Raw genomic sequence first — 144,179 nt, forward strand, 5'->3', positions numbered from 1 at the left:
AATGATTCAGAGGAGAACTGGGTGAAAGTGTTGTGGTCAGATGAGACCAAAATCGAGCTCTTTGGCATCAACTCAACTCGCCGTGTTTGGAGGAGGAGGCCTATGACCCCAAGAACACCATCCCCACCGTCAAACATGGAGGTGGAAACATTATGCTTTGGGGTGTTTTTCTGCTAAGGGGACAGGACAACTTCACAGCATTCAAAGGGACGATGGACGGGGCCATGTACCGTCAAATCTTGGGTGAGAACCTCCTTCCCTCAGCCAGGGCATTGAAAATGGGTCTTGGATGGGTATTCCAGCATGACAATGACCCAAAACACACGCCCAAGGCAACAAAGGAGTGGCTCAAGAAGAAGCACATTAAGGTCCTGAAGTGGCCTAGTCAGTCTCCAGACCTTAATCCCATAGAAAATCTGTGGAGGGAGCTGTAGGTTCGAGTTGCCAAACGTCAGCCTCGAAACCTTAATGACTTGGAGAAGATCTGCAAAGAGGAGTGGGACAAAATCCCTCCTGAGATGTGTGCAAACCTGGTGGCCAACTACAAGAAGCGTCTGACCTCTGTGATTGCCAACAAGGGTTTTGCCACCAAGTACTAAGTCATGTTTTGCAGAGGGGTCAAATATTTATTTCCCTCATTAAAATGCAAATCAATTTGTAACATTTTTGACATGCGTTTTTCTGGATTTTTTTGTTGTTATTCTGTCTCTCACTGTTCAAATAAACTTACCATTAAAATGATAGATTGATCATTTGATTGTCAGTGGGCAAACGTAAAAAATCAGCAGGGGATCAAATACTTTTTTCCCCTCACTGTATTGCTTGAATACAAGGATTCTGAATGATGAAACTAGTAAACAGCAGCTATATGGAGTACAGTCAGAATAGTATAAGAGATAAATAGGCGAAGTAGAGGCTGTATTTGGATAATAATACTTTGATAACAACACAATCAAAGTGGGATATTCAAGAGATAATTGTGACTTGGCATCCTCACGACTGCTCCCATAAAAGATGAATGGGCGTATTTGCAGCGATGTGTTGAAGGACAGTGGAGAGATTACACATCAAGCATCTATCCTAAAATGTCTCTTATCTATAATCCATATTTAAAACTCTCATCCTGCTACACCTGCTTGGTCATACATTATTAACGCAACGTGTCTCGGTCCAATGAGCTGGTTCCTCTCCTCCACTCTCTCTGCTTCGTCTCTCTCCTTCTCTCTCTCCCAGTCTCTCTCTCTCCCTCCATTTAATCCATTGGTAAATTACGTTTCTAAATGGGAAACGTAATTACACCACGTTTTTGAGCATTTTGAATAATAAATTATGATAAAATTAGTGCCATTATATTCCTTATTTTTATGAATTATGAAGGGTTCTGTGATATTTTTAAATGGAAAAAAAATAGTTAATGTCTGAATAGCTCTATGCTTCAGTAGGCCTTTAACAAGGGCACTATGATGGATTTGTGTAATAAAATGCTTTAACCAAAGGAGTCTTCAAACATCCTCAACCTTCTCTCATTTCCCCTTATCCTCTACTACCCCATTCATATTTCACCGAAATTCACACAGAACAATTTGTGATTAGGCATGTAAATAAAAATGAGAATTCTATATTTCTTTCTCCTTTCTTTCTCTCAGTCATTTACATTTATATTGAATTAGCGGCAGTGGAGAGAGAGTGAGGTGCAGAGGGAAGGAAAGCGGAGTGATTATAATGTGAGATTACAGACAGATTGCACAACCATTATGTTGTGTAATTACATAGGGAGAGAAGAGAAGAAAAGGGCCCTGATACCCAGATGGCAGGATCCATTTCATTTAGAAAAGGTCTCTGCTACCTCTCAACGCTCCTGTAAATATTATATAGACCAAGCAGCCATTTTTATAGGTCACAATTTATGAGAGACAAATATTAAACACAGCATTCAGTGGGATGGATTGTTGGCCCCATTGTACAATTTATGGCTGCATCGTTATCTCAGTTTTATGGGTTAATTTGACTGTATCGATCTCTTGTAATGCATGTACTATTACTCATGAAGCACATAGGGGGGTAATAGAATGAATAAAATAAATATCCGACAGCTTTATATAAGATCATGCTGTCCCTTATGTTCTATATAATGACAATATGGCCAATGCATAGGAACTGCAAAGTCAAAACTAATTAAATGAGTTGGTGTTAAATCCTGTAATAAATGACATGTAGAAATGTGTGAAGGTCTATGACATTTATTATAGCCTAGGTAGGCTATAGCCGATGACAGCATACAAAAATAATTTCGCTTTACTTACTATAAATAATTAAAGTCAATACACTTAGAGAGGCTAAACAAACCAAAGGAAATAGTTAAGCTGGAAAGAAACAAATGCTCACACAAACATAACTTATTGTTGTGTTTTCAACATTTTGTGTAAAAACAGTAGTTCTTGTTTTTTTCTACAGAGATATGTGCAAATGTGTTTCTCATCAATCCTAATTATCTTATTATCCTTTACACTTTATCTACAACATACTGATATAGACACATGATAAACCATTTATCTCTGAAAAAGATTTGACAATGGCTCTACCTATTGACCTAGCTCAGTTACTACCATCTTGTGCTTGTGTCTGTCATTGCCATCTATAAACTTTATTTTCTCTTTTTTCTTTTTGGACAGTATTTATGATAGACTATAATTATTATGAACTGATATGCAATCGTTTTGTAGTTGGAGGCTAAATTGTTATGACTTCTGAAAAATAAGCTTTTTAGGAAAATTAGGCTTTTATTTTGAAAAGAGGTGAGGTGTCACGTCACACAGGAAGTAGTCCTCCACTCCAGGTCAATGTTTATTTACATCAGAGAGGTGAAGTTGAAAGCTAATTTATAACTTCAGCGTCTTGGGCTACAGTTTTTATTTTTCACATTGCACAGGCCTTTGAGTTACTAACATAAGCACAGTTTATATACGTACCTGATTGTGTCGCGAGCCATGAGTGCCATACTCCCTCGTATCGAGCTGCTATCGTCCAGAGTTGTACGAATCCTGGGATGCAACCCTGGTCCAATGACACTACAAGGAACCAATACATATTTAGTTGGAACGGGGAAAAGGTATGAACGGGGAAAAGGTATTTTCGTTTTGTGGAAATGTATTCCACACCTGTGCTATTCGCGCATTTCCCGTCTTGGGCAGCATCGGCACATGCGCGCCTATCCAGGTGCAGTTGAAGGTCTAATGTAGTACAATTGTATTGAGAGAGTGTTATGGATATGGAACTACACAAAAGTATCAAACCGCATCAATGAAATACAGACCATTCTTGTTTTAAGGCGAGTGTTGATAGACACAGGAGAGCCTGCCGTCCCTGAGTACATCAACAGTCTCAAACAAGCCTTGAGCCAGTTCAACACTGCCATCCAGGAGATAATTGTCACCCATTGGCATCACGACCATACAGGTGGAGTGACAGACATCTGCAGGGACATCACTGGAGGTGAGTGACACATGGATGAGTCAGCCACAGATTGACAGCTTCAGAGGCCTATTAGGTCTGGTCCAGGGTGTTATGTGCTTTTTGCTGACGCTGACTCCGAAAGCCACACATCCCTTGTCCAGAGCTAGAAGCCTATGTGCTTTTATTTCTCCATGCAGGTTCTGAGTTACAAGTCAGCAAACTCCCTCGCTCTCCCCCAACTGACGAAAGAATAGGACCAAATAAGACGTACACTTACCTGAAACATGGAGACGTCATAGAAACTGAGGGGGCCACACTGAGGTGAGTGTGACGTTACTGTGTAAATAGTGTAGTGCCAGTGTTTTACTTGGGCAGCAGCTCACCGGAGCTGAGTACCGGCACCTCCATTTTTCTACTGCTAGAGCTCCTGCACCTCTTATAGAATGTTAGCTCAAAAGTATTGTGGAGCTCCTGCACCTAAATTTGAACAGTACCGGCACCTATTTCAGTCCAAGTCAAGCACTGTGAAGTGCATAAGCTTTATTATGGCTGTATGTACAGTAAGGGAAAAAAGTATTTGATCCCCTGCTGATTTTGTACGTTTGCCCACTGACAAAGACATGATCAGTCTATAATTTTAATGTTAGGTTTATTTGAACAGTGAGAGACAGAATAACAACAAAAAAATCCAGAAAAACACATGTCAAAAATGTTATAAATTGATTTGCATTTTAATGAGGGAAATAAGTATTTGACCCCTCTGCAAAACATTACTTAGTACTTGGTGGCAAAACCCTTGTTGGCAATCACAGAGGTCAGACGTTTCTTGTAGTTGGCCACCAGGTTTGCACACATCTCAGGAGGGATTTTGTTCCACTCCTCTTTGCAGATGTTCTCCAAGTCATTAAGGTTTTCGAGGCTGACGTTTGGCAACTCGAACCTTCAGCTCCCCTCCACAGATTTTCTATGGGATTAAGGTCTGGAGACTGGCTAGGCCACTCCAGGACCTTAATGTGATTCTTCTTGAGCCACTCCTTTGTTGCCTTGGCCATGTGTTTTGGGTCATTGTCATGCTGGAATACCCATCCACAACCCATTTTCAATGCCCTGGCTGAGGGAAGGAGGTTCTCACCCAAGATTTGACGGTACATGGCCCCGTCCATCGTCCCTTTGATGCGGTGAAGTTGTCCTGTCCCCTTAGCAGAAAAACACCCCCAAAGCATAATGTTTCCACCTCCATGTTTGACGGTGGGGATGGTGTTCTTGGGTTCATAGGCAGCATTCCTCCTCCTCCAAACACGGCGAGTTGAGTTGATGCCAAAGAGCTCGATTTTGGTCTCATCTGACCACAACACTTTCACCCAGTTATCCTCTGAATCATTCAGATGTTCATTGGCAAACTTCAGACGGGCCTGTATATGTGCTTTCTTGAGCAGGGGGACCTTGCGGGCCCTGCAGGATTTCAGTCCTTCACGGCGTAGTGTGTTACCAATTGTTTTCTTGGTGACTATGGTCCCAGCTGCCTTGAGATCATTGACAAGGTCCTACCGTGTAGTTCTGGGCTGATTCCTCACCGTTCTCATGATCATTGCAACTCCACGAGGTGAGATCTTGCATGGAGCCCCAGGCCGAGGGAGATTGACAGTTATTTTGTGTTTCTTCCATTTGCGAATAATCACACCAACTGTTGTCACCTTCTCACCAAGCTGCTTGGCGATGGTCTTGTAGCCCATTCCAGCCTTGTGTAGGTCTACAATCTTGTCCCTGACATCCTTGTAGAGCTCTTTGGTCTTGGCCATGGTGGAGAGTTTGGAATCTGATTGATTGATTGCTTCTGTGGACAGGTGTCTTTTATACAGGTAACAAGCTGAGATTAGGAGCACTCCCTTTAAGAGTGTGCTCCTAATCTCAGCTCATTACCTGTATAAAAGACACCTGGGAGCCAGAAATCTTTCTGATTGAGAGAGGGTCAAATACTTATTTCCATCATTAAAATGCAAATCAATTTATAACATTTTTGACATGCGTTTTTCTGGATTTTGTTATTCTGTCTCTCACTGTTCAAATAAACCTACCATTAAAATTATAGACTGATCATTTCTTTGTCAATGGGCAAACGTACAAAATCAGCAGGGGATCAAATACTTTTTTCCCTCACTGTAAGTATGTGTGTGTGTGTGTGTGTGTGTGCGCGGCTGCAGAGTCCTGTTCACCCCAGGACACACAGATGACCACATGGCCCTTGTTTTGGAAGAAGAGAAGGCCATCTTCTCAGGAGACTGTATTTTGGGGGAGGGAACGGCCTTGTTTGAAGATCTCTATGACTATATGAAATCTCTGCAAATCCTGCTGGACTCACAAGCTGACCTAATATACCCAGGTTTGTTATTGAGCTCTAAAACACATTGCATCCCGAATGGCACCCTATTCCCTATTTAGTGCACTACTTTTGTCCATAGGACCTGGTCAAAAGTAGTGCACTAAATAGTGAATAGGGTGTCATTAAAGCAGACAGTGTGTCATTAAATGCACAGTGGACAAAAATGAATGGATGTCTGAAGAAACATGACATCATGATTTGAGAGGCTCTATTCTTCAGATTACTAGTTCACATTTACTACTGTAGTTCATATTTCAGCTATGCATAGGACTTGATACAAAAACATCTACATTACTTTCTTCCCAAACTCATTTCTTTAGGTCACGGCCCTGTGGTCCAAGACGCTGGTTCTAAGATCCAGCATTACATCAGCCATAGAAACCTCAGAGAGCAACAGATCCTCAGTGTCCTCCAGGCAGCCGGAGGGAACACATTTTCATCTATGGAACTGGTCAAAGTCGTCTACAAGGTATGTACAGTCAGGTCCATAAGTATTTGGACAGTGACACAATATGCATAATTTTGGCTCTGTACGTCATCACAATGGATTTGAAAGGAAACAATCAAGATGTGCTTTAAGTGTAGACTTTCATCTTTAATTTAAGAGTTTTGTCAAAATTATTGTATGAACCGTGTAGGAATTACAACCATTTTTATACATAGCCCACCAATTTTAGGGGCTCAAAAGTAATTGGACAATCTAGCATAATCATAAATTAAATTGTGAGTTTTAATACTTGGTTGCAAATCCTTTGCAGTCAATGACTGCCTGAAGTCTGGAACCCATAGACATCACCAGATGCTGGGTTTCTTCCCTGGTGATGCTCTGCCAGGCCTTTACTGCAGCTGTCTTCAGTTCCTGCTTGTTCTTGGGGTGTTTTGCCTTCAGTTTTGCCTTCAGCAAGTGAAATGCATGCTCAATTGGATTCAGGTCAGGTGATTGACTTGGCCATTGCAGAACATTCCACTTCTTTGCCTTAAAAAAGGATTTGGTTGCTTTCGCAGTATGCTTCGGGTCATTATCCATCTGCTCTGTGAAGTGCCGTCCGATGAGTTTTGAAGCATTTGGCTGAATCTGAGCAGATAATATAGCCCTAAACACTTCAGAATTCATCCTGCTGCTTTTGTCAGCAGTCAAATCATCAATAAATACAAGGGAACCCGTTCCATTGGCAGCCATACATGCCCACGCCATAACACTACCTCCACCATGCTTCACAGACGAGGTGGTATGCTTCGGATCATGAGCAGTTCCTTCCCTTCTCCATACTCTTCTCTTTCCATCATTCTGGTACAAGTTGATCTTTGTCTCATCTGCCCATAGGATGTTGTTCCAGAACTGTACAGGCCTTTTTAGATGTTTTTTTGGCAAACTCTAATCTGGTCTTCCTGTTTTTGAGGCTTACCAATGGTTTACATCTTGTGGTAAACCCTCTGTATTTACTCTGGTGAAGTCTTCTCTTGATTGTTGACTTTGACACAGATACGCCTACCTCCTGGAGGGTGTTCTTGATCTGGCCAACTGTTGTGAAGGGGTTTTTCTTCACCAGGGAAGTAATTATTCTGTCATCCGCCACAGTTGTTTTCTGTGGTCTTCCAGGCCTTTTGGTGTTCCTGAGCTCACCAGTGCGTTCTTTCTTTTTAAGAATGTACCAAATAGTTGATTTGGCCACACCTAATGTTTTTGCTATCTCTCTGATGGGTTTGTTTAGATTTTTCAGCCTAATGATGGCTTGCTTCACTGGCAGTGACAGCTCTTTGGCCTTTATATTGAGGGTTAACAGCAACTGATTCCAAATGCAAATGCCACACTAGAAATCAACTCTAGACCTTTTATCTGCTTACTTGTAGATGAACTAATGAGGGAATAACACACACCTGGCCATGGAACAGCTGAGCAGCCAATTGTCCAATTACTTTTGGTCCCTTAAAAGGGGGACCACATACAGTTGGGGGAAAAAAGTATTTAGTCAGCCACCAATTGTGCATGTTCTCCCACTTAAAAAGATGAGAGGCCTGTAATTTTCATCATAGGTACACGTCAACTATGACAGACAAAATGAGAAAAACAAATCCAGAAAATGACATTGTAGGATTTGTAATGAATTTATTTGCAAATTATGGTGGATAAGTATTTGGTCAATAACAAAAGTTTCTCAATACTTTGTTATATACCCTTTGTTGGCAATGACACAGGTCAAACGTTTTCTGTAAGTCTTCACAAGGTTTTCACACACTGTTGCTGGTATTTTGGCCCATTCCTCCATGCAGATCTCCTCTAGAGCAGTGATGTTTTGGGGCTGTCGCTGGGCAACACGGACTTTCAACTCCCTCCAAAGATTTTCTATGGGGTTGAGATCTGGAGACTGGCTAGGCCACTCCAGGACCTTGAAATGCTTCTTACGAAGCCACTCCTTCGTTGCCCGGGCGGTGTGTTTGGGATCATTGTCATGCTGAAAGACCCAGCCACGTTTCATCTTCAATGCCCTTGCTGATGGAAGGAGGTTTTCACTCAAAAATCTCACGATACATGGCCCCATTCATTCTTTCCTTTACACGGATCAGTCGTCCTGGTCCCTTTGCAGAAAAACAGCCCCAAAGCATGATGTTTCCACCCCCATGCTTCACAGTAGGTATGGTGTTCTTTGGATGCAACTCAGCATTCTTTGTCCTCCAAACACGACGAGTTGAGTTTTTACCAAAAAGTTCTATTTTGGTTTCATCTGACCATATGACATTCTCCCAATCCTCTTCTGGATCATCCAAATGCACTCTAGCAAACTTCAGACGGGCCTGGACATGTACTGGCTTAAGCAGGGGGGACACGTCTGGCACTGCAGGATTTGAGTCCCTGGCGGCGTAGTGTGTTACTGATGGTAGGCTTTGTTACTTTGGTCCCAGCTCTCTGCAGGTCATTCACTAGGTCCCCCCGTGTGATTCTGGGATTTTTGCTCACCGTTCTTGTGATCATTTTGACCCCACGGGGTGAGATCTTGCGTGGAGCCCCAGATCGAGGGAGATTATCAGTGGTCTTGTATGTCTTCCATTTCCTAATAATTGCTCCCACAGTTGATTTCTTCAAACCAAGCTGCTTACCTATTGCAGATTCAGTCTTCCCAGCCTGGTGCAGGTCTACAATGTTGTTTCTGGTGTCCTTTGCCATCTCTTTGGTCTTGGCCATAGTGGAGTTTGGAGTGTGACTGTTTGAGGTTGTGGACAGGTGTCTTTTATACTGATAACAAGTTCAAACAGGTGCCATTAATACAGGTAACGAGTGGAGGACAGAGGAGCCTCTTAAAGAAGAAGTTACAGGTCTGTGAGAGCCAGAAATCTTGCTTGTTTGTAGGTGACCAAATACTTAATTTCCACCATAATTTGCAAATAAATTCATTAAAAATCCTACAATGTGATTTTCTGGAGAACATTTTTTCTCAATTTGTCTGTCATAGTTGACGTGTACCTATGATGAAAATGACAGGCCTCTCTCATCTTTTTAAGTGGGAGAACTTGCACAATTGGTGGCTGACTAAATACTTTTTCCCCCCACTGTATAAAAAGTGCTGTAATTCCTACACCGTTCACCCGATTTAGATGTAAATACCCTCAAATTAAAGCTGAAAGTCTGCACTTTCAGCTCATATTCATTATTTAATTTCAACTCCAATATGCTGTGGTAGACAGCTAAAATAATAATAACCTGGTCAATGTCCAAATATTTATGGGCCTGACTGTACATTATAACTTAAAGTTATGGGCCCGGTTGCATAAAACATCTTAAGTGTTTCCCTTAAGGGTTTACCGTAAGGAATAATTTCCCCTTACCTAAAGGAATTGTTCAAGGGCATTGCATAGAGCGCCTCAAAAATGTCCTTAGGTAAGGGCATACTTAAGGGGTTTTACGGGAGTTTTAAGGCATGTATGGCAGAAAGAGTATCTGGTTACCATGGAGATGGCATGGTTTACTGACTCTTCAAAGAGATCGCTTTCATTTTGTGAGATGGCAAAATAGAACTTCTACAATCAAGACAGGATAACCAAATTGCTTCAGAAGATAATAAACCACTTTTCTTGTAGTTACTTTTTTCTCAACTTGTTTATATTACTTTCTATTATGTCAAGCTAGTGTACAGAGTAGCAATAGCTAACTAGCCAGCTAGCTTTGTAGCCATGGATTTTGCACCTTCCATTGTTTAGCTAAGTAGCTAGCTGGTTGATGTTCAAACTTTTCTAACCAGAGCAGATGAAAGCAACATTCACATCCACAAATGCTGTTTACATTGATATCCATACTGAATGAAGCGGTTAAGGGACCTAGTGGGCACCCTTAACTTTTTCACTTAATTTAAGGGGGAAATTCACCTTAAAATGTTTTGTGCAACTGACTTAAAGTTAAGGAAATGTTAAGGGGAAAGTTAACTTAAGGTGTTTTATGCAACCAGGTCCTGATCCTCCTTTGGTTACATTTGGTAACATCCCTTGGTAACGTAAGGTTGATATATGGTATGTGTCGATGCTGACCAAAGAATGTTACGTCATTCAAAGCCAACTAACACTGCTTTGCCTATAGAATGATATGGGTTGGACGTTGCGTCACAATACTGTTTTGAATGTTTGTTTTAGGACTGATGAAGATTTTATCAAAAGTGCATTACTGTGGCTTCAAAACATGATGACATTTCTAAAGAAGGCAAATAATTAGTAGGAAAACCTAGATGCAGTATAACATTAGCTAGCTAGCTAAGATTGAGGGGAGATCTCCATATTTTATCTAGCTAACATTAGCATTGCTAGCTGTTTTTGAGAGCTATTTTTCTAGCATTTTTTTTTACTTCTGCTGCTACTATGATCTTTATTTTACTCTTATCTATCCGGATATCTAGTCACATTACCCTGCCTTCATGTACATATCTACCTCAAGGACCTCATACCTCTGCACATTGATCTGGTACTGGTACTCCCTGTATATAGTTCCATTGTTTCATGTTTTGTGTGGACCCCATGAAGGGCAGCTGCTGATTTTCGCAACAGCTAATGGGGATCCTAATAAAATACCAAATACCATTCTTGTGTATTTTATTTTATTCCTCGTGTTAGTTACTAGTTTATTTTTTTATATAATTTTTAAATGGGAAAGGTTCGTAAGCAAGCATTTCACTATAAAATCTACACCAGTTGTATTCGGGGGCATGTGATGGAAATAAAATTTGATTTGACGAACTTTGCTAGCTAATGACAACATTGTCATCTGTCAACATAATGATGATGGCAAAAATGTTTACTACTAAATACTCTGTGTACTTTAGCAATGTCATCATATTCCCAAGCCCCCATAGTGTAATTTAGACAACAGTCATTAGCCCCTGTTCTACTTTTGAGCATCAGTATGGGTGTCTGTAGAACGTTGACAACAATGGCAATGACGCGACCGAGTGACGGAGGTGCAACCCATGAATTTAGAGATCTTCATGGTTCCAACAGACCCGAAATTCCGAGATCCGACTCAGGACCCGAGCAGTTCCGTGTCCTAAACTCAGACTTTTGTCTCGGATCTGGGACGGGTCTGATTATAATTGCTACGGGTCTCGTGTATGTGCAATTAAAATTGAGTTACCGACTGGGCCCGATTGGACCCGTCCTCTGTTAATTTAATATGTGTGAGGTGATGAGAACTGCATTAGCTGAATTATCTGTGTCAGCCAAATGCAATAAAACGTGTAGCTTATGTCCGGCTGCTCACCTCACGTGCGCCTGCTTTTAAATATTAATATCATACAGTGGACACCTAGGCTTATGTGCATGCAATGCCCTAATGCATTTAGCGCTCAAATATCTGACAGCTGAACTGTGAGGTGGGCAATTATTGTTTTAGGAAAGTAAAAACCATTAAAACAAAAGGCGATAATGTTTTGAATATGCTACACATCGAAAGACAATTAATAGTTTTTTTGTAATTTGTTATAGGCTGTTTTTAAGGACATTTGGCCAATATCGCTTGTTTATTGATGGCGCTGGCAGCACCCAGTCGGTATCCTTTTCTCTCTTTCTACTCTCGGATCTGCATGGGTATCTCGGATCCGAACCAGCACGGATCTGCTTTGGTGTGTTTTTTCAAGGGCCTTTTCGGAACGGGTCTGACTGTCCTAGGGTCAATTCGGAACGGGTCTCCGTTTAAAAAATATATAATTTATGCATATCGGGTCGGGTGAGAACCTAGGAAGGGGTTCAACTTTTTGCACCCTCGAAGACCTCTGCCATGAATAATCTACTTTGTAACCCACTTTGTAAAATTTACTTTTCTGCAAAAGGAGACACCTGAACATCTGCATAGAGCAGCAGAGGTGAACCTTGTGCATCACCTAAAGAAACTGGAGAAGGAGGAGAAGATAACTGTTGGTATGTCTTAATTTCACTTACATTATGTTACACCATTCAGTTAATGTATTACCATTTTCAAGTAGTAAAACATTTTTAATTTACTATTTTTCTTTCAGCTAGTGATGATTCTTCTCACACCAACAAATGGAAGAGTAATTTGTGATAGATTATTTAATCAGGTTTATCTGTTGGAAAATTACATCCCTAACAAAGACCCATGCGATCTTGGATTCGAATGATTTACATTTACCTGTTGAATACACAACTGAGCTTGATTTGACGTGAAGTAAAGAGTATTTGCATGAATCTTACTTTGTCATTCTTTATAGCACTGAAATTATTTACTGTCTGTACTTTATGTCTGAAGACAGCCAAAGGAGTGATTTTAAAATGTGGCACATCAATGTAGGGAGCTGCAAATGCACTGGTGGGTACCACTCATTTATACCCCTCATTCATTGGCAGGTAGCCTCAAGTTTAGTGGGTTGGGCCAGTGGTTTGAAATCCCGGAGCCAACAAGTTAAAAAATCTTGCTGTGCCCTTGAGCAAGGCACTTAACCCCAATTGCTCCATTGGTGACCCTGGCCGTGACCCCAATTCCTGTGGCAGCTCAGGGGGAGTTGGGATATGCAAGAAACACATTTCCATTACAAACTTATACAAGTGTGTAACAGGACAAATATAAGCAGCCCCGCAATTATTATTATTGCTAATATGCTGACATTTGGTGCATTATGAGTTGAACTGCTTTCAGAATGTTACTGTGGGCAGCTTAACTCTGATAAACTAGGATAAAGCACCAAGATAAAGCACACATTTAAACCCTGTGAAGTGTTCTTATTGTTATTTTCTTATTGAGAAACCAAGATTTAACAGATTTTTATATTGAGAAACCCAGATCAAACTGTATGAATCTATAATGTTAAATGTACAGATGCCTTCTAATAAATACATTGTTTTTCAATATAGAACAAACCGGTACTGAAAGTTATCATTTTATCATTCATATCCATTCACTGCCTTTGCTGATTGTGCAATAATATATACAAACAATTATTTTGGGGCAATGATCAATGCTAATACCCAAAGCCACTGATTATACCAAGAAATCCTCACTAGGTGGCAGTGTTTATCAAGGAGAGGCAATAACTGAACTGTGGACAATGAGGAGGGGAGTAGAATGTCAGCCCATAATAGCATCGATTTTGTATTTAGGCCACAAGCAGAGAACCACTCAACAAAAGATATTGCCAATTGCTATCCACGGGTCTTTGCTCTTCAATATACAATACTGATTTGGGATTTTAAGAATGTAATAGGCAACTAAATACATGTTTTTGTTGCCTGGCCTCCGCCCTATGAACTGTCTGTAACTAGATCCCCTGAAATCCTTCTAAGTAAATATATTTACAGGGTATAAAAAAGGATATGAAATAGAGCTAAAAAGCTTGAAAGACAACGCATAACATTAGGCAGATATGGCTACATTAGTTTATCTTTCCATATGCGCAAAACCTTTCCCTTGCTCAAACAGTGTCAATTTAATGGAGGAACATTAAACATTTATTTTATCAACAGCAGGTGTGGCCAATTACTGAGTGTGGCTATGTGGCCACTATAGGCAGACATGGGTGAAGTAATTAGTGTAATCAGTTCTAGCCCATGGAGGGTTTAACAGAGGATATGATTTGTGAGCAGGTCAAACGTTTGAACATCTGCCTGAGACATTTTGACAGTGCCATAGAGGCAAAATCTTACTGTGTTTGTGTGGCGGCTTGTTAATTGACTTATCAAATACAAACCTGAATAATTTTTACTCAAATTAAAATGAATTTAGGCCTAAGTAAAAGGGTGTTTACTATTTAGTAGACTGGGCTACATTTTAAAGACTTCATACTGTCATGTTTAATTATTTTAGTAAACAAGGAAGAAATATGACAACCTATTGAAGTTAAAAATACAGTGTAAACATCCTCATTAGTTGTGGTTAACAAACTTTAACCGGGCATTCATTGCATTGTGTCTGGCTTTTAGCTACTATGGCTGGCTGCAGTGTCATCATTCTTGCCGTCTGTCCTGTGAGCAGTAAAGTCTATTGTGGTAATGAGTGCTGATGCCCTGCGCGTGTGGGGGAGGACTACTGGTAAGATAAACAAGCACCCAGTCATCGCAGAGGAACATGGCGGCAGAGCTGTTACATTGCCGTTTCCCGATTTCGAAGTTCCTCACATAGCAGTTTGCATTTATGGGATTTCAAGTTACGGTAAGTTGAGAGTAACTTACAATGGATGTGTTTTGTAGTGAAGAAGTATGTTTTTGTGCAGTTAGATAAAAGATATGGTCGGCTATTGAATCCGTAATGTCAGTTTAGTCTTAGCACTGGGAAGCGGCGTTGTCGCTTGTTATCTGAAGCGAGATATTTCTTTAGATGGTTCGGGGATGACTCCTACACTAGACCTAGTTTTGGTGTGAAGCGTTGCTAAGAATTCAATGACGTTGAACTTCAAATGTGTTTACGAAGTAATTTAAATCAAAATTGTTTTGGTTTGTAAGTGCATAGTCTGTGTGAGTTTCAGATAGAAAATTGGATTTCTATTTGGCAGATTCATTTGAAGATATTGAAAGACATGCCGATAGCGAACATGATGGTAAACTGCACATAGCTTGAGGTTTCTGCATCATGCAAAAGAGCTTATTGAAACCAAAAGAACAGCTGTGGTTGAAGAACCGAACGTCACTGTGGTTTACGAGTTCAAGTAGGAAATCCTCAGCAAGTTCGGCACCACATTTTCGATTGTTATTCAGTCTCATCAACTGTGTAACAATTATAAACGCATGGGATCTGAAAGGTGTAACATTGAGGTATGAGATCATTAAAACAAATGCACTTTAACTGTTCATCAACCTTTGACAGTGACGTCATATGGCGAACTTAATATAACAAGTGTTCCCACCATAGTTAGTTGTAAGTGACACAGTTCTTAAACAAAACTCGTTTGGCAATGAGATATTATAACCTAAGTGTTGATGGTTTGAGTGACTATCACCAGTAGTCACTCAACAGTTAAAACAAATATCTCAATCAGTCTTATTTTATTGCTTGCCTTGTGAGAATCTGTGTTACTGTGTATGAGTGAATAATTTTTTGAATTGCTAGTAAAAAGTGTGAGGAGCATGGAATAATGGCTCCAAAATCAAGTACAGTTAACATTGAGCAGGGCCAGTGGGCCACCAATAAATTGGCCTGAAGAAGGTTGACCAAATGGCAGGTGCATGTTATCTAAAGTGAAATCTCACCTAATTAGTCAAAGTGCAATTAGTTTAAATATAAAGATTGGGTGTAAAAAAACAGGATCTAGACTTGTTGGTAGAGAATAGTGAACTAGTGGTCTTTGTTGGCCCTTTAAATACTATTTGTTCTCTGCTGCCATATTACAGAGTAGTGTACTTTGAAAGGTATTGCATTACACAGCAGCATTTCTTGTTCTTTGTCTTTCCCTCTTTTCCTTATTAAATGCATGAATGTTACATGAAAACGGAACTTCGTTGACAACAAGCAACTTAATATAATTTTTAGTTTTAGAAAATATTGTTATTTTGAATATCTTATTTTGCTTATAATTTTAGAGCCTTTTTTAGCCCTATCATTTGCCATATTTAATAGGCTATGCTGAAGGCTTGGCGTGCTTCTAACACACAGTGCATTACAGTACACAGTAAGGGATTTAGAAGGGATGCCATTGCATTGCTGTACACATTAAGAGCCTGGATCTTAACATGAGTTTGGCAGCTTTCCCAAAGAGTGATCCTTCGGTTGCATTTACACAGGAAGCCCAATTCTGATATTTTTTTCACTACTTCGTCTTTTGACCAGTCACATCCGCTCTGAAAAAGCCCTGATGTGAAAAGATCTGAAGTGATTGGTCAAAAGACCAATTAGTGGAAAATATATTAGAATTTGGCTGCCTATGTAAATGCAGACATAGTGGCTTGGAATCAGCATACCATGTGAGCAATATAATAATGCCTGGACCAATGGCAGAGGAGCGGGATGAAGCTTGGGACTTGACAGGGTAGTTTTTCTCTAGCAGGTTTCTACAGGCTTAAAGGCCCAGTGCAGTCAAAATGCAGTTTTTCCTTTCCTAAAAGTATGAAAATGTATGTGTTATTCAATGATAGTTACTGGTTGAAAATACAAGCTACACAGGATCTTCTAATCAGCAGGGTTTGCATTGGTGGAGTTTCTGCTTGCCTGGTGACATCACCAGGCGGTAAGTTAGTTAATAGACCGATAACAAAGATAATTCCAAACCTCTCTGCCAATAGGCCTAACAGCTAGTTTTCTCCTCCCCACTCAGACCACTCCGACAGTCCTAGCAAAATTCGGGGGGACTTTTTAAAAGGATGTTCTACTCCAAAATGAATGCAAATAAAACTATGCTGACACCATTTAAAATATAATTTCTACCTCCCAGAAATGTGCCCAATAACAGGCTAGTGGTAAAATGATTTGTTTAAATTATTTTAATGTATTGGACCATGCATATAGCCTATGCATGGTCCATATTATCAGGTATGCTATTAGCAATAAGCATAATCACCTGTAGCACAACTGATGCAGCATAGTGGCTATAAATAAATAGGCTGAAGAATTGGGTTGCCCATCTGCATTTACCTTATTGGGCTAATCATCTAGATTCAAAATGTGATCTTTTAACTACACTGAACAAAAATATATACCCAACATGCAATCATTTCAAAGATTTTACTGAGTTACAGTTCATATAAGAAAATCAGGCAATTGAAATACATTCATTAGGCCCTAATCTATGGATTTCACATGACTGGGAATGCAGATATGCATCTGTTGGCCAAAGATACCTTAAAAAAAAAAAGTAGGGGTGGGGATCAGAACCAGTCAGTATCTGGTGTGACCACCATTTGCCTCATGCAACGCGACACATCTCCGTCGCCTAAAGTTGATCCGACTTGATTATGGCCTGTGGAATGTTGTCCCACTCCTCTTCAATGGCTGTGCGAAGTTGCTGGATATTAGTGGGAATTGGAACACGCTGTCGTACACGTTGATCCAGAGCATCCCAAACAGGCTCAATGGGTGACATGTCTCGTGAGTATGTAGGCCATAGAAGAACTGGGATATTTTCATCTTCCAGGAATTGTGTACAGATCCTTGCGTCAAGGTGCCGTGCATTATCATGCTGAAACATGAGGTGATGGCGGTGGATGAATGGCACGACAATGGGCCTCAGGATCTCATCACGGTATCTCTGTGCATTCAAGTTGCCATTGATTAAAATGCAATTGTGTTCGTTGTCTGTAGCTTATGCCTGCCCGTACCATAACCCCACCGCCAACACGGGGCACTCTGTTCACAACGTTGAAATCAGCAAACCGCTTGCCCACACAACGCCATATACGTTGTCTGCCATCTGCCCGGTACGGTTGAAACCTTGATTCATCCATGAAGAGCACACTTCTCCAGTGTGCTAGTGGCCATTGAAGGTGAGCATTTGCCCACTGAAGTCAGTTAAGACGCTGAACTGCAGTCAGTTCAAGACCCCGGTGAGGACGACGAGCACGCAAGTAAGCTTCCCTGAGACGGTTTCTGACAGTTTGTGCAGAAATCCTTTGGTTGTGCTAACCCAAAGTTTCATCAGCTGTCTGGGTGGATGGCCTCAGACGATCCTGCAGGTGAAGAAGCAGGATGTGGAAGTCCTGGGCTGGCATGGTTACATGTGGTCTGCGGTTGTGAGGCCGGTTGGACGTACTGCCAAATTCTCTAAAACGACGTTGAAGGCTGCTTATGGTAGAGAAATGAACATTCAATTCTCTGGCTTGTAAGTAAGCATTTCATGGTAAGGTCTACACCTGTTGTATTTGGCGCATGTGACCAATACAATTTGATTTGATATTGACATTCCTGCTGTCAGCATGCCAATTGCATGCTCCCTCAAAACTTGAGACATCTGTGGCATTGTGTTGTGACAACTGCACATTTTAGTGGCCTTTTATTGTCCCCAGCACAAGATGCACCTGTGTAATTATCATGCTGTTTAATCAGCTTCTTGATATGTCACACCTATCAGGTGGATGGATTATCTTGGCAAAGGAGAAATGCTCAATAACAGGGATGTAAACAAATTTGTGCACCAAATTTGAGAGAAATAAGCTTTTTGTGCATATGGAACATTTCTGAGATCTTTTATTTCAGCTCATGAAACACTTTACATGTTGCGTTTTTATATTTTTGTTCAGTGTAGTTGGCATCCTATTGATGAATTGTCCCCAATTATGTGCATAAACACTGACTATAATGTAGGCCTATCTGTTAGGGTAACTTGGGGTAATCCACCACCAGGAGTAAAACACCCCCTGCCTGTACTTCTCACAGAAACCACTTCATGTCACCATCCCCCCCCAACACTTTAAAACTGCTGTTTTAACCACAATTGCAAGAATTGTTGTGCATTGACTGCTTGTCAGAATGCATGTTTCCCTCACTATGGCACTCGTAACTTGAATGCGCCTCGAGAGGAATGTTTCTCTCGCATAGAACACACATCAAGCCGAGTAGGTAGATAAACTATTCTACTATGGGGTTGTCTGATTTTTCTATTCATTACACATTTTGTTTGCAGAGGAAAAGTAAATGTGGACTGTTATAGCATCTTCAAAGTGTGCCTCGGCAGACATTCTTTTTTTTTTTGTTGGGGGGGGGAGTGGCGGCAATAATTTTGCCGTGGGTGCAGCACCACATAAATGGCTGCACCGGAAACACTGGAGAGTGTGTAGTAAGTGTGCCGCCGTCCCCACACTGAATCTGACTGTCACCTGGATGTCACACTGCAGGGACGGGTGTCTCAGTGAGTGTTCTGATCCTGATTTCCCCCCCCCCCGTATTAACTGCTTTGGCCACAGACTGACTAACACTACCAGTGTTAACCCAACCGTCCAGGCAGTCACCACCTCGATGGTTAATGGATGGACTGCCAGTGCCACCTTACAGTATGTTTAAGGGGTCCATTCCTTTCTAGCATTCAGCAATATTGTAAAAGAGCAATTGCTGTCTTGAAATGGTGGTGTAACATACTGCACTGGGGAGGAGACTGAATCTGTGGTGTCTGGACAGTCCCCACACACACAATTTGAATAACTGTACTTTGTGTACTCACAGACAGTCCCAACCCACCGTGGTAAACTGTTTGTAGGCCACACAGCAAACGATAGTGAATCAGAATGAAGCGGAATGAACCAGTGGCCTGGGAGCCAAGTCCAGGGTTGCATAACAAGTGCTAATTTAGTTTGAGCTGTGGCCATAATTCTGCAGCTCTGTGACGGGGTCCTGGTGATAAAGTGGCCACTGTGCTACACCCTGTGTGAAAGCGCTGTAGACTAACAGCCAGGCAGACTTGGAACCAACCTCCTGTTTGTTTAGCTTGTTTGTAGGATTGTTTAGGGTTATTTTCCAGGAATCCCAGATTGCTGTGAAAAGGGTCAACAGTAGGTGCTTTCTAACCTGGTAACTGCAGCACCAGTTGTTAGGATGCAGTGTTCAGTTTGCCTGCTTGTTGACCAACCTGGCAGGGTTTCCATGGTTTAGTCTGGATATATTGTATAATTTACTGTTCTGGATGTGAAAAGCCTCCCAATGAACTCTCAAGTGTGTCATGTTATGGAAATACATAGGTGGCTATGGTGATTTTGAGTAATATCATCTTCATTACAATGTGATCATGATACCATATTGACATCCTAACTGTTATCACTCCTGACATCAGAGTGCAATAAGTATTTGTTGCAATTCTATAACTATAGGCTACTAAGGCTAAATGCTTGCTTTCCGGTATTTTTCTGAAATAAAGATGTTTAGTCTTTTTACTCAAACCAGCTCATATTTCAGCTATCTTATACAGTTCCCAGTACCTCAAGTTCACTCTGTTACCATCTGGTTGCTTAGTAACACAAATTAATCATAGCCTGGAAGTAGGTCTTGCTGCGTGCGCCTGTGTGTGTGTAAAATGATTTTAATGAACAATTCCACTCAAACTATATTTTGTTATTTGTTTCATTAGTCAAGTGTTGATACAGTCCCAAAATGTTTTGCATGTCAGTAATCAAGTTTTCAACATATAGAACTTTCAAAATACAGAATGTGTCACACTTAGCTAGGCGAACATACTCGCTTAAAAGACCTTTGATTGAAAAACAAGAAAGTGTCAATAGTAATGTTTGTACTAGCCAGTATACACTTCCTCAAAATATTCAGAATTAATCTGTTGACTCAAATGTCATTCATTTTGAGGACATCTTAGTTGCCCAATTTTACATCGAACTAAGATGTCTGGTGCAGTATTTCTCAAGTGTGCATGAAAAGGATTAGTCTCTGGTTGAATGACAACAAACACTTAAAGAATCCCTACTGTTGATCAATCACTGACGAAGGGGCATAGACTTCGGCTACCGACTTTGGCTTGCCCCGAGTAAAAATGTTGTGTGCCCGTACAGCCGAAATAAAAATGGCCAAAGACCAAAACTAACCAAATCGTCACACAAATGTTGTCATATATATGCACAAACTGTTCTGAACTTGGATTGATTGAGAACAATCTAATCTGAGCTGATGTTAGATCTGCGCAGGCAGGAGGCAAAGTCTACCATAACCAAGTTGGACAAATGAAAACAAAGGGTAGCATTACCTGTTTATTGAGTCATGACTTGTAAGCACTCGGCCAAAGGTCAGTGTGTGCTGCTCAGGCAACTAGGCCCATATAGCGTCAAGCCTTCAACCAGGAGAGAGATTCCATCTGAGCGAGGTGCCATTTTATCCTGATGTGTGTGTGTATTCAGATCACATGACTGGACCAAATCAATTGAGCTGAGTGAGCCAACATTACTCTTTGAGCTGCCCTCTCATTGGCGCATTCCAGTGGGAAAGAATGGTGAACTCCTGACCTCTGATCAGCTGTGAGGAACTTAAACACAGATCCTGTGATATGGTAATTGACAGACACACTGATTTAGGCCACATTACATTTTATGTCACACTGACGATGGTCTAGCAGCCAAAACGTTTGTTTTTGCTCTTGTTGCCTCTAAATGAATAACATGGCATAACATAACTTTACAAATCTCTCTTTTGAGTGCGGACCCTCTACAAATGTATCAACTTTTATATACCATCCTAAGCATAGCTCACTGGTCTTTTCTGAATTCTTCCTTCAATTGATTTATCGACTATCAACAGAAAGCTGATGTTCTCTGGCCACGCTCCCCCACCCATCCCCTCTCTCCGGTTCCCTGTGGTTGGTGGAGATCATGTTACAAGAGGAGGAAAGCACTGTTACTCGCAACACGCAGCATCACATGATCGTCCTGACTGACTGGGGGATTTGACCTGTCCCTGTTCAGAGCTGAAGTGTGTGTGTGTCACTGCTTTGTGTGCACACCTACAGCACCTGTTCTCATTTGGAAAATATTTGACTTGTTTTTGTCCTGCATAGTTTTGAAATTCACTTAAAATAGAAGCTGTGATGGATGTAGGGCATACTAGATTAATGTGCAATGAAAGAAGCAACCCTGAAACGATCAGCCATGGGTGCGAGTCAGTGAGGTTGTTTTTGATATGTAACCACCCTATGGGACCATGATGTTGCAGATCATATGATTTGGCATGATGAAATGCATGTGGGAAAGGGTTTAGGTTATTTATCTCAACGCACCTTATTGAAGCAAAAGCACCTCATCGATTAACATGTCAAAACCCACCTGCCTCATGGGTTCCAGTCCTTTCTGCCAACACGTTGCATTTTCTATTCATTTTCTATTCATTCCCAAAGTGGAAAAGCAGAAGTTGAAAAGGTCACAGCACCTGCTTGTAATGTCCCTGTATCATCAGAGACCTGAGTCTGTCTTCTGATGAGTGACGGTTGACTGATGATGAGTCAGACTTGGTGCTTTAGTCATAGGGCTGAGTCTTACCGGCACAGACCCAGCCCTATAGCCGCAGCCCCGGCCCTCCAATCTACCATATACCCTTCTGCTGTAAAGTGTGAGTGATGTAGTGTGTGCTAGTCTAGGGGCTAGGCCCTGCTCCTCCCTCTGAATGGTGTGGTGGGGCGGCAGGGAGGGCCTGCTTCCTGAGCTGGGCCTGGTGGAAATCACTTTTAGTCAGCTTTCGTCCCCAAGCCTCCGTTTGGTCTCTCTGGGAGCAGGTGCATCTAAGTGCTCTGTGGTTTCATACAGTACGAATCAGACAAACCTCTCTTCTTCTACTCCACACACACACGGCGAGAAAGTCATTGCAAATGAACAATGTGTCTACAGAGAACTTGGCTGATTGCATTGAAAAACGAACTATAGCTCTCTTGAGCCAATAGGTTTGGATCTAACTGTAGTATTCCTCTTCTTGTTCAGTCTTTCACAGAGCGGAGTGGATGATGCCTGAAGGAAACCTGCAGCAGAAGTTCATTAAGAAGTATGTGTCTCATATAAAGCCAAGGTGAGTCAGCTGAATCAACCGTTGTCATTCCCTCCCTGATATTGTGCCGTTTCTGCTTTGGAACCGAGCTCCAGTGTTTACTATAAGAAAAGTAAGCCTTGTCCGAGCCAGAACGGGCCCATAGTGCAGGAGCCGGACTCTTAATGTACCGTGAAGATGATTGATTGTACAAGTACACCCCCTGGTGAGGACGCTAGTCAACGGTGTGTACTATATTTGTATCTAACAACAATCTACATTTACTAGCAATTACTGGTCTACACAATTACTAAATTACTGGCATGCATACATACACAACTCTATGACAACAAGCCCTTTAGTTTTTTCTATAAAGCCGCTGTTCCCCTAATGTTATTATGTAATGTTCTGCAAAGTGAAAGTAAAGGGGGAGAGACCTCTGCAGGTTGACAGGGCTAGTGAAACGAAAGCCAGCTGCCTGCTGTGTCACACGCATACTGCCTCAACCTCTTTTGCCAGTCCATTATTGCCTCTGCTTTCTGTCATGTGACAAGAGTAGGCCATTATCTTGGTGAAAAAGGAAACCACTTTTCGGGCCGGGCGTCAGAAGCTATTGGAATTTTCGAGCACTCTACTCTGGCTGTGCTGGATTCGGTGGGGGAGGGGGGCGGGGCCAGGGAGGAGTGGGGGGAGGGGATTGGAGCTCATCGGCCGGGTGGTTCGAGGAGGATTTGTGCTGTAGTTTGTCAGCTGTCATTAGGAGCAGATGACACAGGAGGGTAATCTGCTGTTTGCGCACGTCCTTGCTCCAGCATGTGCCTCTGTCTACATCGCTGTGTAGTTTCTACAGTGCCGTGACTGCCTGCCTGCCTGCCTGCCTTGACTCAACGTTACTAGGCTATCTAACAGAGGGCTGCTCCTGTTTTTTGCTATGAAACGGAAACTACAGTAGCCATGGGTCAGACACTGTGGACTTACGGACCCACGTTTGGTCAAAGCGGTAAGTAATGGATAAATAGGCCTAGCTATTGTTTCACAATGGAAGTGGACAATGCATTATTTTGTATAGAATTGTTTGTTTCTTGGTACATTGGTGCTGTTTTTAGGCAAGTGCTTGTGTGGGCTTGTATCTACACAACAAACTTCCAACTGTATTCTGAAAGGTATTTAGATGTCCACAGTACATTCCATTAGCTCTTTGTTGTGTGTTGTCAGCAGTCCTACATGATGTCACCTGAGAGGAACAGGACAAGCCTCTTGTAAACAACCCACAAGTCTGATCAGGGGGCTGGGTTACTGAATTAACTGTTTGTATAGAGCTGGTTCTGGGAATAATGTGTGGCGCATTAAGTGTGTACAGTTTATGGCCGACAGTAGGACATTTTTCTCTCTATAGGGAATGTGGGTTTTTTTATTTCTCAGACTGTCATACAGAAGGCCACTGGTCATGGAGCATCTCTTCAGTAGAGGGCTGAGGAAGGTGAACTTGGCTCTTTAACACCCTGCCTGCTCCCTGCCTGGCCTGGCATAGCATAGGGGATAAAGAGGTGCCACTGACAGTCAACAAAGCTTCCGTGCGACTCTGGTTTAGTTGTTGTTTTCTGAGCCTAGATAGCGTAGCCTGAGTGCCAGTCTGTCTGTGCTATCATGCCAACTCCCTGTCACCCATTTGGCTTGACAAGGACAGCAATTTAGTAGGCCAGAGCACAAACGGATCTCTAACCAGGCTATATAATGTGATGCAGCTTCAGCCATTGATGCTGTTGCTGTGTTTTTTCATATGGATACGATAAAGCCAGTGAGTTCAGTGTTTTGGAATGCAGCTGCAAGGCAGCGCTAATGTTTTGGGACCTTATGTCCACTGTGCCAATACTGCATGATTCCTGTCTGTGTGTTAGGAAATTAGTTAGCCACAGGGTAGGTGTGTTCAATGGAATTGATCCGGTTCCATGATCAATGCATTCTAACATTGGTTGCATCCTAAATGGCACCCTATTCCCTATGTTGTGCAGTACATCAGACCAGAGCCCCATGGACCTATATAGTGAATAGGGTGGCATTTGTGTCAGACATTGTCAAGCCCACATAGGCGGTAATTGTTCAGCCTGTTATTTCCATGTTGCCTTCCATCGGCCCGTTGAGCATAATCTAAAAACTGTTTCTAAACCAATGTTGTGTGCTCAGTCAGTGTACAGAAATCTATCTTGGAGGATAATTTGGAATAACTCTAAGTAAATTACAGTGATTGACTGGTCGCTTTATTCAAATAGTAATTTGGGCTGTATTTGCATTGAGAGAGACAAACGGGACAGAAGTGGAAGTGGGTCATTGACGATGAGCACACTTGGTCTACACTCCACTCCACTTCGCAGCCTGCACACACACAGTGAGGCAGTCGTTTGTGGCACATTCTAGCACACAAGTGTCACAAGCCATCAGAAAATTAGAAAAACAATGAAAGACGGTGTTAGAAATGTCTATCTTGATTTACCATGGTAGCAGCCAGAGCTGAGCAGGTAACATCTGGTTGGTCCAATGCTGTCTGTCAATATGAAGAGTGACCCATTTCTTTGGATACATCCACAGTCTTGTGGATATTCTGTGAAATCACCATTAATTCACAAGAGAAGTGTTCGCAAATTGAGCTATGTGGGCGTGAGTCATCATAGGTTGTCCCAAATGGCACCCTATTTCCTATATAGTTCCCTATACACTGAGTCTACAAAACATTAGGAACAGCTTCCTAATATTGGCACCCTATTACGCTATATTGGCACCCTATTACCCTATACAGTGCATTCGGAAAGTATTCAGACCTTTACTTTTTCCAAATTTTGTTACGTTACAACCTTATTCTAAAATTGATTAAATTGTATTTTCCCCTCATCAATCTACACACAATACCCCATAATGAAAAATAAAAAAATAGATTTTTTGCAAATGTATTAAAAATAAAAACTGATATCACATTTACATAAGTATTCAGACCCTTTACTCAGTACTTTGAAGCACTTTTGGAAGCGATTACAGCCTTGAGTTGTCTTGGGTATGACGCTACAAGCTTGGCACAGCTGTATTTGGGGAGTTTCTCCCATTATTCTCTGCAGATCTTCTCAAGCTCTGTCAGGTTGGATGGGGAGTGTCGCTGCACAGCTATTTTCAGGTCTCTCCAGAGATGTTCGATCTGGTTCAAGTCTGGGCTCTGGCTGGGCCACTCAAGGACATTGAAACTTGTCCTGAAGCCACTCCTGCATTGTCTTGGCTGTGTGCTTAGGGTCATTGTCATGTTGGAAGGTGAACCTTCTCCCCAGTCTGAGGTCCTGAGCACTCTGGAGCAGGTTTTCATCAAGGATCTCTGTACTTTGCTCTGTTCAGCTTTCCCTCGATCCTGACTAGTCTCACAGTCCATGCCGCTGAAAAACATCCCCACAGCATGATGATGCGGCCACCACCATGCTTCACTGTAGGGATGGTGCCAGGTTTCCTCCAGACGTGACGCTTGGCATTCAGGCCAAAGAGTTCAATCTTGGTTTCATCAGACCAGAGAATCTTGTTTCTCATGGTCTGAGAGTCATTAGGTGCCTTTTGGTAAACTCCAAGCGGGCTGTCATGTGCCCTTTACTGAGGAGTGGCTTCCGTCTGGCCACTCTACCATAAAGGCCTGATTTGGTGGAGTGCTGCAGAGATGACCATCAGGTTATTGGTCACCTCCCTGACCAAGGCCCTTCTCCCCCGATTGCTCAGTTTGGCTGGGCGGCCAGCTTTAGGAAGAGTCTTGGTGGTTCAAAACTTCTTCCATTTAAGAATGATGGAGGCCACTGTGTTCTTGGGGACCTTCAATGCTGCAGAAATGTTTTGGTACCTTTCTCCAGATCTGTGCCTCGACACAATCAAGTCTCGGAGCTCTACGGACAATTCCTTCGACCTCATGGCTTGCTTTTTGCTCTGACATGCACTGTCAACTGTGGGACCTTATTACATTAACATTTACATTTTTGTCATTTAGCAGACGCTCTTATCCAGAGCGACTTACAGTTAGTCTTATGTAGACAGGTGTGTGCCTTTCCAAATCATGTCCAATCAATTTAATTTACCACAGGTGGACTCCAAGTTGTAGAAACCTCTCAAGGATGATGAATGGAAACAGGATGCACCTGAGCTCAATTTCGTGTCTCATAGCAAAGAGTCTGAAATAGTTACAGTACCAGTCAAAAGTTTGGACACCTACTCATTCAAGGGTTTTTCTTTTTACTATTTTTTACAGTGAAGAATAATAGTGAAGACATCAAAACTATGAAATAACACATATGGAATCATGTAGTAACCAAAAAAGTGTTAAGCAAATCAAATATATTTGAGATTCTTCAAATAGCCACCCTTTGCCTTGATGAAAGCTTTGCACACTTGCCATTTTCTCAACCAGCTTCACCTGGAATGCTTTTCCAACAGTCTTGAAGGAGTTCCCACATATGCTGAGCACTTGTTGGCTGCTTTTCCTTCACTCTGCCGTCCGACTCATCCCAAACCATCTCTATTGGGTTGAGGTCGGGGGATTGTGGAGGCCAGGTCATCTGATGCAGCACTCCATCACTCTCCTTCTTGGTAAAATAGTCCTTACACAGCCTGGAGGTCTGTTGGGTCATTGTCCTGTTGAAAAACAAATTATTGTCCCACTAAGCCCAAACTAGATGGGATGGCTTATCGCTGCAGAATGCTGTGGTAGCCATGCTGGTTAAGTGTGCCTTGAATTCTAAATAAATCACAGACAGTGTCACCAGCAAATCACACCATGACACCACCACCTCCATGCTTTACGGTGGGTACTACACATGCGGAGATCATCCGTTCACCCACACGCGTCTCACAAAGACATGGTGGTTGGAACCAAAAATCTCCAGTTTGGACTCCAGTCCAAAGGACACGTTTCTACCGGTCTAATGTCCATTTCTCGTGTTTCTTGGCCCAAGCAGGTATTTTCTTATTATTGGTGTCCTTTAGTAGTGGTTTCTTTGCAGCAATTTGACCATGAAGGTCTGATTCACACAGTCCCCTCTGAACAGTTGATGTTGAGATGTGTCTGTTACTTGAACTCAGTGAAGCATTTATTTGGGCTACAATTTCTGAGGCTGGTAACTCTAATGAACCTATCCTCTGCAGCAGAGGTAACTCTGGGTCTTCCATTCCTGTGGCGGTCCTCATGAGAGCCAGTTTCATCATAGCGCTTGATGGTTTTTGCGACTGCACTTTTTTGAAATGATCAAATCAAATCAAATGTTATTGGTCACATGCGCCGAATACAACAGGTGCAGACATTACAGTGAAATGCTTACTTACAGCCCTTAACCAACAGTGCATTTATTTTAAACAAAAAAATTTTAAAAATAAAACAACAAAAAAAAGTGTTGAGAAAAAAAAGAGCAGAAGTAAAATAAAGTGACAGTAGGGAGGCTATATATACAGGGGGGTACCGTTGCAGAGTCAATGTGCGGGGGCACCGGCTAGTTGAGGTAGTTGAGGTAATATGTACATGTGGGTAGAGTTAAAGTGACTATGCATGAATAATTAACAGAGTAGCAGCAGTGTAAAAAGGATGGGGTGGGGGGGCAGTGCAAATAGTCCATGTAGCCATGATGTCCGTGTTGACTGACCTTCATGTCTTAATGTAATGAAGAACTGTCGTTGCTCTTTGCTTATTTGAGCTGTTCTTGCCATAATATGGACTTGGTCTTTTACCAAATAGGGCTATCTTCTGTATACCCCCCTACCTTGTCACAACACAACTGATTGGCTCAAACGCATTCAGGAAAGAAATTCCACAAATTAACTTTTAAGGCACACTCAATCAATCAAATTGTATTTATAAAGCCCTTTTTACATCAGCAGATGTCACAAAGTGCTATACAGAAACCCAGCCTAAAACCCCAAACAGCAAGCAATGCAGAAGTAGAAGCACGGTTAATTGAAATGCGTTCCAGGTGACTACCTCATGAAGCTGGTTGAGAGAATGCCAAGAGTGTGCAAAGCTGTCATCAAGGCGAAGGGTGGCTATTTGAAGAAACTCAAATATAAAATATATTTTGATTTGTTTAACACTTTTTTTGTTTAATACATGATTCGATATGTGTTATTTCACGGTTTTGATGTCTTCACTATCATTCTACAATGTAAAAAAAAAAATTTAAATAAAGAAAAACCCTTGAATGAGTAGGTGTGTCCGAACTTTTGACTGGAAGTGTATATAAATAAGGTATTTCTGTTTTTTTTATTATTATACTTTTGTAAACATTAATAAACCTGTTTTCGCTTTGTCATTATGGGGTATTGTGTGTAGATTGATGAGAAATGTTTTATTTAATCAATTTTAGAATAACGCTGTAACGTACCGATATGTGGAAAAAGTTAAGGGGTCTGAATACTTTCCGAAGGCACTGGACATGTGCACTACTTTGGATCAGGGCCCATAGAGCTCTGGTCAAAAGTAGTGTACCATATAGGGAAGGTACCCAGCAAGTGTGAGTGGGCCAGGGGACGTCGGCAGGACGGAGCCCTGATTCAATTTGACCTGAGGGATCAGCCTGATAATGGCTGACTCCAGCTCTCATTTATCGTCTCGTGGAATTGATTATTCTGCAAACAAAGAGATTGTTCACCAACATGCGTAGCTATAGCGCTGCTTCGGGAAAACTAGGGCTCTTAATCCACACTAAAGAAGATTTAATACCCAGTGTATATGTCTGATGGGAGGGCTTGAGCCCTGTTACCAAGTATTTTCTATAGGCTAAGAACTCTGTCTGTACAGGCTTAGACATCCTCCAAAAGTCTGACTGTCACTGACTGCTACATCTCACTGAGTAGGAGGGTCCACTAAGTCATGGCAGTTTCTGCATTCATGGTATCTCAACATTCTCAATAAGGCTATTCTGAACTCTGTGACATAGGAAAGAAATCAGGCCTATGTAATGAGAAATGTTTCAATTTATATTATTCCTGTATTTGGTTGTGCTGGCCAGCCTTAATAGTCTTGTCAAAGCACTTGACTCTCCAGGGAATAGGATGATGAAGAAGAGGGCTCTCATGTCTGATGATGATTATGACATCATGGTGTTGATCCTATTAAATTAGCATTCTAATACCTAATTCTATGGTTGATCCAATGTGGGTGTATTCTCAGTGCCAGCAGGGTAATGACCTCACAGATCATAGAAAGAGTGCTGGGACAGATTGTTCCATCACCGTCTGCGGCAGGCACTCTCTTGATGAATTAACAGTAATGTAGCATACCACAAAATGCTTACACCCCAGCATCTTCTCCTTCCAATCCAATACTAATGACATTAGAGGAACCAAGTGCCTCACAAAGTAAACCGATTTAAAACAATTTCTGCAGAGAGAAGGAAACAGTTCAGAGGTCAACTGAGCCATTAAAGAATTAACTGTTGGATTGATCACCGCTTCCTAATGGGATTATCTTCCTGATCAAGACCACTGCTCATGTAGTGTGTTATTTTCAACTATAAAACCATGAACATTTGAAGTGTGTTGACCTTTTGCAGGCCAAAAACTAATTTTGAATTCAGAATATTTTTACACTTAGGAGGAGTGAGAGTAATGCCTATTTTCCCTCACGTGTTATGGACCCGTGGAAATTGGAAGACTTATTGTAAAGATCAATTTCCTAGAGTGCATTTCGACGAGTGAAAATGTCACTAAACTGACTAACAAAAATAGGTAATGGTTTTTTTCTCAGCAAGTATAAAGGTGCAAAGGTGAAGGAATCTTCTCTGGCTTGTCGAAAAGGAAAGCTTCTACTATGTGAATCATCAGCTCTCTTTCCTATTACAATGACAACCAGTCCTGGGGATGAGGAACTTCAATACTGAATGGAAGATTAAGCACGCTGGACAGCCAGCAATGCGTTTTTAAAGGTATATTCCGATTGAGCTGACATATACAGCGTTTACTGTGAATGCAATTTCTGCGAATGTGGCAACATTGCCTTTTAAAAGCTGCATTGTCTTCAACCCGCAATCGGATTGAAACCCGCCTGAGGTTACTCCTCTGTTATCATCATGACAGACCATTTTAAAGGGCTTTTGCCATTTTTTTGAATGTGAAAAAGTATTATACATTGGAAGACCTTGCTCCAAATCACCATAGTCAAAGCCTGGTATTCATAGCTGACTTTGAAAAGGCTTTTGATAAATTATGACAGGAATTTATATATAAATGCCTGGAATATTTCAATTTTTGAGAATCTTATACAATGGGTTAAAGTTATGTATAGTAACTCTAGGTGTAAAATAGTAAATGGCTACTTTTCAAAGTACTAAACTGTCAAGAGTAGTAAAACAAGGTTGTCCACTATCGGCGTATCTATTTATTATGGCTATTAAAATCAGATCCAACAATAATATCAAGGGGCTGGAAAAACAAAGGTGTCATTGTACGCTGATTCATGTTTTCTTTTAAATCCACAATTTGGATCCCTCCACAGCCTCAGAGGATCTAGATACATTTTCTAACCTCTCTGGATTACAACCAAATTATGATAAGTGTACTATATTATGTTTTGGATCTAAAAACGTTTACCAATAAAGTGGTCTGACGGTGATGTGGACGTACTCGGTATTCATATCCTGAAAGAAAGAAATGATCGCACGACAATACATTTGAATAGAAAGTTGGTAAAAATAGATAAGATCTTGCTACCATGGAAAGGAAAATACCTGTCTATTTGTGGAAAAATCACCCTGAATAATTATTTAGTCATCCCAGTTTTTCTATTTTCTTATGGCCTTGCCTACACCTAGTGACCTGTTTTTAAAATAAAAATAAATGAGCAAAATGTATTCAATTTTATTTGGAATGGCAAGCCAGACAAAATTAAAGGAGCCTATTTATATAATATGAATTCGGAGGGCAGAAATGATTAAGTATTAAAGCATTAGACCTCTCACTAAAGGTTTCAGTCATACAAAAGTTATACTTAAATCCGAACTGGTTCTCTAGCAGATTAATGTCTCACCCCATGTTCAAGAATGGCCTTTTTCCCTTTATTCAGATTACAACCTCTCACTTTCAGTTATTTGAAAATAATCTCCAAAATATCGCTATTTTTGTTCTGGGATTGATTTGCACCTTTCGCACCAAAGTAAGTTCATCTCTAGGAGACCGAACGTGTCTCCTTCCTGAGCGGTATGACGGCTGCGTGGTCCCATGGTGTTTATACTTGCGTACTATTGTTTGTACAGATGAACGTGGTACGTTCAGGCGTTTGGAAATTGCTCCCAAGGATGAACCAGACTTGTGGAGGTCTACAATTTTCTTTCTGAGGTCTTGGCTGATTTCTTTAGATTTTCCCATGATGTCAAGCAAAGAGGCACTGAGTTTGAAGGGTGGCCTTGAAATACATCCACAGGTACACCTCCAATTGACTCAAATTATGTCAATTAGCCTATCAGAAGCTTCTAAAGCCATGATCATTTTCTGGAATTTTCCAAGCTGTTTAAAGGCACAGTCAACTTAGTGTATGTAAACGTCTGACCCACTGGAATTGTGATACAGTGAATTATAAGTGAAATAATCTGTCTGTAAACAATTGTTGGAAAAATTACTTGTCATGCACAAAGTAGATGTCCTAACAGACTTGCCAAAACTATAGTTTCTTAATAAGGAATTTGTGGAGTGGTTGAAAAACGAGTTTTAATGACTCCAGCTGTAGATAGCAGAGATTTTTGATGTACCGATTCCATGGCACATGGTTTATGAACTGATTTTCAATTTAAATGATTATATAAAATTTGTGCAACCAATAGAATTAATGAAAATATATATATATATATATATATATATATATATATATATACATACATATATACAGTGGGGAGAACAAGTATTTGATACACTGCCGATTTTGCAGGTTTTCCTACTTACAAAGCATGTAGAGGTCTGTAATTTTTATCATAGGTACACTTCAACTGTGAGACGGAATCTAAAACAAAAATCCAGAAAATCACATTGTATGATTTTTAAGTAATTAATTTGCATTTTATTGCATGACATAAGTATTTGATCACCTACCAACCAGTAAGAATTCCGGCTCTCACAAACCTGTTAGTTTTTCTTTAAGAAGCCCTCCTGTTCTCCACTCATTACCTGTATTAACTGCACCTGTTTGAACTCGTTACTTGTATAAAAGACACCTGTCCACACACTCAATCAAACAGACTCCAACCTCTCCACAATGGCCAAGACCAGAGAGCTGTGTAAGGACATCAGGGATAAAATTGTAGACCTGCACAAGGCTGGGATGGGCTACAGGACAATAGGCAAGCAGCTTGGTGAGAAGGCAACAACTATTGGCACAATTATTAGAAAATGGAAGAAGTTCAAGATGACGGTCAATCACCCTCGGTCTGGGGCTCCATGCAAGATCTCACCTCGTGGGGCATCAATGATAATGAGGAAGGTGAGGGATCAGCCCAGAACTACATGGCAGGACCTGGTCAATGACCTGAAGAGAGCTGGGACCACAGTCTCAAAGAAAACCATTAGTAACACACTACGCCGTCATGGATTAAAATCCTGCAGTGCACGCAAGGTCCCCCTGCTCAAGCCAGTGCATGTCCAGGCCCGTCTGAAGTTTGCCAATGACCATCTGGATGATCCAGAGGAGGAATGGGAGAAGGTCATGTGGTCTGATGAGACAAAAATAGAGCTTTTTGGTCTAAACTCCACTTGCCGTGTTTGGAGGAAGAAGAAGGATGAGTACAACCCCAAGAACACCATCCCAACCGTGAAGCATGGAGGTGGAAACATCATTCTTTGGGGATGCTTTTCTGCAAAGGGGACAGGACGACTGCACCGTATTGAGGGGAGGATGGATGGGGCCATGTATCGCGAGATCTTGGCCAACAACCTCCTTCCCTCAGTAAGAGCATTGAAGATGGGTCGTGGCTGGGTCTTCCAGCATGACAACGACCCGAAACACACAGCCAGGGCAACTAAGGAGTGGCTCCGTAAGAAGCATCTCAAGGTCCTGGAGTGGCCTAGCCAGTCTCCAGACCTGAACCCAATAGAAAATCTTTGGAGGGAGCTGAAAGTCCGTATTGCCCAGCAACAGCCCCGAAACCTGAAGGATCTGGAGAAGGTCTGTATGGAGGAGTGGGCCAAAATCCCTGCTGCAGTGTGTGCAAACCTGGTCAAGACCTACAGGAAACGTATGATCTCTATAATTGCAAACAAAGGTTTCTGTACCAAATATTAAGTTCTGCTTTTCTGATGTATCAAATACTTATGTCATGCAATAAAATGCAAATTAATTACTTAAAAATCATACAATGTGATTTTCTGGATTTTTGTTTTAGATTCCGTCTCTCACAGTTGAAGTGTACCTATGATAAAAATTACAGACCTCTACATGCTTTGTAAGTAGGAAAACCTGCATAATCAGAGTATCGCAGTGGTCTAAGGCACTGCATCGCAGTGCTAGCTGTGCCACTAGAGATCCTGGTTCGAATCCAGGCTCTGCTGTAGCCGGCCGCAACCGGGAGACCAATGGGGCGGCGCACAATTGGCCCAGTGTCGTCCAGAGTAGGGGAGGGAATGGCAGGCAGGGAGGTAGCTCAGTTGATAGAGCATGGCGTTTGCAACGCCAGGGTTGTGGGTTCATTTCCCACGGGGGGCCAGTATGAAAATAATAATATGCACTAACTGTAAGTCGCTCTGGATAAGAGCGTCAGCTAAATGACGTAAATGTAAATGTATCAAATACTTGTTCTCCCCACTGTATACTACCAGTCAAAAGTTTACATTTGATTGAGTGTGCCTTAAAAGTTAATTTGTGGAATTTATTTCCTTCTTAATGCATTTGAGCCAATCAATTGTGTTGTGACAAGGTAGGGGGGGTATACAGAAGATAGAGCTATTTGGTAAAAGACCAAGTCCATATTACGGCAAGAACCGCTCAAATAAGCAAAGAGAAACAACAGTCCATCATTTACTTTAAGACATGAAGGTCAGTCAATACGGAACATTTCAAGAACTTTGAACGTTTCTTCAAGTGCAGTCGCAAAAACCATCATGCGCTATGATGAAACTGGCTCTCATGAGGACCACCACAGCAATGGAAGACCCAGAGTTACCTCTGCTGCAGAGGATAAGTTCATTAGAGTTATCAGCCTCAGAAATTGTAGCTGAAATAAATGCGCCAGAGTGCAAGTAAGAGACATCTCAACATCAACTGTTCAGAGGGGACTGTGTGAATCAGGCTTTCATGGTCGAATTGCTGCAAATAAACCACTGTTAAAGGACACCAATAATAAGAAGAGACCTGCTTGGGCCAAGAAACACGAGCAATGGACATTTGTCCTTAAGGCTGGAGTCCAAATTGGAGATTTCTGGTTCCAACCGCCGTGTCTTTGTGAGACGCGTGTGGGTGAACGGATGATCTCCGCATGTGTAGTTCCCACCTTAAAGCATGGAGTAGGTGGTGTTCTGGTGTGGAGGTGCTTTGCTGGTGACGCTGTCTGTAATTTATTTAGAATTCAAGGCACACTTAACCAGCATGGCTACCACAGCGTTCTGCAGCGATACGCCATCCCATCTGGTTTGGGCTTAGTGGGACTATAATTTGTTTTTCAACAGGACAATGACCCAATACACCTCCAGGCTGTAAGGGCTATTTTACCAAGAAGGAGAGTGATGGAGTGCTGCATCAGATGACCTGGCCTCCACAATCCCCCGACCTCAACCCAATTGAGATGGTTTGGGATGAATCGGACGGCAGAGTGAAAGAAAAGCAGCCAACAAATGCTCAGCATATGTGGGAACTCCTTCAAGACTGTTGGAAAAGCATTCCAGGTGAAGCTGGTTGAGAGAGTGTGCAAAGCTGTCATCAAGGCAAAGGATGGCTATTTGAAGAATCTCAAATATAAAATACATTTTGGTTTGTTTAACACTTTTTTTTTTTTTTTTTTGGTTACTACATGATTCCATATGTGTTATTTCATAGTTTTGATGTCTTCACTATTATTCTACAACTATAGAAAAACCGTTGAATGAGTAGGTGTGTCCAAACTTTTGACTGGTTATTTATATATATATATACACACACACACACTGCTCAAAAATATAAAGGGAACACTTAAACAACACATCCTAGATCTGAATGAATGAAAATCTTATTAAATACTTTTTTTCTTTACATAGTTGAATGTGCTGACAACAAAATCACACAAATGATCAATGGAAATCAAATGTATCAACCCATGGAGGTCTGGATTTGGAGTCACCCTCAAAATTAAAGTGGAAAACCACACTACAGGCTGATCCAACTTTGATGTAATGTCCTTAAAACAAGTCAAAATGAGGCTCAGTAGTGTGTGTGGCCTCCACGTGCCTGTATGACCTACCTACAACGCCTGGGCATGCTCCTGATGAGGTGGCAGATGGTCTCCTGAGGGATCTCCTCCCAGACCTGGACTAAAGCATCCGCCAACTCCTGGACAGTCTGTGGTACAACGTGGCGTTGGTGGATGGAGCGAGACATGATGTCCCAGATGTGCTCAATTGGATTCAAGTCTGGGGAACGGGCGGTCCATAGCATCAATGCCTTCCTCTTGCAGGAACTGCTGACACACTCCAGCCACATGAGGTCTAGCATTGTCTTGCATTAGGAGGAACCCAGGGCCAACCGCACCAGCATATGGTCTCACAAGGGGTCTGAGGACCTCATCTCGGTACCTAATGGCAGTCAGGCTACCTCTGGCGAGCACATGGAGGGCTCTGCGGCCCCCCAAATAAATGCCACCCCACACCATGACTGACCCACCGCCAAACCAGTCATGCTGGAGGATGTTGCAGGCAGCAGAACGTTCTCCACGGCGTCTCCAGACTCTGTCACGTCTGTCACATGTGCTCAGTGTGAACCTGCTTTCATCTGTGAAGATCACAGGGCGCCAGTGGCGAATTTGCCAATCTTGGTGTTCTCTGGCAAATGCCAAACGTCCTGCACGGTGTTGGGCTGTAAGCACAACCCCCACCTGTGGACGTCGGGCCCTCATACCACCCTCATGGAGTCTGTTTCTGACCGTTTGAGCAGACACATGCACATTTGTGGCCTGCTGGAGGTAATTTTGCAGGGCTCTGGCAGTGCTCCTCCTGCTCCTCCTTGCACAAAGGCGGAGGTAGCGGTCCTGCTGCTGGGTTGTTGCCCTCCTACGGCCTCCTCCACGTCTCCTGATGTACTGGCCTGTCTTCTGGTAGCGCCTCCATGCTCTGGACACTACGCTGACAGACACAGCAAACCTTCTTGCCACAGCTCGCATTGATGTGCCATCCTGGATGAGCTGCACTACCTGAGCCACTTGTGTGGGTTGTAGACTCCGTCTCATGCTACCACTAGAGTGAAAGCACCGCCAGCATTCAAAAGTGACCAAAACATCAGCCAGGAAGCATAGGAACTGAGAAGTGGTCTGTGGTCACCACCTGTAGAACCACTGCTTTATTGGGGGTGTCTTGCTAATTGCCTATAATTTCCACCTGTTGTCTATTCCATTTGCACAACAGCATGTGCAATTTATTGTCAATCAGTGTTGCTTCCTAAGTGGACAGTTTGATTTCACAGAAGTGTGATTGACTTGGAGTTACATTGTGTTGTTTAAGTGTTCCCTTTATTTTTTTGAGCAGTGTATATTAGATGTCTCCCAGCTCTGCGGATTTTGTTGGGAAGAGACAATCATTAGATAATTTGTTTTGATACTGTCCATATGTATGTTGTTTTTGGTTGCAGGTCCAGGAATGGCTGAAGAATTGCAACATTTACCTGGAGCTAATTCTGCCGATGGCACTGCTGGGTGATTTGTAAAGACAGTCAATTGATCAATAATATAATATACTTTTAGCAAAAATGTTTAATTTACAATCTGTGGAAACTATGAGAATAAAAAGGTTCAGAACTTTTGTGAAACATCACAGCACAGTTAAAATATATTGCAAATAAAAATGGATGGTGTTAAGAGATTTGATGGGAGGGGTTGAGTGGAGCTGAAGGCACACACCTGTCTATATAAGGTCCCACAGTTGACAGTGCATGTCATAGCAAAAACCAAGCCATGAGGTCGAAGGAATTGTCCGTACAGCTCTGAGACCGGATCGTGTCGAGGCACAGATCTGGGGAAGGGTACCTACACATTTCTGCAGCGTTGAAGGTCCCCAAGAACACAGTGGCCTCCATCATTCTTAAATGGAAGAAGTTTTGAACCACCAAGACTCTTGCTAGAGCTGGCCGCCCGGCCAAACTGAGCAATCCGGGGAGAAGGGCCAATGGTTACTCTGACAGAGCTCTATAGTTCCTTTGTGGAGATGGTAGAAACTTCCAGAAGGATAATCATCTCTGCAGCACTCCACCAATCAGGCCTTTATGGTAGAGTGGCCAGACGGAAGCCACTCCTCAGTACGAGGCACATGATAGCCCGCTTGGAGTACCTAAAGGTACCTAAAGACTATCAGTCCATGAAAAACAAGATTCTCTGGTCTGATGAAACCAAGATTGAACACTTTGGCATGAATGCCAAGCATCACGTCTGGAGGAAACCTTGCACCATCCCTACTGTGAAGCATGGTGGTGGAAGCATCATGCTGTGGGGATGTTTTTCAGTGGCAGGGACTGGGAGACTAGTCAAATCAAATTCAATTGTATTTGTCACATGCGCTGAATACAACAGGTGTGGACCTTACAGGGAAATGCTTGCTTACTTACAAGCCCTTAACCAACACTGCAGTTTTTAAGAAAAATAAATGTTTAAGTAAAAATAAAAATAACATAATTAAAGAGCAGCAGTAAAATAACGGTAGCGAGGCTATATACAGGGGGTACCGGTACAGAGTCAATGTGCGGGGGCACAGGTTGTACATATGTACATGTAGGTAGAGGTTAAGTGACTAGTCAGCATCGAGGTAAATATGAACAGAGCAAAGTACAGAGAGATCCTTGATGAAAACCTGCTCAGGACCTCAGTCTGGGGAGAAGGTTCACCTTCCAACAGGACCACGACCCTAAGCACACAGCCAAGACAATGCAGGAGTGGCTTCGGGACAAGTCTCTGAATATCCTTGAGTGGCCCAGCCAGAGCCCGGACTTGAACCCGATCGAACATCTCTGGAGAGACCTGAATATAGCTGTGCAGCGACGCTCCCCACCCAACCTGACAGAGCTTGAGAGGATCTGCAGAGAAGAATGGGAGAAACTCCCCAAATACAGGTGTGCCAAGCTTGTAGTGTCATACCCAAGAAGACTTGATGCTGTAATCACTGCCAAAGGTGCTTCAACAAAGTACTGAGTAAAGGGTCTGAATACTTATTTAAATGTGATATTTCAGTTTTTAATTTGTAATAAATTAGCAAAGAGGTTGACACTTTTTTTTTGCTTTTTCGTTATGGGCTACTGTGTTTAGATTGAGGGGGAAAAAACAATTTAATCAACTATAGAATAAGGCTGTAGAAAATGTGGAAAAAGTTAAGGGGTCTGAATACTTTCCGAAGGCACTGTAGGTTCAGAACTTTTGTGAAACAGCACAGTTAAACATTTATGGCAACTAGAAATCGATAGATGGGAAGGGTTGAGTGGACTGAATGGGATTAAAAACAAACTAAAGTTAACTATTGTAAAATACATTGTCAGTAAATGTGTATAGTATGTATAAGCTGGAAGTAGAAGCCTAAGTGTTGTTGTCCATTTACTTTACTCCAATTAGGGGAGGGGTGGTAGGGTTAGGGGAAAATAATAAAGGAAAATATATTTACAAATAAATGGGGGATTGGAAAAGATGCAGACAATTACGTTGATGGAAGCTACACTATCTGCAATATTAAAGCTGATCTACCCCCTAACAAAATAAAAGGCGCTAGTGTTCTACTACTTTACTCGACGGTGGAAATGGCTGAATGGTCCATATTTTGAAATAATTAATAATACTAAAAATGTATTGCATTTATGTAGTGCCTTTCCAGATGCTCAAAGCGCTGAAAGGGGGGGAAACTCAACTCATCCACCACTAATGTGTAGCAACAATTTGGGAAATGATTTGTATCTTCTGACTGCATAGAGCTGCTACCTTGTAATGGAATAAGGATGTAGGCTAGGCTCTGTCCATGCATTTAGTCCAAGCAGCCAGACAAACAGTTGTGTGTTTGCTCTTGAAACATGTCACCCCACATCATGGGGTCATGGTGACCCTCAATGCAGGCTGTTTCCAATGGGTAGCTTCCCAAATGACACCTTATTCCCTATGTACAGTGAGGGAAAAAAGTATTTGATCCCCTGCTGATTTTATACGTTTGCCCACTGACAAAGACATGATCAGTCTATAATTTTAATGGTAGGTTTATTTGAACAGTGAGAGACAGAATAACAACAAAAAAATCCAGAAAAACGCATGTAAAAAATGTTAGAAATTGATTTGCATTTTAATGAGGGAAATAAGTATTTGACCCCTCTGCAAAACATGACTTAGTACTTGGTGGCAAAACCCTTGTTGGCAATCACAGAGGTCAGACGTTTCTTGTAGTTGGCCACCAGGTTTGCACACATCTCAGGAGGGATTTTGTCCCACTCCTCTTTGCAGATCTTCTCCAAGTCATTAAGGTTTCGAGGCTGACGTTTGGCAACTCGAACCTTCAGCTCCCTCCACAGATTTTCTATGGGATTAAGGTCTGGAGATTGGCTAGGCCACTCCAGGACCTTAATGTGCTTCTTCTTGAGCCACTCCTTTGTTGCGTTGGCCGTGTGTTTTGGGTCATTGTCATGCTGGAATACCCATCCACAACCCATTTTCAATGCCCTGTTTTTGGCCGTAATGACCATCGTTATGTTTGGAGGAAAAGGGGGTGCTTGCAAGCCGAAGAACACCATCCCAACCATGAAGCATGGGGTGGCAGCATCATGCTGTGGGGGTGCTTTTGCTGCAGGAGGGACTGGTGCACTTCACAAAATAGATGGCGTCATGAGTAAGGAACATCTGAAATTAGCCCACCCAACTACCTCATCCCTATATTGTTATTTATTTTGCTATTTTGCACCCCAGTATCTCTATTTGCACATAATCTCTTGCACATCTAGCATTCCAGTGTTAATACTAATTGTAATTATTTTGCACTATAGCCTATTTATTGCCTTACCTCCATAACTTGCTACATTTGCACACACTGTATATATATTTTCTGTTGTATTTTTGACTATGTTTTTTTACCCCATATGTAACTCTGTTGTTTTTATCGCACTGCTTTGCTTTATCTTGGCCAGGTCGCACTTGTAAATGAGAACTTGTTCTCAACTGGCTTACCTGGTTAAATAAAGGTGGATATATTGAAGCAACATCTCAGTCAGGAAGTTAAAGCTTGGTTGCAAATGGGTCTTCCAAATGGACAATGACCCCAAGCATACTTCCAAAGTTGTGGCAAAATGGCTTAAGGACTACAAAGTAAAGGTATTGGAGTGGCCATCACAAAGCCCTGACCTCAATCCTATAGAACATTTGTGGGCAGAATTGAAAAAGCGTGTGCGAGCAAAGAGGCCTACAAACCTGACTCGGTTACACCAGCTCTGTCAGGAGGAATGGGCCAAAATTCACACAGTTTATTGTGGGAAGCTTGTGGAAGGCTACCCGAAACGTTTGACCCAAGTTAAACAATTTAAAGGCAATGCTACCAAATGCTAATTGAGTGTATGTAAACTTCTGACCCACTGGGAATGTGATGAAAGAAATAAAAGCTGAAATAAATCATATTATTCTGACATTTCACATGCTTAAAATAAAGTGGTGATCCTAACTGACCTAAGACAGGGAATTTTTACTAGGATTAAATGTCAGGAATTGGACATGTTCATTGACATAATCACACCTAGGGCTGTTGCGGTGACCGTATTACCGCCACACCAGCAGTCATGAGTCGTGACCGCAGTAAAATTCCACGTGACTGAGTCACTTTAATCTCCTTTTATACACTGGTCATGCTTTGGTAGTACCCAACTTGCTAACTACCTTCAGGTCCTAATGGTTGGTACTCAGGGCTCTATTGTCCCTCTAACCACTCTGACATCAATGCAAATGCAATCGAAAATCACATCAAACACTTATCAAAACAGTATGCCGTTCTTACTTTTTAAAACTCACCACTGTGATGATCAATTTGAAGAAAGAACTTCAACAGAAGGTTGAAACCGTGTAAAACATGGTTGTGGTGGATGTTGTTTCAAAGCCTAACACAACTAAATGGACAGCGCTTTCTAAGGTGATGATTAATTCAAAACATCCATATTCATATTAGAGCTTATGCATAGGCTTATGAATTACAATGATTGTGCTGTTATACAATACATAGCCTACTGCATATTACGCATGGCAGAAAAACATGAAAGAGAACTGATTTTAAGATGTTTTTGGTACTTTATTGGTCTAGTCTTTAAGTGTGGACTTTTATTATGCATACTAGATGGACTGGTTACCTTATGCTACGCTCAAATGTATATCCATGAGTCTGGGAGAGAACGTATAGGCTTAGGTGATGCTGTTGGTTCATTGATTGTGCAGGGCGGCTTACAGTTAGCCTACAATTAGTGAATTTGTATTTGATTTTTAATAGCCTAGTAATAGGGATAAAAAATAAAAAAAAAACATAATTAATTGGGTGACACATTACCTTTTTAGCTATACAGAATATCTCACCACCATGCGTTTCCATCTCCTCCTTTATTCCTTTCTTGAGCGCGCAGGCGGGCTGTCAACAGTTTAGTGAAATATGTTTTGTTGGGGAAACATGTTACTGTTGATGTTCCCGACCGGATTTCACTTGGTTTCCCAAATCAAGCACTGGGTAGCTGCAGGAACAAGGTTGGAGAGCCCATGGAATACAGAGCTTGGGCGGATATCACATGCGCCGCTATAAAACTGAAGTATCTTACAAAATAGACCAGCTGGAAAGCGCACCGCCTCCATTCTCTATTTGAGTGCATACAGATCACGTCTTTTTTCCCCAGTCCTTGTTCCTGCCCATTTGATAATGGACCATTCTACAGTACCAATCAAAAGTTCGGACACACCTACTCATTCAAGGGTTTTTCTTTATTTGTACTATTTTCTACTTTGTAGAATAATAGTGAAGACATCACAACTATAAAATAACACATATGGAATCATGTAGTAACCAAAAAAGTGTTAAACAAATCAAAATATATTTTAGATTCTTCAAAGTAGCCACCTTTTGCCTTGATGACAGCTTTGCACACTCTTGGCATTCTCTCAACCAGTTTGTTTGCTGCTTTTCCTTCACTCTGCAGTCCAACTCATCCCAATTGGGTTGAGTTCGGGTGATTTGTGGAGGCCAGGTCATCTGATGCAGCACTCCATCACTCTTCTTCTTGGTAAAATAGCCCTTACACAGCCTGGAGGTGTGTTGGGTCATTGTCCTGTTGAAAAACAAATGATAGTCCCACTAAGCCCAAACCAGATGGGATGGTGTATCGCTTTAGAATGCTGTGGTAGCCATGCTGGTTAAGTGTGCCTTCATTTCTAAATAAATCACAGACTGTGTCACCAACAAAGCACCATCACACCTTCTCCTCCATGCTTCACGGTGGGAACCACACATGCAGAGATCATCCGTTCACCTACTCTGCGTCTCACAAAGACACGGCGGTTGGAACCAAAAATCTCAAATTTGGACTAATCAGACCAAAGGACAGATTTCTACCGGTCTAATGTCCGTTGCTCGTGTTTCTTGGCCCAAGCAAGTCTCTTCTTATTGGTGTCATTTTTAGTAGTGGTTTCTTTGCAGCAATTCGACCATGAAGGCCCGATTTCACGCAGTCTCCTCTGAACAGTTGATGTTGAGATGGCTGTTACTTGAACTCTGTTAAGCATTTATTTGGGCTGCAATTTTTTAGGCTGGTAACTCTAATGAACTTATCCTCTACAGCAGAGGTAACTCTGGGTCTTCCTTTCCTGTGGCAGTCCTCATGAAAGCCAGTTTCATCATAGTGCTTGATGGTTTTTGCGACTGCACTTGAAGAAACTATCAAAGTTCTTGACATTTTCCCTGTTGACTGACCTTCATGTCTTAAAGTAATGATGGACTGTCGTTTCTCTTTGCTTATATGAGCGGTTCTTGCCATAATATGGACTTGATCTTTTACCAAATAAGGTTATCTTCTGTATACCCCCCCCCTACCTTGTCACAACACAACTGATTGGCTCAAACACATTAAGAAGGAAATACATTCCACACATTAACTTAAGGCACACCTGTTATTTGAAATGCATTCCAGGTGACTACCTCATGAAGCTGGTTGAGAGAATGCCAAGAGTGTGCAAAGCTCTCAAGGCAAAGGGTGGCGACTATGAAATTATATTTTGATTTGTTTAACACTTTTTCAGTCACTACATGATTCCATATGTGTTATTTCATAGTGTTGATGGCTTCACTATTATTCTACAATGTAGAACATTTTAAAATAAAGAAAAACCCTGGAATGAGTAGGTGTGTCAACTTTTGACTAGTACTGTAGATCATATTTTTTAAGACAAGATTACATTGAGAATAGTCTAATGGGTGAAAGTATGATCACTTGATGAGAGAACAGCTGGGCAGCATGAGGCAAGGAACAGAGCACAAGCTTTTTTTGCTACTTTCTCAAATCATCAATAGCCTATAGTCGCACCATGAAGCCCATATATGTTTTGATTTCTAAGACATTTTTAATGTTTGTATCATTCACAACTAAAGTTGCCAAATAACTCTAAATCTACCATAGGACCTGTTTTCAAATTATCACTTTTACGCTCAAGATAGCCACTTCATATGCGCACTCGCTCCATAATGGGAAAAATAGCCTTTCTATTTTATTCAGTGAAGTTCTTTTACATGACAATAACCGGCTGACAAAATGTCATGACCGCCACAGCTCTAATCACAGCGTCTCAAGATGCTTGTATGATCGGTTTCATTTCTTGAGAGCTTTGATACCCCTCCCCCCTAATTTAACTGAGCAAGTGAGAAGCCCTAACAATGAATTCCTGTATAAATTTGGTAAGCATGCATAAATGAGAGAAGTAGACTGAGACTTCTCCTCGTCCTCCTCCTCCTGATCTAATAGTGCCAGTGTAGTCTCCAGCAGGGATCTATGGGCTGGTTATTCATTTAGATGAGCAGGGAGATTTGTCCCAGCCGGCACTCTCTTCTTCCTCTCCTCCTCATCTGCTCAGTGGCAGATCCAGGCTGTGTGTTATGTAATGGTCAGGTGATGTGCTGGCCTGCCTGGCTTCTTAGTATACTAGTCTGCTATTCCACCAGCAGCTCAGATCAACTCAGCTCAATGCTAGGCTAGCTGACACGCCCTAAAGACGCTAGGCTAGCTGACACGCCCTAAAGACGCTAGGCAAGCTGACACGCCCTAAAGACGCTAGGCAAGCTGACACGCCCTAAAGACGCTAGGCTAGCTGACACGCCCTAAAGACGCTAGGCAAGCTGACACGCCCTAAAGACGCTAGGCAAGCTGACACGCCCTAAAGACGCTAGGCAAGCTGACACGCCCTAAAGACGCTAGGCTAGCTGACACGCCCTAAATACGCTAGGCTAGCTGACACGCCCTAAAGACGCTAGGCTAGCTGACACGCCCTAAAGACACTAGGCTACCTGACACGCCCTAAAGACGCTAGGCTACCTGACACGCCCTAAAGACACTAGGCTAGCTGACACGCCCTAAAGACGCTAGGCTAGCTGACACGCCCTAAAGACGCTAGGCTAGCTGACACGCCATAAAGACGCTAGGCTAGCTGACACGCCCTAAAGACACTAGGCTAGCTGACACGCCCTAAAGACGCTAGGCTAGCTGACACGCCCTAAAGACGCTAGGCTAGCTGACACGCCCTAAAGACACTAGGCTAGCTGACACGCCCTAAAGACGCTAGGCAAGCTGACACGCCCTAAAGACGCTAGGCTAGCTGACACGCCCTAAAGACGCTAGGCAAGCTGACACGCCCTAAAGACGCTAGGCAAGCTGACACGCCCTAAAGACGCTAGGCTAGCTGACACGCCCTAAATACGCTAGGCTAGCTGACACGCCCTAAAGACGCTAGGCTAGCTGACACGCCCTAAAGACGCTAGGCAAGCTGACACGCCCTAAAGACGCTAGGCTAGCTGACACGCCCTAAAGACGCTAGGCAAGCTGACACGCCCTAAAGACGCTAGGCAAGCTGACACGCCCTAAAGACGCTAGGCAAGCTGACACGCCCTAAAGACGCTAGGCTAGCTGACACGCCCTAAATACGCTAGGCTAGCTGACACGCCCTAAAGACGCTAGGCAAGCTGACACGCCCTAAAGACGCTAGGCTAGCTGACACGCCCTAAAGACGCTAGGCAAGCTGACACGCCCTAAAGACGCTAGGCAAGCTGACACGCCCTAAAGACGCTAGGCTAGCTGACACGCCCTAAAGACGCTAGGCTAGCTGACACGCCCTAAAGACGCTAGGCTAGCTGACACGCCCTAAAGACACTAGGCTAGCTGACACGCCCTAAAGACGCTAGGCTAGCTGACACGCCCTAAAGACGCTAGGCTAGCTGACACGCCCTAAAGACGCTAGGCTAGCTGACACGCCCTAAAGACGCTAGGCTAGCTGACACGCCCTAAAGACGCTAGGGCTAGCTGACACGCCATAAAGACGCTAGGCTAGCTGACACGCCCTAAAGACGCTAGGCTAGCTGACACGCCCTAAAGACGCTAGGCTAGCTGACACGCCCTAAAGACGCTAGGCTAGCTGACACGCCCTAAAGACACTAGGCTAGCTGACACGCCCTAAAGACACTAGGCTAGCAAACGCCCTAAAGACGCTAGGCTAGCTGACACGCCCTAAAGACACTAGGCTAGCTGACACGCCCTAAAGACGCTAGGCTAGCTGACACGCCCTAAAGACACTAGGCTAGCTGACACGCCCTAAAGACGCTAGGCTAGCTGACACGCCCTAAAGACGCTAGGCTAGCTGACACGCCCTAAAGACGCTAGGCTAGCTGACACGCCCTAAAGACGCTAGGCTAGCTGACACGCCCTAAAGACGCTAGGCTAGCTGACACGCCCTAAAGACACTAGGCTGGCGAAACGCCCTAAAGACGCTAGGCTAGCTGACACGCCCTAAAGACGCTAGGCTAGCTGACACGCCCTAAAGACACTAGGCTAGCTGACACGCCCTAAAGACGCTAGGCTAGCTGACACGCCCTAAAGACACTAGGCAAGCTGACACGCCCTAAAGACGCTAGGCAAGCTGGCCAGGCTGGCTGTATATGTAATGAGGCCTTGACTAATACTACTATTTATTTTGCAATTCATAATTTTTTTATCGCGTTAATGTTTTTTTTAGGATATTCGGGAATTAGATACAGATCACTGTAGATGTGCATTTTTATGAGTCATCATGATGACACAGATCTATACGTCTCTATAAGGAAATGGTGTTAGTCAGAAATCTGTAATGCTTATTGCTTACCGCAGTCATTCGGTGCAAAATCGTGTCATTTTGAATGAGGCCAGCAGTCTGTCCATGCAGGTCAGTTGTTGTGATCATCCTCTCTGTGTTTAAGAGTTCACAGCCCGTTGTTGTTGACAGATCTCTTTCTATTGAAGCATCAGTTAATGCAGGAGCTGAATGTCAGCCTAGTATCGGTCCACACAAACTGGGCAGGACAAGGAAGGAGCTCTGTTTGGACTACTAAGGGCCTGTGTCCCAAATGGCACCCTATTCGCTTTACAATGCACTACTTTGACCATAGCCAGTCCTATGGGCACTGGTCAAAAGTAGGGCTCTGGTCAACAGTAGTAACACTATGAAGGGAATAGGGTGCCATTTCCAGTGTCGTTCTGTCTGGCTTGTGTATACACCCTTTAATAGGCGCTGTTACTTCTGTAATTTGACAAACCAATAGCATTAACCGGTGAAGGGTCTTGGACAAACAGACTAGTGGGGCGGTCCTCTCGCCGCTAACTGCAAACAGAGCAGAAACACAAGGCGGCCATACGCTCTTGGTCTTCCTCCCTCAGCCTGGATTTGATGGGAGACAGAAGCCCATGCACTAACACAGCCACACAAATGGCCTTATATTGAGGTAAACATTTGACACCTTTTACAATTAGGCTTCCCACACGACGTGGCTGACTGGGATGACATGTACTAGATCGGTAAGAGTCATGATTAACACCCATCTCAATCTCTCTCATTGGTTCACTTTCAGCTGTGCTCCTCAATCTAACACCTTACGTCAAGACTTTCCCTTGAAGGACAATGATGGTCCACAATACTGTACATCTGCTGTACATTTTCTCATTGTCCTTAACGGCATCTTGTTTCATACATAATGTACGCATCTTGTTTCATTGTAATGTACGAAGATCCAATCACTTGCAGGTGCTAGGGTAGAAAAAATTCAACTTCTGAAATGAAGGTAGATACCTGTACACTGATGAATGATCCAGCGGTTTGTTGTGTTTCGATTTCTGAAGGTCTTCGTCAGCCTTGAGCCTTAATGGTGTCTTCTCTCTCTCCGTGTAGTTGGTGATATCTGCTGAAGATGAGTAGTACGGGGGAGAACACCCCTGACCCTGCTGCCAGGGGAGAGTCCCTGAAGCGGAAAGAATGTGGCCCGGACCTCCTGGGGCCCAGGTAAGATCAGCTGTCAAACACACACACAACCTTAGGATGCATCCCAAATGGCACCCTATTCCCTATATAGTGCACTACTTTTGAACAGGCCTTTATGGGCCCTATATAGGGATTATGGTGCCATTTGGGACACTGCCTTATAGTTACAGATCTCACTCCAATGCGCTTGCGCCCACACACACCTCAACACACACACACCTCACCACACACACACACACACACCTCAACACACACACACCTCAACACACACACACACACACACACACACACACACACACACACACCTCAACACACACACACACCTCAAAACACACACACACCTCAACACACACACACACACCTCACCACACACACACACACACACCTCAACACACACACACACCTCACCACACACACACACACACACACACACCTCAACACACACACACACAAACCTCAACACACACACACCTCAACACACACACACACCTCAACACACACACACACACACACACACACACACACACACACACACACACACACACACACACACACACACACACACACACTTCAACACACACACACACACACACACACACACATCAACACACACACACACACACACCTCAACACACACACACACCTCAACACACACACACACACACACACCTCAACACAACCTTAGTTACAGATCAGATAGTCTACATTTATTTTCTTTGCATAGGAAAATGTGCACATTTCATGCAATTCTACTACACTTTATATGACTGGAGACGGTAGCAGACTTTTTTAATACGACAAAAATTACAGGGTAGCCTACTCTGCTGACACTGACAAACAGATAAATAAAAATGACGTTGCCTGATCATATATTAGGCCTACGAAAGTGACGACACATACAGTATGACGTCCATCTAACCTGGAGGAGGAAACTATTTTCCAAAAACGAACGAAGGTGGCACTGGCCCAATGATAGACAGTGAATATGCACACTCACCGGGGATATTGCCGATGTTCTCCGCTGGTGCCAATAAGATGGCTACTTTTCGCGCAATTAAGTTGAGAATTTTGATAACTAAAAGACAGATTAGAGTCTTTACATTGTCTTCTCTTTACAGCAATAGCCATTTGTTTTCCAAACTATTTTTCCTCGATTTGTATTTTAAATATTGCGATATGCCAAGCTTGGGGTCTCTGCTTTTCACTGACAGTCGCAACTCAGCAATCATCTATTTGGTATTTGCCACGCGATCTGCCCAAATTGTTGGCCCTTCCAACCGTAGACAATGCGATAAAAAAATATAAAAAAATAAGCTAATGATCCTCTGTGGCCAAATCCTGTGCTTTCTGGTGTAGTAACCTATTTTGAATGATTGGATTTGTTTCTGTATAGACCAGCGTAAGCTAATTAGGCTATATAAATTTGGTAATTCAATTTACTTTAGGGAAAGCTTCCCCTAGCCGTATGGACGTGCTGCCTATGTATTCTAACATTTTTATTTATTTTATTTTACCTTTATTTAACCAGGTAAGCCAGTTGAGAACAAGTTCTCATTTACAACTGAGAACTGGCCAAGATAAAGCAAAGCAGTGCGATTAAAAAAACAACAACACAGAGTTACATATGGGGTAAACAAAACATAAAGTCAAAAATACAACAGAAAATATATATACAGTGTGTGCGAATGTAGTAAGTTATGGAGGTAAGGCAATAAATAAATAGGCCATAGTGCAAAAATGGTTACAATTTCGTAATTAACACTGGAATGATAGATGTGCAAAAGATGATGTGCAAATAGAGATACTGGGGTGCAAAATAAATAACAATATAGGGATGAGGTAGTTGGGCGGGCTAATTTCAGATGGGCTGTGTACAGGTGCAGTGATCGGTAAGCTGCTCTGACAACTAACGCTTAAAGTTAGTGAGGGAGAGATAAGAGTCTCCAGCTTCAGAGATTTTTGCAGTTCGTTCCAGTTATTGGCAGCAGAGAACTCAAAGGAATGGCAGCCAAAGGAGGTGCTGGCTTTGGGGATGACCAGTGAGATATACCTGCTGGAGCGCAGACTACGGGTGGGTGTTGCTATGGTGACCAGTGAGCTAAGATAAGACGGGGATTTGCCTAGCAGTGATTTATAGATGGCCTGGAGCCAGTGGGTTTGGCAACGAATATGTAGTGAGGGCCAGCCAACAAGAGCGTACAGGTCACAACGGTGGGTAGTATATGGGGCTTTGGTGACAAAACGGATGGCACTGTGATAGACTACATCCAATTTGCTGAGTAGAGTGTTGGAGGCTATTTTGTAAATGACATCGCCAAAGTCAAGGATCGGTAGGATAGTCAGTTTTACGAGGGCATGTTTGGCAGCATGAGTGAAGGAGGCTTTGTTGTGAAATAGGAAGCCGATTCTAGATCTAACTTTTGATTGGAGATGCTTAATGCGAGTCTGGAAGGAGAGTTTACAGTCTAACCAGACACCTAGGTATTTGTAGTTGTCCACATACTCTAGGTCAGATCCGCCGAGAGTAGTGATTCTAGTCGGGTGGGTGGGTGCTAGCAGCGTTCGATTGAAGAGCATGCATTTAGTTTTACTAGTGTTTAAGAGCAGTTGGAGGCTACAGAAGGAGTGTTGTATGGCGTTGAAGCTCGTTTGGAGGTTTGTTAACACAGTGTCCAATGAAGGGCCAGATGTATACAAAATGGTGTCGTCCGCATAGAGGTGGATAGCATCTTCAAATTGCTCATCGGAATTCGGTAAGAATGACGCTCGCCATTGCAGCCGAGTTGCATGTTAAGATGAATTACAGTAAACTAAATGTGATTTATATCATTCTGAGAACCGTGGGTGGACACCTTAATCACGTTACGCAACCAATGCATATGGGTCTAGTAGATTTCTTAAATGTCCGGTAAATTAAAATGCTGCGGGTCAAATGTCCGGCGCCACATTTTCCTAACGGAAACCCTGTTACAGATCACTCAGATGAACTGCTCTAGAAGGTCATTCCACAGTCAGGTCATACGCTGGTCATACGGTTATATTGGCTGCATCTCAAATAGCACCCTATTCCATATACAGTGAGGGGAAAAAAGTATTTGATCCCCTGCTGATTTTGTACATGATCAGTCTATAATTTTAATGGTAGGTTTATTTGAACAGTGAGAGACAGAATAACAACAAAAAAATCCAGAAAAACGCATGTCAAAAATGTTTATAAATTGATTAGCATTTTAATGAGGGAAATAAGTATTTGACCCCTCTGCAAAACATGACTTAGTACTTGGTGGCAAAACCCTTGTTGGCAATCAGAGGTCAGACGTTTCTTGTAGTTGGCCACCAGGTTTGCACACATCTCAGGAGGGATTTTGTCCCACTCCTCTTTGCAGATCTTCTCCAAGTCATTAAGGTTTCGAGGCTGATGTTTGGCAACTCGAACCTTCAGCTCCCTCCACAGATTTTCTATGGGATTAAGGTCTGGAGACTGGCTAGGCCACTCCAGGACCTTAATGTGCTTCTTCTTGAGCCACTCCTTTGTTGCCTTGGCCGTGTGTTTTGGGTCATTGTCATGCTGGAATACCCATCCACAACCCATTTTCAATGCCCTGGCTGAGGGAAGAAGGTTCTCACCCAAGATTTGACGGTACATGGCCCCATCCATCGTCCCTTTGATGCGGTGAAGTTGTCCTGTCCCCTTAGCAGAAAAACACCCCAAAAGCATAATGTTTCCACCTCCATGTTTGACGGTGGGGATGGTGTTCTTGGGGTCATAGGCAGCATTCCTCCTCCTCCAAACACGGCAAGTTAAGTTGATGCCAAAGAGCTCCATTTTGGTCTCATCTGACCACAACACTTTCACCCAGTTCTCCTCTGAATCATTCAGATGTTCATTGGCAAACTTCAGACGGGCCTGTATATGTGCTTTCTTGAGCAGGGGGACCTTGCGGGCGCTGCAGGATTTCAGTCCTTCACGGCGTAGTGTGTTACCAATTGTTTTATTGGTGACTATGGTCCCAGCTGCCTTGAGATCAATGACAAGATCCTCCCGTGTAGTTCTGGGCTGATTCCTCACCGTTCTCATGATCATTGCAACTCCATGAGGTGAGATCTTGCATGGAGCCCCAGGCCGAGGGAGATTGACAGTTATTTTGTGTTTCTTCCATTTGCGAATAATTGCACCAACTGTTGTCACCTTCTCACCAAGCTGCTTAGCGATGGTCTTGAAGCCCATTCCAGCCTTGTGTAGGTCTACAATCTTGTCCCTGACACCCTTGAAGAGCTCTTTGGTCTTGGCCATGGTGGAGAGTTTGGAATCTGATTGATTGATTGCTTCTGTGGACAGGTGTCTTTTATACAGGTAACAAGCTGAGATTAGGAGCACTCCCTTAAGAGTGTGCTCCTAATCTCAGCTCGTTACCTGTATAAAAGACACCTGGGAGCCAGAAATCTTTCTGATTGAGAGGGAGTCAAATACTTATTTCCCTCATTAAAATGCAAATCAATTGATAACATTTTTGACATGCGTTTTTCTGGATTTTGTTGTTGTTATTCTGTCTCTCACTATTCAAATAAACCTACCGTTAAAATTATAGACTGATCATTTCTTTGTCAGTGGGCAAACGAACAAAATCAGCAGGGGATCAAATACTTTTTTTCCCTCACTGTATAGTGCACTACTTTTGACCAGAGCCTGTCTGTTCATACACTGGTCAAGCAATGGCAGAATACAGTGACGTTTATTTTGGTTGGGCTGTCGGCTAATCTAAGGTACCTGTATAGGCTATCTATATTGCTTGCTTAAGCTTTGATAAACAAATGCCACACGTATTGCTGTGTTTTTCCTAATCAGTGTGACCCTGCCCTCCCTGCATCGTCATCTTACCTGTGTCTCTGTCTCCACAGCCCCAAGCGGAGCACGGAAAAGCCAAACCGGGAGCATGAAAACAAATACATTGAAGAACTGGCTGAGTTGATCTTTGCAAACATCAACGACATTGACAACTTCAATGTCAAGCCTGACAAATGTGCAATCTTGAAAGAAACTGTGAAGCAGATTCGTCAAATAAAAGAGCAGGGTAAGGCTTTCTTTATTTGACTTGATCCTTTTATTTTCTACTATTGAGTGACTTGCCCTTCATTTTAAGCACACATATTCCTATATGTCACAACAATTACCTACGTTCTTCAAAACACCATCCTTTACTGTGCGTTTTTTATGTGTGCGTGTGCATTTGTGGATGTGTATGTATTTTAGTCAGCTGCGAGATGCGTTGTGGGGTCCTGATGACTCAGTGAGATGTCTGTGCTTGGAAGGTGTCTGGGGGAGAGATGTGCTGAAAGGGCATGGTGTGTGTGCGCCTACCTACCTGTCTGTTTTTGTGCCTGTCTGCGTAGAAATACAGACTGCTCTCTGGAAGGGCAGACTGCAGCAGATCAGACACACACACACACACACACACACACACACACACACACACACACAGCGGCAGTGAGTCAGTCAGATGAGATGCTCTTCATGATGATGATGATGACAAAGAAGAAGCAGGCTATTTGTGATTCACTCACTGGATTATGTAATAATGCGCAATGTGATGCAAGACTCTGAATTGGTGTGAGCGCCTGTGGCAGAGAGCGAGCGAGAGAGCTCTGACAGTACGTAGGTTGCATCTCCAACGGAACCCTATTTCCTTTATAGTGCACTACTTTTGACCAAGGTCCATAGGGCTCCGGTCAAAAGTAGTGCACTGTATGGAATAGGGTGCCTTTTGGGACGCAACCCCTACTGTATGATGTGAAAAGCTTCCTGCAGTTCCAGCTTTTGATAACATGTTAGTATGAGAGTCAGCTTACTGTATTATACAGTGTGTTGGTGTTGTTATTGTCTACAGTTTGTGCAGCTGCAGTGCATACAGCAGCGTGCGATGCTGTGAAGACAAAACTATCCTTAATATTGATGGATTTGTCATTCTACATGATAAGATATTGATTTTGAGCGTTTAAGCTAACACACAGCTTCCCACCATTATGTCGGTCACACAATTGCACTCAATTCTCTTAGCGGCATTTTTACAGAATATATTTATTCATGGTTGAATGGCGGTTATGTTTAACAGCTGTTTACTGTAAAATGTTGGCCAATTCAGTCTCAAAACAGCAGTCAAGGTCTGCGTCCCAGATGACTCCCTATTTCCTATATAGTTAACTTATTTTGACCAGATCCGTATGGGCCCTGGTCAAAAGTAGTGCACTATGTAGGGAATAAAGTGCTATTTGGGACAAATGCCGGAGGCAAGAACAATCCCAGGTACGGTAGTTACAACCTTACATGTGTTGTGTACCACAGAGCACTGGGTCCCAGTCCATCTCCACTGAGTTTAGTGATTGAATGGAGAGTAATGTTGAGCTCGCTCTGCCCAGGCCCACTGCAATGGGTTCTCCCTCTCCCTCACTCACTCACCCTTTATCACTGGATCCAACATGGATCCTACTTGGTTTTGTTAATTACATCTACGTTGACAGCAATGTGTTGGTGTGTAGGCCCAGTGTGAATAGAGGGTAGCTGGTGTACATGATGTACAGGCCCAGTGGTAGTTGATGTACAGGCTCAGTTTACAGGGACATGAATGTCAGCTATGTACCCTAATGAGGCAGACAGGACAGACAACAAACAGCTTGACTCTGTAGTGGCACCAACCAATGGAGAGAGGGGGAGAGACTGTAGGGGAGGGGCCTAGTGAGGAATTAACACCACACTCAATGATGCACACTGGTATTTAAGTCAACCGTTGCAAATATTATTGCCAAGTAAATCAACAGTACTGTGGGAGACTGTTTAATGGGAAATTATGTTGCTAATGGTAATCAGTTGGCTCTGACAAAATAATATTAATACAACAACACCTGTTGTAGTAATTGTCAAGGACCCTCAGAGCTGGTAAAACGATTGCATCTGATAAATGAATCATCAACCACACAAACCACCAATTGTAATTGGTCTTATCTTTTTCTAAAATAATAATTTTGTCAGTTAGAATGACAAATTGGTTGTGTTGTCTTCTGTTCCTCCCATCTCAGGATTTTGTTGAGACAATGGTATGTTTTAGTCAGGTTTTCAACAAAACACTCCCTCTGCTGCTGCTGACGACATGATTACATGTTAAGTTGTGAAACATGTCTAACAACCTCCTCTCTCTCTCTGTCTCTCTGTCTCTCTGCAGAGAAAACGACTACTGCCAATGCAGAGGATGTACAGAAAGCAGATGTCTCGTCAACAGGCCAAAGCGTTATTGACAAAGATGCTCTTGGACCAATGATGCTCGAGGTGGGTGGGAGCACACACTATTGACAACACTCACTCTCAAGTCACATGATTAGCAGGGCTTGTGAAATCGACACTGATTTAGATTTTGAACACATTTAAAAGATATAGGGGTATACAGTGCATTGGGAAAGTATTCAGACCCCTTCACCTTTTCCACCTTTTTTTTTTACGTCACAGCCTTACTCTAAAATGGATTAAATTGTTTTTCCCCCTCATCAATCTACACACAACACCCCATAATGACATGTTTTTATATATATTTTTCAAATGTATTAAAAATAAAACTTTTGTGCCAGGTTTCCTCCAGACATGATGCTTGGCATTCTGGCCAAAGAGTTCAATCTTGGTTTCATCAGACCAGAGAATCTTGTGTCATGGTCAGAGTCCTTTAGGTGCCTTTTGGCAAACTCCAAGCGGGCTGTCATGTGCCTTTTACTGAGGAGTGGCTTCCGTCTGGCCACTCTACCATAAAGGCCTGTTTTGGTGGCGTGCTGCAGAGATGATTGTCCTTCTGGAAGATTCTCCCATCTCCACAGAGGGACTCTGGAGCTCTGTCAGAGTGACCATCTGGTTCTTGGTCACCTCCCTGACCAAGGCCCTTCTCCCCCGATTGCTCAGTTTGGCCGGGCGGCCAGCTCTAGGAAGATTCTTGGTGGTTCAAAGCTTCTTCCATTTAAGAATGATGGAGGCCTCTGTGTTCTTGGGGACCTTCAATGCTGCAGAAATGTTTTGGTACCCTTCCCCAGATCTGTGCCTCGACACAATCCTGTCTCAGAGCTCTACAGACAATTCCTTCGACCTCATGGCTTGGTTTTTGCACTGACATGTGCTGTCAACTGTGGGACCTTATATAGACAGGTGTGCCTTTCCAAATCATGTCCAATCAATTGAATTTACCACAGGTGGACTCCAATCAAGTTATAGAAACATGTCAAGGATGATCAATGGAAACAGGATGCACCTGAACTCAATTTTGAGTCTCATAGCAAAGGGTCTAATTACTTATGTAAATAAGGTATTTTATATATATATATATGTATTTTATATATATATATATACAGTGGGGAGAACAAGTATTTGATACACTACCGATGTTGCAGGTTTTCCTACTTACAAAGCATGTAGAGGTCTGTAATGTTTATCATAGGGTACACTTCAACTGTGAGAGACAGAATCTAAAAATCCAGAAAATCACATTGTATGATTTTTAAGTAATTCATTTGCATTTTATTGCATGACATAAGTATTTGATACATCAGAAAAGCAGAACTTAATATTTTGTACAGAAACCTTTGTTTGCAATTACAGATATCATACGTTTCCTGTAGGTCTTGACCAGGTTTGCACACACTGCAGCAGGGATTTTGGCCCACTCCTTCATACAGACCTTCTCCAGATCCTTCAGGTTTCGGGGCTGTCGCTGGGCAATACGGACTTTCAGCTTCCTCCAAAGATGTTCTATTGGGTTCAGGTCTGGAGACTGGCTAGGCCACTCCAGGACCTTGAGATGCTTCTTACGGAGGCACTCCTTAGTTGCCCTGGCTGTGTGTTTCGGGTCGTTGTCATGCTGGAAGACCCAGTCACGACCCATCTTCAATGCTCTTACTGAGGGAAGGAGGTTGTTGGCCAAGATCTCGCGATACATGGCCCCATCCATCCTACCCTCAATACGGTGCAGTCGTCCTGTCCCCTTTGCAGAAAAGCATCCCCAAAGAATGACGTTTCCACCTCCATGCTTCACAGTTGGGATGGTGTTCTTGGGGTTGTACTCATCCTTCTTCTTCCTCCAAACACGGCGAGTGGAGTTTAGACCAAAAAGCTCTATTTTTGTCTCATCAGACCACATGACCTTCTCCCATTCCTCCTCTGGATCATCCAGATGGTCATTGGCAAACTTCAGACGGGCCTGGACATGCGCTGGCTTGAGCAGGGGGACCTTGCGTGCGCTGCAGGATTTTAATCCATGACAGCGTAGTGTGTTACTAATGGTTTTCTTCGAGACTGTGGTCCCAGCTCTCTTCAGGTCTTTGACCAGGTCCTGCCGTGTAGTTCTGGGCTGATCCCTCACCTTCCTCATGATCATTGATGCCCCACGAGGTGAGATCTTGCATGGAGCCCCAGACCGAGGGTGATTGACCGTCATCTTGAACTTCTTCCATTTTCTAATAATTGCGCCAACAGCTGTTGCCTTCTCACCAAGCTGCTTGCCTATTGTCCTGTAGCCCATCCCAGCCTTGTGCAGGTCTACAATTTTATCCCTGATGTCCTTACACAGCTCTCTGGTCTTGGCCATTGTGGAGAGGTTGGAGTCTGTTTGATTGAGTGTGTGGACAGGTGTCTTTTATACAGGTAACGAGTTCAAACAGGTGCAGTTAATACAGGTAATGAGTGGAGAACAGAAGGGCTTCTTAAAGAAAAACTAACAGGTCTGTGAGAGCTGGAATTCTTACTGGTTGGTAGGTGATCAAATACTTATGTCATGCAATAAAATGCAAATTAATTACTTAAAAATCATACAATGTGATTTTCTGGATTTTTGTTTTAGATTCCGTCTCTCACCGTTAAAGTGTACATATGATAAAAATTACAGACCTCTACATGCTTTGTAAATAGGAAAACCTGCAAAATCGGCAGTGTATCAAATACTTGTGTGTGTATATATGTATGTATATATATATATATATATATATACTGCTAAAAAAAATAAAAGGAACACTTAAACAACACAATGTAACTCCAAGTCAATCAAACTTCTGTGAAATCAAACTGTCCACTTAGGAAGCAACACTGATTGACAATACATTTCACATGGTGTTGTGCAAATGGAATAGACAACAGGTGGAAATTATAGGCAATTAGCAAGACACACCCAATAAAGGACTGGTTTTGCAGGTGGTGACCACAGACCACTTCTCAGTTCCTATGCTTCCTGGCTGATGTTTTGGTCACTTTTGAATGCTGGCGGTGCTTTCACTCTAGTGGTAGCACGAGACAGAGTCTACAACCCACACAAGTGGCTCAGGTAGTGCAGCTCATCCAGGATGGCACATCAATGCGAGCTGTGGCAAGAAGGTTTGCTGTGTCTGTCAGCGTAGTGTCCAGAGCATGGAGGCGCTACCAGGAGACAGGCCAGTACATCAGGAGACGTGGAGGAGGCCGTAGGAGGGCAACAACCCAGCAGCAGGACTGCTACCTCCGCCTTTGAGCAGGAGGAGCACTGCCAGAGCCCTGCAAAATGACCTCCAGCAGGCCACAAATGTGCATGTGTCTGCTCAAACAGTCAGAAACAGACTCCATGAGGGTGGTATGAGGGCCCGACGTCCACAGGTGGGGATTGTGCTTACAGCCCAACACCGTGCAGAACGTTTGGCATTTGCCAGAGAACACCAAGATTGGCAAATTCGCCACTGGCGCCCTGTGCTCTTCACAGATGAAAGCAGGTTCAAACTGAGCACGTGACAGATGTGACAGAGTCTGGAGACGCCGTGGAGAACGTTCTGCTGCCTGCAACATCCTCCAGCATGACTGGTTTGGCGGTGGGTCAGTCATGGTGTGGTGTGGCATTTCTTTGGGGGGCCGCACAGCCCTCCATGTGCTCGCCAGAGGTAGCCTGACTGCCATTAGGTACCTAGATGAGATCCTCAGACCCCTTGTGAGACCATATGCTGGTGTGGTTGGCCCTGGGTTCCTCCTAATGCAAGACAATGCTAGAACTCATGTGGCTGGAGTGTGTCAGCAGTTCCTGCAAGAGGAAGGCATTGATGCTATGGACTGGGCCGCCCGTTCCCCAGACCTGAATCCAATTGAGCACATCTGGGACATCATGTCTCGCTCCATCCACCAACGCCACGTTGCACCACAGACTGTCCAGGAGTTGGCGGATGCTTTAGTCCAGGTCTGGGAGGAGATCCCTCAGGAGACCATCCGCCACCTCATCAGGAGCATGCCCAGGCATTGTAGGGAGGTCATACAGGCACGTGGAGGCCACACACACTACTGAGCCTCATTTTGACTTGTTTTAAGGACATTACATCAAAGTTGGATCAGCCTGTAGTGTGGTTTTCCACTTTAATTTTGAGGGTGACTCCAAATCCAGACCTCCATGGGTTGATACATTTGATTTCCATTGATAATGTTTGTGTGATTTTGTTGTCAGCACATTCAACTATGTAAAGAAAAAAGTATTTAATAAGATTATTTCATTCATTCAGATCTAGGATGTGTTATTTTAGTGTTCCCTTTATTTTTTTGAGCAGTGTGTGTGTATATGTGTGTGTATATATATGTGTATATATATGTATATATATATATGTATATATATGTATATATATATATATATATATATATATATATATATATATACATATACACACACACACACACACACACACACACACACACACACACACACACACACACACACACAGTGAGGGGAAAAAAGTATTTGATCCCCTGCTGATTTTGTATGTTTGAACACTGACAAATACATGATCAGTCTATAATTTTAATGGTAGGTTTATTTGAACAGTGAGAGACAGAATAACAACATAAAAATCCAGAAAAATGCATGTCAAAAAATTTTAGAAATTGATTAGCATTTTAATGAGGGAAATAAGTATTTGACCCCTCTGCAAAACATGACTTAGTACTTGCTGGCAAAACCCTTGTTGGTAATCACAGAGGTCAGACGTTTCTTGTAGTTGGCCACCAGGTTTGCACACATCTCAGGAGGGATTTTGTCCCACTCCTCTTTGCAGATCTTCTCCAAGTCATTAAGGTTTCGAGGCTGACGTATGGCAACTCGAACCTTCAGCTCCCTCCACAGATTTTATATGGGATTAAGGTCTGGAGACTGGCTAGGCCACTCCAGGACCTTAATGTGCTTTTTCTTGAGCCACTCCTTTGTTGCCTTGGCCGTGTGTTTTGGGTCATTGTCATGCTGGAATACCCATCCACGATCCATTTTCAATGCCCTGGCTGAGGGAAGGAGGTTCTCACCCAAGATTTGACGGTACATGGCCCCGTCCATCGTCCCTTTGATGCGGTGAAGTTGTCCTGTCTTCTTGGGGTCAAAAGTGAAGGGGGCTGAATACTTTCCGAATGCACTGTATAACTCCCCCTGCGTATGGTTGTAGCCAACTCACCTGCAAGTTTATTAATGCACAATAGAACAAAAAGTGAATCCGCACACTGGTATAATGCTCCCAAAGTGTGGAAATAGACAAAGTTTAGACCCCAAACTGGGTGTTCATCAGGACAAGTTGTTCACCAATGCGCTAGCCTTGTTCTCGTGTGACTGACGTCAGACAGAGCGGTCCCTCTATCTATGTGGTGGGAAAGTGGTCATCAGTGAGTGGCTGCCAGTGTTATTCTCCAGCTCTGTTTAATCTGTCGTGTCAGTGGGTATTTATACTCGCTCTGGTCCCTATGTCACTGCATTCAGACACAGGAGACTCTAAATATAACCACTGCGGCCGGTTGTCCGCGCTGTTTGAAGTGGTGCAGGCTGGGAGAAGGGACCATTCACAGCCGGTCAGCTGGCGTGGTGGAGGAGAGTACAGTGCTGAGCCAACAGAAAGGCTACGCCTTTGTCCCAAATGGCATCCTATTCCCTTTTATAGTGCATTACGTTTGACCAGGGGCCATAGGGCACTGGTCAAAAGTAGTGCACTAAATAGGGAATAGGGTGCCATTTAGGAGGATGCACACATTCACTAGCCAGGGGTGGGTTACTCATCAGTCCTGACGGTAACCAACCACGGGCCATAAAGCAAATTCAGAGAAGCCTCTCTGGAGCTGCCAAGAGAACAGGGAATTTACCCGAAATCGTAGCTTTTAACAGAGTTTCTCTGTCTATTTATGACACACAGAATATCTGCAGTTGCACCATGGCTGAAGCAAGTTGATAGAGGAAGAGTGGAAGAGTAGTCCTCTTTTAATCGTGTTGGTGTTCAGTTTCATGCCTAGTTTGTTACCCTAGTTTTCATTGTACTTTAGTTGCATAGTACAGTACACCCAACCACACTAATATGACAGTGAATTGTTGCCAGGCCAGAATGAGGTATTACAGCCTTGTGCGTACAGTTTTTGGCTCAGGGGATGAGGTTAATGGCCTGGCTGTCTTGTGTGTTACACACACACACTCTGGCTGGGGCTCTTAACATGTCGTGATGAGACTTCCTTTTCTCCAAGCTATTTAGCTCACTGAGGATGATGAGGAGGGAATCTGGGGTATCTAGACGAAGAAGTGCAAAAGTTAATTTCATGTTGCTGTGCAATGCTCTCGGTTGAGTCGGTTCGCTGTGCAGTAATGCATGGTTATATTCCAACCGTCTCTTATTGCTACAGAGCACCGTCATGTTTTAACGATAAGACCCAGGCTGCATCCCAAATGGTACCCTATTCCCTATATCGTGCACTACTTTTGAGCAGAGTCCCTATGGGCACTGGTCAAAAGTAGTGCACTGAAAAGGGAATAGGGTACCATTTGGAACAAAACCCTCTTGTCACATGTTGTTAGCGAGCCCAATGTTTTCCCTCATTTTACGTACAACTATTTTCTACTTAAGTTTTGATCTCGGAGCTCTGAATCTGACTTGGTGTGTTAGCGTTGTGCTGCCATAATTGACTCTTTGTGTGGCACTTAACGTCTTATGCCCTTTTCTTTGTAATGGCTGTATAGTAGAAATAAGTGGTTTGTCATAGTTGTAAATGGTTTGTTTGCTTCCATAGATGGACCATGATGGCTCACCATTTTGTCATTTTCTATCCTCACTGTAATGACTCTGTAAGATAACTTTTTGGTTAATGACTCAGTAATAACGCTTGACTCTCCTCTTGGCCAATTGGAACCCACGTCCTGGATCAAGACCATGGTTGCATCCAAAGTGGCACCCTATTCCCTATTTAGTGCACTACTGTCCAGGGCCCATAAGGCTCCCATAGGTCTCATAGGGCTCAATAGCAGTGCACTATATAGGGAATAGAGTACAATTTGTGACGCAATAGATAACGACCCGTTTTGTATACTGTCTGACGTTTTTGTCAATAACTCACTAATAACCCTCTTCCTTTACTCCCTCTCCAACCTAATGTTGTTTGTGTGTAGGTGTGTGTATATCGGAGGGGTTGGGTAAAAGCAAAAGACACATTTCCGTCAATAAAGTATTTATTTTTCTTCTAATAACAGTCTTCCTGTACTCCTGTTGTGTTCCTCCCCAGGCCCTAGACGGGTTCTTCTTTGTGGTGAACATGGAGGGGAACATTGTGTTTGTGTCAGAGAACGTGACCCAGTACCTGCTGTATAACCAGGAGGAGCTGATGAACACCAGCGTCTACAGCATCCTGCACGTAGGAGACCACGCTGAGTTCATCAAGAACCTGCTGCCCAAGAGCCTGGGTGAGTTACACTACACCTCCCCTTCTCTCACTCCTCTATCACTCCATCACTGTTTAATGTGATTTCACAACCATCCACATAGAGAGAAAGGTTGTCAGTGGAAGGGAACATTGGTAGCAAAGTGTTAAAGGGATAGTTCTACCTGGCCACTGTTTCAAATGCTCCCGTTTTAGGGCCTGTATTAGCATTTTCCAAAGCATGGATTGCGGTCATATCTTGTCCATAGACTGCTTACAGGGTAAGGAACCCAATATGTCATTTGGGTGAACTATCCCTTTTAAGGAGATTTTCAATCAGCAGTGAATTAGTCAATCTGAACTGGCGGGGACTCAACAAGGACTGGATAGAAAAGTGCTTTGTAATGGTGATTTGAGTGCCAATGGGGACAGTAAGTTGATCGTTTTGACCTTTGACCGCCTGTGTGTGCCCCCCAGTGAACAGCAGGGCACCGCGGTCCAGTGAGAACCCCAACAGGAATAGCCACACGTTTAACTGCCGCATGTTGGTCAACCCCCACGGGCCCGAGGAGAGGGGTGAGCAGGAGCCCAAGGACCAGGAGGTGCAGCAGAAATACGAGACCATGCAGTGTTTCGCCGTGTCCGAGCCAAAGTCCATCAAAGAGGAGGGAGAAGGTACATGAATGTTTGTTTACCATCAAATCAAACTTTATTTGAAAACTCACTTTACAGTAAAACAATGAAATGAAGGAGATGCAAAACAAACAGAAGGCAATAAAAGAGGTGAATAAAAGAACATATAAAAGGTTGTTTCCCATCATCATAAAGTACCATGATGATCGGTTATTGTCTCTTCTGTCTTCCAATAAGGGGTTAATGTTGAACTCTTGGAATGAGGTCCTCTCTCTTAGTTAATTTCACAAAATCTTCCAACATGGAACATTAATGTTTCTGTCACAGATGTTACATGTGCACTTCAATAGAATTTCACTTTTAAACTCATTATTTTAGGAATGTAAGGTTTACCAATATTGGAGGTATTTCCAAAGCGCATCTGGGCTTAGGCTTGGACAGAAATCACAGACCTGGGTCGCATTCATTAGTGCAAAACGTTTTTTAACGAAAAACAAAAACAAGCGTTCCTTATTGGCTATTCATGTAGTCCCTTCCCTATTCGTCCTGTTTGTTTCCATTCGTTCCTAGTAAATATGACCTTGTAGTTCTGTGTGGTCAGATGTCTTCTCTCCTCGGTTCATCTCCATCTCTCCAGTGTCCTGTCCTCATTTTAAGATTCCTGTCATCCGTCAGACACATCCTCAGAGAGGACCCTGGGACGTCTAATTAGTAGCTGCCACTTCCTCCTTTCCCCCAGAGCTCCCAGGGAAATATGTTTCTAATGTCTAATTTTAGTACCGCCATCCATACGCCGCCACTTCCCAGTTATTCAGCCACAATTTTCTCTTGACATTGAAACCACACCAGAGCTGCAAATTCAATGGAGACGCGTCACTAATGAAAACCTGTTGATGGGGAGAGTGAGGGACGGTAGCTAGGAAAGTTGAGGCAGGGTGTGAACTGAACATCGACACGTTGTTTCACCCTCCAGCCAAGACGAGGTCATGTCGATGAACTTGAGCTCCTTCTATGTAAAGCTTTGAATATTTATTTGTGTTTTTTCTCCTCCTCGTCTAGATTTCCAGTCTTGTCTGATCTGTGTGGCACGAAGGGTTCCAATCAAAGAGAGGCCCATGCTCCCGACATATGAGAGCTTTACCACCAGGCAGGATCTCCAAGGTATGGTACAGTTCTAGGACTACTACAGTATTCATATTTATTACTCTCATCACCCCTGATGTGGGTTGGTTCATCATTCACATTCAATGTTGAATGTTTGAAATGTACATTGCTTGCTGTTTGGCGTTTAGGCCGGGTAACTGCAAAGCACTTTGTGACAACTGCTGATGTAAAAAGAGTTTTATAAAATAAAGTTGTTTGATTGACTGAAGCTAGGGAAACTAACTGTTAGCATTATAATCGTAGGTAAGATCACATCACTGGACACCAGTCTGTTGAGAGCCTCCATGAAGCCAGGCTGGGAGGACCTGGTTAGGAGGTGCATCCAGAGGTTCCACCTGCAGAACGACGGGGAGATGTCCTTTGCAAAAAAGCATCAGCAAGAAGGTACAATGCATAGAAATCATATAATATTATTGTATATTCTATGTTCTATAAATTATATTCTGTGTTGTAATGTTTCACTGGATCTGCAGGCCTTTGTTGGCGATGGAGTCCTCCAAAATTGAAAGCATGTGTCAGTAAATCTGTCTCTTTCATATCTCGTATTCTTTCTCTCTCCAGTCCTGAGACAGGGCCATGCATTCAGCCCTCTGTATCGCTTCTCCCTGTCTGACGGTACCATTGTGTCGGCCCAGACCAAGAGCAAGCTAGTGCGCTCCCCTGCCACCAATGAACCACAGCTCTACATGTCCCTCCACATCCTCCAGAGGTACATCCCCCTGACCCCCTCCTCTCTCTAGTTCAACCCCCAATCAGAGCCACTGTTTGGACCGCAGCAGTCGTAGACATGGATCCTGGCCTGTTCTACTGATTCTAATTCTATAGGTGCAGCCACACCACGGAGGCTCAGTTCATCCCTTACCATAGGTAATATGATGTGCCCCAAATGGCTCCCTATTCCCTGTAAAGGGGCTACTTTTGGCGAGAGCCCTATGGAATGCACTACAAAGTAGTGCACGTTAAAGGGAATAGGGTGCCATTTCGGAGGCTACCCCAGTGTTTCACCCGTTTAACTGGTGTCCCCGGGGCAGAGCTCGACAAGAAAAGGAAACAATGACAGGACTGTTGTTGAGAATGAGTGGATCAACTGCAAACTTTGCTTTTTCTTGGTGAATTCTCTAACTCATAATGTAGCTTCAGTGCCGTGCACAATGACGCCTTTGTGTTTCGAACTGTGCCTGGAGCTGCTAAAGCTTGTTCGGTGTGTGCCGCATTAGAACTGTCGTGTGGAGACCCGACTGGTGTTTGAGTTTGCTCTGTTGAGTACACAGACCGTGTCTCATAGGACTGAACTTTAGTCATCGCCAACATGATCTTTTATCATCAGTAGCCATCATAGAAGAAGTACTGTCTGAATGGAAAAAGTTGACTACGATTGTCATTCCATTGCTGAATGCCATTTTTTATGCTACTCTAGTTCAGCCGGAATGACGTAAAGCAGCTTCCTTTAGTACGGTTGCGTCCCAAATGTCACCCTATTCCCTTTATAGTGCACTACTTTTGACCATGGCTCTGGTCAAAAGTAGTGCACTATAAAGGGAATACGGTGCCATTTGAGACAGCCTATATTTTTGTTACGCCCTAAAGCTGTGTGTCTGTGTGTGGCCCTCTTCCAGGGAGCAGACAATCTGTGGGATGAACCCGGACATGTCTGGCCAGGGACAAGGACAAGGACAGGGGATGGGGAAGCAGCCAATGAACACCATGTCCTCGCTGCCCCCTCCCAGTGTGGTTGGGCTGTCCCCTGGGCTAGGGGTCCAGGGCCAGGACACAATGGTCAGCAGCAATACCAACATGGCCGCCCTGCAGGGTGGACGTTACGGATGCCATGGGACTATGAACCGAACCCCCACTCCTCAGGGTTGCAGCAACTATGCACTCAAGATGGGGATGAACAGCCCGTCGCAGGGCAGCCCCAGTGTGACCTCTCAGGGGGGTCAGGGTGGCGGTGGTACCATGCTGTCTCCACGCCACCGCCAGAGCCCCAGTGTGGCGGGTAGCCCCCGGGTTCCTCCCCCAGGACCCTTCTCCCCGACGGGCAGCCTTCACTCTCCGCCAGGGGTAGGGAACAGCCACGGTGGCTACACTGGTAACAGCTCCCTCAACGCACTTCAGGCCCTCAGCGAATGCCACAGGGTCTCCCAGGGGCAGTCCTCAGGGTCACCTGACAGGAAGCCAAGCAATCTGCTGCAGATGCAGAGTCCCCCTGGTAGTGGTGGAGCCAGCAGCAGTAACAACCCCATCTCCAGACAGCTGGCCAACCGCAGCAGCACGTCTGAGCGAGAGATGGAGATGTTTGGAGCGTACGGAGAGCAGTCCCAGCCAGACGGGGAGGATGGGGAGCAGAGGGAGTCGAAAGATGGCACCCCCGAGCCCTTCGGAGGAGGAGGGCCGGGAGGAGAGCTGATTGAGGCCCAGAACAGGCTCCTCAACAGCAAGGGCCACACCAAGCTCCTGCAGCTGCTCACCAACAAGTCGGAGCACATGGAGCCCTGCTCGCCCCACGGGGCCCCTGGGGGAGGGGACCCCAACTGTAAGGACCCTGGGACGGGGCCAGGTGGCCACAACAACCACTCCTCCTCGCTGAAGGAGAAACACAAGATCCTCCACAGACTCCTCCAGAACAGCACATCCCCGGTGGAGCTGGCCAAGCTGACGGCAGAGGCCACGGGGAAGGACCTGAGTCAGGACCAGGGAGTACCAGACAGCATGGCCACCAGCGTGGCTGAGATGGCCACCAAGCAGGAGCCCGTTAGCCCCAAGAAGAAGGACAATGCGCTGCTGCGCTACCTGCTGGACAAAGACGACAATACCATGCAGGAGAAAGGCATCAAGATGGAGCCAGGAACAGAGATGAAGCTGGCCAACGTGAAGACGGAGAAGCATGACCCGGGATACAACATGGCAGATCAGGTCAGAACAGCAGCAATGTGTATGGTCATGATACACTGACTACGTCCCAAATGACACCCTATTCCCTCTATGGGCCCTGGTCAAAAGCAGTGCACTATATAGGAAATGGGTGCCATTTAAGACGCAACCACTGATTAGTCTGTGAAATAGGCCTAGCCATACAATGCAGCCTCCTGGGGGTTGTCCTGGATTCTTGTGCTTTATTACATAATACCTAGTGAGAGGCTAACTAGGGAATCTGTTGCCCTGCCAGGCATTTAATATGCTGTGAGGATTTGTTGATTATTGTTGAGACCTCTTAGCCATTGCCAAAGCCAAGTTGATCTCCTTGTGAAATCCAAGGACAGGTCCTGAAAACTAGCTGGCTAGTGAGTGAGGCAGGCAGGCTGGCCCGGTGTCTGTCTTGAATAGTCTCTGGCAGACAGTGGGGGCTCTGAAATACAACATATTGCCAGGGGTAGTGGAGGGAGGAGAGAGTCCCGTAGTGTTTAGTGCTGGCTGGTTGGCACACGTTGGTGGCCTGCTCCTGTAGCTCCTCCGTGCTCGTCCTGGTCTAAACAGCAGCCGGAAGGCCTAGGTGACTGCAGACAGCTTAGCAGCCAGTGTTTATACTGCCAGCTCTCTGTGCTTTCTGTAGAGTGTGTGTTTGTGTGTGAGGAGGATGACAAGGTTGTAGTAAGTCTGTGTGTTCAGGGGGTAAGAGATAGATGGAGAGGTAGCTAGCAGACACACTGTGGGAAGAGGAACTAAGAACTACAACCTTTAATTAGATGGAAGCCGTTAGGCTACACATCTCCCCTACAGGAACTATAGACATTCAGTTCAGAGGAGAATATTGGGCATAAGACCAATATGATTTTCTGGGGGTCATTTTCACAAATGCAATCTGGGGTACCTATAGCCTATAGCAGTTTTTCCCAACCCTTGTCCACCAGTACCCCCAACAGTATACATTTTTATTGTAGCCCTGGACAAGCACACCTGATTCAACTAATCATCAAGCCCTCAATGAGCTGAATGAGGTGTTTGTCAAGGGCTACAACAACAATGTGTACTGTTGGGTGTACTGGAGGACCAGGGTTGGGAAACACTGGCCTATAGGGAGGCATTACTGTCTGTGTTTGCCAATAGCCAACTCCCTATGCAGAGTGGAGCGGAGTGGCCTTACATCATACATGACCTCATTAGTGCAGCCGGCTATTTATATCCTCCCCTCTATCCATCGGCCTGCCTGTTTGAAAGGGCCTGCGCAGGAAAGATTCCATTCCCATCTATAGGCCTCATTCCCTTCACTGAAAAAGCTCATTCTCAGTGATGCGTACAGTAAGTAGCTTAGGCTTTTTATGCACTGGTTTTCTTGATTAGAAAGGGATCTGGAAAAAATGTAAACATATTTTAATGTGGAGTGTTCAGACTGTTTTCCTGTGCTAGAAAATATACACCATTTATGTTCTGTAATATCTATATATTATGTATGTACATAGTGATCAGAGTTTTCAAAATGCTCATGGACACGGCCTCCCACATACAACTATCATACTCATGTCTGCTCCCGGAGGCTATTCTAATGTGTGTATATATAACTTGTATGTCTATATCTGCGTCTTTGTCTGTGTGCATGGATATGCAGTCTAGTGAGCTGGAAGACATCTTGGATGATCTGCAGTGTAGCCAGCAGCGGCAGCTCTTTTCAGGCCAGCACCACCACCAGCAGCAGCAGTCCAGACCCGTGTCTCTGCCCGCCAACGTAGACAAGCAGTCCATTATCAACGACATCCTGCAGATGACCGAGAACAACAGCAGTCCCACGGGCACCAACACCCAGCAGAAGGCCTTTCCAGGCATGGGCCCAGGACGTGAGTTAACCACACCTCTGCTCTTATCTGTCCCAGGTTACATCCCAAATGGCACCTTATTCCCTATGGGCCCTGGTCAAGTAGTGCACTCACTGTATAGAGAATAGGGTGCCATTTGGGAAGTAACCCCAGTAGCTCGAGATAGCAGTAGCCCTTAACCAAAGATCTGAGATCAGCTTACCCTCCCCAAATCTATCATAAAGAATATATGACCCTGTGTCGGCGGTTAGTTAGGGGCAACTTCTACCTACTTTGTCCTACTTTTGATATGGGAAAAATGGTTTGGTCAAGCCAGTATAGTTTAGTGAGATGATTGTGTAACTTTTTCTGTCTTGTGCTCCCAGACTTCAATGGTCCCAGGATGGGCCAGCCAGGACGAGGGCCCCCTGTCCGCAGTATGTCCCTGGATCAGTCCAACATGTCTGCCAATGGTTCTCCCCGGCCCTTCCCTCCTCACAGGAACAGCAGCCCCTACTCTGTCATGCAGCAGCAAGCCATGATGGGAAACCACGGGATGCTGCAGAACCAGGCTAACATGGGCAACGCAGGCGAGTCGTCTTGTTTAAAAAGTCATTAAGCTATGTATTACCAGCTAAATGTTTTGTGTGTTCTTCTATGCCACTTCATGTTATTATTGGATATAGGATCAGTCCCAAATAGCACCCTATTCCCTCTATAGTGCACTACTTTTGACCAGAGCCCATAGGGTCCAGTTCCAGTGTTTAGAAGTGATCCTTGCTCAGCTTAGTCTGTCCTCTTCTGTCTCCCTGTCCTAGGCATGCCCCGGGCTGGCATGCAGCAGGGTTGGGGTCCTCAGGGGCCAATTGGCCAGGCTCTGCAGCAGAGAATGGGGCCTGATGGTCGCATGGTGCCCAACGTCTCCGCTGGAGTCCCCATGAGGCCCAGCAACCAGCAGCCTGGACCCAGACAGATGGTCGCCATGCAGATGATGGGAAACGGTGAGTGCTGCTGCTGCCGCCCATGTTTCTCCACACACGCACACCTTGCCCCCGTTTCGCCTAACACGCATACACACACACACACACACACACACACCTTGCCTCTGTATCCATCTAGAGCCCTATGAAGGCTATAATTGAACTTATTCTGAATCTTTTCAAAATGTCTGTTGAACAGTGCAATCAGAGATGGAGATGGCTGGTCCTCCCTACCCAGGGCAGCAGGCACCGCCCAATCAGACTGCCCCGTGGCCTGACCGCATGATGTCTGTAGACCATGGACTTTATGGGAACCAGAACAGGTAACTAGCTACACACAGTGCAGACTAGTGTTGAATATATTCCAGGTATTTTACAAATGTTCCATCCCGAGAATAATAAATCACTTTTCTCTCGGTAACCCACCACCAAAACCGGAAGTGTCATTCAAAAGCATATAAATAGGCCTATGTCTGGATTTCATTACAGCTTTGATCTCAAATTCAACCTGATGCTATCTGAGCCTGATGAGCCATGCATTAAATAATTTTTTTGAGCCCTACATTAAAGACATTTAATGAGCCCAAGCCCAGCCGTTATTCAATACATATATGATATAGGCTACTGCACATTACACACGACAGAAAAACATAAAAGCCCATAGACGTAGCTAGCTATATGCTCTCTTGGGTAAATCAATTAAACTAGCTTCAGTAGGCTAATCTTGTTGAGTGTGAACTGTATTACTCAAATAAAATAAAAGTGTATTTGTCACATGCGCCGAATACAACAGGTGTAGACCTTACAGTGAAATGCTTACTTACAAGCCCTTAACCAACAATAAAGTTTTAAGAAAAATAAGTGTTAAGTAAAAAAGAGAAGTTAAAAATAATTAAAGAGCAGCAGTAAAATAACAGTAGCGAGGGGTTACCGGGACCGAGTCAATGTGGCACATACTGTACTGTATGTGCCACATGACATGCTTGAATAATGTAGGACTTGAATTAGATGCAAAAGGCTTTCACTTCTCTTCATGAAGATTGAATGGTTATGGGTCTGAATAAAAAAACTGCTATAACCTACCGCCATCGCGCGTTCTTGCTTCTTTCAAACTAGTTTCAAACAGCAGTTCTATTGGCTGCTGTATTTAACATTCAGCAAACAAGTGCTTGCGTCCCTCTTCGAATAGTCTATTGGTATAAGAAATGCAACAACAAAATGTCCAGCAAGCTATTCTAGTCTAGCTTTTCCTGAATGGGACTCCAAGAGCTAAGGAGGGCAGGCCAGCGGCGCACAGGTGCATGCGTATTTGCGCAAGAGACAAAGAAGCTTATTATGCATAACCCATCATTCATTAGGTAAATATAAGGCTAGTACTGCATTCAATGTATTACCTAAAATAAATAAGCTAGGACATCTATATATAGGCCTATCAATCTTGAACAGGATGATCTACAGTACCAGTCAAAATATTTTTTTAAACAATTTTCTACATTGTAGAATAATAGTGAAGACATCCAAACTATGAAATCACACATATAACCATGTAATAACCCGGTAATTTGTTTAGATTCTTCAAAGTAGCCACCCTTTGCCTTGATGACAGCTTTGCACACTTTTGGCATTCTCTCAACCAGCTTCATGAGGAATGCATTTCCAACAGTCTTGAAGGAGTTCCCACATATGCTGAGCACTTGTTGGCTGCTTTTCCTTCACTCTGCGGTCCAACTCATCCCAAACCATCTCAATTGGGTTGTGGTCGGGTGATTGTGGAGGCCAGGTCATCTGATGCAACACTCCATTACTTTCCTTGGTCAAATAGCCCTTACACAGCCTGGAGGTGTGTTTTGGGTCATTGTCCTATTGAAAAACAAATGATAGTCCCACTAAGCGCAAACCAGATGGGATGGCGTATCGCTGCAGAATGCCGTGGTAGCCATGCTGGTTAAGTATGCCTTGAATTCTAAATAAATCACACAGTGTCACCAGCAATGCACCCCCACACCATCACACCACCTCCTCCATGCTTCACGGTGTGAAACACACATGCAGAGATCATCCGTTCACCTACTCAGCGTCTCACAAAGACACGGCAGTTGGAACCAAAAATCTCAAATCTGGACTCATCAGACCAAAGGACAGATTTCCACCGGTCTAATGTCCATTGCGCGTGTTTCTTGGCCCAAACAAGTCTCTTCTTATTATTGGTGTCCTTTAGTAGGGGTTTCTTTGCAGCAATTTGACCATGAAGGCCTTATTCACGCAGTCTCCTCTGAACAGTTGATGTTGAGATGTGTCTGTTACTTGAACTCTGAAGCATTTATTTGGGCTGCAATCTGAGGTGCAGTTAACGCTAATTAACTTATCCTCTGCAGCAGCGGTAACTCTGGGTCTTCCTTTCCTGTGGCGGTCCTCATGAGAGCCAGTTTCATCATAGCGCTTGATGGTTTTTGCGACTGCACTTGAAGAAACCTTCAAAGTTCTTGAAATGTTCCGTATTGACTGACCTTCATGTCTTAAAGTAATGATGGACTGTCGTATCTCTTTGCTTATTTGAGCTGTTCTTGCTATAATATGGACTTAGTCTTTTACCAAATAGGGCTATCTTCTGTATACCACCCCTACCTTGTCACAACACAACTGTTTGGCTCAAACGGAAAGAAATTCCACAAATCAACTTTTAACAAGGCACACCTGTTAATTGAAATGCATTCCAGGTGACTACCTCATGACGCTGGTTGAGAGAATGCCAAGAGTGTGCAAAGCTGTTATCAAGGCAAAGGGTGGCTACTTTGAAGAATCTCAAATATAAAATATATTTTGATTTAACCATTTTTGGTTACTACATGATTCCATATGTGTTATTTCATAGTTTAGATGTCTTCACTATTATTCTACAATGTAGAAAATTGTAAAAAAATAAAGAAAAACCCTTGAATGAGTAGGTGTGTCCAAACTTTTGACTGGTACTGTATTTTGGATGCAATTTGAATTGCATTGGAGAGAACGACAGAGTGCTTGCCTATCTTTACAATGAAAAATGAAGGTGACCCCCGGAAGCCAGGTGGAGATGTGTAAAGACACGCTTTCGGTCTTTATATTACTGTAGCATAGGCTATGCTGCAGCAAATGCAGGCCTACCTGTCACAAGGGGAAAAAAAGTTACCATGATGAGATGATAGGTCTACATGCATTGTGAACTGCGCTCCATACTGAGATGGGCTGTCTGTCCCCATCCTGAGAGTTGATGATTCATCACGCAAAGAGAAGGCCATAGAGAAGCTAGATTTAGACATCACATATAATTGAACAGTTACATTCCATTTTACGTCATGCTGTTCATATAAATAATTTACTGGTTTCTCGCAGTTATTAACCCGGGAAAAGGGAGTGGTTTTAGGCGGTAAATCTCAGCAACCGGGTTCCCGCCATTCAACCATAGTGCAGACCTCTTCTCTGTGACAGTACAACACACCTCACACTTCTCTACTGTCTGACACACTCTTTTGAAAATAGTGCACTATATAGGGAATAAGGTGCCATTTTGGATGCAACGAACTGTGACATTCTGAACCTACTCTGGTTGTTCACTCACCAGATAATGAGAGAACCCAGACAAGTCGGAACAGGTTACTGTATGCTTGTGTACTGACTGCACAGTCAGTGGCTGTTGAGTGTGACAGTTGTATGGTATGCACATGATGGTGTCTGTCTGATGAGAAGCAGATGATTCTCACCGTGGTGACCTCTCTGGCCACACGGCCCTCACCTGTCTAACCTCCGACCTTGTGTTGTGGCATGTCGTGTTCTTGCACTTAACACCCACACTTCGAAAAAGGGTCTACTTGCGATAACTGTGATATGTGCTTGTTTTTTCCTACAAAACTTAGTCTGGATCAGAGCATCTGCTGAATGAACTAAATGTAATGAAATGTTGTGCTCCCCACAGACAGGCGTATGTTAACCCCCAGGAGGAGGCGCTGTGTCCCCCATCGCGGCCTGGGGAGGGGCCCTCGGACGGGGACGCCCTGCTTAGCCAGCTCTACTCAGTGCTGAAAGACTTTGACGGCCTGGAGGAGATTGACCGCGCCCTGGGAATCCCCACTCTGGTTAGTCAGGTAATCTCTATTAGCCGCTCTAATCTGCCCAGGCCACAAAGATGTACTAGAGAGCTCATCTCCTATCTTTTCAATTGCCACTTCAAAATGGGGATATCCCTTATTAATGGGGCAATCTGCAGTTGCTCTATACATCTTTGGACTTATAAATTAATGATATGTACCCATTGATTCGTGAAGAAAATATAATTTATAAATGCCTAATGAGCTTAGTTCAACTTTCATACCTCAACAAAACCTGAAATATATAAGCTTGTTTTAAACCAATGTTTGTAAACAAAGTTAATGTAAACAAACACTGTATACCCTCAAAACATGGTTAAAACAATGATTTTGATATCATGGATGGTCAGTCCGTACATCCATAGCTCTATGAATTTGAGAGTGTTTATGTTTCTCCAGACCCATCCCTCAGCTTTTTACCGAAACAGTGGAGGTGAGATGCTTTGTTATTGTTTCAATTGTGCATTGCCCCTTTAATTGCACTGTCCATGCTAAAACAGGCTTTGGCCCAATTGTGCCCTCTATCCAACTCTATGGCCCTGGCCAACAAGCCTATAGCAGGCAGGCAGCTGGGCTCAGGTACATTTTCCCTTTAGAGGCCTTACTGTAGTTCAGTGCTGTACTGTAATTCAGTGACTTCTGTACAGTAGTTACTAATAATAATAATTTGGTGGGCGCTTATATTTGTCCAATTTCACAAGTGTATATTAATACGCATGTGTGAATTTGAAATGTGTTTTTTGCATATCTCAACTCTCCCGGCGACACCCTCAGAGAGAGGGGTCACAGCCAGTGTCTGCCATTATCAACGGCGACTGGAGCAATTAGGTTTAAGTGCCTTGCTCAAGGGCACATCGACAAATAGTTACTTGTTTCCCTAAGGTCTATAGGGAATGTGTATGTTGCTGTGGGTTCCGTTGTCATTTGTAAATGGATTGAGATATTATGCAAGTTGGTGTAGAAACTACAAAATCTAAAATGAATTTAGCTGGCTAGTTTTGTTAGCAAGCCATTACTTATTAACGGAAAAACAAACAACACTGACCTATTGTGTCATTTGCAAATGACCTGCTATGTTACTCAATTTCTTACCCTGTTTGATCTGTCTATCTTTGTAGGGCCAGCCAGTGGAGCAGGAGCAGTATCCCAGTCAGGAGTCGCCCATGATGAAGCCACCCATGTACAGCCAGCACTACCCCCAGGCTGGCAGCATGGCACAGGGCAACTACATGGGCCAGCAGGACCCTGGCTTCCACGGTATGCCCGGTCTGATGGGCCAGCGGATGGGCTACCCCATGCTCCGACTCCCTGCCCGACCAGGAGGCCCGGTGCCCGCCCAGCCCAACAACCTGAGGCTGCAGCTGCAGCACCGACTACAGGCACAGCTGGTAGGGCGACACCACCCGTGGAGCCCTCACTGTAAATTATATTGGCCCTGTTCTAATTAATGTCTTAATCTGCAAAGAAACATTTTAAAAGCTTGAAATAAAAAATAAAATGATGTTCTAAATAATAAATACTTTGGCCCAATATACTAACTTTTCCCTTTAAAAATCACACACACCACCCCTAGAGCCCTCACTGTAAATCATAGGGCATATAGGAATGTCCTGACCTGAAAAGGACAATTGATACGCTAAAGCTTGAAATAGTGTTGCGTTTGGAAAAAATACTTTGCAATGTTGACATCGATAATTGCACAACCTTGCCCCTCCCTCGTCAAAATCATAAAGGAACTTGACATTTAAGAACATTGCAAACTGAACTGGACATCTGAAAATAAGAGCTTATAGTCTACTCACTGAGGGTTCTACTGCCACCTGCTGGAGATTTGATACGAAAATTCATAACAATGACTGAATGTTGTGCAGTATCTTAATATTTTTGGACTTCACCGAGTAATGGGCCTAATAGAATGTGAAGGTCTATGTAATGAACATATTTAATTGGTAAAAATATTTTTAAAAGTAATTTTCTTATTTCCTCAGCAAAATCGTCAGCCAATGATGAATCAGATGGGCGTGTCCAACATGAACCTACCTCTCAGACCCAGTGTACCCAACCAGGTTAGTCAGACCCTTCAAATACTGTAGCAGATCTTTATTGTAACACAACAGCTCCGTGTGTGTGTGATTTCTAAGCTTGCATCTCAAATGGAAGCCTATTCCCTATATAGTGCACTACTTTTGACAGAACCCTATTCCCTATATCAGGGGTCGGCAACAGGCAGTTTTGGCCCTCTAGAGTTTTGGGGGGAAAAATCTCCAGGAATTCAGCAACAAATTTGTTTAATTTAGGAAATCTGTTCCCAAGTATTCCCACAAAAAAAAAAAAAAGACGTGATTGTGTCTCAATGTAATCAAGGTATGAAAGGATTGTTATTTTCAAATACACTCTTTTTGGGCTTAGTTGTGGTCAATTTGCAGTTTAGAAATGATTTATAATTATGTTCCAGCCCCCTGACCATCCGCTCTGACAAAAATCGGCCCTATATAGTCTACTTCTTTTGACCAGGGCCCATAGTGCACCATACAGGAAAAAGGGTGCCATTTGGGACGCACTCTAAATGTCTAAAATCGAAATGTATTTTTGTCCGTCTGTCCTTCCAGGGAACCCTTAATGCTCAGATGTTGGCCCAGAGACAGAGGGAGTACCTGAGTAACCACCTGCGGCAGCGCCAACAGCACGTCCACCAGAGAGCCATGCTGATGCGGGCCCAGGGCCTCACCATCCCCCCCAACATGGCTACAGCGGCTGGGGCAGTTGGGCCCTCGCAGTCCCCCGGCATGCCCCCCAGCTCCATGCCTGCCTCCATGGGCACCAACCCTCGGATCCCCCAGGCAAACCCCCAGCAGTTCCCCTACCCGGCCAGCTACGGTACTGGGCTCTCTTCCCCACCGCCCTCCACCAGCCCCTTCTCCCCGCTGTCCCCTGGTCTCCCGGGGGCTCAGCAGCTCCTCTCCCCTCTCCACTCCTCCCCGATCCCGCATGGCTCCTCCCAGATGAGTCTGGCTAACCAGCAAGGGATGATGGGAAACGTAGGCGGACAGTTTGGAGCCGCAGTGAGTCCACAAATGCAGCAGCACAGTGCCTTCCAGTTTCCCAGCTCAGGTATACTCTAATACTGCCCGGTCACCTCGCTGTGTGTGCTTCTGTCTCAGACACCATGGAACAGTGTGCTACTGGCTTCCTATCACAGCTTAGGTTGAATTTCAACTGATAATCATTATTTGGTGGCCGCATGACTGTGTGGTGGTGTTTGTTTCTCATACGTTCTCCATTTTGTCGCGGTTTAGCTGAACATCTGCTAATGAAATAGTATGCCTCATGTCATCTCCAAATTCTATCAACCTGAAGAAATCAGAGGACTCACAATCCATAGTATTAACTAATCATTCCCTTGTCATGCTAGTCAAAACAATCCATTACATACAATGCAAGGATAAGAATTGCTAATAGCATTATCACGTTTTAGATTGCTTTGTGTTGGTGGTGTTCACATAAGCAAATGGTTGTGGCTGACCTGTAGAATTTTGACCTAGTTTCACCCCCCTCTTACCCATTCATGTGACTATTCATTTTCTGCTTGTGTAACTTTTTTAACCCAACTGCATGTATTTTACTTTACTTTGGCTCTTCCTGTATTTCTGTTGCTTCCTACATGAACATACCTGCAGCAGTCAACTACAACGCATAGCTTATCTTTAGCGTGGTCCCAGGTATGTTTGTGCTCTCTTACCAGCTTCATTGCTGTCATTGTCAAGTCAAACATGGCATGACAATGAGTGACAAAGACTTGGAATGATGGCACAAACGGACTGGCACTCAAGCTATCTTTTCTTGACAATGAAATGAATGTGTTTGGGTGTCGACATTCTGCTGTACTCTCCACCCCTCAGTATTGATAACATATGTCTCCTTGTTGGTCCTGTCAGGTATGAACCAACAGCAGCAGGACGCAGGCTTCATAGGAGCCACCACCCCCCAGAGCCCTGTCATGTCCCCTCGCATGAGCCATACCCAGAGCCCCATGATGCAGCAGCAGAACCAGGCCAACTCCTCCTACCAGCCCTCCTCTGAGATGAACGGCTGGCCTCAGGGCAACATGTCAGGAAACAGGTGAGACTGACTAGCAGCTCTAGATTTCTGATAACTGATTAGGTTGCAAAATTCCGGTAACTTCAGAAAGGGTTTCCAGAAATTCTGGTTGGAGGATTTCCTGAATCAGGGAATATGCAGGAAATCTGTCATTCACCATCCAGGATTTCTGGAAAACCTGGAAATTATGCAAACCTACAACTAACCTATACATTTAGCATCTATTTAGTTGTCATGGTTATTATGATCAATGATCATATACTTATGTTTTGACTTTGCATTAATCTATACAGTCTGTAGGATGTATCCAGTATGCTCTCATTATACAAATTATTTCATCAACCTGTGGAAAAATCAGTGACTGAATATGTACTTATTTTGTTTCCATGTTCCGTTTCAGTATGTTCACGCAACAGTCTCAGCAGTACGTGCCCCAACAGCCTAACAGTGGAATGTACAACGACGGCAACGCCAACCCGAACATGAGCGGTGTCCCCATGGCCTCAAACGCCAATGGAAGCATGAGCAACATGAACCAAATGTCAGCAGGCCAGATGACCATGACCTCTGTGCCTACAGAAAGCCTGTCCTCCATGGGCCCTGAGCAGGTGAGGGGAGGGAAAGGGTGTGTGTGTGTAGGGCTGTCTGAGTGTGTCCAGTGCCACTTCCACCTACCCCTGTGTGTACTATAGTTTCTCTTTAGCCCCCAGCTGTGCCCTGGACACCATATGTGAATTGATTGCCCCCCCATCTATCCTCAGAGTTCGTACTGCTTGGTGACCTAAACTGGGATATGCTTAACACCCCGGCCATCCTACAATCCAAACTAGATGCCCTCAATCTCACACAAATTATCAAGGAACCTACCATGTACAACCCTAAATCCGTAAACATGGGCACCCTTATAGATATCATCCTGACTAATTTACCCTCTAAATACACCTCCGCTGTCTTCAACCAGGATCTCAGCGATCACTGCCTTATTGCCTGCGTCCGTAACGGGTCCGCGGTCAAACGACCACCCCTCATCACTGTCAAACGCTCCCTAAAACACTTTAGCGAGCAGTCCTTCCTAATTGACCTTGCCCAGGTATCCTGGATGGATATGAATCTCATTCCGTCAGTAGAGGATTCCTGGTTGTTCTTTAAAAGTGCTTTCCTCTCAATCTTAAATAAGCATGCCCCATTCAAAAAATTCAGAACTAAGAACAGATATAGCCCCTGGTTCTCCTCAGACTTGACTGCCCTTGACCAGCACAAAAACATCCTGTGGCGTACTGCATTAGCATCGAATAGCCCCCGCGATATGCAACTTTTCAGGGAAGTTAGGACCCAATATACACAAGCAGTTAGGAAAGCAAAGGCTAGCTTTTTCAAACAGAAATTTGCATCCTGTAGCACTAACTCCAAAAAGTTTTGGGACACTGTAAAGTCCATGGAGCACCTCCTCCCAGCTGCCCACTGCACTGAGACTAGGAAACACTATCACCACCGATAAATCTACAATAATCGAGAATTTCAACAAACATTTTGCTACGGCTGGCCTTGCTTTCCACCTGGCTACCACTACTCCGGTCACCAGCTCTGCACCCTCTGCTGCAACTTACCCATGCCCCCCCGCTTCTCCTTCACACAAACTCAGACAGCTGATGTTCTGAAAGAGCTGCAAAATCTGGACCCCTACAAATCATCTGGGCTAGCCAATCTGGACCCTTTCTAAAATTAGCCGCCGAAATTGTCGCAACCCCTATTACTAGCCTGTTCAACCTCTCTTTCATAACGTCTGATTTCCCCAGATTGGAAAGCTGCAAAGGGGGTGACACTCTAGATCCAAACTGTTACAGACCTATATCCATCCTGCCCTGCCTTTCGAACGTTTTTGAAAGCCAAGTTAACAAACCGACCATTTCGAATCACACCGTACCTTCTCCGCTATGCAATCCGGTTTCCGAGCTGGTCATGGGTGCACCTCAGCCACGCTCAAGGTCCTAAACGATATTATAACCGCGATCGATAATAGACAGTACTGTGCAGCCGTCTTCATCGACCTGGCCAAGGCTTTCGACTCTGTCAACCACCACATTCTTATTGGCAGACTAAATAGCCTTGGTTTCTCAAATGACTGCCTCACCTGGTTCACCAACTACTTCTCAGATAGAGTTCAATGTGTCAAATCGGAGGGCCTGTTGTCTGGACCTATGGCAGTCTCTATGGGGGTGCCACAGGGTTCAATTCTTTGGCTGACTCTTCTCTGTGTATATCAATGATGTCGCTCTTGCTGCTGGTGATTCTCAGATCCACCTCTACGCAGACGACACCATTTTGTATACATCTGGCCCTTCATTGGACACTGTGTTAACAAACCTCCAAACGAGCTTCAATGCCATACAACACTCCTTCCGTAGCCTCCAACTGCTCTTAAACACAAGTAAAATTAAATGCATGCTCTTCAATCGAACGCTGCTGGAGACTCTTATCTCCCTCACTAACTTTAAGCATCAGTTGTCAGAGCACCTTACCGATCACTGCACCTGTACACAGCCCATCTGAAATTAGCCCACCCAACTACCTCATCCCCATATTGTTATTTATTTTGCTCATCTGCACCCCAGTATCTCTATTTGCACATCATCTCTTGCACATCTATCATTCCAGTGTTAATACTAATTGTAATTATTTTGCACTATGGCCTATTACTTACTACATTCGTACACACTGTATATATATATTTTTTTGTATTTTTCACTTTATGTTTTGTTTTACCCAATATGTAACTCTGTGTTGTTTTTATCGCACTGCTTTGCTTTATCTTGGCCAGGTCGCAGTTGTAAATGAGAACTTGTTCTCAACTGGCTTACCTGGTTAAATAAAGGTGAAATAGCTAGTACTGGTTTGCTTGCTATGTATAGTAGTAGGCTGCTTTCCCAAATGGCACTATACTGTAACACCCTTCATTGTACACTACTTTTGACCAGAGCCTTTGACTTAGTGGCGCCGGAAGGGATGGCTGCCGTTTTATGGACTCTTAACCAACCATGCTAGTTTGTGTGTTGTTTTACATTGTTTGTAACTTATTATGTACATAATGTTGCTGCTACTGTCTCTTATGACCGAAAATAGCTTCTGGACATCAGAACAGCGATTACTCACCTTGAACTGGACGAATAATTTTTATTTGAGTCGGACGAGAGGGATTTGCTTCAGACACCCGACAGGGCCCTCATTCCCGTCATTCGCAGTAGAAAGAAAATGAGCTATTGCGGAAGGAGATCTGGGTGCCTGGTAAGGAGCCGGCGACGAGTGGCTAATCTGCCTTCAATACTTTTGGCCAACTTACAATCGTTTGATAATAAAGTGGACAAACTACAAGTATGTATATCCTACCAACGGGACATTAAAAACTGTAATATCTTATGTTTCACCGAGTCGTGGCTGAACGAAGACATGAATAACATACAGCTGGCGGGTTATACACTGTATCAGCAGGATAGAACAGCAGCCTCTGGTAAGACAAGGGGTGGCGGTCTATGTATATTTGTAAACAACAGCTGGTGCATGATATCTAAGGAAGTCTCGAGGTTTTGCTCGCCTGAGGTAGAGTATCTCATGATAAGCTGTAGACCACACTATCTACCAAGAGAGTTTTCATCTATATTCTTCGTAGCTGTCTATATACCACCACAAACCGATGCGGGCACTAAGACCGCACTCAATGAACTGTATACGGCCACAAGCAAACAGGAAAACGCTCATCCAGAGGCGGTGCTCCTAGTGGGACTTTAATGCAGGAAAACTTAAATCCGTTTTACCTCATTTCTACCAGCATGTTAAATGTGCAACCAGAGGGAAAAAAACTCTAGACCACCTTTACTCCACACACAAAGCTCTCCCTCGCCCTCCATTTGGCAAATCTGACCATAATTCTATCCTCGTGATTCCTGCTTACAAGCAAAAACTAAAGCAGGAAGCACCAGTGACTCGGTCAATAAAAAAGTCGTCAGATTAAGCAGATGCTAAGCTACAGGACTGTTTTGCTAGCACAGACTGGAATATGTTCCAGGATTCTTCCGATGGCATTGAGGATCATCAGTCACTGGCTTCATCAATAAGTGCATCGATGACGTCGTCCCCACAGTGACTGTACGTACATACCCCAACCAGAAGCCATGGATTACAGGCAACATCCGCACTGAGCTAAAGGGTAGAGCTGCCGCTTTCAAGGAACGGCACTCTAACCCGGAACCTTATAAGAAATCCCGCTATGCCCCCCGACGAACCATCAAACAGGCAAAGCGTCAATAAAGGACTAAGATCGAATCGTACTACACCGGCTCAGACACTCGTCGGATGTGGCAGGGCTTGCAAACTATTGCAGACTACAAAGAGAAGCACAGCCGTGAGCTGCCCAGTAACACGAGCCTACCAGATGAGTTGAATCACTTCTATGCTCACTCAAGTAGTAATAATAATAATAATATGCCATTTAGCAGACGCTTTTATCCAAAGCGACTTATAGTCATGTGTGCATAAATTTTTACATATGGGTGGTCCCGGGGATCGAACCCACTACCCTGACGTTACAAGCGCCATGCTCAACCAATTGAGCTACAGAGGACCACTGTAACATGCATGAGAGTATCAGCTGTTCCGGACGACTGTGTGATCACGCTCTCCGTAGCCGATGTGAGTAAGACCTTTAAACAGGTCAACGTTCACAAGGGCGCAGGGCCAGACGGATTACCAGGACGAGTACTCCGAGCATGCGCTGACCAACTGGCAAGTGTCTTCACTGACATTGTCAACCTCTCCCTGTCTGTCTGAGTCTGTAATACCAACATGTTTCAAGCAGACCACCATAGTCCTTGTGCCCAAGAACACTAAGGTAACCTGCCTAAATGACTACCGATCCGTAGCACTCACGTCTGTAGCCATGAAGTGCTTTGAAAGGCTAGTCATGGCTCACATCAACACCATTAACCAAATCCTAGACCCACTCCAATTTGCATACCGCCCCAACAGATCCACAGATGATGCAATCTCTATTGCGCTCCACACTGCCCTTTCACACCTGGACAAAAGGAACACCTATTTGAGAATGCTATTCATTGACTACACCTCAGCGTTCAACACAATAGTGCCCTCAAAGCTCATCACTAAGCTAAGGACCCTGGGACTAAACACCTCCCTCTGCAACTGGATCCTGGACTTCCTGACGGGCCGCCCCCAGGTGGTAAGGGTAGGTAATAACACATCCGCCACACTGATCCTCAACACGGGGGCCCCTCAGGGGTGCGCGCCCAGTCCCCTCCTGTACTTCCTGTTCATTCATGACTGCATGGCCAGGCACGACTCCAACACCATCAAGTTTGCCGGTGACACAACAGTGGTAGGCCTGATCAACGACGAGACAGCCAATAGGGAGGAGGTCAGAGACCTGGCCGTGTGGTGCCAGGATAACAACCTTTCCCTCAACGTGATCAAGACAAAGGGGATGTGGACTACAGGAAAAAGAAGAGGACTGAGCACGCCCCCATTCTCATCGACGGGCTGTAGTGGAGCAGGTTGAGAGCTTCAAGTTCCTTGGTGTCCACATCACCAACAAACTAACATGGTCCAAGTGCACCAAGACAGTTGTGAAGAGGGCATGACAAAACCTATTCCCCCTAAGGAGACTGAAAAGATTTGGCATGGGTCCTCAGATCCTCAAAAGGTTCTACAGCTGCACCATCGAGAGCATCCTGACTGGAATGGCAACTGCTCGGTCTCCGACCGCAAGGCACTTCAGAGGGTAGTGCGTACGGCCAAGTACATCACTGGGGCCAAGCTTCCTGCTATCCAGGACCTCTATACCAGGAAGTGTCAGAGGAAGGCCCTAAGAATTGTCAAAGACTCCAGTCACCCTAGTCATAGACTGTTCTCTCTAGGTCCAAGAGGCTTCTAAACAGCTCTTTTACGCTGCTGCTACTCTGTTTATTATCTATGCATAGTCACTTTAATAACTCTACCTACATGTACATATTACCTCAATTACCTCGACTAACCTGTACCCCCACACATTGACTCGTTACCGGTACCCCCTGTATATAGCCTCGCTATTGTTGTAGTCTCCTGAGTGGCGCAGTGGTCTAAGGCACTGCATCGCAGTGCTAGCTGTGCCACTAGAGATCCTGGTTCGAATCCAGGCTCTGTCGCAGCCGGCCGCGACCGGGAGACTCATGGGCAGCGCACAATTGGCCTAGCGTTGTCCAGGGTAGGGGAGGGAATGGCCGGCAGGGATGTAGCTCAGTTGATAGAGCATGGTGTTTGCAACGGCAGGGTTGTGGGTTCGATTCCCACGGGGGACCAGTATGAAAAAATATATATATATGTATTCACTAACTGTAAGTCGCTCTGGATAAGAGCGTCTGCTAAATGACTAAAATGTAAATGTAAATGTTGTTTTTACTGCTGCTCTTTAATTATTTGTTACCATTATTTTGTATTATTTTATATTGTGTTTTTGTTTTGTTAGTTTTAATTATTTCTTAAAACTGCATTGTTGGTTAAGGGCTTGTAAGTAAGCATTTCACTGTAACCTGTTGTATTCAGCGCATGTGACAAATAAAATGTGATTTGATTTATGGGCCCTGATCAAAAGTAGAGCACTATTGAGGGAATAGGGTGCCATTTGGTAGGCAACCTTAGTGTGGTGGTGTAGTGGAACATTAAATAGAAGTCTCCATGTGTTCCAACTTCCACAGGTGAATGATAATGGCTTGAGACGAGGCGATAGCCTCATTCTAGAACAGTTGGGATTGACATGTGAAGCAACTCCATCAAGTAACGTTTCATCTTCTGTTGTTGTCTGCCCAACTTTAGGAATTTAAAAACGTTTACACATCAAAACAGACAGCACCGATTTGTCATTGAGGGCATACTTCCCACGTCCTTCTCATTCCCGTGTCTCTTTAGAATGTTAGTCTTATTTCACTGAATTCTGCCTATTTTTAAATTATATAACAATGTTCTTTTTCAGAACTATTGCTAACCCTGGTCTATTGTGGGACAACACAGTATAAACGGTCAACACCCAATGAAAACACTGGCATCCAACCAATCAAGGAGCTCCTGCAGTTCTACCTGGGTCTTTGATTGGACAAAGACTCACCTACTGAAGAAGAACACAACTCCCTGAACCAACCAACTGCATTCACCTTAGTGTGACTTAGATCCTCCCCACATACACACACAGACACACACACACAATCGAAACGGACAAACACACATATAGCTGGGACGATAAACCAAAATTATTGACACCAACCATACCGACTACTTATCGCAGGCATTTTGCTGAAATCGTTCATTACGATAAGTAGCCTATACTAGAGAAATGTGAAGTTTGAAATGAAATACGTTTGCTAATATGGGTGATTGTTAATGGGACAATTGAATGCTACAACCATCAAACTAGTAGTAGTCGTTTTTAAGGATAATAAATAAACTGTGGTAAACTTATCGTTCTATTTATCGTTATCGCATCAAATCAGGTAATTTGTCGCAATATAGATTTTTGTCCATATCGTCCAGCTCTACACACACACCCTGACACACTAGCATACACACATAAACAAAATGGATACAGACAAACACATATACACACGCATACAATGGACTCATACTCACAGAATATAGAAGCAAAACTGATCCTGTCAGCAGGCATCTGGTCAGATGAATGTATTTATTAAGGGATAGACCCCAGACTATGCCTCCCCTCTGAAAATACACTCTTTACTACTCTCTCTCCAGGTCTTTTTTTAATAACAATATTTTCTTTGTGTGTGAGTTTGTGCTGTATACACATGCACGGGTGCGAGACAAAATTACATCACAGGATTTAAATTTTTTTTATGGAGAAGTGATATATTATAAATGGCTCAAAGAGCATAAACTATACAATTGTGTTTGATTTTGAATGGTTAGATTGTAAAGCCTGACTAAAGTAGTCACTTGAAAGGTTTATAAAATAAATGTTTTACAGGTATTTATAGTTTTTAAACTTTAGAAACGTTCTTTGTATGACACTATAAGAGGGAGGAAAGGGTTAAGTAACTTTCTTAACAAGTATCCCTTAAAGTGTTACCTTATTGTGTCTAATTGAATTACATATATTAGGTCCTGTAGTTTTAGATGAAATGTTCAAGTCAATCCCCTTGCTGCGATATGTATGAAGGTAAATGTTCATAGGTTGTGTATATATTGCAGTATAAATTAATGGAATAAGATGCCTGTTTTCTCTCCAGCCTGGTGTTACAAAAAACAACCACTGAAATGTGACTTTACAGTCATACTGTTTGTGTTGGATTAACTCACAAATGACTGTTTTTTCAGGGTTTCAACTCATTGCGTAATGATTTTTCCTTGCACTTCACCTCAACCTCCTCATAATGAAAGGAATGGACAGGCCTGCCAACAACAGGCATAACTCAACACTTTAGGGTGGTCTCTGACTGTGTTGATTGGGGGTAATGTCTATAGATAACCTGGAAGGTACAAAACAAGTTCTGCTTCAGTCATGTGTAAAATGAACAGGCAATATGTATTTTTCATGCCATATTCCTGTACTACTCCAGTTTGGTTTATAGTCTGTAAGCACATAGCAAATATGAGATCTCACAGAACTTATAATTTTGCTTTTTTTAGAAGAAGAATGTGAAAATTCCAAATTGTCTGCAAACGCTGAAATGAAGTTGACCTCACATAATCAAGCGTTTGTGAAAATGTGTGGACAGAAAATATCTATTTTGTAGGTTTGCACTGGTTATTATGTCTCTCTAACGATGCAAAGGATATTTCTTATTTTTGTGATGGCCAATTTCTCCCAATTCATTTAACATTGTCCTAAACAAGGCATTTTTAAAGAGTTGAGCAAAGTTTGAAGATTAGGATGCTCTGATGCAAAAAAATTAGAGAAAAAAATGTAATAGAATGGATGTAATGCTCTCGTTGCAAATCCAAAGATTTTATTATACAACCTTTAAAATAAACTTAAGCCATGAAGTGTTACTGTGTTAACAGCCTTTTGTAAGGTATGCATTTTGGGCAATCACGATGACAAGTTGTAAGGAAAGAGTGTGCATACGAATATTCAATTCACTCACAAGGTTTAGTTGAATTGAATTACTTTTTTCTTCTCTGATTCTGACTGATCAATACTTTTTTTGAAAAATGTTTCTTAATTTATAGTTTGCTATTTGATCAATTGGTAAATATTACATGCAAGTACCTTAACATGCTAAAGACCTAGCATAATGCCTTAGATCTGTTTTTCTGTCTTGTGTATTACTGTGAAGTTGACAGTTGTATCATATATGTATAGTGAGATGACAATACTGAAGAGTGCATCGTCATTCAATGGCCATATCTGAAGTGGCACCCTATTCACTATATAGTGCACTACTTTTGACCAGGGCCTATAGGGTTCTGGTCAAAAGTGGTGCACTTTATATGGAATAGGTTGCCATTTCAGACGTAACCAATGTACTTGTGCTATGGTTAGACTACTACACCCCTGGTTTATTTGGTTGGTTTTCACAGTAGATTTTCACCCCCCCACATTTTATTTGTGATCAGTTGTGGGTTGTATTATTATTTGTACAGTTGTTTCATATTGACTATCTTTAAGATGAGTATGTAAACAACACAATGGTAAATCAAAGCAATATTGTAAAACAAAGAGTTTTCGTTTAGAAAGCTCATTGTTGCGGTTCAGAGATTTATTTTTCCAGGTGTGATGTTCATATTAAATATCACTATGTTCACCTGCATCGATGTTCATCCAGTGTGAGCATTTTATGCAAAACATTTAATTTACACCTTATGCAAGCTGTTGACTAATATTGCTTTTGCCAATGCTGCTTGCTAATTTATGATTTATGGCATTGTAAATAAATTATTTGTATTATGTTGATTGAAGTGTAATTACTGATTGACTTGGTCTACAATTTGTCCCTATTCCATGAGGTTTACAGAATCTAATTATTCAGTTTCCAGACTGTAATTATTCCAGAAGGTAATCAGTTAGCCTCACTGTAGTAACAACTGTTACATGTATTATGACAGGGTATCTCAGTGTACCTTGACTTTTTCCACTTTTTGTTGTCTTACAGCCTGAACTTAAAATTGATTAAAAGATTGTGTCACAGGCCTGCCTACACACAATACCCCATAATGTCAAAGTGGAATTATGTTTTTAGAAATGTTTACAAATTAATTAAAAATGAAAAGCTAAAATGTCTCGAGTCAATAAGTATTCAACCCCTTTGTTATGGCAAGCCTAAATAAATTCAGGAGTAAAAATGTTCTTAACAAGTCACATAAGTTGCATGGACTCACTGTGTGCAATAATAGTGTTTAACATGATTTTTGAATGACTACATAATGTCTGTACCCCACACATACAGTTACTTATCTGTAAGGTCCCTCAGTCAAGCAGTGAATTTCAAACAGATTCAACCACAAAGACCAGGGAGGTTTTCCAATGCCTCGCAAAGCAGGGCACCTATTGGTAGATAAAAAAAGAACATAAAAAAAAGCAGACATTGAATATTCCTTTGAGCATGGTGGAGCAAGTTATTAATTAGACTTTGGATGGTGTATCAATACATCCAGTCTCTACAAAGATAGAGGCGTCCTTCCTAACTCAGTTGCTGGAGAGGAAGGAAACCGCTCACGGATTTCACCATGAAGCCAATGGTGACTTTAAAAACAGTTAGAATTTGATGGCTGTGATAGGACAAAACTGAGGATGGATCAACAACGTAGTTACTCCACAATACTAACCTAAATGACCGAGTGAAAAGGAACCCTGTACAGAATAAAAATATTCCAAAACATGCATCCTGTTTGCAATAAGGCACTAAAGTAATACTGCAAAAAATGTGGCAAAGAAATGCACTTTATGTCTTGAATACAAAGCGTTATGTTTGGGACAAATCCAACACAACACATCACTGAGTACCGCTCTTCATATTTTCAAGCATGGTGGTGGCTGCATCATGTTAAGGGTATGCTTGTCATAGGATAAAAATAAATGGAATAGAGCTAAGCACAGGCAAAATCCTAGAGGAAAACCTGGTTCAGTCTGCTTTCCAACAGACGCAGAGAGACAAATTCACCTTTCAGCAGGACAATGACACAAGGCCAAATATACACTGAAGTTGCTTACCAAGACACCATTGAATGTTCCTGAGATGCCTAGTTACAGTTTTGACTTAAACTGGCTTGAAAATATATGGCAAGACTTAAATGGCTGTCTAGCAATGATCAACACCCAACTTGACAGAGCTTGAAGAATTTTAAAAAGAATAATGTGCAAATATTGTACAATCCAGGTGTGCAAAGCTCTTAGAGACTTACTCAGAAAGACTCACAGCTGTAATCACTGCCAAACGGGATTATAACCTATTGACTCAAGGGTGTGAATACTTATGTAAATGAGATATTTCTGAATATATTGTCCAATACATTTGCAAACATTTCTAAAAAGAGAGGAAAATATATATTTAATCAATTTAGAATTCAGGCTGTAACACAACAAAATGTGGAATAAGTAAAGGGGTATGAATACTTTCGGAAGGCACTATGTACATCACCTGGTTGGGCCATCCTGTGTTCTTCCCCTTATCAACAGAGGGCATAGTTGTTTAGCATATAAAATGCCACATTTTACGGAACACACAGACATACCATCCAATAAAGCTGATAAATGCGACTATATCAGTATTAAAACAATAGTATGTCACAGACACGCATGATTGAACTGAGGATTTTATATTACTGGCAGGTGCCAGATGCAGAAGCAAACTATGACTGACATCTGATCACAAGTATGCTTTGACCATTAACAGCTGTATGGTCAGGGGCTTTGTACAATAAGCTGATTCTAGATCTGTTTTTAGGGGCAACTTCACCCCCAAGTATTAGCATCACTCCATATGGCCACAGATAGAACAATGAATTATACAAATATTTGATATGGCCACACGACACTTCCGCCCTAGTAAAATCGAACCAGTGAGGGGCCTCGGACGCTACAGAAGCTAGTACCACCCGGGTCGTGGTAAACAACTTCATTTTATTCAGTGAGTGAGTGAGTGAGTGAGTGAATGAGCGAGATAGTCAGAATGTACAGCTACAGACAGGGATGACGATATCTTGTGTCTGGTGCAATTTGATAACGGCAGTCAAATTGGTTTTAAATGGGACCTTTAAATGAAGAATCAAGGGCCCTGCTATTGCTTAAAATCGTCAGGTTTGTTAGCCAAATTTGCTAGCGATTATATTTTCATTAACAGCTATTATTAGTTAGCTACAAGCCTGCGACCAGCAGATCAGCAGCAGCCGCTCACCAGAGCTAGCCGCAGTGTTTACTAGGCGACTGCAGATAGCTAGCTACGGTATGCCTATTTTTCTGTAGGGGTTGTATTGAAAACAGGTCGACGTCGTAAATGCTAGCTGGCCAGTCACCGTTGTTTTTAGCAACATGTCCGTTTTTTAAATTGAATGTCAAGACTGGTTAAATTAGTTCGTTTTCATGTCTAACGTTAACATTAGATGCCTAGCTACTCAAATTACACAGCGTATGTTATGACATTGACAATGACAGCTAGGTGGTATTGGGGAGGTGAAAACACTCAATATGTCTGAAATATGTATTTCTTCTTTTTTTTAAGGGGATTCCAGGGGGACCATGTCAACTCTGCCGTGTCATCTACCCAAGTCCATTTTCTTTCTGCTTGACTCTACCGCCTCCGTTAACGTTAGTGATGGTGAGCATCTGCAGCGGCTAAAGGCATGAGAGACAATCGAAGACACCAGAGGCCTCGAGCTCAAGAATCAGATGCTGGCAGAGCACAAGTGTTCGCGAGATAAACAGAGGCAGTGCTGCTAACAGCAACAAAGATAAGCCCATGCAGAAGCCATAATCCCTTATTTTCTCACTTTTATTGGGCCTGGCTTGCAGCCTGAAGCTGTTTTTTACTGGATGAAATGTGTATATTATAGTGTAAGTGGTGTCAGATATTGAACACAGTGACTGGACTTTTAAACCTACACTTGTGAATTCAGCCAGCTCAACAACAAAACACAATGGCTTCCAATGACCACAAGGAGACAGAGAATGAACTGTCAGAACCCCTTCAAGCAGATGATGAGTTATTGAGTCAGGATGAGGACCCTGCTGGCATTAACTTCAAATCCCAAAGTTTACCTGCTCTGAATGACTCAGGCCAGCAAAGCAAGTCCTTGTTGGCCAAGTCTATGCAGCAGCAGGTGTCAATAATGGAGGAAAAGAGCGCTGAATTCATCCAACTCCCACAGAGGATCAACCTGAACCAACCTCTACCTGAATCCTCCTCCAGGACTAATGTTAACTATTCCCCTTCCAGTTCTAGTGTGGTGGGGATGAGTAGTTCATTTAACACAGAGACGCAGGTCAGCAAACCCAGGAGTAAAAACCCAACGAGACAAGGCTTCCTCACCTCGAGGTTACCCCTGATGCGTTTACCCACTAGGAAATACATTAGTGCAATTCTCGAAGACTCTCGCTGTTTTTTATTCTGCATGTGCTACCTGACATTCATTCAGTCACTGATGGTGTCTGGCTACCTTAGCAGTGTCATCACCACCATAGAGAAGAGGTACAGCCTCCGGAGCTCTGAGTCCGGCCTGCTCGTCAGCTGCTTTGACATAGGTAGTCTGTTGGTGGTGGTCTTCATCAGTTACTTCGGAGGGCGAGGGCAGAGGCCCAGATGGTTGGCCGTGGGTGCGGTGTTCATAGCCGTCGGAGCAGCCCTCTTCTCCTTGCCTCACTTCATCTCCCCTCCGTACCAAATCCTGGAGGTGAACTCGTCCCGGGGCAACGAGGGCCTGTGTATGAACAACAACGGCAGTGGCAAGGACTTCCTGGATGTGTCCTGCCCCAGAGACCAGGAGGGTAATGAACACAACCTGTATGTGGCCCTGTTCATCATTGCACAGATCCTGGTGGGCATGGGGTCGACGCCCATCTACACCCTGGGACCCACCTACCTGGACGACAACGTCAAGAAGGAGAATGCCTCTCTTTATCTAGGTAAGACGTGTGTGTGAGATGGGGTGTGAAAGGTCCGAAGACTACACAGCGCACCTGTAATAAACTAGGAGATAAAGGAGGGAGGCAACTCAGCTTGCCACCTCTGTGCCAAAGATTTACTGATTAGGCCTATTGTTTGGTTTCAGATGGAATTTTTCCAACTGCCTTTCCACCTGCCTCTGCCTATACACAAGGCCTTACAATACATTATGAAATTGGCTACTTAAACTTTGACTTCAGTTATTCAATCAATCCTTGTCCCTTTTAACTGTCATCCTAGATATTTTCTCTCCAGTGCTCTGAAACAACGTAAACCTAATTAAGCCTAAACACTGAAAATAAAGAATAGTTATGAAACAGGCTTGTATTCTGTGGTGGCCAATGTGGCTGCCTGGTGCCTGCCTCCGGTACACTCAGAGAAAAAAATCTCCACAAAAGAATTAGCTCCCAAATGTCACCCTATTCCCTATGTAGTGCACTACTTTTGACTAGAGCCCACTAAAGAATGCCTTTGACACAGCCCAGAGTCAGTCCCCTTTCTTCTCCTAGACCCAGTCTCTAATGGTGTTCTTGTGGAAGGCCAGTTCACAAAGGACTGAGCGGCTTTGATCATGCGGTCACTTGGTGCCAGTAGTACAATGGCTGGATACACACTGGCCAAGATGTGACAGAACTTGGCCCATCAGTACCTGTCAGGCTAGCTGGAAGAACACGAGGGCTGTGAAGGCAGACAGACTCTGGTCAAAAGTAGTGCACTATATAGGGAATAAGGTGCCATTTGGGACGCAGCTTAGTGTGGACAACACTAATGGTCCTTGACAGATCTCTGGTCAGTCTGATAGAGCCACAGACAGACAGTTACTCTGAGGACAGGACATGACTGTTAGGTAATGGAGCAACGGTTTATTAATTGTATGTTGTTCATGGAGTTCCAGTAAGAGTGATTTATAGGCTTTGGAAATGAGAGAAGGAACCTATAGTTATTCCAAAAAAGGCTCAATAACCATAATGTTCTTTTCCATATTAAGAGGGTTCTTACAGTAGCCTTTAATCTGAGATTATAAACACAGTAGTATGTATAATCTCAAAACAGTGTGATATTTTGTTGCTACTAGGTTTATTAGGTCAGGTTGTCATGAGGAGTGTGCCCATGATTGACCAACACAATACAACATAATTATACTCTTGGACTGCACTCCTAAATAAGAACAAGGGCTTGACTGACATCATCCTAAAATAAAGTTTTTTTTTTTTCAGAGCATTTTGTTATTTAAAGAGGCACAAGTTGAAACAGACCAAAATTGACAGAGAAGAGGTTGTGGACCAAGTGATGAATACTGGAAAAATGGGTCTGTGTTACGGTTGCACTGAATAAAAGATTATGCCTCTCAGCATTGTTAATAGATTCATGGCAATTCAAATAGGCATAATACAGTATTCTTTTGTAAGCTCGTAAGAACTTGTTCTATGTCCCTTATACATGGTAGTGGGTTCGATCTCCGGGACCACCCATACACAAAAAAAAATTATGCACGCATGACTGTAAGTCGATTTGGATAAAAGCGTCTGCTAAATGGCATAAAAAAAAATAAAAAAAATAAAAAAAATACAGTGCCTTCGGAAAGTATTCAGACCCCTTGACTTTTTCCACATTTTGTTAAGTTACAGCCTTATTCTAAAATGGATGAAATATTTTTTTTCTTCTCATTAATCTACACACAATACCCCATAATGACAAATCGAGAACAGGTTTTTAGAAATGTTTGCAAATGTATTAAAAATAAAAGGTGCATCCTGTTTCCATTGATCAGCCTTGAGATGTTTCTACAACTTGATTGGAGTACACCTGTGGTAAATTCAATTGATTGGACATGATTTGGAAAGGCACACACCTGTCTATACAGTGGGGATAAAAAGTATTTAGTCAGCCACCAATTGTGCAAGTTCTCCCACTTAAAAAGATGAGAGAGGCCTGTCATTTTCATCATAGGTACACGTCAACTATGACAGACAAAATGAGAAAAAAATATCCAAAAAATCACATTGTAGGATTTTTAATGAATTTATTTGCAAATTATGGTGGAAAATAAGTATTTGGTCAATAACAAAAGTTTCTCAATACTTTGTTATATACCCTTTGTTGGCAATGACACAGATCAAACATTTTCTGTAAGTCTTCACAAGGTTTTCACACACTGTTGCTGGTATTTTGGCCCATTCCTCCATGCAGATCTCCTCTAGAGCAGTGATGTTTTGGGGCTGTCTCTGGGCAACACAGACTTTCAACTCCCTCCAAAGATTTTCTATGGGGTTGAGATCTGGAGACTGGCTAGGCCACTCCAGGACCTTGAAATGCTTTTTACGAAGCCACTCCTTCGTTGCCCGGGCAGTGTGTTTGGGATCATTGTCATGCTGAAAGACCCAGCCACGTTTCATCTTCAATGCCCTTGCTGATGGAAGGAGGTTTTCACTCAAAATCTCACAATACATGGCCCCATTCATTCTTTCCTTTACACGGATCAGTCGTCCTGGTCCCTTTGCAGAAAAACAGCCCCAAAGCATGATGTTTCCACCCCCATGCTTCACAGTAGGTATGGTGTTCTTTGGATGCAACTCAGCATTCTTTGTCCTCCAAACACGACGAGTTGAGTTTTTACCAAAAAGTTATATTTTGGTTTCATCTGACCATATGACATTCTCCCAATCCTCTTCTGGATCATCCAAATGCACTCTAGCAAACTTCAGACGGGCCTGGACATGTACTGGCTTAAGCAGGGGGGACACGTCTGGCACTGCAGGATTTGAGTCCCTGGCGGCGTAGTGTGTTACTGATGGTAGGCTTTGTTACTTTGGTCCCAGCTCTCTGCAGGTCATTCACTAGGTCCCCCCGTGTGGTACTGGGATTTTTGCTCACCGTTCTTGTGATCATTTTGACCCCACAGGGTGAGATCTTGCGTGGAGCCCCAGATCGAGGGAGATTATCAGTGGTCTTGTATGTCTTCCATTTCCTAATAATTGCTCCCACAGTTGATTTCTTCAAACCAAGCTGCTTACCTATTGCAGATTCAGTCTTCCCAGCCTGGTGCAGGTCTACAATTTTGTTTCTGGTGTCCTTTGACAGCTTTTTTGGTCTTGGCCATAGTGGAGTTTGGAGTGTGACTGTTTGAGGTTGTGGACAGGTGTCTTTTATACTGATAACAAGTTCAAACAGGTGCCATTAATACAGGTAACGAGTGGAGGACAGAGGAGCCTCTTAAAGAAGAAGTTACAGGTCTGTGAGAGCCAGAAATCTTGCTTGTTTGTAGGTGACCAAATACTTATTTTCCACCATAATTTGCAAATAAATTCATTAAAAATCCTACAATGTGATTTTCTGGATTTCTTTTTCTCAATTTGTCTGTCATAGTTGACGTGTACCTATGATGAAAATTACAGGCCTCTCTCATCTTTTTAAGTGGGAGAACTTGCACAATTGGTGGCTGACTAAATACTTTTTTCCCTCACTGTATAAGGTCCCACAGTTGACAGTGCATGTCAGAGCAAAAACCAAGCCATGAGGTCGAAGGAAATGTCCGTAGAGCTCCGAGACAGGATTGTGTCGAGGTACAGATCTGGGGAAGGGTACCAAAACATTTCTGCAGCATTGAAGGTCCCCAAGAACACAGTGGCCTCCATCGTATTATTAAATGGAAGAAGTTTGGAACCACCAAGACTCTTCCTAGAGCTGGCCAACCTGCCAAACTGAGCAATCAGGGGAGAAGGGCCTTGGTCAGGGAGGTGACCAAGAACCCGATGGTCACTGACAGAGCTCCAGAGTTCCTCTGTGGAGATTGGAGAACCTTCCAGAAGGACAACCATCTCTGCAGCACTCCACCAATCAGGCCTTTTATGGTAGAGTGGCCAGACGCAAGCCACTCCTCAGTAAAAGGCACATGACAGCCCGCTTGGAGTTTGCCAAAAGACACCTAAAGGACTCTGACCTTGAGAAACCAGACTCTCTGGTCTGATGAAACCAAGATGGAACTCCTTGGCATGAATGCCAATCGTCACATCTGGAGGAAACCTGGCAAATCAAATCAAACAAATTTTATTTGCCACATGCGCCGACTACAACAGGTGTAGAAATGCTTACTTACAAGCCCTTAATCAACAATGCAGTTTTAAGAAAAATAAGTGTTAAGTAAAAAATAGATTAAAGAGCAGCAGTCAAATAAAATAATAGTAGGGAGGCTATATACACGGGGTACAGAGTCAATGTGCGGGGCACAGGTTAGTCGAGGTAATTGAGGTAATATGTACATGTGGGTAGAGTTAAAGTGCCTATGCATAGATCATAAACAGAGAGTAGCAGCAGCGTAAAAGAGGGGGTGGGGTGGGGTGGGGGGGACAATGCAAATAGTCTGGGTAGCCATGATTAGCTTTTCATGAGTCTTATGGCTTGGGGGTAGAAGCTTCCTCTGACACCGTCTGGTATAGCGGTCCTGGATGGCAGGAAGCTTGGCCCCAGCGATGTACTGGGCCGTACGCACTACCCTCTGTAGTGCCTTGCGGTCAGAGGCCGAGCAGTTGCCATACCAGGCAGTGATGCAGCCAGTCAGGATGCACTCGATGGTACAGCTGTAGAACATTTTGAGGATATGAGGACCCATGCCAAATCTTTTCAGTCTCCTGAAGGAGATAGGCTTTGTCGTGCCCTCTTCACGACTGTCTTGGTGTGTTTGGACCATGATAGTTTGTTGGTGATGTGGACACCAAGGAACTTGAAGCTCTCAACCTGCTCCACTACAGCCCCGTCGATGAAGCATGGTGGTGGCAGCATCATGCTGTGGGGATGTTTTTCAGCGGCAGAGACTGGGAGACTAGTCAGGATCGAGGGAAAGATGAAAGGAGCAAAGTACAGAGAGATCCTTGATGAAAACCTGCTCCAGAGCACTCAGGACCTCAGACTGGGGTGAAGGTTCACCTTCCAACAGGACAACGACCCTAAGCACACAGCCAAGACAACGCAGGAATGGCTTCGGGAGTAGTCTCTGAATGTCCTTGAGTGGCCCAGCCAGAGCCCGGACTTGAACCCGATCGAACATCTGTGAAGAGACCTGAAAATAGCTGTGCATTGACGCTCCCCATCCAACCTGACAGAGCTTGAGAGGATCTGCAGAGAAGAATGGGAGAAACTCCCCAAATACATGTGTGCCAAGCTTTTTAAGTCAAACCCAAGAAGAATCAAGGCTGTAATTGCTGCCAAAGGTGCATCAATAAAGTACTGAATAAAGGGTCTGAAAACTTACATAAATGTGATATTTCCATATTATTTTTTTTTAATACATTATCCAAAAGAATTCTGGGCTCGAGTCTAACATTTTCTCCTGGTTGCACTGGTACCACTAACTCTTTCAGTTGGTGGCACCAGCCCATGATTTGGTGGCACCCCAATTTTTTTTCCGCACAATCGAATACATTTCAGTCATCATCTTCTAAAGTTATTCACAATTCAACATTGGCTATGCTGTCAATGAAGCATGATTTTTGCCACGCTCAAAACAACTGTTAACTCAGTACTGCGAAAACTTGACTTCAATGAGTTCAAGACAACTGGGAAGTCGGGGAAAAAACGAGCTCTGACTAGGAAAATACGTTTTGAAGGGTCATCCAACTCGGAATTGTAAATCCGGAACTCAAGCCTCTTTCTAGAGCTACGACCTGAAGATCAATGACGTCATCATGATTCGACCTTGTTTTTTTCAGAGTTCCCAGTTGTCTTGAAAGCACAATAAATCCAGAGAATGCCAGACTTTGATGACAAAATTTGCCCACTAAGGATCACTGCGCCACCTTCCTGTTCAAGTGAGCACAGCACAACAAGGTGAGTCCCCAAATGTATTGTATGCTGCTGCATAAATGATGTAATATGCCAGGGAGATATGTATACTGTAGCTAAGAAAGTAATACTAAGTGTATGTTGTGTAGTAAGCTGTTAGTAGCCCATGTGCCTCACCCTAATCATTTGGTCTATTTACCCCTCATAATTTCGCCTACTGTTCTGACTTGGTGGTGCACATGTAGCCTATAACCTGTTTTAGAGAAATGTAATCATCGAGTAATGTAAGAGTTTTCATTGTCTGCTTATATGCCCCCTTTATTTATCCTACGGTTCTGACTTGGTGTACAGGGAGATGTTTGTAAGAACAGCCCATGTTCTGAATTCTGTCGCTGTACATTTCAAAAGTGCTAAACAAATAGTTATATTGACTACGTCCGTCCTAGCTCGCTCATTAATGTCTTAATGGTTGAATTAACTGTTTCGCTGCCAGACAAGGCCCCGTTGATAGCCAGGTGTAGCAGTGGTCAAATGTTGGGACAGCTTTATGTAGGCCCTAACAGTTTGTGGGCACCGTTTGTCACCGTTCTAGTGCAATTAATGTATTGTTTAGTGTTGTGTTGTGGCTTTGCTGGCATGCATCCCACTAGTTTTTTAATTTTTTTGCCCCACCAAGATTTACATGCTAAAATCGCCACTGAACCTAATACAGTGATTGTCATGAATTTGGGGTTGACAATTAGGCTATTTTTGTTATATTTTACAGACAAAATAGGGCTCCAGAATGTTCAATTTTTTTTTGTTCAATAGAGATTAATTTGCCTTAATCTTTACGTGCACAAATATTATATAGGCCTATAGCTAAATATAAAACTTTTCAGTGAGGCCTAGTGCAATTGCGATGGCCGATGCGCAATTTCACGCACTCTCCGAAACAGGCAGGCAGGGCAGACAATTTTATTACAGGAATCATGAGGATAATGCACTTTACTGTTGAACAAATTCCCTTTATCCGGCCCCAAAAATAGGACGTTTTGGTTGAGGTGACCAGGTAGAATGTGCAGCTCGCACCAGTGCGACCAATTAAATGTTTTACTCGCACAGCCAAGTTAAAGGGTCGCAAAATGCGACTAATGGTCGCAGTCTGGAGCCCTGCCTATACTCTACTTGTCTACACTCTACTGTCATATCCAAACTTGTGAAACATAAACGTCTATGATTGGTACAGATTTGATGTTGTCTGGACCAAACAAATTTGGTCTTGTTTGTTGGGGGGAGCTCATTAGAATAGTAGCCAATGTGTAGAAAAGTGTTGGCCAAGATGGCGTAGCAGTGCGGTCATGTTCTCTGTTGTGTGTCTGTGTAAATAGCCTGTTTTTGGTATTTATTTTACGTATATATTTCCCTATCACACTTTTCATCCTTCTACTAAATATACTTTTCTGCAACCCGCCTCACTCAATGTGGAACAGATTCTATTATTTACTCACCTTTTATCTAGAATCTCCAGTTGAAACTAGCTAGCCAGCTAACTAGCTAACGAGCTACTTGCTATTAGCCGCCGTTAGCGGTTTTCACCCAGAACATCGGATTTTCTGCCGGAATAACTGAATCACTGGACCTTAACACCGGATTGCAACTAGCTAGCCACAACCAAATGGATGTTGCTGTAGGCTAATCACCACTGCCCCCGAATCAAGCACCAGTTAGCCTTGAGCTAGCCTCGAGCCAGGCCCATATCCCGGCTATCTACCTCTTTGTCTACCGGACGGGAGTAGCCAGCTAACTAGCTACTTGCTATTAGCCACCGTTAGCGGTTTTTCACCATTGTCCGTGGCCTGCACTACCTACCAGCCAGCTCTAGCCTGGACTATTATCAGCCAGTCTGCACAGCGCGTTATCGACCCAGAACATATCGGATTTTCTGCCGGAATCACTGAATCACTGGACCTTTAACACCGGATCATCGCAACTAGCTAGCTGCAACCAAATGGATGTTGTTGTTGGCTAATCAGCCTTGAGCTAGCCTCGAGTCAGACACATCTCCCGGCTATCTACCTCTCTGTCAACCGGACGGGACCTCCTAGAGTCGACACGGAGCCCCGCCATCCATCATGACTGGTCTGCCGACGTAATCGTCTATGGTTTCAACAGGCTTCCCGTTGCGACGACCACGAAGATCCATCTGCTAGCCCCGCTGTAGCACCAATTCGAACTGCTCTCGGACTCACATTGCTGTTCACTGGACCTTATGATCACTCAGCTGCACAGCTGATGCCTGCGCTGGACTGTTCCTTTACACAGTACCCTGTCCTGTTTATCTGTTTAGCCTCAGCCAAAACTTTAATCGCCATTACCAGTTGTTGTCTTAGCTCTCTCTAATAACACCTGTGATTGCTTTATGCCTCTCTCCTATGTCAATATGCCTTGCCTATTGCTGTTCCAGTTAGTTCTTATTATACAATTTCACTGTAGAACCCCAAGTCCCTCTCAAACTGCCTCAAATAGCTCCTTTGTTCCACCCCCCATACACGCCAAGAGCGGCTCAATCGGTGCCTCCAGTGATGCTATCTCTTTCATTGTTACCCAACTCTTAGGTTTACCTCCACTGTACTCATACCCTTCCATATCCTTGTCTGTACGTAATGCCCTGAATCTATTCTACAACGCCCGGAAATCTTCCCCCTTTATTCTCTGTACCCAACGCACTAGAAGACCAGTTCTTAAAGCCTTTAGCCGTATCCTTATTCTAGTCCTCCTCTGTTCCTCTGGTGATGTAGAGGCTAACCCAGGCCCTGCAGCCCCCAGTATCACTCTGTAGCTCAGCTGGTAGAGCATGGCGCTTGTAACGCCAAGGTAGTGGGTTCGATCCCCGGGACCACCCATACACAAAAATGTATGCACGCATGACTGTAAGTCGCTTTGGATAAAAGCGTCTGCTAAATGGCATATTATTATTATTATTATTATTATTATTATTATTACTCCCCAGGAGCTATCATTTATTGACTTCTGTAACCGTAAAAGCCTTGGTTTTCTGCACGTTAACATCACAAGCCTCCTTCCTAAGTTATTCACTGCGTTAGCACACTCTGCCAACCCTGATGTTCTAGCAGTGTCTGAATCCTGGCTTAGGAAGGCCACCAAAAATGCAGAAATGTCCATCCCCAACTACAACATTTTCCGTCTAGATAGAACTGCCAAAGGGGGTGGAGTTGCAATCTACTGTAGAGGTAGCCTGCAGAGCTCTATCATACTATCCAGGTCTGTGCCCAAACAGTTTGAGCTTCTACTTCTAAAAATCCACCTTTCCAGAAATAAGTCTCTCACTGTTGCCGCTTGCTACAGACCCCCCTCAGCCCCCAGCTGTGCCCTGGACACCATATGTGAATTGATTGCCCCCCATCTATCCTCAGAGTTCATACTGCTTGGTGACCTAAACTGGGATATGCTTAACACCCCGCCATCCTATAATCCAAACTAGATGCCCTCAATCTCACACAAATTATCAAGGAACCTACCAGGTACAACCCTAAATCCGTAAACATGAGCACCCTCATAGATATCATCCTGACTAATTTACCCTCTAAATACACCTCCGCTGTCTTCAACCAGGATCTCAGCGATCACTGCCTTATTGCCTGCGTCCGTAATGGGTCCGCGGTCAAACGACCACCCCTCATCACTGTCAAACGCTCCCTAAAACACTTTAGCGAGCAGGCCTTCCTAATTGACCTGGCCCAGGTATCCTGGATGGATATCGATCTCATTCCGTCAGTAGAGGATGCCTGGTTGTTCTTTAAAAGTGCTTTCCTCTCAATCTTAAATAAGCATGCCCCATTCAAAAAATTCAGAACTAAGAACAGATATAGCCCCTGATTCTCCTCAGACTTGACTGCCCTTGACCAGCACAAAATCATCCTGTGGCGTACTGCATTAGCATCAAATAGCCCCCGCGATATGCAACTTTTCAGGGAAGGTAGGACCCAATATACACAAGCAGTTAGGAAAGCAAAGGCTAGCTTTTTCAAACAGAAATTTGCATCCTGTAGCACTAACTCCAAAAGGTTTTGGGACACTGTAAAGTCCATGGAGAATAAGAGCACCTCCTCCCAGCTGCCCACTGCACTGAGACTAGGAAACACTATCACCACCGATAAATCTACAATAATCGAGAATTTCAACAAGCATTTTGCTACGGCTGGCCATGCTTTCCACCTGGCTACCACTACCCCGGCCACCAGCTCAAATTAAGGTGGAAATCCACACTACAGGCTGATCCAACTGTGTCCTTAAAACAAGTCAAAATGAGGCTCAGTAGTGTGTGTGGCCTCCACGTGCCTGTATGACCTCCCTACAACGCCTGGGCATGCTCCTGGTGAGGTGGCGGATGGTCACCTGAGGGATCTCCTCCCAGACCTGGACTAAAGCATCCGCCAACTCCTGGACAGTCTGTGTTGCAACGTGGCGTTGGTGGATGGAGCGAGACATGATGTCCCAGATGTGCTCAATTGGATTCAGGTCTGGGGAACGGGCGGTCCATAGCATCAATGCCTTCCTCTTGCAGGAACTGCTGACACATTCCAGCCACATGAGGTCTAGCATTGTCTTGCATTAGGAGGAACCCAGGGCCAACCGCACCAGCATATGGTCTCACAAGGGGTCTGAGGATCTCATCTCGGTACCTAATGGCAGTCAGGCTACCTCTGGCGAGCACATGGAGGGCTGTGCGGCCCCCCAAAGAAATGCCACCCCACACCATGACTGACCCACCGCCAAACCGGTCATGCTGGAGGATGTTGCAGGCAGCAGAACGTTCTCCACGGCGTCTCCAGACTCTGTCACGTATGTCACGTGCTCAGTGTGAACCTGCTTTCATCTGTGAAGAGCACAGGGCGCCAGTGGCGAATTTGCCAATCTTGGTGTTCTCTGGCAAATGCCAAACGTCCTGCACGGTGTTGGGCTGTAAGCACAACCCCCACCTGTGGACTTCGGGCCCTCATACCACCCTCATGGAGTCTGTTTCTGACCGTTTGAGCAGACACATGCACATTTGTGGCCTGCTGGAGGTCATTTTGCAGGGCTCTGGCAGTGCTCCTCCTGCTCCTCCTTGCACACAGGCGGAGGTAGCAGTCCTGCTGCTGGGTTGTTGCCCTCCTACGGCCTCCTCCACGTCTCCTGATGTACTGGCCTGTCTCCTGGTAGCGCCTCCATGCTCTGGACACTACGCTGACAGACACAGCAAACCTTCTTGCCACAGCTCGCATTGATGTGCCATCCTGGATGAGCTGCACTACGTCTCATGCTACCACTAGAGTGAAAGCACCGCCAGCATTCAAAAGTGACCAAAACATCAGCCAGGAAGCATAGGAACTGAGAAGTGGTCTGTGGTCACCACCTGCAAAACCAGTCCTTTATTTGGGGTGTCTTGCTAATTGCCTATAATTTCCACCTGTTGTCTATTCCATTTGCACAACAGCATGTGAAATGTATTGTCAATCAGTGTTGCTTCCTAAGTGGACAGTTTGATTTCACAGAAGTGTGATTGACTTGGAGTTACATTGTGTTGTTTAAGTGTTCCCTTTATTTTTTTGAGCAGTGTATATCCATCCTGCCCTGCCTTTCGAAAGTTTTTGAAAGCCAAGTTAACAAACAGATCACCGACCATTTCGAATCACACCATACCTTCTCCGCTATGCAATCCGGTTTCCGAGCTGGTCATGGGTGCACCTCAGCCACGCTCAAGGTCCTAAATGATATTATAACCGCAATCAATAATAGACAGTACTGTGCAGCCGTCTTCATCGACCTGGCCAAGGCTTTCGACTCTGTCAATCACCGCATTCTTATTGGCAGACTAAATAGCCTTGGTTTCTCAAATGACTGCCTCGCCTGGTTCACCAACTACTTCTCAGATAGAGTTCAGTGTGTCAAATCGGAGGGCCTGTTGTCTGGACCTATGGCAGTCTCTATGGGGGTGCCACAGGGTTCAATCTTGGGCCGACTCTTTTCTCTGTGTATATCAATGATGTCGCTCTTGCTGCTGGTGACTCTCAGATCCACCTCTACGCAGACGACACCATTTTGTATACATCTGGCCCTTCATTGGACACTGTGTTAACAAACCCCCAAATGAGCTTCAATGCCATACAACACTCCTTCCGTAGCCTCCAACTGCTCTTAAACACTAGTCAAACTAAATGCATGCTCTTCAATCGAACGCTGCTGGCACCCGCCTACCCGACTAGAATCACTACTCTCGACGGGTCTGACCTAGAATATGTGGACAACTATAAATACCTAGGTGTCTGGTTAGACTGTAAACTCTCCTTCTAGACTCACATTAAGCATCTCCAATCCAAAGTTAAATCTAGAATCGGCTTCCTATTTCGCAACAAAGCCTCCTTCACTCATGCTGCCAAACATGCCCTCGTAAAACTGACTATCCTACCGATCCTTGACTTCGGCGATGTCATTTACAAAATAGCCTCCAACACTCTACTCAGCAAATTTGATGTAGTCTATTACAGTGCCATCCGTTTTGTCACCAAAGCCCCATATACTACCCACCACTGTGACCTCTACGCTCTTGTTGGCTGGTACTCACTACATATTCGTCGCCAAACCCACTGGCTCCAGGCCATCTATAAATCACTGCTAGGCAAATCCCCGCCTTTTATCTTAGCTAATTGGTCACCATAGCAACACCCACCCGTAGAATGCGCTCCAGCAGGTACATCTCACTGGTCATCCCCAAAGCCAACACCTCCTTTGGCCGCCATTCTTTTCAGTTCTCTGCTGCCAATGACTGGAATGAACTGCAAAAATCTCTGAAGCTGGAGACTTATCTCCCTCACTAACTTTAAGCATCAGTTGTCAGAGCACCTTACCAATCACTGCACCTGTACACAGCACATCTGAAATTAGCCCACCCAACTACCTCATCCCCATATTGTTATTTATTTTGCTCATTTGCACCCCAGTATCTCTATTTGCACATCATCTCTTTCAGTGTTAATACTAATTGTAATTATTTTGCACTATGGCCTATTTATTGCCTTACCTCCATAACTTGCTACATTTGCACACACTGTATATATATTTTCTGTTGTATTTTTGACTTTGTTTTGTTTTAGGGGCCCCGTGTAGCTCAGTTGGTAGAGCATGGCGCTTGCAACGCCAGGGTTGTGGGTTCGTTTCCCACGGGGGGCCAGTATGAAAATGTATGCACTCACTAACTGTAAGTCGCTCTGGATAAGAGCGCCTGCTAAATGACTAAATTGTAAAATGTTTTACCCCATATGTAACTCTGTGTTGTTGTTTTTATCGCACTGCTTTGCTTTATTTTGGCCAGGTCGCAGTTGTAAATGAGAACTTGTTCTCAACTGGCTTACCTGGTTAAATAAAGGTGAAATAAAAAATAAAAATAAAAACTAGGGGTTGTGACTGTGGGGTCGCCTGATTTGAAAATGGGGTCGTGAGAGTCAAAATAAGAAATTGCGCTTGGTTTATAGAACTGGGGTTACGTTAGTAACCTCCGGTAGCCGCTAGATGCGGTTGTAATAAACAGAAAGTTTTCTTCCTACAAATGTGGCTTTATCTTTTGAACGGTTTAAGCTACAAAATATTATGACCCCATCACGGAAAGATAAGACTCACAGGAACACAAGCCGCGCAGGACTAAATGGATTGTTGAGAAGAACTTGACTGGCCTGCACAGAGCCCTGACCTCAACCCCATCGAACACCTTTGGGATGAATTGGAACGCCAACTGCGAGCCAGGCCTAATCGCCCAACATCAGTGCCCATCTAACTAATGCTCGTAGCTGAAAGGAAGCAAGTCCCCGCAGCAATGTTCCAACATCTAATGGAAAGCCTTCCCAGAAGAGTGGATGTTCTTATAGCAGCAAAGGGGGGACCAACTCCATATTAATGATTTTGGAATGAGATGTTCGACGAGCATGTAGTGTATGGTCATGTAGTGTATGTGTCTTCTGTTTCCCTCTACAATGCCCACAAAGCAGCATAGGACTCATTAGAACAGAGTGGACAAGACCAGGCACTAAATCAGACTGGGGGGAGAAGAGCATCATGAATTACTATCTTTTCTACACAGATGATCGATCATACAAAATTATTGCCTGATGATCTTCTGAACTTTCCAATATCTTTCTGATGCATTTGTCACTTCAAACCATACTTCCTTCAGATAGTACTTTTTCCAGTATTTCTGTCAGACTGATTTGTAATAGACTGTCATAGCCCCAGTTAAAAAAGTTAACATTGGCAGTTGATTACATAACTTTTTCTTTTACATGGTGGGATTGCAAAAATTTTTGTTTTTCAGAAATGGGGTCTTGGGACAAAAATATTTGGGGACCTTTAGTGTAGAATAATACCCAAACATGCAAAGGAGGATTATTGCATTTTCTACCTTTGTGTACCTATTCAGGATACATCACCATGAAGAGAATGCATTTCTGTATAGTACAGATTCTGTTACCATCACTCTCTTACTGGTTGTTAATCCACTTCACTTACTGTAGTTCGGTAATGTATGTACAGTTGAAGTCGGAAGTTTACATACACCTTAGCCAAATACATTTAAACTCAGCTTTTCACAATTCCTGACATTTAATCCTAGTAAAATGGCCCTGTTTTAGGTCAGTTAGGATCACCACTTTATTTTAAGAATGTGAAATGTCACAATAATAGTAGAGAGAATTATTTATTTCAGCTTTTATTTATTTCATCACATTCCCAGTGGGTCAGAAGTTTACATACACTCAATTAGCATTTGGTAGCATTGCCTTTAAATTGTTTAACTTGGGTCAAACGTTTCGGGGCGCCTTCCACAAGCTTCCCACAATAAATTGGTTGAATTTTGGCCCATTCCTCCTGACAGAACTGGTGTAACTGAGTCAGGTTTGAAGGCCTCCTTGCTCGCACATGCTTTTTCAGTTCTGCCCACACATTTTCTATAGGATTGAGGTCAGGGCTTTGTGATGGCCACTCCAATACCTTGACTTTGTTGTCCTTAAGCCATTTTGCCACAACTTTGGAAGTATGCTTGGGGTCATTGTCCATTTGGAAGATCCATTTGAGACCAAGCTTTCAGTTCCTGACTGATGTCTTGAGATGTTGCTTCAATATATCCACAATTTTCCTTCCTCATGATGCCATCTATTTTGTGAAGTGCACCAGTCCCTCCTGCAGCAAAGCACCCACACAGCATGATATTGCCACCCACGTGCTTCACGGTTGGGATGGTGTTCTTCGGCTTGCAGGGTTCCCCTTTCCCTCCAAACATAACGATGGTCATTATGGCCAAACAGTTCTATTTTTGTTTCATCAGACCAGAGGACATTTCTCCAAAAAGTACGATCTTTGTCCCCATGTGCAGTTGCAAACCGTAGTCTGGATTTTTTATGGCGGTTTTGAAGCATTGGCTTCTTCCTTGCTGAGCGGCATTTCAGGTTATGTCGATACAGGACTCGTTTTACTGTGGATATAGATACTTTTGTACCTGTTTCCTCCAGCATCTTCACAGGGTCCTTTGCTGTTGTTCTGGGATTGATTTGCACTTTTCGCACCAAAGTACGTTCATCTCTAGGATACAGAACGTGCCTCCTTCCTGAGCGGTATGATGGCTGTGTGGTCCCATGGTGTGTTTACTTGCGTACTATTGTTTGTACAGATGAACGTGGTACCTTCAGGCATTTGGAAATTGCTCCCAAGGATGAACCAGACTTGTGGAGTTCTACAAAATAAATTTCTGAGGTCTTGGCTGATTTCTTTTGATTTTCCCATGATGTCAAACAAAGAGGCACTGAGTTTGAAGGTAGGCCTTGAAATACATCCACAGGTACACCTCCAATTGACTCAAATTATGTCAATTAGCCTATCAGAAGCTTCTTAAGCCATGACATTTTCTGGAATTTTCCGAGCTGTTTAAAGGCACAGTCAACTAAGTGTATGTAAACTTCTGACCCACTGGAATTGTGATACAGTGAATTATAAGTGAAATAATCTGTCTGTAAAAAATTGTTGGAAAAATTACATGCACAAAGTAGATGTCCTAACTGACTTGCCAAAACTATAGTTAGCTAACAAGACATTTGTGGAGTGGTTGAAAAACGAGTTTTAATGACTCCAACCTAAGTGTATGTAAACTTCCGACTTCAACAGTATGTATGTATGTACAGTGGGGGAAAAAAGTATTTAGTCAGCCACCAATTGTGCAAGTTCTCCTACTTAAAAAGATGAGAGAGGCCTGTAATTTTCATCATAGGTACATGTCAACTATGACAGACAAATTGAGAAAAAGAAATCCAGAAAATCACATTGTAGGATTTTTAATGAATTTATTTGCAAATTATGGTGGAAAATAAGTATTTGGTCACCTACAAACAAGCAAGATTTCTGGCTCTCACAGACCTGTAACTTCTTCTTTAAGAGGCTCCTCTGTCCTCCACTCGTTACCTGTATTAATGGCACCTGTTTGAACTTGTTATCAGTATAAAAGACACCTGTCCACAACCTCAAACAGTCACACTCCAAACTCCACTATGGCCAAGACCAAAGAGCTGTCAAAGGACACCAGAAACAAAATTGTAGACCTGCACCAGGCTGGGAAGACTGAATCTGCAATAGGTAAGCAGCTTGTTTTGAAGAAATCAACTGTGGGAGCAATTATTAGGAAATGGAAGACATACAAGACCACTGATAATCTCCCTCGATCTGGGGCTCCACACAAGATCTCACCCCCGTGGGGTCAAAATGATCACAAGAACGGTGAGCAAAAATCCCAGAACCACACGGGGGGGACCTAGTGAATGACCTGCAGAGAGCTGGGACCAAAGTAACAAAGCCTACCATCAGTAACACACTACGCCGCCAGAGACTCAAATCCTGCAGTGCCAGAGGTGTCCCCCTGCTTAAGCCAGTACATGTCCAGGCCCGTCTGAAGTTTGCTAGAGTGCATTTGGATGATCCAGAAGAGGATTGGGAGAATGTCATATGGTCAGATGAAACCAAAATATAACTTTTTGGTAAAAAGTCAACTCGTCGTGTTTGGAGGACAAAGAATGCTGAGTTGCATCCAAAGAACACCATACCTACTGTGAAGCATGGGGGTGGAAACATCATGCTTTGGAGCTGTTTTTCTGCAAAGGGACCAGGACGACTGATCCGTAAAGGAAAGAATGAATGGGGCCATGTATCGTGAGATTTTGAGTGAAAACCTCCTTCCATCAGCAAGGGCATTGAAGATGAAACGTGGCTGGGTCTTTCAGCATGACAATGATCCCAAACACACTGCCCGGGCAACGAAGGAGTGGCTTCGTTAGAAGCATTTCAAGGTCCTGGAGTGGCCTAGCCAGTCTCCAGATCTCAACCCCATAGAAAATCTTTGGAGGGAGTTGAAAGTCGTTTTGCCCAGCGACAGCCCCAAAACATCACTGCTCTAGAGGAGATCTGCATGGAGGAATGGGCCAAAATTCCAGCAACAGTGTGTGGAAACCTTGTGAAGACTTACAGAAAACTTTTGACCTGTGTCATTGGCAACAAAGTGTATATAACAAAGTATTGAGAAACTTTTGTTATTGACCAAATACTTATTTTCCACCATAATTTGCAAATAAATTCATTAAAAATCCTACAATGTGATTTTCTGGATTTTTTTTTCTAATTTTGTCTGTCATAGTTGACGTGTACCTATGATGAAAATTACAGGCCTCTCTCATCTTTTTAAGTGGGAGAACTTGCACAATTGGTGGCTGACTAAATACTTTTTTTCCCCACTGTATGTATGTATGTATGTATGTATGTATGTATGTATGTATTACCATTCAAAAGTTTGGGGTCACTTAGAAATGTCCTTGATTTCGAATGAAAAGTAATTTTTTTGTCCATTTAAAATAACATCAAATTGATCAGAAATACAGTGTAGACATTGTTAATGTTGTAAATGGCTATTGTAGCTGGAAATGGCTGTTTTTTTTTTTTTTATGGAATATCTACAAAGGCGCACAGAGGCACATTATCAGCAACCATCAGTCCTGTGTTCCAATGGCACGTTGTGTTTGCTAATCCAAGTTTATCATTTTAAAAGGCTAATTGATCATTAGAAAACCCTTTTGCAATTATGTTAGCATAGCAGAAAACTGGCCTAAAGAAGCAATAAAACTGGCCTTCTTGAGACTAGTTGAGTGTCTGAAAAAGCCATATCTCAGACTGGCCAATAAAATAAAAGATTAAGATGGGCAGTCTGAGATATGGCTTTTTCTTTGCAACTCTGCCTAGGTCGTCAGCATCCCAGAGTCGCCTCTTCACTGTTGACGTTTAGACTGGTGTTTTGCGGGTGCTATTTAATGAAGCTGCCAGTTGAGGATCTGTGAGGCGCTTGTTTCTCAAACTAGACACTCTAATGTATTTGTCCTCTTGCTCAGTTGTGCACCGGGGCCTCCCACTCCTCTTTCTATTCTGGTTAGAGCCAGTTTGCGCTGTTCTGTGAAGGGAGTAGTACACAGTGTTTTACGAGATCTTCAGTGATGGTCAAACGTTTGGACACACCTACTCATTCCAGGGTTTTTCCTTATTTTTACTATTTTCTACATTGTAGAATAATAGTGAAGACATCGACACTATGAAATAACACATGGAATCATGTAGTAACCAAAAAAGTGTTAAACAAATCAAAATGTATTTTATATTTGAGATTATTCAAAGTAGCCACCCTTTGCCTTGAGGACAGCTTTGCACACACTTGGCATTCTCTCAACCAGCTTCACCTGGAATGCTTTCCCAACAGTCTTGAAGGAGTTCCCACATATGCTGAGCACTTGTTGGCTGCTTTTCCTTCACTCTGCGGTCCAACTCATCCCAAACCATCTCAATTGGGTTGAGGTCGGGTGATTGTGGAGGCCAGGTCATCTGATGCAGCACTCCATCACTCTCCTTCTTGGTCAAATAGCCCTTTGACAGCCTGGAGGTGTGTTGGGTCATTGTCCTGTTGAAAAACAAATGATAGTCCCACTAAGTGCAAACCAGATGGGATGGCGTATCGCTGCAGAATGCTGTGGTAGCCATGCTGGTTAAGTGTGCCTTGAATTCTAAATAAATCACCACTGACAGTGTCACCAGCAAAGCACCATCACACCTCGTCCTCCTTGCTCCGCAATACTAACCTAAATGACAGTGAAAAGAAGGAAGTACAGTGAGGGAAAAAACTACTTGATCCCCTGCTGATTTTGTACATTTGCCCACTGACAAAGAAATGATCAGTCTATAATTTTAATGGTAGGTTTATTTGAACAGTGAGAGACAGAATAACAACAAAAAAATCCAGAAAAACGCATGTAAAAAATGTTATAAATTTGATTTGCATTTTAATGAGGGAAATAAGTATTTGACCCCTCTGCAAAACATGACTTAGTACTTGGTGGCAAAACCCTTGTTGGCAATCACAGAGGTCAGACGTTTCTTGTAGTTGGCCACCAGGTTTGCACACATCTCAGGAGGGATTTTGTCCCACTCCTCTTTGCAGATCTTCACCAAGTCATTAGGTTTCGAGGCTGACGTTTGGCAACTCAAACCTTCAGCTCCCTCCACAGATTTTCTATGGGATTAAGGTCTGGAGACTGGCTAGGCCAGTCCAGGAACTTAATGTGCTTCTTCTTGAGCCACTTCTTTGTTGCCTTGGCCGTGTGTTTTGGGTCATTGTCATGCTGGAATACCCATCCACGACCCATTTTCAATGCCCTGGCTGAGGGAAGGAGGTTCTCACCCAAGATTTGACGGTACATGGCCCTGTCCATCGTCCCTTTGATGCGGTGAAGTTGTCCTGTCACCTTAGCAGAAAAACACTCCCAAAGCATAATGTTTCCACCTCCATGTTTGACGGTGGGGATGGTGTTCTTGGGGTCATAGGCAGCATTCCTCCTCCTCCAAACACGGCGAGTTGAGTTGATGCCAAAGAGCTCAATTTTGGTCTCATCTGACCACAACACTTTCACCCAGTTCTCCTCTGAATCATTCAGATGTTCATTGGCAAACTTCAGACGGGCCTGTATATGTGCTTTCTTGAGTAGGGGGACCTTGCGGGCGCTGCAGGATTTCAGTCTTTCATGGCGTAGTGTGTTACCAATTGTTTTCATGGTCTCGGCTGCCTTGAGATCATTGACAAGATCCTCCCGTGTAGTTCTGGGCTGATTCCTCACCGTTCTCATGATCATTGCAACTCCACGAGGTGAGATCTTGCATGGAGCCCCAGGCCGAGGGAGATTGACAGTTCTTTTGTGTTTCTTCCATTTGAGAATAATCACACCAACTATTGTTACCTTCTCACCAAGCTGCTTGGCGATGGTCTTGTAGCCCATTCCAGCCTTGTGTAGGTCTACAATCTTGTCCCTGACATCCTTGGAGAGCTCTTTGGTCTTGGCCATGGTGGAGAGTTTGGAATCTGATTGATTGATTGCTTCTGTGGACAGGTGTCTTTTATACAGGTAACAAGCTGAGTTTAGGAGCTCTCCCTTTAAGAGTGTGCTCCTAATCTCAGCTCGTTACCTGTATAAAAGACACCTGGGAGCCAGAAATCTTTCTGATTGAGAGGGGGTCAAATACTTATTTCCCTCATTAAAATGCAAATCAATTGATAACATTTTTGACATGCGTTTTTCTGGATTTTTGTTGTTGTTATTCTGTCTCTCACTGTTCAAATAAACCTACCATTAAAATTATTGACCGATCATTTCTTTGTCAGTGGACAAACGTACAAAATCAGCAGGGGATCAAATACTTTTTTCCCTCACTCTATATACAGAATAAAAAATATTCCAGTTTGCAATAATACTGCAAATAATGTGGCTAAGAAATTAGCTTTTTGTCCTGAATACAAAGCATTATGTTTGGGGCAAACACAACACATCACTGAGTACCATTCTTCATATTTTCAAGCATGGTGGTGGCTGCATCATGTTAAGGATATGCTTGTCATCGGCAAAGACTAGGGATTTCTTTGGGGATAAAATTAAACGGAATAGAGCTGAGCACAGGCCAAATCCTAGAGGAAAACCTGGTTGTCTGCTTTAGCAGGACAAGGCCAAATATACACTGCAGTTGTTTACCAAGACAACATTGATTGTTCCTGAGCGGCCTAGTTATGTTTTGACTTAAATCGGCTTGAAAATCTATTGCAAGACTTGAAAATGCCTGTCTAGTAATGATCAATAACCAACTTGACTGAGCTTGTAGAGTTTAAAAAAGAATAATGGGCAAATATTGTACAATCTAGGTGTGCAAAGCTCTTCGAGACTTATCCAGAAAAACTCACAGCCATAATGGCTGCCAAAGACGATTCTAACATGTATTGACTCAGGGGGTTGGACTCAGGGGGTTGAATACTTTTTTTTTTTTTTTACTTTGACATTACAGAATACGTTGTGTAAATTGTTGAAAAAAAGATGACAATTAAATCCATTTTAATCCCAGTTTGTAACACAACAAAATGTGGAAAAAGTCAAGGTGTGTGGATATTTTCTGAACGCACTGTATATATTTAGTTTGCTGTTTTTGGTTTCAGTTGGAGTCCTCTACATTTGGTCATACAGGCAGTTCTATTTCAGTTGGGGCTGGGGGGCTGTCTATGGGAAATATAGCAGATCGTTGGAAAGTGTTAAGATGACAGTGCAGTGTCAGCAGGTTGCCATGACGATGCAGTCATCCCACATTTCATTGTGCCGGACCCTGTGCTGCCTGTCTCCCTCCCTCCCGCAAGGTCACAGGGTCCCAATTGATCTAGCTGCCAGGCAGAGGCTCGCATCACTTTCCTGTAACATATGTTCCCGGCCCGTTACGCTTGCATCAATCTCCTTTATGTGGACAGTAAAACACCTAATTTCACCCGTCTGAGCTCATGTACTCAGGGCTGTAGAGACATAGAACCGCTCCCTAAGAACATACTGTATGTAATTAAGCAATGTATTAATGATAATAATGGACTCTGACTGAATGGTAGTTCACCATTTTGTTCCCTATTCAAATGAACCGCACTGTCCGTACAGTACAACCGGTTCAAAACCTGTACATGTCTCTGAATCTGCCTTGGTCTAGGAGACGGACAGAAGAGCAGTTGGTGAACGGGGTCACTTGTCATTGCCGTGCACTCTATTGAACTTTATTGCTCCACAGTCCACACACACAGACTGTCCGCTGGGTGCTGTAAATCAGCCAGTGATGTGTGATCTCCATTGTTCCTAGTCCAGCAGGTTAATGGGAATGGCCGGTCATTGTGGTTGCAGCCCTAGTCCTGTCCATGTCCATGCTGCAGTGCAGATAGCCTAGCGTTCATGTGCTCCCCTCTGTATGGGCCGGCCATCCGATCCGCATGCGGAGTAGTCAGCAGCATGTCCCCTCACAGTAGGGCACTCCTAGGCATACCTGTCATAATGTTAACCTTAAAGATCATGTTTGGTGAATCTGTTGATGGGTAGCTGAATTTAATGAAGTTGTTGTAGATATAGTAACTATTAGCTACAGCCTAGAACATTGTGCTTGAAAACAGTAGGAATTCTTTGTGGGTTTTCAGATTAGTTTTGTTCATTTTGCTGTGATCTCAACACAGCAGCTTATTGAACACCTCAAGAGGATGTGACTGATGGCCAATGCACCGGAATAACTATATGTTTTTCAGATGTAGACTCGTGACCGGACAACATCACTTTACTACTATATGTTTTTCAGATGTAGACTGTGGTGACCGGACAACATCAGTTTACTGTATGTTTTTCAGATGTAGACTGTGGTGACTGGACAACATCCGTTTACTATATGTTTTTCAGATGTAGACTGGTGACCTGACAACATCAGTTTACTGTATGTTTTTCAGATGTAGACTGTGTTGACCGGACAACATCAGTTTACTATATGTTTTTCAGATGTAGACTGTGGTGACCTGACAACATCCGTTTACTATATGTTTTTCAGATGTAGACTGTGGTGACCGGACAACATCAGTTTCCCAGCATCTTCCTTTTATCTTCTTGTCTGATTGCTATGACCAGTTGTTTTCTGATGATTCTTTGTGCATATCATTCCCCATTGATCTATGCGAAATCAAAGAATGCTGTAAAGATATGGATTTCCATAGGTTTTTATTTGTGCCTCAAAGAGAAGCTTAAAAATGTAACCATTATTTTTCTACCTCAATGCCTCTGAGCTGAAACATCACCCTGTTTTTATTACAGGGCAATTGGATCATGTAGAAACCAACAGGAGCATTTCACATTCAATTCATTAAACAATTTATGAGGACTGCATTTCCACAAGAGCCAAACAATGCTGATGGGATGTGTCCCAAATGGCACCCTATTCCCTACATAGTGCACTACTTTTGACCAGGGCCCTGGGGCCTCATTTATAAACTGTGCATATGCACAAAATATAACCTAAAATGTGCGTGCACCAGTTTTCATGCAAAAGTTGGCATTTATAAAACATTTACTTGACGTGAGAATGTACTCCCCTCCCCGCAAACTTTAGACCATGCGTACGCACATCTGCTAGTGGTTAAAATATTGTATTGCAATCTGGCAAGTAAGTATTTTGTGCAAATGGGGGATATGACGAAAAGCTTCTCACTAACAACAGGAAAACGGATTAACAAGAAAGCAACCCTTGTTTAGAATCTAAAATAATTTGACAGGAATCTTATAATTAGACTTATGTCTTTTTCCTATTTCTTTTATTTTCAAACCCATTGCAGAATATATTCCTCACCTTTTCTGGCCGTGATGGGTTCATTTCCCGAAGGAGCTATACAACAAATGACCATGCGCATCTCTCATTTAATGGTAAATAGATAGGCTATATGTACAGTGCATTCGGAAAGTATTCAGACCCCTTGACTTCTCCACATTTTGTTATGTTACAGCCTTATTCTAAAATATATTTCTTTCCTCATCAATCTATACACAATACCCCATAATGACAAAGCGAAAACAGGTTTAGATTTTTTTGCAAATGTATAAAAAAAAAAAAAACGTATTTACATAAGTATTCAAACCCTTTGCTATGAGACTCGAAATTTAGCTCAGGTGCACCTGTTTCCATTGATCATCCTTGAGACGTTTCTACAACTTGATTGGAGTCCACCTGTGGTAAATTCAATTGATTGGACATGATTTGGAAAGGAACACACCTGTCTATATAAGGTCCCACAGTTGACAGTGCATGTCAGAGCAAAAACCAAGCCATGAGGTCGAAGGAAATGTCCGTAGAGCTCCGTGACAGGATTGTGTCGAGGCACAGATCTGGGGAATGGTACCAAAACATTTCTGCAGCATGGAAGGTCCCCAAGAACACAGTGGCCTCCAGCATTCTTAAATAGAAGAAGTTTGGAACCACCAACACTCTTCCTAGAGCTGGCCGCCCGGCCAAACTGAGCAATCGGGGGAGAAGGGCCTTGGTCAGGGAGGTGACCAAGAACCCGATGGTCACTCTGACAGAGCTCCAGAGTTCCTCTGTGGAGATGGGAGAACCTTCCAGAAGGACAACCATCTCTGCAGCACTCCACCAATCAGGCCTTTATGGTAGAGTGGCCAGACGGAAGCCAATCCTCAGTAAAAGGCACATGACCGCCTGCTTGGAGTTTGCCAAAAGGCACCTAAAGGACTCTCAGACCAAGATAAAACAAGATTCTCTGGTCTGATGAAACCAAGATTGAACTCTTTGGCTTGAACTCTTTGGCTTGAATGCCAAGCGTCACATCTGGAGGAAACCTGGCACCATCACTACGGTGAAGCATGGTGGTAGCAGCATCATGCTGTGGGGATGGTTTTCAGCGGCAGGGACTTGGAGACTAGTCAGGATCGAGGGAAAGATGAACGGAGCAAAGTACAGAGAGATCCTTGATGAAAACCTGCTCCAGAGCGCTCAGGACCTCAGACTGGGGCGAAGGTTCACCTTCCAACAGGACAATGACCCTAAGCACACAGCCAAGACAACGCAGGAGTGGCTTTGGGACAAGTCTCTGAATGTCCTTGAGTGCCCCAGCCAGAGCTCGAACATGAACCCGATCAAACATCTCTGGAGAGACCTGAAAATAGCTGTGCAGCGACGCTCCCCATCCAACCTGACAGAGCTTGAGAGGATCTTCAGAGAAGAATGGGAGAAACTCCCCAAATACAGGTGTGCCAAACTTGTAGCGTCATACCCAAGACAACTCAAGGCTGTAATCGCTGCCAAAGGTGCTTCAACAAAGTACTGAGTAAAGGCTCTGAATTACTTATGTAAATGTGATATTTCACAAAATTCTAAAAACCTGTTTTTGCTTTGTCATTATGGGGTATTGTGTGTAGATTGATGGGGGGGACAATGTAATCCATTTTAGAATAAGGCTGGAATGTAACAAAATGTGGAAAAAGTCAAGGGGTCTGAATACTTTCCGAACGCACTGTTTTTCATGTTTTGCAATATCATATGCAGTGCGGTTTATAATACCGGTATACAGTCGAATTTAACAATGGATCTTTTACATTGAAGTAGGCCTTATGTATCAAGTTAAGTTTTCACGAGCACAAGTACAGTAAGAGGAACTGCCCCTCCCTACCTGCAGGCTATGTTCAAACCCTACACCCCATCCTGAGCACTCCGTTCTGCCACCTCAGGTTTCTTGGCATGCCCTACGTTTCAGAATTCGCGGTCAGTCCATCATATTCCACATTTTGTTGTTACAGCCTGAATTCAAAATGGATTTCAAAATATATATATTCTCACCCATCTACACACAATACCCCATAATGACAAATTGAAAACATGTTTTCTGAAATTGTAGCAACTTTATTGAAAATGAAATACGGAAATATCTAATTTACTTAAGTATTCACACCCCTGAGTCAATACTTTATAGAAGCACCTTTGGCAGTGATTACAGCTGTGAGTCTTTCTGGGTAAGTCTCGAAGAGCTTTCCACTCCTGGATTGTGCAACATTTGACCATTTTTATTTTCAAAATTCTTCAAGCTCTGTCAAATTGGTTGTTGTTCATTTTCAGGTCTTGCCATAGATTTTTAAGTAGATTTAAGTCAAAACTGTAACTCGGCCACTCAGGAACATTCACTGTCTTCTTGGTAAGCAACTCCAGTGTAGATTTGGCCTTGTGTTTTAGGTTATCCTGCTGGAAGGTGAATTCATTTGTTATGACGAGTTTCTCTGGTATCGAGTACTTCAGGATGCAAGACAATATGGGACACAGATGGAGATTTGATTCAGTCATTATTTAATGGTAACAGTACTGGATTCAATGACAGGCGGTACAGACGTAGCCTCTTGCCATATGAATGACTTCCATAGAAAATCTCTGTTTATATAATGCCCTTCCGATCTACTTCTGTCCCACACAGTTGCCAATAATTATTGAGTGTCACTCATCTACCACAATAGCATCCACATACTTTGTATTGTGTGCTACTCCTGAGTGGCGCAGTGGTCTAAGGCACCGCATCGCAGTGCTAACTGTGCCACTAGAGATCCTGGTTCGAATCCAGGCTCTGTCGCAGCCGGCCGCGACCCGGAGACTCATGGGCGGCGCACAATTGGCCCAGTGTCGTCCAGGGTAGGGGAGGGAATGGCCGGCAGGGATGTAGCTCAGTTGATAGAGCATGGCGTTTGCAACGCCAGGGTTGTGGGTTTGATTCCCACGGGGGGCCAGTATTTAAAAAAAATATGTATTCACTAACTGTAAGTCGCTCTGGATAAGAGTGTCTGCTAAATGACTAAAATGTAAATGTAAAATGTGTGTCACCCTAGCCAGGCCATTCCATCACGTACACCTTCTAAGATTATCACAAGTGGCCCCCAATCTATCTTGGCACGCAGACCTTCTGTCACACCAATAACACATGGCATGTCCTTGTCCTCTGTCCCATATGCAGCTTATGAGTTTTACATACATTAAGGAATCTTGTATCACAAGTCTATCATTTTCTCAGTGTCTGGTGGAAGGCAGACTGAATCAGATTTTGCCTGTGCTTAGCTCCATTCCGTTTATTTTTTAATTTTGAAAAAGTCCTTAACACTTACAAGCATTCCCATAACATGATGCAGCCACCACTATGCTTGAAAATATGGGGTGTTACTCAGTAATGTGTTGTATTGGATTTGCTCCAAACATAACGCTTTGTATTCAGGACATTAAGTGCATTTCTTTGCCAATTTTTTTTGAATATTTTTATTCTGTACAGGCTTCCTTCTTTTCACTCTGTCACTTAGGTTAGTATTGTGGAGTAACTACAATGTTGATCCATCCTCCGTTTTCTCCTATCACAGCCATTAAACTCGGCAACTGTTTTAATGTCACAATTGGCCTTATGGTGAAATCCCTGAGCGGTTTCCTTAGACTCTGGTAACTGCGGTAGGAGGACGCCTGTATCTTTGTAGTCACTGGGTGTATTAATACACCATCCAAAGTGTCATTAACCTCTACGGCACATATGTCAGAGTCAAGGCCCGCAGGCCACATCCGGCCCGAGAAGGTTTTTTACGGCCCCTGGGATGATCTTGATTTATTATTAGAACCGCCCGCAGACCGCAGCAAGCCGGCAGCCCGCAGATCTTTTACACGCACCAATACTACATTTCCCACAATGCAACGGTGACGTTGCATTTCTCACAATGCAACGGTATAATCTGAGACGACATTATGAAACGAAACACGCGGACAAAAACAAGAATATGGACATGGAACAAAGGCTACAAAAGGCAGAGGAATTAAAACGAGGCCTCAAATCTCGACAGGCTCTGTTCAAAAAAGCCAAATCACAAGGCCAGGCTGCTGTCAAGGCCAGTTTTATTTTGGCAGAAGAGATCGCTAAATCAGCCCGGCCATTTACGGAGGGGGATTTCATCAAAAACTGCATGATTAAAGTTTGTGACGAAGTTTGCCCAGAAAAAAGGCAACTCTTTTTAAATGTGAGTCTGAGCAGAAACACCATTGCCTAGAGAGTAGACCAGTTGTCCATCAATCTAAAAGAGCAGCTTGTGAAAAAGGGAAAAGATTTCATTGCATATTCCTTGGCTGTGGATGAGAGCACCGACATTTCTGACATTGCCCAGTTGTCAATTTTCATCCGCGGGAGTGGACTCCAGCCTAAAGCGTGACAGAGGAGTTTTTGGCTTTACGTCCTATGCATGGCACAACTACGGGGCATGATTTGTATGAAGAGGTGTCAAGATGTGTAAATGAGATGGAGCTGCCTTGGGAAAAACTCGTGGGTTTGACAACCGACGGAGCACCTGCGATGTGTGACACAGGAGCGGACTGGTGGCGAAGATACGGAAAAGATGCAAGAGGAAAACGCGACAGGTGAGCTGACAGCTTATCATTGTATCATACACCAGGAAGCGTTGTGCGGTAAAGCCTTGAAAATGGAGCATGTAATGAGCATCATCACGCGCACAGTTAACTTTATCAGAGCCAAAGGTTTGAATCACCGCCAGTTCAAGGCATTTCTGACGGAGTTAGAAACGGAGCATGGTGATTTGCCTTATCACACAGAGGTGCGATGGCTAAGCCAGGGAAAGGTGCTTCAAAGATGTTTCGAGCTTCGTGAGGAGATTTGTCTGTTCTTGGACAGCAAAGGGAAAGACACAACACAACTCCGAGACGAAATGTTTCTGTGTGAAATGGCTTTTCTGTGTGACATTACGAGTCATCTGAATGCAATGAACTTGCAGCTGCAGGGATCGGGATCATGTCATCTCTGATATGTACAGTACAGTGAAGGCATTTAAAACCAAACTGACTCTGTGGGAGACGCAGATGCGGAAAGAAAATTTGAGCCACTTTCCCAGCTGCCAGACCATGAAAGAGAAGCTCTCTACCAGTGCGTTCCCGAGCGCACAGTTGGCTGATAAAATAGGTATGCTTGCCGCTGACTTTCGACGCCGATTTGCTGACTTTGAAGCACAAAAAAGCAGGTTGGAACTGCTCTGTCAACCCATTTGCTGTTGACGTGGAAAGCTCACCACCAAACCTCCAAATGGAGTTGATTGACCTCCAATGCAATGATGCACTGAGGGCAAAATATGCGGCAGTGGGTGCTGCGGAGTTCGCCCGTTTCCTCCCGACACAATGCCCCAGCTGCGCATCCAGGCTGCTCAAACGTTGTCTATGTTTGGCAGCACATACCTGTGTGAACAACTGTTTTCTTTGATGAACCTGAACAAAACATCACACAGAAGTCGACTTACTGCTGAACACCTCCACTCAATTCTGAGGATTTCTCAGCTCAGAGCCCTACCCCGAACATTGATGAACTTGTGGAAAAGATGGGACACCACCAAGTATCACCTCAACCTCAAACAAGTGAACATTACTGTGCAATCACATATTTAGAGTTTTACTCAGTTCAAGTTTAAAAGTTAAAGTTTAATATTTGTTTTCACTGCATGTTACTTCTCCTTAAACAAAGTGTTGTTTTTGATTAATAGATTTTTGCACTTTATTTTATTGTATTTCAATCCAATTATATTTTAAAAATATTTCAGTTGAGTGGATGATAGAAAATTGCTATTATTGTTTTTTTTCTTTGAAGTAAATTTAGCCCACTTTTGCTAAAATAGAAAATATAGGCTACTGATGGTGCCTTGAATACCGGTTTCTTTCATTTAATGTTCATGTTATGGGGATTTTTATATAAAGGAAATTTGTCTTTTGTGTCTGTTGAAAATTAAAGATTACTGACAGAGCCATAAGAAAATATTGCTTTATTTATCTGATCATATTGGAATATATTTGTTAGGTTTTCAGTAGGTTCAATTAGGTTCACTAGACTATATGCGTCATTTAAAAATGTTTCAATGAACATTCGAACAGTCCGGCCCTCGGCTTGTAGCTAAATTTTTTATTTGGCCCTCCGTCCATTTGACTTTGACACCCCTGCTCTACGGGATCGGTGTCCCGTATACGGGACGGTTGAGCTAACGTGCGCTAATGTGATTAGCATGACTGTTGTAAGTAACAGCAAACTTTCCAGGACATAGACATGTCTTATATGGGCAGAAAGCTTAAATTCTTGTTAATCTAACTACACAGTCCAATTTACAGTAGCTATTACAGTGATAAAATACCATGCTATTGTTTGAGGATAGTGCACAGCAACAAAAAACTTATCACGGCAACTGGTTTGATACATTCACCTCTGAAGGTAAATAATGTACTTACGCTACCGTTCAAAAGTTTTGGGTCGCTTAGAAATGTCCTTGTTTTCCATGAAAACATACATTAAATGAGTTTGAATAGGAAATGCTTTCTGTTATGAATGTGAGGAAAGTTGTAGCTAATACACCCTAGCAGGTTACAAAGAAATTAGCTATTCTTGTTCTTTCTATACTAAACTAAAATATAAACGCAACATGTAAAGGGTTGGTCCTATGTTTCATGAGCTGAAATAAAATATCCTAGAAATGTGCCATACATACAAAAAGCTTATTTCTCAAAAATGTTGCGCACACATTTCTTTATATCCCTGTTAGTGAGCATTTCTCATTTGCCAAGATAATCCATCCACCTGACAGGTGTGGCATGGTCATACCACAGGTGATAAAAGGCCACTCTAAAATGTGTCGTTTTGTCACGCGACACAATGCCACAGATGTCTGAAGTTTTGAGAGAGCGTGCAATTGGCATGCTGACTGCAGGAATGTCCACCAGTGCTGTTGCCAGAGATTTCTGTCTGTAATAAAGCTCTTGTGGGGGAAAATTCATTCGGATTGGCTGGGCCTGGCTCCCCAATGCCTGCGCCCCAGCCCAGTCATGTGAAATCCATAGATTAGGGCCTAATGAATGTATTCAATTGACTGATTTCCTTATATGAACTGTAACTCAGTGAAATCTTTGAAATAATTGCATGTTGCATTTATATACATATTCTCTCTTGAACGGAGTTCCTTGAGTTTCCCAGCAGCCTGCCAAGGCTATATGCCTGTGCTCGAAATCAACAAAGGTAGGCATAGTTATTGTTTTCAAATACTGTATGTATTATTGGCACTGGCAGCTAAACTTATCAACACTAAATAAACCCTTTTAACTATACACAATTCCAGACGTAACAATGCACAAACAGTATATTTTCTGGCAATTTAGCCGCTCACTTTACCAGCATTGCTTCACGTAGACGCGAGAAAAATAGACTTGCTTTCTAATTTGAAGCGCATGACACTGTTGACGCTCGCGGCCGGTCTGTTTTCTGTAAACGCTCGTTCGCGTTTCGTTTGATTTGGCGTTAATGTCAATAGTTCCAAATTATACAGTAAATAAAAGGGTGTTATTGTCACCATAAAAGGTGAATGGAGGGCGTTTTCCAGTTGGAGTTGTAATGGTCGCGCACAGTTTTATGACAGGTTTGATTTATAACAGGAAACATGCATAGGTATGGCGTGCGCCAAGTTTATAAATGTCAATGTTTGTAAAAAATATTGTAGAAATGGTGCACACACATTTTGTGTGAAATTTACACAACAGTTATAAAGGAGGGCCCTGGTCGTTAGGCTGCATTTCCAGTGAGGATTTACCCTAGTGTTTTATCCAAAAGGCTGACTTCTGTGTTTCATTGGGCCATGTGTCAGGAGGACCTGCTCTAACTTTAACACCTTCTCACAAAGCAACAGTCTTGAATGATGAAGAGGTTGTTGATTCTGCTCGCCCCACGCCTTTAATGTCACACTCCTGATGGAAACACAATAACACTAGAGATCACATTAACATAAAACGTTGGTGTGGGGGTAAGCATGGAAAAGAGTGGGAATAGGGTGCCATTTTGGGACCCACGCTTCTGCTGCTGTGTGTCTGCATTGGAGCCTGTTCCATAACGGGTGCAACAAGCAAAAATAGTATTCTACTCAAATAAGAGATTAGGCCTGCAACTCAGCCTCAAGGCCTTGGACAAGGACCCATGTCCACACAATCAGCTGGGGCTCACAACTTCATGTGTTTTGTTGCCACACTGAGTCAGGCGGAAGACTGCTTGGTGCATGATGTGATGACATACAGTATTAAGCAGTTTTGTGTCATATGGGTGTGAACTGCTGGATGATACAGAAAGGGAAGGCCTAGACTGTGTCTAGAAATGGCACCATATTCCCTAGATAGTGCACTACTTTTGACCAGCATGTCCAGCAAAATTAAGGCAGTTATACATTTTAAAAACATTACAATACATTCATAACAGATTTCACAACATATTAAGTGTGTGCCCTCAGGCCTCTACTCTACTACCACATATCTATAACACAAAATCCATGTGTACATGTGTGTATAGTGCGTATGTTATCGTGTGTTTGTATGCATGTGTCTATGTTTGTGTTGCTTCACAGTCCCCGCTGTTCCACAAGGTGTATTTTTATCAGTTTTTTTAATCTAATTTTACTGCTGGCATGAGTTACTTGATGTGGAATAGAGTTCCATGTAGTCATGGCTCTATGTAAATGACATTAGCCCCATTTGGCCTGGGTTTAAAAAATCTACACTAGCTTAATTGACAAAGATCCATGCTCCGATTAGTCAATGGCTTACATGACTAGTTCTTGACAGAGCCTTCCAATACCTGTAGTTTGTAGCCACACAATTGGTTTTCAATGCTTCACATCACTTAGTCAGGTAAAACAGGCTGTGCCTAACCTTAACCCTATTTCATATAGTTCACTACCTTTTGACCGTTGGGTTCCGGTCAAAAGTAGTGGACTATATAGGGAATATGGTGCCATTTGGGATGTTTCCATACTCTTTATTCTCCATTCTCTTAGCATTCCGACTCTTCTTATCCATTCTCAACATGTACATTTGTCCTTATGCCTCACGTTATGTCTTTCTTTCTCTCTGCAGCTGTCATGTACGTGATGGGAGCCCTGGGTCCAGCTGCTGGGTACCTGATGGGAGGAGTTCTCATCGGCTTCTACGTCGACCCCAAGACTGTCGTTAACATCGATCAGAGCGACCCTCGCTTCATTGGCAACTGGTAATGTTCCAGACTTTTAACTGAATATGTTAAATTATGTGAATGAATAGAAATATTAGGCAGAGAGGCACATGCGCGTACTGATAGGACGCATGGGGAGAGAGTAGCTCCGTTTTGTACCAACAAGACTATGGTTATATGAAGAAACCAGACAACATAATATTTAAATTAAGCCTTTAAAATCGATAGATCAATATATCACCAAATAACCGGGAGAGAATGAGCAGTCAGTTATTCACAACAGCGAAACAATCTGAGTAAAGCGACGCTGCGACTCAAACCCAACAAGCCATGGCTTCCCTTTAGGGCTGTCCCCGGCAAAATAAAATCTTGGTCGCCCGATAATCGTCTGTTCTTTCAACCAATCCATTAGTCAATTTTTAAACATGTATTTTTCTATATGTAGACACACCCTATGTGTTTTAATAAAATCAACTATATGCACTGAGCTTGTCCGATGCATTAAGCGCACTGTTTGATAAAATAATGAAGACACAAATGACTAGAGGAAGTCCAACCGCAATTGATTTGGGTTAAAAAAGAAAGACGGTGCTGTGTTAAAAAAGAAAGACAGCCTGTGTGCACCCGTTGTCTCTCTCTCTCCTCCCTGCTGCAGCGACCACCACACAACATCAACAATGTTTATCGCGTAGTCCGTGTTGCTGAAGCTGCAACTTAATTATAGCCATTTCTGACTGAAAAGTTCTGTTACCGAAATCCCTCATTTCTTTAGGAAAAACATTTCCTATTCCCTCAACCCTTGCTCTCTTTACGTGACACATGTATGCATCACATGCACGTGACCAATAGGGCCTGACCTATAGTCTATCATAATCACATCAATAAATTGGTTATAACAAACTCTGAGCACTGTAACACGTGACAGCAAAAGGAATGCGGAGGACGTGAAAGAGAAACTCTAAACGAGGGAATATTTACTGGTTGCTCAGGAGGGAAAGGGGAAGTCGGATGTGTGGAATACATTTGATTTAGTTGTGGAAACTACTGGAGATCATGAAAAAGAAGGAAGGTAAGGAGCAAGCGCTGCGTGCATATTGTGTGCCAAACAGGTTCGATTACATTCTTTTTTGGGGGGGGGACCGTTTGGAACAATGTAAATGTCACTAAATAGAGCAGAGAGTTTGTTCTAACTCTTTTTTTGTTTTTGTTTTGTAAAGCCTTTATTACAGACTAAAAACAGTTGCATGCATTCGTGAATGCAATTGCCGACATGGAACGGTTTATTAATTTTTTATTCAAAGGTCGCTTTGTCATTTAATAAAAAAACTAAAACACTTGATTACATTTCAAATCATGAATGACTCGTATCCTGTGTGATGACATGAATGAATTAATAACTGATACAGTAGCCTATATATTGACATATAGGCCTAAGTAAGTTATGGTATTAAGACTAAACAGGTTGCGCTCTTAGCCCAACAGCTCGATGGTGGTTATACAAGGCTGATAATGATAATGACATTACTTATTATTATGATGATGATGATCATAATAATAATTGTAATACTAACAGTAAGAAGGAGATCAAGAAAAAGGAGGGTATAGGAGTGAGAGCTGCGTGCGTATTATGTGTGACAAACAGGTGCTGTTATATTACAATATTATTATTATTTTCTGACCATTTGGAACAGTGTAAATAACACTAAGTAAATTATAAGTAATACCTGAGAGGCTGTTCTAATGAAAATAAGTGTAAAGCCTTTATTACAGCATAGCAAAGATTAAAAACAGTGGGTACATATTGAAGATGCGCATGCTCATACCCAGAATATTTTTATGTGTCTATTTTCAAAGCTAAGAACATTACAACTTCATAGTTGAGAACACTATAACAATATGGAAGAAAATGTAACATATTTTACAATAACCAATGTCACTCACTAGAAACACAACTTTATGGAACAATCATTGGATAGTTTTTCAGAATTCATCGATAAATTGGCCCACATGGAAAACTAAAGGCATAGAAACCGTGAATTAGTTGGTAATAATAATTTCACATACATCCAACTTTTATATCACAAAATGTTGATTTGAAATGTAAAACTACTAATGACTCAATAATTCATGCCTTCTGGGAATGTTACAAAGTAAAAAAGTTATGGGCGGAGTTGGAGAGATGGATGTCAGAGGTATTGCAATGTAAATTTACTTTTTAATTCATCTGTCTGTATATTTCAAGACATGACATATGAGAGTGCAGTGAGCTACCCGATGGGCTGGACAATACTCTTCTCATCATTTATCTTCAAAAATAAAAAAGGATACTCAACTGGAAATCAGCCAATGCTCCATCGTTTACGCAATGGAAAGCTCAAATACTTTATTATTTAAAAAATGTAAGTGCGTGGGCGACAGAGAAACACAATGGTGCAGTTTGAGGCCATGTGGCAGAAAGTGATAAGGGCGCTGGAGATAGGGTTGGGGGCTAGTGGTTCTGGGCAGGTGTGATGTAGTGATGTTTGTATGATTTAGTCGTTTGTATGTGTTTTTGTATTGTTTATAAAATATCCTAAAATCATATATTTTTTTATATAGACGTTTACATGTTTGATTGTCAATGCTTAGGCCTAATATGTTAAATATTATGGAATTGATTGGGGATGTTAGAAATGTATGTGTATGTTATGTACAGTCGTGGTCAAACGTTTTGAGAATGACACATTAATTTTCCCGAAGTCTGCTGCCTCAGTCTTTATGATGGCAATTTACATATACTCCAGAATGTTATGAAGAGTGATCAGATGAATTGCAATTAATTGCAAAGTCCCTCTTTGCCATGAAAATTAACTTAATCCCAAAAAAACATTTCCACTGCATTTCAGCCCTTCCACAAAAGGACCAGCTGACATCATGTCAGTGATTCTCTCGTTAACACAGGTGAGAGTGTTGACGAGGACAAGGCTGGAGATCACTCTGTCATGCTGATTGAGTTAGAATAACAGACTTGAAGCTTTAAAAGGAGGGTGGTGCTTGAAATCATTGTTCTTCCTCTGTTAACCATGGTTACCTGCAAGGAAACACGTGCCGTCATCATTGCTTTGCACAAAAAGGGCTTCACAGGCAAGGATATCGCTGCTAGTAAGATTGCACCTAAATCAACCATTTATCGGATCATCAAGAACTTCAAGGAGAGAGGTTAAATTGTTGTGAAGAAGGCTTCAGGGCGCCCAAGAAAGTCCAGCAAGTCCAACCGCTTCACGGTTGGGATAGTGTTCTTCGGCTTGCAAGCAACCCTCTTTTTCCTCCAAACATAATGATGGTCATTATGGCCAAACAGTTCTATTTTTGTTTCATCAGACCAGAGGACATTTCTCCAAAAAGTACGATCTTTGTCCCCATGTGCAGTTGCAAACCGTAGTCTGGCTTTTTTATGGCGGTTTTGGAGCAGTGGCTTCTTCCTTGCTGAGTGGCCTTTCAGGTTATGTCGATATAGGACTTGTTTTACTGTGGATTTAGATACTTTTGAACCTGTTTCCTCCAGCATCTTCACAAGGTCCTTTGCTGTTCTGGGTTTGATTTGCACTATTCGCACCAAAGTACTTTCATCTCTAGGAGACAACGCGTCTCCTTCCTGAGCGGAATGACAGCTGCGTGGTCCCATGGTGTTTATACTTACTATTGTTTGTAAAGATGAACGTGGTACCTTCAGGCGTTTGGAAATTGCTCCCAAGGATGAACCAGACTTGTGGAGGTCTACAGATTTTGTTCTGAGGTCTTGGCTAATTTCTTTTGATTTTCCCATGATGTCAAGCAAAGAGGCACTGAGTTTGAAGGTAGGCCTTGAAATACATCCACTGGTACACCTCCAATTGACTCAAATGATGTCAATTAGCTTATCAGAAGCTTCTAAAGCCATTACATCATTTTCTGGAATTTTCAAAGCTGTTTAAAGGCACAGTCAACTTAGTGTATGTAAACTTCTGACCCACTGGAATTGTGATACAGTGAATTATAAGTGAAATAATCTCTCCGTAAACAATTGTTGGGAAAATTACTTGTGTCATGCACAAAGTAGATGTCCTAACGAACTTCCCAAAACTATAGTTTGTTAACAAGAAATTTGTGGAGTGGTTGAAAAACAAGTTTTAATGACTCCAACCTAAGTGTATGTAAACTTCCGACTTCAACTGTAAGTGGCTCGGGGAACAAAACATAGACATTTTGTGTCCATGGCCAGGAAACTCCCCAGACGTTAATCCCATTGAGAACTTGTGGTCAATCCTCAAGAGGCGGGTAGACAAACAAAAACCCACAAATTCTGACAAACTCCAAGCATTGATTATGCAATAATGGGCTGTCATCAGTCAGGATGTGGCCCAGAAGTTAATTGACAGCATGCCAGGGTGGATTGCATAAACTTAATGTAATTGTCAATAAAAGCCTTTGACACTTATGGAATGCTTGTAATTATACTTCAGTATACCATAGTAACATCTGACAAAAATATCTAAAAACACTGAAGCAGCAAACTTTGTGAAGACCAATACTAATTCTCAAAACTTTTGACCACGACTGTACATGTTAGCTTGTCAAATGTGGGATTTGAAATACTGTACATAAAGTGCATTCGGAAAGTATTCAAACCCCTTGACTTTTTCCACATTTTGTTACGTTACAGCCTTATTCTAAAATGGATTAAATAAATACAAATCCTCATCAATCTACACACAATACCCCATGATGACAAAGCAAAAAAAAGTTTTTAGTAAAAAAAAAAAGTTTTCGTTTTTAGAAAACAGTACCAAAACATTTCTGCAGCATTGAAGGTCCCTAAGAACACAGTGGCCTCCATCATTCTTAAATGGAAGAAGTTTGGAACCACCAAGACTCTTCCTAGAGCTGGCCACCCGGCCAAACTGAGCAATCGGGGGATAAGGGCCTTTGTCAGGGAGGTGACCAAGAACCTGATGGTCACTCTGATAGAGCTCCAGAGTTCCTCTGTGGAGATGGGAGAACCTTCCAGAAGGACAACCATCTCTGCAAGCGCTCCACCAAACAAGCCTTTATGGTAGAGTGGCCAGCCGGAAGCCACTCCTCAGTAAAAGGCACATGACAGCCCACTTAGAGTTTGCCAAAAGGCACCTAAAGGACTCTCAGACCATGAGAAACAAGATTCTCTGGTCTGATGAAACCAAGATTGAACTCTTTGGCTTGAATGCCAAGCGTCACTTCTGGAGGAAACCTGGCACCATCCCTACGGTGAAGCATGGTGGTGGCAGCATCATGCTGTGGGGATGTTTTTCAGCGGCAGGGACTGGGAGACTAGTCATGATCGAGGGAACGATGAACGGAGCAAAGTACAGAGAGATCCTTGATGATAACCTGCTCCAGAGCACTCATGACCTCCGACTGGGGCAAAGGTTCACCTTCCAACAGGACAACGACCCTAAGCACACAGCCAAGACAACGAAGGAGTGGCTTTGGGACAAGTCTCTGAATGTCCTTGAGTGGTCCAGCCAGAGCCTGGACTTGAACCCAATCGAACATCTTCGAAGAGACCGGAAAATAGCTGTGCTGTGACACTCCCCATCCAACCTGACAGAGCTTAAGACGATCTACAGAGAAGAATGGGAGAAACTCCCCAAATACAGGTGTGCCAAGCTTGTAGCGTCATACCTAAGAAGACTTGAGGCTGTAATCGCTGCCAAAGGTTCTTCAACAAAGTACTGAGTAAAGGGTCTGAATACTTATGTAAATGTGATATTTCAGTTTTGTATTTCTAATACATTTGCAAACATTTCAAAAAATCTGTTTCCGCTTTGTCATTATGGGGTATTGTGTGTAGATTGATGAGGACATTTTTTTATGTAATCCATTTTAGAATAAGGCTGTAACGTAACAAAATGTGGAAAGAGTCAAGGGGTCTGAATGCTTTCCAAATTCACTGTATTACTCTTCCAGTGTTCCATGCTGTGTTTAATGTGGAGCTTGTGTGTTGTGGGAATGTGCTATTGAATTCATTGCAGATGATAGGACAGGGATGGGATAAGAAACTTTAATGTCATTTTTACATCATTTAGCAGACGCTCGTATCCAGAGCAACTTACAGGAGCAACTTACAGGAGCAATTAGTGTTAAGTGCCTTGCTCAGGGGCACATAGACAGATTCTTCACGTAGTCGGCTAGGGGAATCTAACCAGCATCCTTTCGGTTACTGGCCAAAGGCTCTTAACCGCTAGGCTTGCTCCCAGAGAGGAAAATTGTCTTACGCATGCCGTAACGTGATTTATCGAATCAACTAACTATTTATGTTTAATTGTTACTCAATTAAATTAATAATGTAACAATTAACTCATTAGGATTTGGGGCACCACGGAATAAGTTGTTTATAGAGTTACTATCTCCCGAATTAAACTCTAAAGGTATTTACCTATCAATATGTATAAAACAGTCAACGTATTAATCATTATCTCTTATCAGTCTCATTCTGAACGGTCGTAGACTTCTTGGATCTGCACGAACACCAGCTTTACTTATGATTCAGTACTACCCAAATTGGTTTAATTATTTATTTACTAGCTAACTAAATAATAACACAGAATAACATACACACTTAATACATGAGAAAAAGTCCCTAGCGGACAAACAACGACATGACTGCTTGGTTATCAAAAGAGGGAGGGGTAGAAAAGAGAGAGGGAGGGGGAGAGAGAGAGAGAAAGAGAGAGTCAAACTTATCGTTGATACATTTGGAAACTACCCTCAAAGTAATCATAATACTTTGCTCACGAACCACCACCCGTTTGGGGTAAGAAATCATGAATGTATTAACATGTTTGAATGCCTTCGTTCGCCGTTTATCTCTGTCGGACCAAGCCTTCTGAAAAAGGATTTGGCTGGTTCTCCGGTGGGTCACTTGTAAGGCTCTGATTAGCCACCAGAGGTCACAATGTCCTTATTCTTAGTTGTCCTGATCTTGTAGTGGAGTGTTTTCAGAGCAGATACTCAGATGCACCAATGATTGTCTGAGATGGGATTTTCTCCTTCCCACCTCCTGTCTTTAGTCAGAGTTTGAAGCACTTTACACGCACAGCTGCAGCCTGGCAATGTTCAGGTCTAGTCTGGTGAGTTTATCTTCTTCACCTCGGGTTGAGGTTCAAAGTTCTAACCATTTCAAACGTGTAGCCACAGCGCCACGCTTTCTGGTCTGATGTGAATTCCATTACCAAGGCTTTTTATGCACTCTGGGTAAAAAGGGGCATTCCATCATGCTGACACGATTTCTGATCTCACTCGGGCGTGGCTAGTCATTGTGTATAGTTTATATGAAAAACAATTATCTCATTAGAAAACTAAAACATTCCTATCTTAACAAAAATGCTCTCATCCTTAATCATATATTGTATACAACATTTGGATGTAAACTTGACAGATAGAATGTGTACACTTTCCGAGTTACAGTATTTTCTTTATACCATCCTTAATGACATCACAAAATAATAAATAATGTGACATGATTATTCTTTAGATCCCCACTGACCATTACAAACATTAGGATGTTAGAAATATTGTTCCATTGTTTACTTTTTGGACGTTATAGTTTTGGTGGAAAAAGTATTCTGTAGACAAAGGGCATTCCTTTAGTAATACTGTGTTACGGTGTCAAAAACGATACGTGGAGTCATAGATTCAAAATAATATTGCGATACTACTGTATCGATCCCCCCCCATCACTAAGCTAAACCCTCTCTGCTCTCTCAGGTGGAGCGGCTTCCTGCTCTGTTCCATCGCCATGCTACTGGTCATATTCCCCATGTTCACCTTCCCCAAGACGCTGCCTCCCAGAAACAAGAAGAAGAAGAAGAAGAGGAAAAAGATCAGCCTGGACAACGTGTCCAGCGATGATGACATCACCAAGGAGAAGACCGACAGCAAGAGCCAGAAGGTTACATCATCCATGGGCTTTGGGAAAGACATCAAAGGTATGCTATACAGAGAGAGAGGATGTGTCCCAAATGGCACCCTGTTCTATGTAGCTATTAGGGTGCAATTTTGGGCACTAATGAGGCTGTTAGAAGCAGGGTTATCTCACTGACTCTTGCCTCTCATATACTATCACTATGCAGGTTTCCATTGACCAGGTTTATTCGACAACAACAATGTCGCAACAAAAAAATTTTCGGGCAGATCTAGGAGACGTTTTCTGAAGATCAACAATATTTGTATCTTTTTTGACGGGTGGATTTTTCTTTTGTCAAATATTATTAATTTTAAGATCACTTTATTGTTCAATAAACAAGGTCCAACCGAAATGTTACTTCCGCTTTTAACCCAACCTCTCCGAAAGACACACATACAGGTTTTGGAGAGTTGCGGGGGGTTGCCACACTGGGCGCTCTGGGAGCTGTTGTTGTGGGGGGTTAAGTGCCTTGCTCAAAGGCACAACGGCAGGCAATGGTATTTATGATTTGATACCAGCAACCCTCCGGTTGCCAACTCACTTCACAACAGATTTATCCTGTCGGATCCTGGATTCGAACTGGCAACCCTCCGGCTGCTGGCTCGCTAGTCTAGCTACCTGTTATGTGAATTATTTAACAAACTATTTTAGTGTCTCTGTGCGTCTCCCAAAAGGTTGTAAGTCTTTTGGGATTTAAGTAACGGCCAGAGTCCCGGTCTGCATAGTCAGAGATATTTATTCATTGAGAATTCTGCCATCACAATTTCAGAGTCCATCTTTTATACTCATACGTCATACAAAAAGAAATCCCTCCCCTCTGTAGGCGGGCTGTAGTTTTCCACTCTAAAACTGCTCTACTGACCTTCAGTTCACACACACACATATACATACACACACACACACACATATCCTACTCCCTGCTTTACTCAGTTATTGCCATTCTCACAATATTCTGCACCATGTTTTCATAACAGTTTCTCCCCTCCCTAAATTGGGAGGCCTCTTTATCTTAGTTTCTCAGTTGTCTTTGTTGTCTGGCCTAACTCTTACTCACATTGCTAAATAGTGGCTCAATGTCATAGCCTTTACTGTTCCTACACTCACACATGTCTAACACATTATACACAGTTTCAGGGTGTAATAATTAGTCATTAATAATTAATCTATCAATTCCACCCTTTGACTAAATATTACACACATACAAAATATGTTGTTATAGAAATGAATCACACTCATTGAAGTATATAAGTTGGTTTGCATATAAAAAACATTACAGGTTCATCAGGGTTACCCCCATGATTAAAAGCGTAACGTTACTTTTTTAGCAATGGTATCATACTTAAAACGAGACGTTAATACACAAAAGATCATTACAATAACTTTTAAACTAGAGATTTATAGTTCTAGGAAAACATCCAGTCTCAAATTATCTGGATCGTCGTCGTCCTCCACCAAGCCTGGTAGGTCATATCCTTCATTCCTTAGGTCGGAGTCCGGGATTGGGCCGTATCTCACCATCTGTTGGGAAACCGCCTTGCTCACCAACCCTCAGACACAGGGAATAAGACAACATCCACAAAGAACAAGTATACCCATAGAAGCTATAACTTCACCCAGAATAGTTACAACAATAGTTTTCCATTTACCAAATATGTTATCAAACTAACCGTTTAGGGAGCTATCAATACCAGAGTTCTCAGCCAGTTCATTCGCCAGCGTGGTGAGTCCCTGAAGCGCTTTGGTCACGGAACCGTCCGGTGCTGTATTGTTGGGGATGAAAGTACAGCACATAGATCCAAACAGAACACAAACTCCATCCCGCTCAGCCAAAAGCATATCTAAAGCTATTCTATTCTGCCATGTCATTAAGCTAGTTGCCGCTGTCTGCTCAGCTAATCCCTTTATTGCATCACGAGTGTGGTTTATAAATCTTCGCTGGTTATAATAAATATAATTCATCCAATCTACGCTTTTATTAATTGTTAACCACCAGAAAATACTTGATTCAAACCCAGCTGCGATCTGATTCCTAGCTTTAAATTGTTCTGGAACCCCTTGAGGTACTGCTATCCCATCAATATATATCCTTTCATCAAAGGATCCCAGGAGGAGGTCCTACTTTCTACGTGACAACTCACCAGTCTCTGACACGTTTGATTTTTTGAATATGTAGGTGAGTTCACAATCTGTTATCACCACACAACCATCAGATGTCAGCACGGGCCTGGTTTTGGTTCCTCAAATCCTCTGGCTGCAACAAAGAGGAGAGATTAGTCATGGTCTCTTTAGGTGTGACATTCTCTGTGTGGGAGCAGGAGCTAAGATGCCCTACCCTGTATCCTATCCTTACTAGTCCTAGAAAAACAATAATAAGAATCCCCTGAGACTTCAAACGGAGGCAACCTAGGTCGGGGTGACTTTGTTATCAGGGGATACAGAAAGTGCAAGTTACTACAAGACTCTTTCACCACATTCCCAGGTGGCTTGCATGGAGGATAAACCTGACAGAGAGTCAAAGCCTGTCAAGGGGAACGGAGTAGTTGTTAACCCTGGTTTGGCTGTCCCACAGGCAAAACAGTCCTCTTTAGACATAGTTCTTGCCGTATACTGAATCCATTCCAACCACAGGTTAAGATTTCTATATCCCGTTTCCACCTGTACGACTTCCTTCAGGTCTATAGTTTGCACTATCTTCACCACAGCCCCGGTCTCACTACCTCCCTCAGAGAGGTTTACTCTATAGGGTGCCCCAGTTGAAGAGGATATCTCACTTGTTCAGGTCTGTAACCTGTTTTAGCGTAATTCAGACTTTCAGACAGCACCTACCCTTATATGGGTCGCACTGCCATTTTCTGGTAATACTTTCACAATACTACACCTGTCCTTAAACTGTGTATGGAGATTGACATATCCCCCCGCTTGGTATGAGCAACTACATAGTCCCAGGATGTACATGGTGACATACATATGGTGATGTCCTTCCCTATAGTCCCTAGTACTTCCCCTTTCTCTACGTCTAGTTGTCTCCTATGCCTTCATAGACTGTGTTAAGGTATTATTTTATCAACTTGTTGTTAGGTTAACTACTACTTCTGGCGGATCAGGAGGGTTTGAGTGTGTTAGGAATATGGCCCCCACAATCAGACAGCTACCTACCGTCAGGAGACCTGTGAATCCCCACCCTCGTCCTGAGAACATGTCAGATGCCAGAGGCCAACCCATTGCTTTACCTTCTATCGAACTCACACAGGGATGATCAGACAGGGTAAGGGAATCTTCGTTAAGGAGCCAACCCCCGAGCCCTAGTGGTGATCGGTTCTTTCTCCTAACTCTGTGTTTGTTCGTCAGGTGTAACTGGGTTTACCTTTTGCAGTGAGTGACATGCACCAAGGTGGATCTTTCGGCGATTCTTACAGCGAAGGCCGTCACCAACAGGACCTGATATAGACCTTCCCAACGGGGCTGCTTCCAGTTTTTCTTCTTTAGGGACTGGATCCACACCCAGTCTCCTGGTTAGATAGAGTGGGTCACCTTCTCCTTTAGTTCACCTGTGGGGCACAAAACCTCTGACATACAGGTGTGGTTAATAAACTACCTTCTCACGTGTTCTGCTAGGGTGCTCTCTAGTTCTATGTCTGCCTGTCTGGTCCTGCCAACTGTGGCATTCTGTAAGGTCTTCCAAACACTTTCTCAAAGGGGGGATAACCCATCTTTATCTGGGGTTACTCTAAATTTCTTCCCTTCACTCCGTGATAACTCTATAAAATCCATTTCCAATTGCTGGAAAGGGTACTTAGACGGAGGATACTCACCCTGAGGTGCCCTTTGTCTGCCCTGGTGATTATTTTGAGCACAGATAACACATCTTGAACAAAAGTTTTTTTTGTTATTATTTTTTTTTTAAATAATTAGTAATCCCATGTGCAACAAAGTGTTGTCTAATCTGTTCTACCATCCATCCCTCCTTTTGACACGTCACTGCCCATGTGTCAATATTATCACCTACCTAACAATCACTTAGGTAATATTGGTAATTTATCATCCAATTGCCATCCCTTATTTTTATTTATTGGTAAAATAAACTATCTTAAAGTCCTCCTCTCATGCCTTTAGAATTTACCAGTGTGGATGATTAATTAACACCAGAAAGTTAAAACAGAGTTCAGAGGCAATTGAAATTCCATCCCATAGTATACCAAACATTACCATTATTCTAAATATTTAATAAATGTTACTTATCCCAAGTGTTCATTAATCCTCATGACATTCATTCTCATAAGAAATCATATATACCCCAAACTCAGCCAAAACCTAAAAAACTCCATAAAATTCACTGTGTGCTCCTCTAAGACCTATCACCCCTGACCTGCTGAAAACCCACCAAAATTGAAACAACAAGGCTTTATAAACATCATACTAGGTGTGTTGTTTTTTATTTGAAAACCCCAATTAAAAAACAACAACCAAACAGCCAGGTCATGAGGACTCCTGATTTCTCTCTTCCCCTTCTGCCTACAGTTTCTTAACTGGTGCCCTTTCCTTGCACAGTAACTACACAGTTCCTCACATTCTCTAGCAAAATGTCCCGTTTTGTCACAATTGTAACACTTCCACTCACTCCTGTCTCCACTATTACCATTTCCTTCTTGTCTGTCTTTGCTACCGTAACCTCTCTTCTCTCCTAGGTATTGACTAATAGTCTCACTGTCTCTAATTCAACACAAAACCCCATCATCCAATGTACTCCCAGCAGAACTGAAAAAAAAAAAAAAGACTGTGATTTCCAGGACACTGCACCTTTGTTTCTGGCCTCACTATCTCCCCGAGAATTGGCCCTCCCTCAAGGTCCCTCACAATCTGCTCTTGGTAAACTGCAAACCTTTTATTGCTTCTGGTTTCATAGGGTATTGCTTCTGATACGGCCTATGATTAGATTTGGGTATCACCTGTACTGGAATTACCCCTTTTATTAATCCTACGTATGCTGGACCCCGGGACCACAAATGCTCTGGAACTTCTTTTAAGTCTGACTCCTGTTGTTCTGTCAACAGGTATTCCTCTCCTCAGCATCTGCTATTCTCATCTAAATGTACTATCTGTGGATGGGCTGTGTTGATCGCCACTCACAATATTGACCCAATCAGTGATCCTCTTACCCTTGGATACCCACTGGCCCATGTCTTTCCAGTCCTCTGCTGGCTCCTTTGCTAGGGACACATGTGGGCTCCATATTTCCCTGAACAGTCTCTGATTTGGGGCCCTAGTTCCACCTCCACTACTGCGTGGGTGTTGTCATAGTGAAACCATTTCAAGGCTATAGTCCTTTCTGTGGTTTTAAATAATGCTTCCTCATATATTGCATCTGGACCTGGGTGTTTGTTATACCAGAGAGTACAGTGTAGGTCATCGGGGGACATTTTAGTGGGGCCTGGTACTACATCATCAGCAAGTTCCATCAAGGTTCGGGGAATATCAATTATTCCCCCTTAACAAATCTTGCCTACACCAATAACATGGCTCCTCTTCCCCACAGACCACCATATTGTCTCTGACTATGTGTACTTTCATTCCCCTCTCAGCGGAAATGACAGCCACATTCAATTTAGTCATTACATCACGTCTTAGTAAATTTACCCGACACAGCTTAGATATCAGGATGGGTATGGTTGCCTCTCATCCTGATTGGTCATGTTTTAGGGTTATTGGGGCTGATAACCTTTCAATAAATTGATGACCAGAGGCAGATCGCACTATGATTTTCTCCCCATCAATCCTGACTCCATCTGGCTTGTCTGTTGCACAGATTGCTGTCCTGCAGGCTCCCGTATCACAAAGGAATTTAATTTTCATACCCATTACTGTCAATGTCAAATAAGGTTTCTGTTCCTGTTGAAGTGCTAAAGTCAATAGTAGCCAATTCAAACACCTCACAATTTGGATCAAAGGGTTCCTTAGTCTTCCCCCCCACTAGAGTCTACTATTTCTCCCTCAAGGACTAGTCACGCCTTATCTTCCTCTTCCTCACGCTCAAAGCTGGGGGATGGACTTCTCTATCTCTCTCTTCTATCTTTTCTCTCTTTTCTCTCCTGTCTGACTTTCTCTGCCCTTGTCCTGTACTCCTCTACCTCTGGCTCTTCCTCACCTTCATCTTCCCTTCCTCCTCCAGCCCCTTCTTCCTCATAGGGAGGTGGGGCCGGTGGGGGGCAACATTATTCCCCTGCACTCTCCTTCTCCTCCCTACGTATTCATCATCTGGATTTTCTCTCCATGCCTGGTCTGCCAAGTTTGGATATAACCTTTCTGCCCTCTGCTCTGGGGGAGGCACGGAGACCTCAACCTTCACTTCTCTTTCCCTCTCACTCACTTCTCTTTTCTTCCTGCCTTCTTTCTTGGCTCTGTCCTGTCTGTTATTCTGCTCATGATGGATTGCATGTCTCTCTGAGGCTATTACACAATTCAGTTATTTTCCCAACATACTCTCCGTGATCGGCCCATGGCAAAAGTGTCCTCTGGGCATCCCCTGAAACCCACTGCCCTCTAACGGCAGCCCAAACCTTACTATTCCTGTTTCGGGGTGGGTCATTCCTTCTACCGCTCTGGCCACGTCCTCTGTGTTCATGGCCTGTCTGCTAAATGGCATATTATTATTATTATTATTATTATTATTATTATTACTGTATACATCTAAGGTTGCTGGGGCCCCTTTCATTCCCCGCCAATAGATTAGGTAAGGCTATCAGTGGGTACTGGCCCCCTCCTACTCTCTCTCTCTCTCACTGCTTATTTCTCCTTTACACACCTTATGTATCTGTTTAAGCATGGATTCGAGTTTATCTGTGTCTAGACGTCCCTCAAAACCATACCTCTCCCTCCACCTGGTTACATAATTGAGATTTCTTCTATCCCTGGATTCCATTTTAATTACATCAAGCATTTCTCGTCCCCAGTAAATTCTGGGACCTCTTGTGAGGATTTGCCCCCCCATGGTTGGTACTGTTAAAAATCCCTTAGCCACCTCTTCTATATAACAAGTCAATTTAACAAGTAATTCAAAATAGCTTCACACAACAACACCTTGAATCACCCGTTCCTGTATATGTAATCTTGACTAGTCCCCCAGAATTATCTCATACTTTTACAGAGGGATTGATCCCCACAATGTAATCTTGATAATTCCTGACAGTCTCATACAACAGGAATGGGTTCTCCCTCCTCTATACAACCACCTCTCCCTGTATATGTAGTCTTGACTAGTCCCCCAGAATTATCTCATACTTTTACAGAGGGATTGATCCCCACAATGTAATCTTGATAATTCCTGACAGTCTCATACAACAGGAATGGGTTCTCCCTCCTCTATACAACCACCTGGAATTATTCATGTGACTTTTGAGCAAACATTAGGTCTCACACGTATACAACCTTACATGATTATTGGTGTTGTATCGGTAACCTGGAGTTTATAAGGCTCCAGAACGGATAGAGTTACAGCAAAATCTACAGTTGTTTGTGACTTTTGACTTTACTAATATTCTATTTCTCACACATGCTACTTTAATTCCTTCTGGTGTACTTTTTGTATTTGTTTAACCCGGATTATTTGTTGACTGTTCAATAATCTCTTACAGGTTACATCCCATAGGTGTACTTTTAATAGTTCCTTCTATTTCAACACCGGGTAGTTTCTTTTGGTAATGGCCTATTACCGTGAATCATTACGGACCCACCACCAGGTTGACTAGTCCCCCAGAATTATCTCCCTACTCTACGGAGGAGTCTATCCTCACAATGTAATCTTGATAATTCCTGACAGTCAACCCCACATTTCACTTAAAATGGCTACGCATTGATCAATTTGCTACTTTTCAATATTTTAGCAAGTCCTCAAATCAATTTCACCAAGTTAATGAATAAAGACTACTGACCTTATCCTTGCAGCCGAGATTCAATGTAGGTTTGGATTCCGTCACCGTCTCTGTCATTAATCAGGTGTCCTCTGGCCTGTTTTAACCCTTAATGTCAAAGGGCAGGACTTTCTATTTACGAATGTATCATTCGCCCGTCGACGGTTTTCAGAGTTACCTGGAATGACAGAAACAGGGTATTGGAGTCCGGCTCAGAAGGACCAAGCTGTTATGTGAATTATTTAACAAACTATTTTAGTGTCTCTGTGCGTCTCCCAAAAGGTTGTAAGTCTTTTGGGATTTAAGTAACAGCCAGAGTCCCGGTCTGCATAGTCAGAGATATTTATTCATTGAGAATTCTACCATCACAATTTCAGAGTCCATCTTTTATACTCATACGTCATACAAAAAGAAATCCCTCCCCTCTGTAGGCGGGCTGTAGTTTTCCACTCTAAAACTGCTCTACTGACCTTCAGTTCACACACACACACACATATACACACATACATACACACATACATACACACACACAAACATATCCTACTCCCTGCTTTACTCAGTTATTGCCGTTCTCACAATATTCTGCACCATGTTTTCATAACAGTTTCTCCCCTCCCTAAATTGGGAGGCCTCTTTATCTTAGTTTCTCAGTTGTCTTTGTTGTCTGGCCTAACTCTTACTCACATTGCTAAATAGTGGCTCAATGTCAGCCTTTACTGGTCCTACACTCACACATTTCTAACACATTATACACAGTTTCAGGGTGTAATAATTAGTCATTAATAATTAATCTATCACTACCACCCTTTATTGTAACAAATGATGGAAACTGTGTTTTTCGAATAAAATATGATTGCCAAATAATTGTCAAGGTACGAGGCGCACATGAAGTCATCACGTTACTATAAAGCTACTCTCCACATTTATTTCTAAATGCCTACTGCTTGCAAAATACCTTTTTTTCAACTATAAAAATATTGGTTCTTTGCAGGGCAAGGATTGGCTAATAGAAACACTAACCACTTCATTTTTATTTGACATTCTAGGTTTTCGCGGAAAAGTGTTTTTGTTAGGTGTGACGTCCTTACGTCCAGCTGTTTTTATCTACACAAGACAGTTCATTGGAAACTCACTGTAGCAGGCAATTGTCGCATCTATTTTCTATTTTCTGAACTGCTTTTGCACTAAAACAAATTAATTACAATGTAATGCCCATTGCCTCATTTTATGTTCTAATAAAGTTTACTAAGGTGAAATATACAGTCGTGGTCAAAAGTTTTGAGAATGACACACATACACATTTTCACAAAGTCTGCTGCCTCAGTTTTGAAGATGGCAATTTGCATATACTCCAGAATGTCATGTGAATTTGCCATGAAAATGAACTTAATCCCCCCAAAAAACATTTCCACTGCATTTCAGCCCTGCCACAAAAGGACCAGCTGCCATCATGTCAGTGATTCTCTCGTTAACACAGGTGAGAGTGTTGACGAGGACAAGGCTGGAGATCACTCTGTCATGCTGATTGAGTTAGAATAACAGACTGGAAGCTTTAAAAGGAGGGTGGTGCTTGAAATCATTGTTCTTCCTCTGTTAACCATGGTTACCTGCAAGGAAACACGTGCCGTCATCATTGCTTTGCACAAAAAGGGCTTCACAGGCAAGGATATTGCTGCTAGTAAGATTGCACCTAAATCAACCATTTATCAGATCATCAAGAACTTCAAAGAGAGAGGTTCAATTGTTGTGAAGAAGGCGTCAGGGCACCCAAGAAAGTCAGGCAAGCGCCAGGACCGTCTCCTAAAGTTGATTCAGCTGCGGGATCGGGGCACCACCAGTGCAGAGCTTGCTCAGGAATGGCAGCAGGCAGGTGTGAGTGCATCTGTACGTACAGTGAGGCGAAGACTTTTGGAGGATGGCCTGGTGTCAAGAAGGGCAGCAAAGATGCCACTTCTCTCCAGGAAAAACATCAGGGACAGACTGATATTCTTCAAAAGGTACAGGGATTGGACTGCTGAGTATACCATAGTAACATCTGACAAAAATATCTCATAACACTGAAGCAGCGAACTTTGTGAAGACCAATACTTGTGTCATTCTCAAAACTTTTGACCACGACTATACGGTACTACTGTAATGAGGTTTCATACTAATTATGGGCAGAGAAAATATTGTTCCTATTAAGGTAATGGATAATCTGAATAGGAATGTGAAGTGAATTACTGTACATTGTACATAATCCTTTATGTCCTCCTGGTGAGCAGATGTACCCTTGCATAGCGCCATAATATACAGTTGAAGTTGGAAGTTTACATTCACTTAGGATGGAGTCATTAAAACTTGTTTTTCAACCACAAATTTCTTGTTAACAAACCTATAGTTTTGGCAAGTCGGTTAGGACATTTTGCATGACGCAAGTAATTTTTCCAACAATTGTTTACAGACAGATTATTTAACTTATAATTCACTGTATCACAATTCCAGTGGGTCAGGAGTTTACATACACTACGTTGACTGTGCCTTTAAACAGCTTTGAAAATTCCAGAGAATTATGTCATGGCTTTAGAAGCTTCTGATAGGCTAATTGACATCATTTGAGTCAATTGGAGGTGTACCTGTGGATGTATTTCAAGGCCTACCTTCAAA

At 43.1% G+C, this 144,179-nt stretch overlaps 3 protein-coding genes across 10 annotated transcripts in view; all 3 read left to right on the top strand.

The window, feature by feature from the left end:
- Positions 1-2,823: 2,823 nt before the first annotated feature.
- On the top strand, positions 2,824-12,514 carry LOC121535179 (endoribonuclease LACTB2). The gene is made up of 7 exons (XM_041841972.1): positions 2,824-3,109; positions 3,329-3,492; positions 3,651-3,774; positions 5,655-5,833; positions 6,154-6,302; positions 12,139-12,226; positions 12,325-12,514. The coding sequence occupies exons 1-7, from the start codon at positions 2,988-2,990 to the stop codon at positions 12,369-12,371; spliced, it is 873 nt and encodes a 290-aa protein (XP_041697906.1). The 5' UTR covers positions 2,824-2,987; the 3' UTR covers positions 12,372-12,514.
- A 1,848-nt stretch (positions 12,515-14,362) lies between these two features.
- On the top strand, positions 14,363-86,053 carry LOC121535180 (nuclear receptor coactivator 2). 5 transcript variants are annotated; one of them, XM_041841973.2, is made up of 22 exons: positions 14,363-14,471; positions 22,643-22,727; positions 48,278-48,388; positions 53,267-53,439; positions 55,582-55,685; positions 62,907-63,084; positions 63,519-63,716; positions 64,734-64,835; positions 65,082-65,222; positions 65,400-65,547; positions 66,455-67,751; positions 69,382-69,607; positions 69,952-70,155; positions 70,384-70,566; positions 70,745-70,868; positions 74,495-74,663; positions 75,785-76,054; positions 76,655-76,732; positions 77,276-77,777; positions 78,602-78,785; positions 79,165-79,372; positions 85,780-86,053. In XM_041841973.2, exons 3-22 carry the CDS (start codon positions 48,297-48,299, stop codon positions 85,789-85,791), a joined length of 4,593 nt encoding a protein of 1,530 aa, XP_041697907.1. In that variant the 5' UTR covers positions 14,363-14,471; positions 22,643-22,727; positions 48,278-48,296; the 3' UTR covers positions 85,792-86,053. The 5 variants fall into 5 exon arrangements, with proteins under 5 accessions (XP_041697907.1, XP_041697911.1, XP_041697910.1 ...); XM_041841977.2 differs by having other exon boundaries at positions 77,276-77,543; XM_041841976.2 differs by having other exon boundaries at positions 74,495-74,654.
- Positions 86,054-90,779: 4,726 nt separating this feature from the next.
- The window catches only part of LOC121535181 (solute carrier organic anion transporter family member 5A1), a 70,370-nt gene continuing 16,970 nt past the window's right edge, over positions 90,780-144,179 (top strand). The window contains exons 1-4 of one of the 4 annotated variants that reach the window (XM_041841979.2): positions 90,780-90,864; positions 91,478-92,877; positions 125,573-125,705; positions 133,431-133,651. In XM_041841979.2, coding sequence (XP_041697913.2) covers positions 91,893-92,877; positions 125,573-125,705; positions 133,431-133,651 — 1,339 coding nt within the window. In that variant the 5' untranslated portion in view covers positions 90,780-90,864; positions 91,478-91,892. The other 3 variants (XM_041841983.2, XM_041841978.2, XM_041841980.2) reach the window with 3 other exon arrangements.

The sequence above is a fragment of the Coregonus clupeaformis genome, chromosome 21 (genome assembly GCF_020615455.1).
Source record: "Coregonus clupeaformis isolate EN_2021a chromosome 21, ASM2061545v1, whole genome shotgun sequence".
Taxonomy (NCBI): Eukaryota; Metazoa; Chordata; class Actinopteri; order Salmoniformes; family Salmonidae; genus Coregonus; species Coregonus clupeaformis.

Bases quoted from the DNA above. Each gene is read 5' to 3' on its own strand.
- LOC121535179 (XM_041841972.1), top strand. From the start codon at position 2,988: ATGAGTGCCATACTCCCTCGTATCGAGCTGCTATCGTCCAGAGTTGTA. The intron at 3,110-3,328 runs GTATGAACGGGG...TCTTGTTTTAAG, and splicing joins TTAGTTGGAACGGGGAAAAG to GCGAGTGTTGATAGACACAG. The intron at 5,834-6,153 runs GTTTGTTATTGA...TCATTTCTTTAG, and splicing joins AGCTGACCTAATATACCCAG to GTCACGGCCCTGTGGTCCAA.
- LOC121535180 (XM_041841973.2), top strand. From the start codon at position 48,297: ATGAGTAGTACGGGGGAGAACACCCCTGACCCTGCTGCCAGGGGAGAG. The intron at 53,440-55,581 runs GTAAGGCTTTCT...GTCTCTCTGCAG, and splicing joins TCGTCAAATAAAAGAGCAGG to AGAAAACGACTACTGCCAAT. The intron at 69,608-69,951 runs GTGAGTTAACCA...TTGTGCTCCCAG, and splicing joins TCCAGGCATGGGCCCAGGAC to ACTTCAATGGTCCCAGGATG.